The 144,179-nt window shown below is 37.7% G+C and overlaps 4 protein-coding genes across 6 annotated transcripts in view; 1 reads left to right on the forward strand and 3 right to left on the reverse strand.

The window, feature by feature from the left end:
* Positions 1–3,356: 3,356 nt before the first annotated feature.
* On the reverse strand, positions 3,357–14,357 carry Gpb5 (Glycoprotein hormone beta 5). The gene is made up of 3 exons (XM_090181655.1): positions 14,198–14,357; positions 9,441–9,733; positions 3,357–5,364 (listed from the first exon to the last, which is right to left on the reverse strand). The coding sequence occupies exons 2-3, from the start codon at positions 9,633–9,635 to the stop codon at positions 5,077–5,079; spliced, it is 483 nt and encodes a 160-aa protein (XP_090037781.1). The 5' UTR covers positions 9,636–9,733; positions 14,198–14,357; the 3' UTR covers positions 3,357–5,076.
* An 866-nt stretch (positions 14,358–15,223) lies between these two features.
* Positions 15,224–22,232, reverse strand: LOC149935466 (cytochrome P450 2U1-like). The gene is made up of 8 exons (XM_090181176.1): positions 21,970–22,232; positions 21,757–21,884; positions 20,778–20,884; positions 20,415–20,716; positions 19,898–20,010; positions 19,582–19,837; positions 16,211–16,398; positions 15,224–16,147 (listed from the first exon to the last, which is right to left on the reverse strand). Exons 1-8 carry the CDS (start codon positions 22,230–22,232, stop codon positions 15,957–15,959), a joined length of 1,548 nt encoding a protein of 515 aa, XP_090037302.1. The 3' UTR covers positions 15,224–15,956.
* Positions 22,233–27,172: 4,940 nt separating this feature from the next.
* Positions 27,173–82,830, reverse strand: LOC149935467 (IDLSRF-like peptide). 3 transcript variants are annotated; one of them, XM_090152795.1, is made up of 9 exons: positions 42,540–42,680; positions 36,310–36,462; positions 29,043–29,296; positions 28,395–28,480; positions 28,253–28,313; positions 27,991–28,185; positions 27,780–27,927; positions 27,607–27,711; positions 27,173–27,321 (listed from the first exon to the last, which is right to left on the reverse strand). In XM_090152795.1, the coding sequence occupies exons 2-9, from the start codon at positions 36,358–36,360 to the stop codon at positions 27,274–27,276; spliced, it is 948 nt and encodes a 315-aa protein (XP_090008921.1). In that variant the 5' UTR covers positions 36,361–36,462; positions 42,540–42,680; the 3' UTR covers positions 27,173–27,273. The 3 variants fall into 3 exon arrangements, with proteins under 3 accessions (XP_090008921.1, XP_090008920.1, XP_090008922.1); XM_090152794.1 differs by lacking the exons at positions 36,310–36,462; positions 42,540–42,680 and adding exons at positions 29,387–29,448; positions 29,528–30,154; XM_090152796.1 differs by lacking the exons at positions 27,173–27,321; positions 27,607–27,711; positions 27,780–27,927; ... (2 more) ...; positions 28,395–28,480; positions 29,043–29,296 and adding exons at positions 32,638–32,932; positions 82,167–82,459; positions 82,532–82,830 and having other exon boundaries at positions 42,540–42,701.
* Positions 82,831–143,051: 60,221 nt separating this feature from the next.
* The window catches only part of LOC149935468 (IDLSRF-like peptide), a 14,051-nt gene continuing 12,923 nt past the window's right edge, over positions 143,052–144,179 (forward strand). Inside the window, exon 1 of the mRNA XM_090181095.1 lies at positions 143,052–143,567. Coding sequence (XP_090037221.1) covers positions 143,345–143,567 — 223 coding nt within the window. The 5' untranslated portion in view covers positions 143,052–143,344. The remainder of the gene's footprint in view (positions 143,568–144,179) is intronic.

The raw sequence follows: 144,179 nt of genomic DNA on the forward strand, positions 1-144,179 counted from the left end.
ACACTTTCTCGGATTTAAAATTCATCTCTGCAAATTTATAGTAGTTTTTCTAACTAAGCCTCGAAAGTCTTAAATTATTCCGTGTTTAAGCGGATAAGTTTGCGGTTTTAAAACCTCACGATAAAATATAATAGTTTCATATTGAACGTAATTACAATGATAATCTCGTCTAACTCCACCCAACCGAGCAGTATATTATCGTTAAAGTTAATAAAAATCACCTATGTACTAAAATGCAGTTAAATTAAGCGAAAAGGTAGAAACTTCCACAGTAAAAAGGGGCAAAATAGCTAAACCTTTACAAATTTAAAGTTATGATAAAACTTACGAAATAAAATTATGACGTGAAAATCGGTCCCAATAGATCTTCGAGTCAATAACAAATTAAAATGGAATTTAAATAGCCAGAATTTCAAGTGGTAGACCGGTTTCGCCCTATTTGGAATCTAGCTTGTGACTATCTAAATCGAAAAGATAAGCTAACCCTAAAAATTAATAATTTCAAAACGCGTTGCCACCACCCTCCTACGCATTGTAACTCGGCCACCTAAATTAATGAATTAGGCCTAAGGTGGTGCCTTGGGTATTAGCCTAGCTGATTATTATTATTAAATGAAATGAATGATAAGTTAAAGTTAATAAAACCATCTACATGTATTATCATTCTTGGTAGTAATATATTTAAACTTTGGCAGATTTTAGATTATATTTTTTAAAATAGCCAGAAATTCCAACGGTAGACCGGTTTCGTCCTATTTGGGACTCATCTTTACCGTGCGGGAAATCTGGATTACGACTATTTTAGTTTAATTAGTGTTTCACTCTAAGACCTATTTTTTATGTTTGCTCGAAGACCTATTGGTACAAGCATTAATTTGTAAGTGTTTAAGGTTTAGCTTTTTTATTCTTTTTCATTATGGACTATTCTACTTATTCGCGTATTACTCTTAAATTAGCTCGGCTCAAATTTTTGCTTTTGGTCATACTTATCGGTGTTACGTTACTTATAGTAATATATGAATGATGTCGTCTTTGGTAACTGACTTAAACCAAAAGCTTGTTACTAATTTGCCAGCTTCGTTGTTCGGTGTACGGAAGAGACGAAATGCGGTAAAAAATAGTGTGAAAGAGGCTTAAAATCGTGTAACTGTCTCTCATAGTTAATTTTAGCGTGACTTCGAGGCGTCATCCAATTAGGCGAATTTCTCCTTTATCGAAGCGGAATATGGTAGGCGAAAACCAACAGAGAAATTGCGGGTTTCCAAGTTTACGTGTCGGACTCCCTTTACTTACGACGTTAAGAAGCGGACCAGGCTCGTCTTCTATTTGAGATTGGGAAGGTCTCTTCGTTTACCCTTAGATCTTTCGGCTGACTGGAGTGTGACCATCAAAGGCGATGGGAAAATACTCAGCTGCCATATCACACGCTCCCCTTTTATACTCGCGAGCTTACAAACTCCCCCTCTAACCCCCCTTCTGATTGGTCATTCCGGCCATCTATACGTTTCTTCAAATAGAATCAGAGGAGGGGGAGGGGTCAGAAAAAGAAAATATAGTTTGACCCCTATTCGATCGAGTTAATCCCCGAGATCTCGCCACGGTAAACCAAGTGGACTCTTGTCGACCCTTGTTTAAGGAGCTTTTGTTGAAATTAAACGAGCTCTCAGCGACCCAATGACTGAAAACCAACTAAAACTGTACCTTTCTCTTCACAATTAACTTTCAATCATGACGGTATACAAGCTTTATATATATATATATATATATATAAATAGACCGGAAAATATCTTTTTGAAATTAAGTGTAGATTGGGTTCAAGCGAGGAGAACGAAAAGCTTAATGAGAGCTCATCACGACATGGATCCCTCTCCCACTTCCAATGGAATTATCATCGACTATGGCACCAACACGTTTTATTCATTTCGAATAGAGAAGGGAAGCCATACGGAGCCGTTGTAGATTTATAACTCGTTAAAATCTAATCATTGTATTAACTTTCGCCTCTGAAAATAGCCTACGTAAGCTTAAGGTTAAGGGCCCTATTTTTGTCTTCTTGGTTCCGGTTACCAAATCTTAAAACGTCCAGCCAGACAACGGAAGGGATCAAGTTTAAGAGATTTTTCTTAAAATAAACTTTACTTAATTTTGTATCTGTTTATTTCGAAATTATTAGGACGTAACTTTTGAAAATATTCGACTATTTCACAATTACACGATTAAACGATTACTAATAATTGAGTATTAATAATAATCAGCTAGGCTAATACCCAAGGCACCACCCAAGGCACCACCCAAGGCCTAAGTCATCATGCGACTTTTAAAGCCATTAATTCAGGTGGCCGAAAAGTCTGATAAAATAATCTAAAGATGAAAATAATCTGGACGACTGGTAATCGGCTGGCGCGTGTAACTAGGACCAACAATTTATTCGAAAACTAAGCTATATTTAAGGAGGTGATTGGCCTATTTTTAAACCTACTGAGACTTTAAACGTTAAAACAAGAGTTAAATTGAAATCTTAAATTTAAAATAACTCGTGGAATAGCAGTTGATATATTAGGTAAGACCTTTTAAAGGTAAAAAACAAATTGACTCTCAATCAAAACAAGTTGAAAATAGGTGGTAAATAACCTATCCTTATTTCGTTTCTATTTATAAAGTTCCAAATCTGAGAGAACATGCTTTGCACGAACGCTGCAGGGAAGCGCGTAATTTGTGACAAACTGAAAATAACTGTTATTTGGAGCCGATGCCGATCTAAGAAGAAAAAGAAAGCCAATAGGATCGTGCCTTCTTTGGAAGAGATCTATCCGTCTTACATTTCTCGTATTAGGAGGCAACACCAACAGCCTTTTAAGGCCGTGAATCAATATCATTTTTGGGCGCGTATTTTATAAGAGTAGTTCCAAATTCGTCCGACAGGTGAAAAACACAGAATGAAACTCATCTTATTTCTTTCTCTCCCAAGCATAAAAAGAAACGATACCAATCTACGGTGAATGCTAAGCCGACGACAAGGAGACAGTACAGTCTGCTTCGGGTTTAACTTTAGAATGAATTTCTAAAAATAGAACGGGCGTGTTTCGGTTCCTCACACGAAAGTTTTTACCGCCCCCCCCCCCTTTTTCCATTCTTGAGCATTCCCCCGAAGACGTCCCCTCCCATCTAAAGAGAAATATTTTAAAATTACCAAACACAACGCGTAATGTGTCACTATGATATGACAAAGACAATTTTGATTTTTGTGAAGGTTTTATTTTCATAGGGAACTTTTTTACAGTAATATATATTTTTTTTTACATAAAATTTGTTTTTTTGTTTTCTACATTTATATTACAAACACGTAAGACCCGTCTTTTTTATTTATTTTGTATCGTCACGGCGTAACGTACTTTTTTGACAAATGGGACGAAAACGTTTTAGACTGTTTTTTTTTGGGTTTCTTATATAGCTACGTCGTGCATGGTACAATATATATATATATATGTATGTATATTCACGTATTTATGTTTGTAAGGTGAAAATATGAATCAGTATTTGTTGGAGTTATATTTGTTAAATTCTGATATGTCGGTTTTTCCTATGATATTATACGGAATGGAAGTGTGCAATTTCGATTTAGGAGTACAATGGCCGGAGGAGGAAAGGAAATTTACGCCTTACTCGTTTAAAATGTGAACTATCTCCGTACGGTAGACTATCTAAAAGATTTGTATTTTGGCCTATTTCGAGAAACATTACGGACTAATAAATTTATAGTGACAGTCGGATAATGAAGTACCTGTTTGAATTTGGCGGGGACCCCCCGTCAACGCATTCTTGTTTAATTTAACGCCAATAACTCGAGGTAACGTACGCGTCAAACAAAACCCCGTATCTTTCGTCGGAACACTTTTGAAGGATTGTTCCATTTTTTTTTCAAACTTTTTGAAATATTTTTCAATTTTGACTAGAAGAAAATTTAAATTCCAAACGAAAAATTTCTAATAATAGATTTTGTTCGCGAAATAAGCCGTCAAAACTGGGTAAAAGCCTCTCACCCCCGCACTAGCCCATTAATCTTCATTATCAGACTGGCTGAACTGGCGCCGCTGTAAGACAAACGAATTTAACTAACGGGGGAAAACTTCTCTATACGTAATTTTTATAACGTTATAATTCTTTGGACGAAGGAATTAGCGTGATAACGTTGACTAGATTATAACGACACGACAATTTCGTGTCGTATCTCCTATTCGTACTATGCCAATATCCGAAAATTGGACCTAAATTGGTTTGATAAATGATAAATACGTTAAATAACGACGTTAAAGAGAGTATAACCCCTCTTGTTTGGTAGGGTGCGCTTAGACTGTACCGAGTAGCTTCCACAAGCCTTCCTAGCGAGGGGTGGCAAGGAGTTAGTTTAGATAGGGTGTATACACTTTTTGGGAATTTGGGGGTAAAACCCGAACAAACTAACTTCTTGCCGCCCCTCGCTATTATAGGCTGCGTTCAATAACTATCAACGGAGAAAAACCGCTGAGTTATCGAACTTATCGTTGAGTTCTTTTAATCAACGCTACGTCACAAAAATCTAAAAGTTGTTGTACGATTTATAGTTCGCTGACTTAACGAACAAAATATCGTCTGCTACCCCTCCATTAACTCTGTCGAATGACGTCACGACACCGATGAGCAACGGAAAAACCTGCTCCTCCGACCGCTGACTTCGTTGAGCAACATGACGTAGAAACCGGAAGTTAAAAAAAGCGTACAGTAAGATCAACGCTCAGCGCTGAGTCCGCTGAGTCCCACTGAACGTAGCCAAGGCTTGTGGAAGATACTCGGTACAGTCTAAGCGCACCCTACCAAACAAGAGGGGTTATACTCTCTTTAAACGTGACAAAAAACTGAAATCCCACGTAATTCATCTCGGTTTATTCTATAGTGAGTGTTTTGTTTTAACCAGTGAGCGAGTTAAGTTTCTTTTGTCTTCGTATTTTAGTTTTGAAGAGTAAAAAATGAAAGAATAAACGAATCGCGTTGTCTGAATGTAATAGGAGGGATTTCGCGGTCGTCGTTGGCGCTGCACGCTTAGGGTGTCGCTGTCCTCCTTCGGTAAGGCAGCGCCGAGTTGTAATGGGAGACGGGTGAAGAGGAAGTGGAGGTGGGCACGAGCGACGAGCCGGCCCCTTCGCAACTGGCGTCTGACGAGCGACACAGCCGGCAAGAACAAGTGACGGCGTCGGCCGCCGTGTACTGGCGCAGGCTGGACTCCACTCCGGAGTCACAGTATCGTAGCCTGGTCGTCACGAAGCGCCGCCTCTCGTGCATACAGACTTGATGGAATGACTTTTTGAACGGGAATCTCCAGTCCGCGAACTACGGAAAAACGAACGAAAGACAAATTTGGTTTTGGCACTTTTTTTCGCCTCGAAGACAGTTATTGGAAATGTTCATATTGAACCACGGGACCTACTGATATTCGCTATCCGGAAGGAGTCGCGTCTATAGGTGGTTTCTTTTCGATTGTTCCGGGGTAAAAATAATAAGGCACTGCACCTTAGGCCTAAGTCATATCAAGAGGCTTTTAAATTCAGGTGGCCCGGTTACAATACGTAGTAGGTTGGTGGCAAGCCCTTCATGCCACGCGAGCCAATAGCTCCCTACACCTAGGAGCAACAAACACAGCACCCTACTGTACCTACACAAGGAGAACGCAACCCGTCAAAAGTCGTGGATTTTCTTGTGTACAATTTTCATTGGTTAGACGCTGCATTCGGAATTGGAAAATTCGGAAATTGTCTTCCCCTTTTTCCGTAAAACGTTCAGCGTAAAGTTTCGTCCAATGAAATTTGTACACAGCACTGCGTTAGCGTGTTTAAAGACTAGCTACGTTCTCCTTGTGTTTGTTGCTCCTAGCCTACACTGACTATGGCCGTTAACCTAATCAGGTTTTTATGGGGAGAGAACTTGCAAATTCAACGCGGAATGAGTTGTTCCGAGTTTTCACCCAGTGCCAAAAGCTGGGATCTAACCCGGCTCCTCTTGCTGCGAGGCGAAAGTGCTAACCACTACCCCACCCCACTTCGAAGTAGGGTAAGTAGAGTAAGGCTATGACGTCATTTTACTCCGATTCTAATAGTTGAGTCGGAATAAAAACGTTTTTCCAAAATGGCTGCCTGCGGCCTTTTTAGTAAATAAATTCTGGCTAGCAGACTACAAAATCCGATTTACTCCTTTACACCTCCTTTTCAGAAGGAGTAAAAAGAGTAGCCCTAATACTCCGGAACAAACGAATAGTTTATGGAGCGGAGTAATTCTCATCCGCGGAACAGGCGAATAAAACGTTTTAGGGTTAAAAGAGTACACTTTTAGTCCGAGAACAGGCGAAAAGAAACCACTTAATGTTCCGGGGTGGTATGACATTTATTGTGGTAAATAGTGGCAAAAAGTGTCATGGCAAATAATGATTTTTAGTGGCAATTTTACAAATAGTGGCAAATATTAGAAAATGTAAAAATATAATACATTTTTGAAAAGAAATAAGCTAGCTAAAAACACTTTTTGGCTATTTCTGTAATTATCGAAAGCAGGGTTGCCAAGAATTAGACTATTTATTATATTTTTTCCGTAAACATATTAAATATTTGGCTATTTTTCTCACTTATATTTGTTTTAGATAATTCGTGGTCAGATGATTAAAAGTTTGAAACAATTTGTAAAACAATAAAATATTTTTGTGTTTATATTCATTGCTAAAATTTATAGCAATTACCATGTAATACAGATACGAAAAAAAATTATTTTTCCTATTTGCCACTATATTCCATTATTTGCCATTATTTATTTATGACCTTTATTCCAAAAAAGTGAAATTTTAGGAACGCCTATCTCTAAAGAAAATGGATATTTCTCCACACGGAGGTTTAAATTTACACGGATGACTATCCAAATCGAGCCACACCGACTGGGGCCCAAACAAACGTTATTAACATAAAAACCAAAGATGATCAAGCTATAGAATATTATATTCTACGTTCCCAAACTGAACACGAAAACAACGAAAAAGGGGTATCGAGTATCAATATAGGGCAATATTTCTCAATAAAAGTAGAACTTTAATAAAGAAAAATATATATCTCTGGGTAATTCGCAGTGTTCCGAAGTGGTAAATGTCAGGTGTCAAATAATGTGGCAAAAGTGGTAAATACCGACCTGGCGAATAATACTTTTACTGGCTAATATGCCAAACGTATAAAATAATAAATTTTAATAAAAATATAAAAATAAAACAAAGGAAAAATATATTGGTGCTATTTTAGACAAATATACTGGTTTAGTTGCCAGGTTTTGGGCTAGAAACTCAATTATAGCCCAATCTAGTTATTTTTTTTGGCTTTTTTTCAACGATTTTTCATGAGTTTGAATTCATCTGCTATATATCTTTAAGGTGTTTTCATATGTAACATAATTACTCATAAGTATGCCACTAGCTCTATTTCTTCACTAACGGTTTGTTTCACCGATATTGCGTCATCCGTATCCTACGTAATATTTGACGTCATATTTGATGTAATATTTGACGTCATCAAATCTCAAATGCCGATAATGCCGTCGCTCAATTAGCTCTACGTCTGATAAACCGACGGCCATTATTTTAGTAAACAAACCGGTTTGAACAACCAATGCTTAGGAGCTAAAATGAACTACAATATAGTGTCAAGTTCTGTGAAAGTAATTAATTTGCAAATTAATGAAGTTCTCGGACACTCACGTTCTAAAATAAATTTGCAATGTCAAATAAAAGAAGCGGGTTTATTGGAAAAAATAGTTGAAATTCAGGTTGAGCTTTTCTGGCACATCTACAAGGTTGGAGTCTTTGCAGATTCTTTTGAGCCTAGGCCTAACACTTCTAGGCTTGATATTTGTTTTAATAACGCTGGTGGAATATCCCATTTCGACGACTTGTTCCATTTTCGGAAATCAATCACTTATTCGTCATTTTCCCCAACCTTTTATTTTTCTAAATTACTCATAATTTAACTTCATCCGCACAAACCGAGCGAGTTTATAAATTTCAATAAAGCTACATTGGGCTGACTAAAATTTCGACGCAAATAATTCCTTCTCAATTTCGAGGTTTTCCATTGGCTTAAATAAATATGTTACTAGCCAATAGTGTGACTCCCAAAATTACTAGTATGAATAAAAATTAAAATCTAACGTAGTCCACCTTTTTACGTGGTGAAACAAACCGTTAGTGAAGATTTTTGAATGGAATAAAGGTACAGTGGCATACTTATGAGTAATTATGTTACAGGGCCGTCTTAAGGCATGGGCTAAATGGGCTATAGCCCAGGGCCCACAGCCAGTTTTAGGGCCCCGGAAAGGCTTGCCAAACAGTCTCTACTCTAGGGATAACGGTTTAGTTTGTTAAATATTATTTATGCTAATTTAATATTACGTATCTTTTAGTTACGTATAAAGTAATTTGACTCATCGCCACATCACGTATCCTATGGTACCAACAATTTCTAAAACCTAACAGAGTTACTGTCAGTTAAAATCTTATTTTCAGTAGGCCTATGTTATACTTTTGAAATTAAAAGTTTTGGTTTGATTATTGTGTAGTTGAATTTAGACAACGGACATAAAAAGGCTGACCGCTGGGGATCAAAAAGTTCTTAAGAAATAATTTAGCCCAGGGCCCCAAAAGGTCTTAAGACGGGCCTGGTTACATATGGTGTTTTTAATGGTTCTATTGTGAAAAATTGAAACATTATCTCACATGTAAGTGAAGCTACATATTTAAAAGAGTTAATTCAATATTTCCATTAAATTGTGATTTTAAAAGCAAAAGCTTTAGTTACTCCTTTTAGTCAAGTTACTTTCCTAAGTTGTGACAGATATTTTTACCTTCAGTGTTTACTAGTGATATCAACTATGGCTCACCAATCAAGTCTAGGTAAATTAAAAAAATTTTAAACTGTTGAATTTGCAATATTAAATACTTTTGATGATAATAAACGTTTGTGAAATAAACTTGTAATTACTTAGGATGATAAAATTAGCGAATAAGTAGATTAGTCCATTAAGAAAAGGGATGAAACAGCTAAACCCTAAAAATTTTTAAAGAAATTAAAAAACTTACTTCGAGCAAACAAAATAACGCGAAACTCGGACCAAATAGATCTTCGAGTAAAAATCTAAATGAAATTAAATAAAATAGCCAGAATTTCTAACGGTAATTACTTATTTTGGCTTATTTACATCATTTAAATGCATTTACTGATTATTAGTCACTATTTGTAACTTTTTGCCATATTTACCACTTTTTGCCACTAATATTATTTATTCTAAAAAAGTGACATTTAGGTAACACTGCATTAATTCGAGTCGTTCCTAGTGTCGAATCCCGCCCGCTGGATTGGCGGTTTCAGATAATAAGATCATACTTCGCCGGAGTCGCATCGTCCCCAGCAAGACATGGTCTTGACGTAGTCCCAGCACTGTCGTCCCAAATGGTCCGTTCGAATGGCTTTGTAGGAATACTCCCTTCTGTGACATTCCAGAGTGGTCAAGGGGTTGATGGCCGTCAGGACCGTCAATAAGAGCGACCACGTCATCACTTCCGTCATTAAACGACGCATTATTTATACTTCCGCCGACGTTGCCGCTGTTAATCCTTCTGTCCTTATCTTCTCAGTAACAAAGCGCGCTTCGCTGTCCGACAAATTCCTCTTAGTCACTAAAAGGAAATATAACGAGGCATTAAGATCAGTCTGATACGTATCTCTACGCGCGACCATTAGCGGAAAAGCGTACGCTAAATTCGTTAGGCCTAGTGAGTCATAGAGGACCGTAAAACTACTTAATTTTATTACCGCCATCTCTCAAAACGTAGACGAACCACAATTAAGCGGAGGACAGTTTCTAAAGTCCCGAAAGCCAAAACAATGTCGAGGCCTACGAGTGGGCTGTGGTCCCGTTCTTCCGTATTTGAGAGGAAGCTAGGGAGAGCGGCCAAGGTGGCAAAGAAGCCAGGGTGCCCAGCCGAACAGATAAATTTATTTTTCCCGGAGGTAGGTAAACCAGAGCGACTCTGACTAACGACGGGGATTAGACCCGACAGGCCTCAGCGTTTCATTAATTAAAACAAGTTTAATTAACCGTGTGTGGAAAATGAGCGGATAATCATCCGTAATTAACCTCGACGTGTACCGCTACGCGCCTTTTGTTTCCAAAATATATTATCTTCGAGGGAAAAAAAATAGCGGATCGAGGCTAGCTAAGGAACTCAAAGAAGGTACCCCTATCCCACCCAACCAACACCCGCAGTGTTCTTATCGAGAAAATAAGAAAAGAACAACTTCTATTTTTAGCGAGTGGCTACGACTCGGGTTCCGAAGTAACTCCCCCCTCCCCCTCCGAAAATGAAAAAACAAAAATACGCTAAAAGCTAAAAGCGGACATCATCGAGGTTAAGCCAAGCCCCGAGAAAGTGACAAACGGGAACTTCAAACTGATTCGACGGTACTGTTTAAGTTAGTCCGAGGAAACGCGCGCGATGTATCGTGGAAGCCTATTCGTTCCCGATCGCGACCCCGGGGCCTCTTAACTTCCTTATTGTTAATCTCGGTACGTAATTTAATTTGAAGTAATTTGGGAGAAATCTGTCCCCACTCTTTCATTTCATTATTCCTCTAAACAGTAAGAACGGTTGAGAAAAAGAGCCGAAAACCAAACTAGTAAAAATGGAGAATAGGAGAGGAGGGGGGGGGGGACGGCTTTTGGCTTATGATAATTTCGCCGCTCGAAATGGCTCCTCCATTTGGAATACGGAGTCGGGTCATCCGGTAACAAAAGGATGCGGCGGGAGGGGAATTATTTTCAATGCGGGAAAAATAGCCGCGAATGTAGAATTAAGAAGAAAAAACTACTCCGACAAAATAGCCGAGAGCACGCGATTTTCATTTTTCCCCTCTCGAGCTATTTTCGCTTTGAACGCGCCGAGATTAACTAAGCACCGTTAATAGATTCCGAAGAATGTCCGCGCTGGCGTGGCGCCCTTTCGAGGAGGATGAATTTCATTAGCATAACAGCGGGGCAAAGTCTGGCCACGCAGGACCCCGCTTAATGACAATTTAACTGGAATCGGACCTGCGTCAACAATAGTTAGAGCCTAAATTTAGAACGAACGCTCTTTATTTTACAAATTTTTCTTTTTCTTTTTTTAATGTTTGATCCGTTTGGGCGAGCGTAATTGAGATTACGAGACCACCAGTGGCATTTAAGAAGTTCCGCCACCAGGGAAGAGGGGGGACTTTATTCCAACTGTAATTGGTGGTCACGTAGTCGCTGACCCCCCTATATCGCGGTGGTTTGACCTATGGTTTATTTTTCGGGTACCAGAGGAAGAACTTGTAAAAGACTTAATTCCGTAGGACGTGGTTTCGCGCCTTCACTTCCGTCCTCTCAATGGCGTTTAAGGCTTTCGGAGTGTGATGCGAGAAGGATTGAGAATTGAAAAGATTGTCGTTGGAGTAAACAACGCGTGGCGTTATTCCGTAAGCCTATCTAAACTTTAACCCGATCTGACTCGTCTCTTGTAGCCCGCTTTGGAGAATGGGTGCTTTGTTGATCGGATAGTCACGGCCATTTCCGTCAATTAGTACCGTCAACTCACGAGGTTCGGCCAGTGATGGGCACTCTCTTCTCACCGTGAGATCAATGAGAGCTATTGAGATGAGGTGAGATGCTCTAAACTTCTTATGGCTCAGAGGAGCGTTAGATGAGTTTCTAAGCTACGCAATTAAGGGAGAGCAGAGTGAGAGGAAATAGGGTTTTTCAAAGAAAGTATTTGGATTATGAGTGAGGTTAGTTTAACCTAGGAGCCACAAACACGAGGAGAACGCAGCTAGCCTTTAAACACGCTAACGCAGCGTTGTGTACAAATTTCATTGGACGAACCTTTACGCTGAACGTTTTACGGGCGGGGGGAAGACAATTTCCGAATTTTTCCCTTCCGACGGCAGCATTCGCTAAAGCGTCTAACCAATGAAAAATGTACGCAAGAAAACGAACGACTTTCGACGGGTTGCTTTCTCCATGTGTGGGGTGCTGTGTTTGTTGCTCTTAGGCTTATCTAGCGAAATGCGATGAGAGGAGATCAGCTAAAAAGTTTATTTACGGTGGTGAGAGGAGGTGAGTTTGAGTTTAGATGTACGAAAACAAAAACAATTGTAATATAAAAAACATGACGTTCTTGAAAATAATTATTTATCTTTGGCCAATATCGAAGCCAAAACGTGCAATTAACGAAAATAACATAATATGCTGGCGTTAGAAGATTATAAAGAAGTTAAAGACCGTAAATCAAACGTGGCCACCGGCCAGTGATGGTCGTTGTTCTACCCCTGTGAGAGCAGTATGAGAATTTGAGAGGAGGTGGGATGCGCAAAACTTCAAAATGAGAAAAGTGGGAGAGGAGTTTCAGAAAGTATGAATTTCAGAGAGAGGAGACTGAAAGGAGATATTTTATAACTTCCATAAACGTGAAGCGTCAGATTAAATCAGATTTTTCAACCAAACTAGCTGCAGTGTGCTCGAGGTTAGTTTAATTAGCGAAATCCGATGAGAGGAGATGAGCTCAAAAGTTAGTTAACGGTGGTGAGAAGAGATGAGTTTGTGTTTAAAATTTTAGAAACGAAAATGAGATGGAGTGAGAGTTATCACCAAATTTTCTAAAATGCCCATCACTGGGTTCCGTTCTTCGAGAGAGATTATTAAACTTTACTTCGGACGTCAATGGGTTTAATCCATTAGGTAATCCTTTCAAAGAGGAATATATCTCTCAGTAGACGGAAGTATATAGTTTAGTAATTTATCTCGCTAAATCTAGGAAAAGCCTGTAAATTATCTTCACCTTGGACATTGGTGCGTTGCGGGTCGAACACTTCTACAGGGGCCTGGCCTATTTTTGATCTACGATTTATCCGTCAGCTTTACACCGTTTGTATGAGAAGGATAACCGATTAAAAGCCGTATGAAAGTTCGTTAACCGGAGGAAGGTAGTAAACGAGTAAATCGGGTACTAGGGTCATAACGATATCGGGAATAAAAATAATATGAACCGTTTTCGAAGCTTGCAAAACGAGCTCGCAGAGTAAGTGGCAATATCCGGACCCGCAATAAAATAGATGACGTTTCTAAAAATAGCAAGAAAAAGTCTGAGATGGGGCAAAGGCCATTATTAATAACGTTAAGAACCTTAGCCCGGAGAAAAACACGCGGGGTTTTTAACCGACCAAAACTACAACAATAATTTCGATATGACGCTTATCGAAATCAATCTATTTCGACCCGAAAAGGGGGCTTTCCGAGAACGATATTGTTCGGACCGTAATTTGATACAACCAACGGGAAGAGAAGGGAAACATATAAGCGGTTTGTCTTAGCGTTTTCTCGGGTTGTTAATATTTTGTTTTGAGGTTTTTCTACCCGCGAGTGATTGATCGAAGTTGCTTCCGCGAAACAAGGCGTAGTAAGCACGCGCTCGCGTCGTGCTAGTTACTAAACTTCCATTAAAAGAAAAAAGAACAAAGAAATAAGAGAACACGTTGATGGAACGTCAGGATCGGAGCCCCGAGCCAAGTAATTGAGCTATTACAATCTTCAATGGCGCGTTATGACATATTTCGATATTTCAAAAGAGTTCATCATGATACGGATGCAGCGTTGACCAAACTGACAATTGGGACACGTGAATACAACGTGATGTTTCGGCTAAATGGCTTTAACGACTGGGATAAACTGTCAGAAAAGAGCTGCCTTTTGTTTCGTTATAAGGGTATTGACGTCGTTCAATAAATAAATAATTTTTGGAATTTTTTCAGGGTTTGCGAATAAAGAAATACCGACCTTAGATTTTTAGTAGTTTAGAATTATTAACTTTTTAGTGTTTACGTGGGACTATCATCATTTAGGAATTTAAAATAATTCAACTCCAAAATTACGATTTAAAGGATATGCTTAAACTAAAATTCCTAAAATAAAAATTCAATCCAAAAAACAGATGGTAAATGTTGGATCTTCTAGCTATATAAATTAATTCTAGAATATTTATAAAATCTAGGAATAACGTAACCAACCTTTATGGAATGGAGTTGTTCTAGTTGGTAAGAGAAAAAGAAAACAACGATAAGCAACTTACCGTAAAGGAGAGGATAGAGTTGGCCGCTGTGTTGAAATGTTTCGTTCGTTCGTAGAAACGGTGCGTATAAAGTTTTACAGGCTGAACAAAATGTATCTTAACCGTTTAATAAACAACCGAATGAAAGGTAAAATATCAGTTGCCTTATAAAGAATGAAAAATTGATTATAATCACGTAGGACAGGGTTTTCCGATACGCGCAGGATGAAAAAAACTCAAAAAGTGGAAAATGATTAAATTTAAAGAGCCTACAGTTGGAAAAATGAATTAAGGAATATATTTATATATATTTTTATCGGTGGTAAATACCGACTGAAGAAGCTCGGACCCCGAGTTTCACGGAATAGCCTTTTCAAGCTAAGGCGCCTCGCCGAAGACCAAGCCGCGAACGGGGGAAAGTGAATTGTCAGAAGAGAGAAACATTCGACGCCAGAGCCATCTTCCGACAAACGAAGGGATCTCGCGAGGTTTTTTTTTATCTAAGGCTCAATTCGCTCTCTTTGGAGAGTGGACTTTCGGAGACCCCTAGCTCCCGGAAAAAGGCCTGTGACTGACACCTATTCCGAGGAGAGATTGAATTTTAAACGAAAATCTGGCCAATGTCCCCCCTCCCACCCCCCGCCCCTACCCCTGCCCCTGAAAGAAGGAAACTTCTTTGAGCCCCGCACGCGCCCGCCTATAGAATTCAAATAGAATGCTAATAGAATATTTTACCGGAGTTCGAATTCCTAGGAAAAAAATATATTCTTCCCAGAAAACGTTTCGTCGTTATTTTTAGTTATAGGTGTTTCCCACAAGAAGCCCGTTTAGTAGAACTTCGATAGAGTTCTTGGAAGTATTACGCTATTTTCGATATAAAGTTACCATAGTTTTACCGCGTGAAAATAAAATGGTTTTTCGTCGAAAGTTATTTTCGTAATTCTTGGCTCGAATACCGTCACAAAGCAAATGAAACTTTAGGAATTAAGCGTAGGCCATTACGTGGTCCATAATTAAAAAAAAACACACTCAAACATTAACTGTATTTAAAGTTTTTACTAAGTGTAGCGTTTGACATTATTTACATTACATCCGCTATTAGAATACCCAAAAAAAAACCCAGGCCATTAAAAAAGTCACCTTCAAACAGTAACTGTATTTAAAGTTTATACAAAGTGTAGCATTTGGCATTGTTTACCTTACATCCGCTATTGGAATATCCAAAAAAAAGGCCATCGAAAAGGTCCATTTAGAAATATAAACGAATTTTAAAATCCCCCGGTGCCATAATCCTCCGGGAAAGTGCTCAAACATAATAGGATAATTGAATTCACGCATTTTTTGAAAGGGCTGTTCTACAAAAGTAGATAAAGTTACCTATAGATTCATTGTATCGATCGACTCGACGGAGTCGCACACCTTAGGCTGCCCCCTATCGGCGCGTCCATTCCGGATATTTAATTTTGACCTAAGCTAGTATACGTTTCTTACGTAAAAGAAAAATAATCATAACATCTTCTACCACTCGGTTATACTAGTACTTACAAACGAACTTAGACAAACAACTGTTGGACATTCATGAGCAAGATGTCACGAGTTGCGCGTTCAGCGTCCTTATTTCAAACGCAGTTGAGCTTTTCGATTGGTGGATAATCGTTAGAAGTATCGTGAAAAATTAACGATTTGTTTACCACTCTAAATTAGAAATGTAAAACTAAATCTGCAATATATGGAAGACGAAATGTCATACGACAACGATAACGGAACTTAAAATGATAATTCAGTCGCGATTAGTAAGAGTGAGTCGCAAATTTTTAGGATGAGAAGTGATATGGGTAATTCCTTTCAGGTCCTCAGTCGATGGGATTCTATCTCCTGCCGGAAGCGTCACGTGATATCGTTGCAAGATCGAGGCGTAGTAGAGGAACATTTCCATATTGGCCAAACTCTGACCAGGGCAAGCCCGACGTCCTGTACCGAGTAAGTTCATTCTTACAAACTGAAAGATCTTTTGTTTCGCGTCAGCTGGCTTACCCAATGAGAAAGAAACGAACGATTCCGATTTGATCAAGCTCGTGCCATCCTCGTTCAACATTCTTTCCGGTCTGAACTCTTCCGGTTTGTCCCAATAGGAAGGATCGTTGTGTATCGCCCATAGATTGGACACGACCAGAGTATTGGCGGGGATTCGATACCCTTTGACCGACGTCTCTTCGTACGTGCTATAACGGTGAAGAGTTTTAGAGGGGTTTAGCAGAGGCTGTGTGGTCAATCAGCTAACTAATCAGCTAGGCTAATACCCAAGGCACCACCCTAGGACTAAGTCATCGAGCGACTTTTAAAGCCTTTAATTCAGGTGGCCGGGAATTTTTGCGATTTATTAGGCTTTGTGGGATAAAGCGATTTTTAAGTGAAAATCATGGATTTTGTGGGATTTTTTACCCTAAAACTTTTGCTTTAAATTAGTTGAAAAGCACTATTTCCGAAAAAAATATCATTTTTACCTATTTGTGTATTTCTACCTCTCCGAGGGGACTTTGTACCCTAGGAGGGGTTATACAACCACCGTGTCTGTCTGTCTGTGGGTGGGTCTGTCTGTCAGGCCTGCGAACGCGTTCGCATTTTCGGGGCAAAGGGTAATCACTGCGTACCCAGTTTCTTAGAATCAGGGAAAAGGTTTTTCCAAAAGCGTCCTCTTTTTGTCATTGGTGAAGTATAATTTTTTAATCGGCCAGGATTCGAACCCGAGCCCTCTTGCACGACCACGGATACAGTTACGCTTCACTGAAAATTAAAAACTCTTCCGAGGAGAGGTATATTTTGGCTTGCCAACTTGTATATTATCGCCTTCAGATTTTTGTATTTTATAATATTTTTTTTAATATAATTTTTTATTCCGCGCTAACCTACGAAAGTAGGAAATATTTGGAATGTTTTTTGGAATGAATGAAAATTTGGTAACCGGACTGCGGGATTTTCGCTCCTCAAGCAATGGCAACACAGAACACTCTAGAATTTTCAAAAACAACGTCGGGAGTCCCGTGAACAATTATAACTTTTACTTTTCACGTTAGAATTTCGGAGTCGATTATTTAACAACTTCAAAATGACGCCATATTTCTGTCGTATAAAAATACTGATCATTATAATTTTCCAACTCAACAAATCGGGACAGAGTTATGACAACGTATTATTTATCTAGCAGAATACTTGTTAAATAGCGTGAATACGTGTTTGAATTGAAAAAGTCTATTCTTTGTACAATTAAGACGAATTTGGCCAACAAAGAGAGACAATTGGGGTACACCCGGGCTCACGAAGAAACAAATAATTGTATTCTAACAACAATAATACCCATACGTAACGCCTATTATAGTACTGTTCAAATGATGTTTTTAATTCTTCGTGTACCCTGGGTTAGCGGGAGGTGCGCGAGCTGTTAAAATTCGATTGCAAACGTACTTGATTTAGGGCTGTGCGAGTATTGGTTTTAATAGCCAATCGAGTCGGGCACCGAGTATCTGAATTTTTTTTCGTCGAGTATCGAGCATTGAGTTGGGAATATTAATCTAGAGATCCAATCAAATCTGCTCCCCGCGAAACAAGTTTTTGAAAATTACGAATGTGCTGTCTCCTCTAAAAGGACGCGGAAACGTTATCATATGACCCGTGGCGCCATCCATTATTTTTGAAAAAAAAATATTTTTGTCGGAAAACGCGTCTTATTTGAACGAATCATTGAGAGATAGACGGCGCCACGGGTAGAATGATAAAGTTTTCTCGTCATTTGGGAGCAGACGGCAGTATTCTTATTTTTAAAAAAATTGTTTCGCGAAGTACTGAAATCCGACGTTTTGATTGGACCTCTAGATTAATATTCCCAACTCAATGGTATCGAGTCGGGTAGTATTTTGGTCGAGTCGGCTAATCGAGTACGCGATTAAGCCAAAAAATGCCTTTTTTCGAGTAGTCGATCGAGTTTATTTTTCTGGGTAATCGAGAAGTTGGTGACTGACTGAATTTTCTTTAATTATTCATAACGGTATACTTGATTATTCATAACGGTATACTTGATTATTCATAACGGTATACTTGATTATTCATAACGGTATACTTGATTATTCATAACGGTATACTTGATTATTCATAACGGTATACTTGATTATTCATAACGGTATACTTGATTATTCATAACGGTATACTTGATTATTCATAACGGTATACTTGATTATTCATAACGGTATACTTGATTATTCATAACGGTATACTTGATTATTCATAACGGTATACTTGATTATTCATAACGGTATACTTGATTATTCATAACGGTATACTTGATTATTCATAACGGTATACTTGATACTTCATAACGGTATACTTGATTATTCATAACGGTATACTTGATTATTCATAACGGTATACTTGATTATTCATAACGGTATACTTGATTATTCATAACGGTATACTTGATTATTCATAACGGTATACTTGATTATTCATATCGGTATACTTGATTATTCATAACGGTATACTTGATTATTCATATCGGTATACTTGATTATTCATAACGGTATACTTGATTATTCATAACGGTATACTTGATTATTCATAACGGTATACTTGATTATTCATAACGGTATACTTGATTATTCATAACGGTATACTTGATTATTCATAACGGTATACTTGATTATTCATAACGGTATACTTGATTATTCATAACGGTATACTTGATTATTCATAACGAATTAGCGATTTAAAAATTGATAATTCATAGGTAAGTTGACTGATTAACTGTATTTAACATTTAAACTACTAAATTGATACGCAAGTAACCTAAGCCAAAACCACCATCCAAACTCAAGGAGAAGAAAAGCCAAAGTGTCCAAGTGACGCTCAAAACCAAAACTAAAACTTAACACCAGTTGAACGAGAAATTGCAAAATCGCGCAGCCGCACTACGGAACGATTGTTGAATGTCGGTTTTTCACCGTTCAATCATTGTTTCACTCCCTTTCCATTTCCCTCTCTTTCAGTTACAAACCTATTCTAATATAATAATTGAAATTATGGCGGCGGAAACACCAAATAGTAAAATACCCGAACATGATGGGAAAAATAATAAACCGACGAATTCAGCAAAGCGGCTTATTCGAGTATTCGATTACCAGAGTATTGTATTTTTCTTAATCGAGTTACGAGTTCGGCTACCCAACCTAAAAAAATGTCGAGTACGCGCGCAGCCCTAATGTTTTTGCGTTAACCGGAGAACTGAAAGCGCGCTTACCTCAAACGTCTAGATACCCCCGACGTGGTTATTAAAATTTTTAGAGCGCTCTGCTTAACCTCAATATAGTATCGTTACGTATAACTGTAAGATTAGATATAAACAAATGACGACGTACTATCGCAGTAAATTGATGGGCACGATGGTCCTCCAGCGTTGAGTCTCGGTTAAAACGGCCACGGTGTAGCGCATTTTGTGATGATCATTCCATTCCGGAGTTCGGTCTCTTCCAATAACTTTGTCAATTTCCTCCTGAACTTTGCGTTGAACATCGGGGTAAATGACTGTGGCCAAGAGTGCCCACTCGACAGTGGCTTTGGTCGTCAAACTACCGGCTCTCAGAAATAGACCCAGGTTTCCGCTTAATACGTCCTCTATCAAAATCGGAAATACCCCATGTACCACGCGTCGAAACGGAAACGGGAAAAACTTACTTGAAAAAGTACTTTTGTCGGAATCTGGACGTTCATTTTCAATCAGGAAACTGTCGATGTAGTCCCGGGAACCGTCGGAATCCAAAGATGCGCCGTGTTGCTCAATTTCCTTCCTAAACACCGTGGACATTTAAATTTCAAATCCAATAGCAATGTACAACTATACCCATTGAGTTGGGAATATTAATCTAGAGATCCAATCAAATCTGCTCCCCGCGAAACAAGTTTTTGAAAATTACGAATGTGCTGTCTCCTCTAAAATGACGCTAAAACGTTATCATATGACCAGTGGCGCCATCCATTATTTTTGAAAAAAAATTTTGCCGGAAAACGCGTCTTATTTGAACGAATCATTGAGAGATAGACGGCGCCACGGGTAGAATGATAAAGTTTTCTCGTCATTTGGGATCAGACGGCAGTATTCTTATTTTAAAAAAACTTGTTTCGTGATATACTGAAATCCGACGTTTTGATTGGACCTCTAGATTAATATTCCCAACTCAATGACTATACCCACTGATTAAAATCGGAAAGTCGCTTGATCAATTGCAAAGCTCTCTTGTAACTGGACATGGGCATGTTGATGATGATTCTCTTGGCCCAGGGAAACAGCGTATGGGGGCTCAGCTGAATATGAAAGTCGCTGATATCCCTCAAATAGTCGTCGATCACCGTCCTTCGCGTATCATTGAACGGAATGTGTCTTCCGAACAGCAAAAACCCAATCACGTTGGCGGTACTGAAAGCCAGAAGTCGGTGAAACTCGGTCGGACCACGATCCGATTTTTCAAATTCTTCGAAAAGTGTTTTCATTTCGTTCTGATTAAAAAAATGAAATAGGATTACGAATTGAAAAGAGCGTCGTAACCCGCTGACCTACGCGAATGACATCTTCCATTCGTGTTTTTCCAAAGCCCAGGTTTCTTAATACTTGTAGGGAGAAGCGTCTTTGGTCCGTCCATTGTTTCCCCACGAACTGTATCAGGGCTGAAATAATAACGAGCCGACATAAATTAACATTTACGACCGGGGAAAAGCAAAAAGATCGTAAAAATGGAAGGCTATCTGGGAATATAAATTTGCCTCCCTTTCATTATAGGGACGGGAAGCGAGGTTCCGGAAAGCCAAAGAGAAGGAACACCGCGCTCCCTTAAAGGGGTTGTAAATATCCATTAAGGTAATACTGGTCACCGAAACGAAAGAATCCACCGAATAAAATGAAGTTTTCTTTAAAGGAGAACTGTCACCACCGTAAAATTGGTTAAAAACCATTTAAATGGATAGAGGACGTCCGAAAATGGTAATACAAAAAATTTCAAGTTAATATTATTATAAGCAACCAAATTTCGTGTTTTATTCCCCCCGACTCGAGAATCTCAGAACGGCTTGGTTGAATCTACCTGCAGCGCCATCTCGTGAACGAAATATTTTTTTCCCTGGTTTCATCGTTTTTCGGTCGGAACTGTCGTCTGCTACGACATTCTCTTTAACCTAGTTATATTGGTAGATTGTAGTTAATCGTGTTTTTAATAAGCCTTACACGCCGCCTTTTCTCAAAATTTTGCCGCTTCATTATTTTGGCGCTGCACGTAGGTTCAACCGCGATTTCTGAATTTTTTGAAGCCGTTTGATGTAGGTTGCGGAAAAAGTAGCGTAACTTTTTAAATACTTTTCCAATAACTACAAAATTTCAGGGACATAATTATTAATATATTTTCTATCTTTCTGTAAAAAAACCTCGTAAATTTTGGTTTTGGTGACAGTTCTCCTTTAAAAAGAAACCAGGTTGATTTAGACCGGAAACAATTTAAACTGTCATACGAGAGAGCGGGACAAGTTGGACAAAGAGTTCGACTTACATCGAGTGTTCTTGGCAATGTCAAAGGGAGAATCCGGAGGTCGACCATTTAGGGCGTCCTTGGAGTACGCTTCCTTCAGGGCGTCGACGTCGTTCAAGACAACGCAATATTTACGGCCCAACATCAAACTATAGGAGTAAAAAGATTAAGTTACCCGAAAGAGTGAACCCGAAATTCCCCGCGGGTTGAAGCTAACGATATAAAGAAAATAACCTGTAGACTCCTCCGTATTTCTTCTTTAACTCCGCCAATTTCTCGTGCGGTCTGGCTCCCAGGAACGGATAGTACCCTAACAACGGCACCCCACTCGGTCCCGGTGGTAAGGGCAAGCCATTAGGGCTCGCGGAACTCGGTCTCTTGGAAAATATTCGAAAGCACCAAGCCACCGACAAACTCAAAACGGCCAAACGAACTAAAAGTCCGATGAAATTCTCGGAATCGCCGATGGCAACGTCGAGTAGTACTTGACCTATCATCTCGTCTCTTTCAAATTCCAACTCCGATTTTTGCCCAAAAAAATGAAGTTTATCCCGGTCGCTTTATCTCCACAAAATGGCCCGAAGACACGATATTCACTATTTATTTTGAATGGAGAAGTAGAACAAGTAGATCCAGTTCTCTTAAATGGCAAAATATTTATCTTAACAGAACCATTGGATATGTAAATTACGCGATACCGTTTAGTCTGTCAAACGTATGTCCCTGAAGCCCGAAAAGCTTATCACTACACTTGAACCTTCAAATTTAAAGGGGGAGAAAGATTTTTAAATATTTTGGACGTAAATTTCAAATACAATATTCAGAAATCACCCTTTACCACCTCTTATCTGGATTTAGTAAGATCGTTCGAATTGATTGCCGATACTAAGAACTCTACTCGAACAACCTCTGTTGCCAACTATGGATATATTTATGTTCATAGCTCGGTACTCAATAGATAATCACCATAAGTAACGTAATAACAATAAGTATGACAATTCAATTTTTTTAAAGTTAGTTTTCTTACCAAACATTTTTTCGTTACTTGGATCGTTCTTGGTAGTTGTAATAATTTAACAGGGGGCTCTGCGCTTAACTAAACCATGATTAACTGTGAAAATTAGTTCGTTGATAATTTTTCCTAATTGTCACACTTATTATTGTTATGTTGCTTATGTCATAACCAAAAATATCTTCCGTCGTTGCAATCCGTATTAACCGCGATTCGAGTATAAAGATATTCAATATTTATAATAACGTGAAAAATAAACAATTTCATCAAGATAGGCACCCGTGCACCCATAGACAACTATGAGGCTGAATTAGATTACGTTGTTTTTGAATTAATATATACAGGGTGAATAATTCAATTTATAAAGTTTTTCGGGTCATATTACGCTGAATATTAACATAACTTTTGTTTCTGGTACGTTTTCATAACATGTCACTTTTCAAAATTACGTATATTTTAACAAGAGCTATACAGTCAACAGCTAAATAAAAAATCTGTGATTATTTTGAAGCGATGAAATGAGAGCTGATAAGAAAAATTTAATATTTTTGTCTGAAACAAAACCAAATTTGATTTGTAGAATTTATATTGGCATGGTACATTTTGTTTCTCCAATGACGTGGCTAAATACTAAAAACTCCGTGGACTTATGAGGGAAAATAACGACCAATTAAAATTGAGTATTATTAACAACCCTTTTTTTCAAATTTGAAATCTAAATATATTTTATTTATAAATCTTATTTATCAAAATCGCAGTAAATTGGCCTACCAAAATTAAATTTTAATTTAATTTCCTCTACCGAAACTGTACTCAATAACCTCGCGACAGACTATTATTAACCGAAATCGTTCAGTGTCGTACTTATTTTTATTACGTTACTTATGGTGTTCCCCATATACCAAGAATTTCAATAAACGGGATCGTCGAGAGACCGGTATATCACGTTGCTATCAAACGAAGCGAAAATAAAATTAATGATTTATATAAAAATTAAGCGCGTTCGAACGAGGATAAAAATACGTGAATATCATTTTAACTATTGTTTCGACCGTGTTTACAAAACTAGTTTTGATCGAGTGCCAATTACGATGGGCTATTTCGATTCGCCCTTCGCGGGAGCAGCTGAGGACGAGGCCAACGAACCAGTTTCAATCGAAGAAGCTACGACGTCCTGAATCGTTTTGTTCTTTTGAGGGAAACGAGAAAGCAAATAGTACAAGCTAATTTGAAAGAACTCTTTCGATAATTAGGGCCTTTATATAACCTTTCCGACTACGATTGAACTATCAATTAAGCAATTTTCGAAATCTTCTCTATTCAGGAAAAGCAACGTTACTGAATGAATCTTTTTCTTCAAACAAAACCCACTCGAATTTGAAAAGATGCTGAAATATATATTATTATATATATAATACCTACAATATATATTATATATTGTATTATTATATATATGGTATACATTATATATATGATATATATTATATATTATATATTATATATTTTATATTATATATTTTATATTATATATTATATATTATATATTATATATTATATATTATATATTATATATTATATATTTTATATTATATATTATATATTATATATTATATATTATATATTATATATTATATATTATATATTATATATTATTATACAAATTCTTTGAGTGAAAAACTAAGATATTTAAAGGGAATCAAACCCCCAACGTGTTCTTTACGGAAGACCTCCACAATTGTAGGGATTACCTCTGCAACAAACCACTAAGCAGCGTCAATAATGTCAAAAGAGCAGGAGCGGACAATATTGGAACACTTTGGGATGTGACCAAAATACTAGAGGTTATATTCCCTTTAAAACTCATATTTTTTAAACATTTCTGTCCCACTTGGGGAAATTTGGATATGGATGAAAAACAGGCTAACTTCTCCAGGCCCGTAGCCACGGGGGGGGGGGGGGCATTAGGGGGTCCCACCTGCCCCATCAATTTAATCTATTCCCCCTCAAATAATATTCTTTATATGTAACTATTTCTTAATAAAATACAAGTTGTAGATTGTCTGCTTCAGAAAACAAGGTTTTTTATTGTTGAACACCAAAAACATTTCACGGCGCCACTTATGTTAATTTTCGAAATTAGGTAACGAAAAAATTGTGCCCCTAACAAAAAGCTACTGCCCCCTTAAAGAAATTTTTCTGGCCACGGGCCTGAACTACTCGTAAATATGAAACTTGAACTGAATTTGACATTGTCCTTCACGCATTAGTATGCCAGCGGGTCACCTTTTTCGGATGCTCTCTTCTACGATCTAGCGTCGTTAGCAAATTTTATTTCAAGGTGCTGTTACATAAACGAATATATTTAGTAATAGAAGTCTGTATAATCGAAGCTAGTGAGTCTTGTCAGGTGCTTAAAGGGCTACTTAATAGTTAGTCCTACCTTTCAGATATACAAATCAAATTCTCGCGAGTCCTTTTAACGGATTTAATTCGATTCTGCAGCACTTTAAGTCGTGTACCCCAGAAAGAAGTTCATTCACTAAGATGCCAAGGAAAGTGGCCGAATGGAAGTTGAGTACGCATTGTTAATTAAAAGAAGTAACTACTTATTTCATTAAACTAACAAGGAGACGACCCGAGGTGTAACTCACCGATTTTGTTCAAACTCGGGCGTTTGGTAGACCTTCGTGTAACTTGAAACACCCTAAGGGGAAATGTCTCCATAGACAACCGTTTTGCCATGGCAACCAAAAATATTTTTGACAACACAAAAGGGAAGTTTTCCCATTGAATTAAACATGGGAATCTAACCAATTTTAAGGGTACCCCCTGTAAAAATTTTAATCAATTTCGAACTTATTGATTATATTTTTATTTATATTTAATTTTTTTCAGGGGGTACCCTTAAAATTGGTCATATTCCCATGTTATATTCAATGGGAAAAATTAAATTTTGTGTTGTCAAAAACATTTTTGGTTGCCATGGCCAAACGGTTGCCTATGGAGACATTTCCCTTTAGGGTTTTTCAAGTAACATGAAGGTCTACCAAACCCCAGAGTTTGAATAAAATCGGTGTGTTACACATCGGGTCGTCTCCTTGTAAGTGGTTACTCAAATTCTTTGATAGTTCTAAAGGCGAGTTGCATCTGAGCAACCATTTCGTCGTGCGTAACTAATTGAATTTCAAATACAAAACTGAATTACAAAGAATTAAAATTACACAGATAGCATTATTTATTGGGTGTTGGTCCATTTGATCGAAAAATATGTGATCGACAGTCGATCGTTATACGTTGCAATTGATCGAAATTCCATTTGATCGAATCCCATTTGTCATTTGTTTCATAAGATCGAACCTTCAAATGATCGAATACTATTTGATCGAATTCAAAAGTATTTATAGTACCAGTTGGTATGTTTTTATTTTACCGAATGTCAATATGAAGTGCAGAAGGAATAATGATGGAGTAATTCATTGCTTAGGTGCAGAAGGAATAATGATGGAGTAATTCATTGCTTAGGTGCAGAAGGAATAATGATGGAATAATTCATTGCTTTAACTGTATTAAGCCACAAAGATGAAGAGATTTTTACTTTATACACTATATGATGGAATTTTTATGACATCAACGATAACGGCCCGTTGTTTTTGATATATATAAATAGGGTCAGGTTAGGTTAGGTTAGGTTAGGTTGATGTACGCGCGCCGTAGGCGCGTATGCACCGTTGCCTTTTCGATTTACTCCCAAAAACTAGTAGTTTTACCCTACAGTAGCTTTCGATCAAATTTCGTTCGATCAAATGCCATTCGATCAAATGCAATTCGATCAAATGGAAATTCGATCAAATGGGACCCGTTCGATCATTTGGGAATCGATCAAATAGACTCAAACCATTTATTGTGTTGTATCCCAAAAAAAGGTCCATCAGAAGATAGATTCAGCGAATGACCTATTTTGGTTTTAAGAAAATAAAATAAATATTTTTCCAATCTATATGTACGTATTGATTTACATTTGGTAATCAGTTGTCATCTCCAGCTAGTCCAAGCGGCCCCGTCAGCAAATAGGAGTATGGGCGATTCGAGAGTTAGAGTTTCGAGGTCAAAAGAATCAAATTGCCGCGCCTTTGAGTCTGCGTACGGAATATTCAACTGACCCCTAAAGATCTTTCGGACACGTTCTTTTCTCTGCTGGACGAATATTTCATTTTCGATAAACAGCTAGTTAGAAAGCCTTATCTGAAGGCACCTTTTTCCCAATGGTACGAGCCGTTCGACGCCTATGTTCCAACATTACCAATATATTTTCACTTAGTCCCAAAAAAGAGTAGCTCAACAATGTCCGTAAACAGACGGAGGTGGATCAAAATAACACTGACAACGTATCGCTTTCAAATGGTTCCAAAGTAATTTAAATTTGAGTTTTAGAAAACAAAATATATCTTTATTATCAGCTACATGCACTACAAAAATAATGAGGAAAGGGTAATATATTATATTGGAAATAAAAATTTGACGAATATTCATTGTAATCGTGGAAGGGACCCCGTCTTGACGAATGATATTAGCTCCTGAATAAACCATATTTGTAAGATAAGTAATTCGCATACACCTAGTCACCTTAGGTAGTAATTTGATTTAAAATTTTGTATGATATTTTAAAATAATTTTAATAAATTATACACGGAGGTTTGTATTTAGTTAAAATTAATTTTTAGCTGAAAATATGATTATTGTTTTTTACTTGACCAGACCTCAACGCGTATTTTATTAAAATAGAACTGAATACAATTTGGAACGCAATAATTGGAGATTTATTAATACCCAAGGTCACTATTGGTTTATTTGGAGCATACCTGCGTCAATTTGTACTCTTTCAACCTGAGGTCCGCGGCTATCGAAAAGTGATCGCTTTTAGGTAATACCGTGTAGTACACTGGGACGTTCGCTTCCTCCAAAAGCTACAATCAAATTAAACAACAAAGGGTGGTCAAATAAAGAATGAATGTCCTCCTAAATTCAGTTATACCTTAGTGAAATTACACGTTTCCTCTTTGAATTTCGGAGGTTCCCATTCGCCGCAAGCGAGAAAGATTCCTCTGGGACTGCGCTCGTGACAACGGTAGCCGATGATCTCTGGCGACACGATGGCTGGACTGTTCCTGATGAGCATCGCTCTAAGAAGGCGACCGACCAATCAAGACCAATTTAACTCTAAACCCCCCGAGAAAAATGTCTACCTATCGAACTTTGTGTCGGATCCCACGAAACTGGTGTTGGCTAACGGTTCCAGGTTAAAGAGACCGGAAATGAGAATCAAACCCTCGATGGTGACTATGTCTTTCTCGTTGGAAAAATCGTCCAGAAGCAGGGCTGCCGCGATCAACTGGGCGCCGGCTGAGTGGCCCGAAACGTAGATCTTACGACCAGGCTTACTGCAATTTTCAAATCGATAACGTGAGGGGAAAATAGAACAAACACGTAAGAACCAACTGCACTCACACGTGATCTCTGATGGCACGAATGGCCGTCTTAACTTGACGAACCATGTCATCGAGAGATACTGTCAAATACAACAACGATACAAATGTCACAACCGTGTACTTCGGTAATCAATCCACTCTGTACGTAAAAATAAGCAGACCTTTGGGCGCCAAGTCGTAGCCCACAACGGCCACGCAGATGCCGGCCTCGTGGAAGGATTCGATGAACCAGGCGGACATCTCGCGACTGCAAAAAGAATCGCGTCAATAGGCGCTAGCATAAATTATTCATGTCTTGTTCAACTTGTTAAAATGTTCCACGCGCTCTTTAATATTTCAGCGTTTTTTTTATATTTCAGGGAGCACGCGCGAAATCGCTCGAGCCCGTTTACGCTAAAATATCAAGACGCACGTGGAACTTTTTAACAAGTTGAATAAGACATAAATAAAGTTTATGCTAGCTAGGATCAACAAACACAACACCCCACACAAGGAGAACGCAACCCGTCAAAAGTCGTGGATTTTCTTGTGTACGTTTTTCATTGGCTAGACGCTTTAGCGCCTGCTGCCGTCGGCAGGGGAAAATTAGGAAATTGTCTCCCCCCCCCGCCCGTAAAACGTTCAGCGTAAAGGCTCGTGACGCTCGTCCAATGAAATTCGTACACAACCCTTCGTTAGCGTGTTTAAAGGCTAGCTGCGTTCTCCTTGTGTTTGTTGCTCCTAGATGCTAGCGTCAATTCCGTTAGGAAAGCAAAGAAGATGGAGATTGGCGGCCATGATATTAGGAATGCGATAGAGAAAAGGCTCACCTTCCTTCGACCCAGTAACCTCCGTGGACGAATATCAAAAGAGGCGCTCTTTCCGGCAAGGAACCGACGCCGTACAAATCAAATTTCTGCTTCTCGGATTTCCCATAGGGAACTTGCAGTTGACACTGGACATGACGCCGGGCGGAGTCGCTGCATTCCAACGAGATTTGACAATAGCGGTGCAACACGGACAGACGACGCTTAATGGAAAACTCCCCTCGGCTCCACAAACTGGGCATATATTGGACGTCCAACTAGATGACGAGAAGGAATACGTTTCATCTCGACCCCGTTTTGAGACACCCGAGCTCCAAATTTAAACGTAATAACAAAAGAATACCAACTTCGGAGAAATTCTTGTCTCCGATCGAAATATAGTTGATATCCATACTTCTGTCACGAGGCACTTCGAGCAAAAGACAAAATTAAATATCAATGACAAATTTCAACGCGTACTGGTCTCCCTTCACCTATAAACTGCTTACTTTTTGAAAAATTTCGCGAGTTTTATTATTAAATTAGAATATAAAAAAAGTGCCGAGTTTTTGTGGTAAATCCAATTTTGTTTAGTTCAGAAGCGAGTAATTTGAACGGAACACTCCATAACACCGCGCGGTTGCGTTATGACTAGTTTATAGTCCGTTTCAACCACCACTACCTAATACAACCAGAAAGCAGGTGGCCACTTATCGTATTTGTATATTGTTTCGGGAATTACAGTTTTTCCCCGCTACCTTACGTAAAGACTAAACAATTCGTCCAAATTTTACCTTGAAAACAATTTCGCGAAACTGCCACACGCGACGGGTATTATAGCGAGCGACAAAACAAGAAAATATCCAGGCGCGTCAACTCGTCGTAAAGCTCTGAGGGACAATGAGCTCCTAATTGGGCCACGGAAGCCTGTCTAACCGCCGTTGTCTCGGATGAATATACTAATAAAAACATAACGGCGTTACCGAGCGCCCATCAGAACCGTAATGGTTCCACGGAAGATACTTTTTAAACGCGCCAATAGTTAACATTCAAAGTACATTACCGAAGAAACTGGTTTTGTCACTAAAAACCGCGCTTCGGGCTAACTTAGCTTTTTTTCTTTGTCGACGCCATGTGATAATCCCTAGATGGAGGTCAATATGAAATCTTACAAGTTAAAATCGAAAAAAATTGGGGGCGTCATTTCGCTGTTCGAACCGATAACTAGGGAGTGGTACAGACTGCGCCGTCGCGAATCGATTACGACTATCAGCTAAGACTAGGGTTCGATCTCAGTCGATAATATTACATTCGCTCTAACCTGACAGTAGATTCGCGATATATAACGGTTACGTCTGTACCGCTCTGTAAGCCGCCGTTCGAACTGACTGTCTACGCGTATCGCTCTCGCGTACATTCTTTTCGACGGTTCTCATTCATTATTCAAGGACACGCGATTCGGCCCGTTTTACACTTTATATCGTTTTATAACGCGTATAATTTGCAACGCTTTTTAGTTTTGGTTTAGGTACAAAATTAGAATAACTACACACGTACTACCTATTGTGTATTGTGGTAGAATGATTTTTTTTACAGTTTTCACGAGACAACACCAAGGATAAGTAGCATTTGGTATTTCCCACCCATTTTTATTACGCGTAAAATATACTTTTTAAATATGTGTCGATGAACGGGTTTTAACGGATAGGAAATGAAAAAAAGAATCTGTGTCGATTTATTAATTATTGAACAGTCCATAATTAAATAGTAAATGGGTGAAATAGGAAGGCAATGATTTAATCTTTAATTTATTTCACATTTTATTCCAACGCTAAGAGTGATATTCATGTACGCCTTTTTCGTGTTTAACTTGACGACGCTTTGCCTAGCCGAAAGAAATAAGAACTTTTAAAAATTATGATTTTAAAGTCAGTAGATTTTTCGGAAAAAAAACCAAGGGATATTGGGCGTTTCAATCGTAACTTTTTGTAAAAATTTTCGTTTAGTTCCTACAATGCATTAGCCTTAATATTAAACTTAATGTCATCCCAGAAAAATTTGTGAACAAGCTTAATTTTCTTTTTATTTATACATTTGGTCCAATATTTGACATGTTAACATACTCATTTTCCTTTTTTTCATCTTTTGGTTTCCGCATATTTTTTTATTATTTTTTCTCTTGATACTCTTGTTTAAAATACATCTAGGCAAGCGAAAAAATATATAATATATCACTACATGAAGTATATATATCTTTATACGGGATTTATCAATTCTTATTTCTTTTAAATGGGAATTTCATACTACAATTGGTTGGTTTCTTTGTTTTCGACTAATATTACGGTTATCGATTTTTGTCAATGATATTATTCGAAAATATTTCATAAATAATCGAATTCTCGTTTAACTACACCCGAATTAGACAAATAAAATTTAGAAGCAAGATTATATATATTTATTTTGTTAAACTGAATATCGTTAATACTGATGACGTCATCTAATACCGGATGTTACGTCAGCTTTCCTAATTTGATTATCTCAGCAGGTTTATAGCATCACAAGAATTTTTATTTCGATGAGATACTATCTAAATTTTTACGTTTTTTTTGGTTATTTTTTTAATATTGAAGTATGGTAGTTTTAATGTGGGGGGTCTTAAACGGGTTTCCAAATAGCAGCTAAAAATCGATATAGAAGGACGCGCTCTTTTAAAATATATATATTTTTTATATCATACACAACTAAGGCTTAACAATCCCGGAGATTTGGCTTGTTACGTGTTCTTTGGTACAGCGCATTCGACGCGTAAAAAGCGAATTTATAAAATATACAGGAAAACGATATTCTTTGGTTTTCAAACTATACAGCCATTTACAATACGCGATAGATTATAACGGGATTTCTTCTATTTATAACATTAAAGCCGTATTGCCGTGTTCATTTCTGCAAAACGCCAACTACATCTATGCATTAGTATCGCGAAAAATACTAAGTTTTATTTTTAGTCTACGTTATGGATGAAGTAACGTTTACCCCGCGTCGCAATACGGACTTAATGTAATTACATTTAATAGAAACAGCCAAATCCCTTCAATTTAAGAACGACTATAAATCAAATATATCTAACACATTTCAACTTTAACGAATTAACGGGAAATAAACTATTTTAAATTTAACAATTCACTTAGCTTTGAAATTAACTTAAAAGCTTAGCGTATAACTTAAATGACTAGTTCGGTGTAAGGTAGCGAGGGGGTAAAGTTGAGTAATACTTTTATCAACTCGCTACCTTGAAACCAAACTAATTAGCCAAGCGTTATAGCTCCCATATAACGTAATCAAGCCCGCTCGTCGCATCCGCATCACAGCTTTCAAAATTCATCTCAAACATCTATTTGCTATATAACATGCCGGGGATAATTTCAATCATTAATTATATTTGGTTAACAGAAACAATCGAGATAGGGTGGGGTACAAAGCTAGGTGCGTATTTTAGATAGAGTTAAGGGGGAATGCTTCATGAATCGTTTAAAATCATTCATTTTAGAAATCATTATGATTTTTATCTTTTTTTTTATCTACGTGAATAAATAAAAATGTTCGTTTGTATCTCCGTATGTTATATTTTTTATACATTTTTGTAGAATTCTGTTAATTGGTTTTGGTCATTTGTATCTAAAGGGGGTGGGGAGGGGGAATCACCGACCGTACGTCGGCCGACTAGTCCATGAATCCAGTGTTGACCAACTTATCCAAGAAGAACTTGACGTCCGTCAGTTCCGAGTTGCGGATACCCAGCGACTTCAACATGGAAACGTCACCGGACTCGACGGCCGTGAAGACGTTTCGCAAATGTTCCAAGTCAGAACGCATCAAATGCAGCACTTTGCCGAAATCCTCCAAAGTTTCGCTCTCTTTGTTGGTTAAAAGATAATTATTAATATAAATAAGTTGAAAATAAAATATACATTGAAATACGTGCCAACAGAAAACAAATTACTAATAACATAAGTAACATAATAAACATAAATTAAGTATGACGCAGAACGAATTCGGTCGTGGAGTGATACGAATTCGGTTAATGATAGTCTGTCGTGGAGTGATAGCGAAATAGGAAGTTTCCGAACAGGAAACTCGTCCCTTCTTACTCTTTCCGTTGGCAAAATAGTTGGTTAGTTTGATGGCAAGAAATACGAGCGTACACGTGTTTAGGTTTGAAATTTGAAAATAACTAACTTCTGAAATGGAGCCAGTGTTTATAATAGTTATTTTTATCTTCCGGTTCAATAATTCATCATTATTTTCCAAAAGTAAGCGTTATTTAACTTTTGAAAGCATTTAAATATTTAATAGGCCTTGGCAGGTCCTTCATAATGGCTGCCGGCGGACCGTCGCCGAGTTCACGGGCATCCTCAAAATATTAGGAGCAGTTCGCGGAGAGTTTTCAGTCCGTCGGTACGTAACAGGGGCGTAGGAACGTTCTAGAAGTTGGAGGGGGCAAAGTGAAACCAAAAGGGGTCTGGAGAGTGGTTTTGAACTTTTAATGGAGTGTAGCTTCTCCGAATGCATTTGTAAATTTTTCTACTATATAAATTGGCGGGAAAAGACTGAAATTTAAACACAGTTGAGGTTCTTTAAGCTTTATATGCTTTTAAAATGATAATTTGAGACTTGCGAAGATTTCAACTGACCAAAAAGTTGGAGGGGGCAATAACATTAGTTGCCCCTCCCAGTAAAATTCTAGCGAGAGGCATTGCCCCCCTTGCCCCCCCTGGTTCCTACGCTCCTGGTACGTAATGGATTACGTTGTCCTTGGCGAAACAGACTATCATTAAAAAATTTGCATTGAGTGAATAGGAAGTGTCATACTTATATTTATTAAGTTACTTCTGCTAATAAGCATGCGGATTTTGTGGGTGCAGTATTTTATGTTGTAATATACGTTTTGTTGGAGTGAGTAAACACTAGCCGCGTTCTAATAATCTGGTTTATTCAACGAGCGAACGCCTGCACCTACAACGACGACACTGAGAGGTCGTTAGCCTGGAATTCAATTCGGGGGGATTGGAAATGCTGGGTAGAAAATATATATACATCTTATCTAAGCCATCACCGTCGAGAAAAATGTTTTTGGCATGGAAATCGAAACCGAAAAATTGTCACTAGGAAGAGGAACTTTCAAGAAAAAAAACCCTCAAAATAATGAACGGGTTTTTGAAGGCCCGCCTTTCGATTTAATAACATATCATAAAAAGTATAAATCGAAAGAAAAAGTGGACTAAAAAGCCCAAAAGGCAATTTTGAAAACTACTGGTTAAATTATATAATTATAGACGATAGAGAACTATACGAACTATGTCTCCGTAAATTTAATTTAAAATTAACAACGTAAAGTTAATTAGTTTCTTATAAATTGTTTCGTAAAAAGAAATTGAATTAAAGAAATCACAACAAGAACTTGTTATTTTTTCTCGGGGAAACTGAATCTAATTAGTCGACACTATAGCTATATGAGTCAAGTAGTGGAGCGGTTGGTGGCTAGATTAAGAGAACAGCAAATTAGCCTCGTTCGGATTGACATCGTATAGAGACACCGATTTGAAAATAGGCTCAAAAGTGTAGTATAAACGAGTCCTAATGCAAATTTGCAGAAGCGGATATTTAAATCGCCCTGGGCCAAAAAAGGAAGGACGAAAATTTTAAGTGCTCTAATGGAATATTGATTTTTTTATATTTTAAATTGTAATTCCCGTATTGTTAATTTAAATTTGCTACAATAAGTACGTCTAGGAATAGCAATAGTAGTTCCTCATTTAAATTAATATTATAAAATATACATTGTATAATAAAAAAGATGCGTGTATTTATACTTACTATTTTGAAACGAGCAACGAGCATTATGGTCTAGTTTTACCAGGTTACGAGGGGGGGGGGGAGGATAAACATCACCAGCATGTGTTTAAATTTTAAGCTTTAAAGAAACAATGAAGTACCGAGCTGATTGTAGGTTATAATAAACAGTATAATATATTATATTATAATTTTGTGAAATAATAATAATACTATAAATATAAATAATTAATATCAGTATTAAAATAATTATACATAATATTAAAAAAATAATTAGTATAATATATTATAATAAGGCATATAAATAGTGACCTTAATAGTATCTTTTATATAATAGTTCTAAGCTAAATATGAAAGAAAAATAAAACGTATCATAAAAAACGTTTACTTTATATAAGCGTATACAAATTATATAAATTATTGGGTACGTGGTGTCCAATTAACTTTTTGATGTTGGTCATCGGAGCGCGAATTTTAGCAAGGCTAAATAAAACGTTTATTCGGGACTAAGATAAAGTGCGCAGTAAGGTAATAAAAACGAATAAAAAATTACACCCTTCGAACGAAAACTTCAAATCACTCGAAACTTAATCGAAACAATTAAATACCAGGAACGTAATGTTACATACGGGGTAGCATACATCATAACAATGAAGATGATTCCGACTATTCTGAAGATGGCGCCACACAACACTATGGAACTTTATATTTAATAACTGCACGCGACGCATGCTTGGTGGCACGTTCCAAGATGGCGCCACACAACACTATGGAACTTTATATTTAATAACTGCACGCGACAAATGCTCGGTGGCACGTTCCAAGATGGCGCCACACAACACTATGGAACTTTATATTTAATAACTGCACGCGACACATGCTCGGTGGCAAGTTCCAATGAACACCTGCCACCGAGCGTGCATCGAGTGCCGCTATTAAATAGGAGCGTTGTGTGGCGCCATCTTCAAAATAGTCGAAGTAAAAAATCTTCATAAAAAAAGCAAACGCATACATAAAATCCGCTCATGGACATGCGATCATATTTATAGTATGTCACGCCTAGTAAAAACATAAATTTATATTAAAATACCTTCGAAGAGAAGAATCTAAAGTTCTGTCTATTTTGCCTATTCATTTATGGGCCATGACTAAAGAATTCATTTAACGGAAATGGACCGACAAACTCGCATATCTTTTCGTCGTCTTCTAGTCTTTATTATTATCAAAATTAGGGATTTTCAAATCTATGCTATTTGAACTGTTTATGGCTCACCATCTTAGAAAACTGAAAAATGACTATTTACCGACGCACTATTTTTCGACGTTTTTCGGTCTTTGCAAACGCGCACGTTTTTAGGAAGTTCCAAAGAAAACGTAATTCTTCCCATCGAAGGGTTTTTTTAAAAAAAAACATTCGATAAAAGAAAATGGTCAAACTCACCGGACAGAGCCACTGCGACTTGCTGGACACCTCCCAACGGAGCCAAAGCATCTCTCGCCTTTGGGCCGAAGAGTTTCTCCAAGTAATTGGGTCCGTGGTTGGAAATCAACGTTTGCAAGAAGTTCAGAGTCTCTTCCACTGGGGGTCGTTTGGCTGCACCCCGAAACAAGAAACTATTAATACGCTATTTTTGGTTAAAAACTAAAATAATTGTTTATTATTATCAAAAGTACAGTTTGTTTTAGTTAAATCTACGACGCAACTAACAAGCCAAACCAACTGTCGAGAGCTTTTGTTCCATTTGTTACTGGAATTTTTAGTGGTTTTTACGCACCAGCCCTAAGAGATTTATTTGTGTGTACTGAGCCCACGTACAGTGTAGCCGATGCCGTCGTATTCCACATAATGCTCAACAATTAGGCAGGGGCGTATTGACCATTAGGCAAAGTAGGCACGTGCCTAGGGCGCCATTTTTCTAGGGGCGCCAAAACTCTGATAAAGCCCCACGGTCCATGTACTTGGCTTGCCCCTACTCAAAATAACGCCGAAAAGGTTTGGGGAAACTAAAATATATTTATTTAGTTATTAAAAACCGATACCCCCCTCCTTAGCTGACCAATGCCAAGGGGTGGAAAATTTTCTGTGCCTAAAGGCGCCGAAAGGGTTAATCCGCCCCTGCAATTAGGTCTAGATTGGTCAGTGGTATGTCAATCGAAAACATACATTGATAGCCCTTTATACATTATTGAAATCGAAGCCCATCATTTTTCTATTTTAGTGGTTTTTGGCTATTTTCATCTTAAAATCTACATACTTTTTTTTAAATTAAGAGCGACTTGGTTGAATATTATATTTTTAGTAAGTATAGATCATTTGTTACAATTAATTTTTTTAAGTGAGATTTCTGGCCAATTCGTGGGACCCTACAATCCGCGTACGCACTATTGTCATATTTGATTTTCGTGCCAATTTATACAGGAGCAATCTATTTCATTCGCATTTCACTACCTTATTCCCAAAACCAGGTAACTCGAAAAATTGGGTTTGTCTAAAATTTAATTTAAATTAAGGTGTTCGCGTTTTGCTACCTTATTTCCAATACCAGGCAACGACTGTTACGATTATCTAATTTTTTTAACTACGTTGAAAGTTAGAAAGCATTGTGACAAAATTTACGGAAGTCATCGTGTCACCCAATTTAAAGTCATTCATTTTCCGAATTTAGGAGTAATTAATATATCTTGAAAATATTTTCTATCTAGGTTATAAACGTTTAACACGCACCTTCGAAGTTGCTAGTTTGTGCGATTTCCACGAAACCGCACCGCCGACGATGTAAATTTCCACGAAACCGCACCGCCGACGATGTAAAATTCCACGAAACCGCACCGCCGACGATGTAAAATTCCACGAAACCGCGCCGCCGACGATGTAAAATTTAAACAAGATGTCACCGACATTTAATTACACATAATCCCCCTGATGTATGAACCATATTTTAATTATAAAATTTAAATTCGAACAAATTTCCAATCATCTTGTACGTTAACGTAACCAACCCAAGAGGAATTTTATCGAAAAATAATTTTTCGAATTACCTGCTTTTGGAAATAAAGTAGCGAAATGTGAACACTTCAATTTAAATTAATTTTTAGACAAACCGAATTTTTCGAATTACCTGCTTTTGGAAATAAAGTAGCTAAATGTGAATACTTCAATTTAAATTAATTTTTAGACAAACCGAATTTTTCGAGTTACCTGGTTTTGGAAATAAAGTAGCGAAATGTGAACACTTCAATTTAAATTAATTTTTAGACAAACCGAATTTTTCGAATTACCTGCTTTTGGAAATAAAGTAGCGAAATGTGAACACTGGAATTTAAATTAATTTTTAGACAAACCGAATTTTTTGAATTAACTGGTTTTGGAACTAAAGTAGCGAAACGCGAACCGAATTTTTCGAATTACCTGGTTTTGTAAATAAAGTAGCGAAACACTAACACTTTAACTTAACTTAATTTTTTAGACAAATCGAATTTTACGAGTTACATAGTTTTGGAAATAAGGTAGCGAAATGCGAACACTTTAACTTGACTTAATATTTTAGACAAACCGACATTTTCGAGTTACCTGGTCTTGGAAATATGGTAGCGAGACGCGAACACTTTAGTTTAAATTGATTTCCAAACAAACCGAATTTTTTTAACTTACCTGGTTTTGGAAATTCAGGCACCGACACGCGAACGAATGTTTTGGAGTTAGATGGCGCCTGTATCAATTGGTACGAAATTGAAATACCGCAATAGCGCGTACGTGGGTTGTGGGGTGCCACGAATTTGCCAGAAATCTCGATTAAAATTAAAATTTCTTAATGCAACCGAAAACTTAATTCACAAATAATCAGTACTAACTAAAAATATAATTTACAACAAAGTCGGTCTTAATTTTAAAAAGTCATGTACATTTTAAGTCGAAAATCGTCATAAATCAAATCACCAACAATTACTAAAATGGGTAAATGCCCCACTTCCTGGACCCCGATCTCTCCAATGTTAGAAATGCCGGCGAGGGCATGGTATTTGCAATTGATTGCCGTATCATGTGTCTTTGTACGTCTAGAACCGAAAAATCGTGCGAACACCGGCGGCGGCGGCGGACACCATAAGTGAAACTAATTAACACAAATCCTTTAGGATTGTGTGTAAAAAGGTTTTACGTAGGGATATTCAATAAACGCTAGCAAAACTCTATTTATGTCTTATTCAACTTGTTAAAAAGTTCCACGCGCGTCTTGATATTTTAGCGTAAACGGGCTCAAGCGATTTCGCGCGTGCTCCCTGAAATATAAAAAAACGCACGAGCCTTTTACGCTAAAATATTAAAGAGCGCGTGGAACATTTTAACAAGTTGAACATGACATGAATAATTTATGCTAGCGCCTATTATTTATAAGCAATGTTTTCCTTGTATAATAGTTTTTAAAACTCAGCAGAAACCTGTGAAGATATATTTCAAGCGAATAAAATTGGAACCAACTAGATTAAACAAAACCTGAGCATGGTATCCGGAGGGCAGGAATTTAGTTCTCCCATACACCGCTTGGTGTCGTTTTATGGACTATGACATTCGGGGGCAGCCAATAAAGTTGAATAGCAAAGGAGAAACGTACGTCAGCTTTGGCGCATATTTAAATGTAAATAATCAATTACGCTAGTAATGAACTTAAATTTGTAAAATTAAACCATTTTCAAGTTGAACACCGCGCTGACCTAACTGCGCATAAACGTCATAGTAATACGTCATCCCTCATAGTCCATAAAACACCCTCAAGCTACCACGATTGGCGTTATTAAACCGAACCATGCACAGATTTTGTTTATTCTAGTTGGCTATTTTAAAATCTTTAAAGTCTATGGTAATAAAATAATAACATATTTTATATTTCTGATATAACTTAAAACTTTGGCATTTTCTTGGTAATATCAATAAAGTTTCGCTTCGATTGCTTTATGTAAATTTTGAATTTTTAATAGTGGTCACGTGACGGTAGAACTCTCATTTAGAAAATAACAGTAATTTAACAGGCGAATTTTATATTCCAATTTCGACGGTAATTCCTCTGAAATATGTATATAGCGTAATGGTTTGACTTAAGAGATAATTTGATTTTTAAGACCTTGGAATTTTAAAAGAGCCTATTTTAAAAGATAGTTTGCGCCCGACGCAAGAAATAATTTCATTATTCATAAGAAGCGGGCCTTGGTATACTCGTAATGGCTCTACTAATCCGATTTAAAATGCTTTGGGTACACATAAGCTCAGTTTCGCCATCAATTTTAGAAACAATTTTGTTTACTCGTGGCAAAGAAATCTCGAGAGCATATCAAGCTTTCTCAAATATTAACGGATAAATCAACAGTGTAAGATTAAATATATACCAACTGCGTCATTTCGAAAAACCCCATTAAATTCGTATTACAGTTTACGAGAGGTAATACGCTTAGATAATTTCGTAGGGGACAGGGAAAATAAGATACTGTTAAAACATTTTGTAACTTTATCAAGAAAACTTCTGGTAAGATCGAAAATGATCATATCAAAATACAGCAGAGCGGAATCAGCGTAAACATTGATTTATTTCAATAAATATAACCCGGGTGGTGACCACTAAAAACGAAAAATGAAAAATAACTGAAAAACGTTTTTAAATTTAAAATTTCTATGGACCATTCTTCGTGCAGGGGGACATTTGCTAGTGTAAAATTGATTGACCTTGAACCATGTCTTCAAGGTCATTCAAAACCTATTTCGAGAACCGTTGGGTTTACGGATTTGGTTTCAATTAGAAAGTTGTTGCTCGCCATATTATTAGTTCAAATAACTTTGATTTGACCACCATATATATATATTATGGTCTATAAAGCCAAATTAAACTGCGCGTTAAAACCATGCGTTTACGGATAAGCAACCAGCAATGTACAGGACTCTGAGAAGGAAATTAGTGAGTTGCATCCCTCGGTAAGCCGATTTGTTCCCAGATTATCGTGTTATTTTCTTCAGTCCAAGCAAGATTACCGGAAACGGGAAACGTAAACGATTCGTCTAAGTTTCGATCAGGCCCTCTTACAAAGAGCACCACTAGAAATGGAGGAAGCTATTTGGGATCAGGGCACGATGGCTGATGACTACACGAGGGGTATTGGTAGATTGTTGAAATTTTGTCCTGAACTAACGTAATTTTGGTCGAAATGCTTTGAAATTGCCACCAGAGATAAAGTACTAGCCTGTCTAGAGATGATTACATTTTGGTGGTAATTGGTACAAATTTTGGTGTTATTTTGGGATTAAATCCAATTCCCTTTGGGCAGTACAGAATTGAATAAAAAGAAGAATAATTAAAATGTGCTTCTTTAAGTGACAAATAAGATTTTGCCTTCTTAAGGTGTTTTTTTATATCAAACGGATGAATTCTGGCTTTAATTTAATTTTGGTTTCAAAAGTCGTAGTTTAAAATACTTCATTCTCAAGCAATATTCTGTTTAAAGGGGGACGGCCAAGCTTTTCCAAATATGGCCTTATTTCCGTAGTAAAAGATTAACAAGACGTTCAATATACTAACACGTACCTTTTTTTGTCTTGAAAAAATAGCTTTTGGCCCAAAAAGTTGAAACGAAAAATAACGCCAGTTGTTTGGGTTTGAATTTTTGCCGCCATCTTAGGGGCTGCCGCCAGCACCCCTAACCCCGTATGAGCGATTTGCGAACCATCCTAACTTTTAAAATCGCGCAATAGGCGGTTAAATAAACCCCTCTCCGACTGTCTTGCCCCCCTGTTGAAAAATGCTGCCAGATCCATGCATAGAAAATTATCAGCTTTGTTAGTATAAAGAGAAACCATAGACAAACCAGTTATAAGTCCAGTTGCAGCAGCACAAACTCTATAATCGGCGATGGATGATCTTTTATTTAAACGCCTATTTAGGCTTAAATCTCTTATAACTGGAACGCGCCGCGCAAAACAAATTTTTTGCGTCTTCAGCAGCGCGCGCTTTTACGTTGTTTTTCTGTCTCACCGACTTCTCACCAGGTGTCGCGGCGGACGCGCGCTTTTCGATTTCCCGAAATTGCTTTATTTTATTAAAAATTAACCACTCAATATTTTTTGATGCGGTTTTCGCCATAAATTTTAGTTTTTAATGGGTTATAGGGCTATCTAACTGGTTAAAGCTTGACCGTTCCCCTTTAATCTTTAATATAATTTTAAAATAATAACGCGAACGAGGGGTAATTTCATAAACGCTGAACGGCAAAGCACCATTCTAAAGTTCTCTCCACATTGGAAGTTTCAGTTGCTTTGTGTTTTAACTTTTAATTCATTATAGTAGTTTCAACTAAAACTTAGAATACTTTTGATATTAGTTATTATCAAGAATGTATTTCATTATAGTTAGGCAGAATGATCATGTTGAGACGAAATTTAGCGTTGTTCCCAATCCCGGCCACCTGGAAAAGCTGCTATAAAAGTCGCTATTTGACTTTGGCCTAGGGTGGTGCCTTGGGTATTAGCCTAGTTGCTTTTTATTATTACTATTATTATTATTATCCCTAAAAAAATTTAATAATATACGTTATCTCATTGTTTCGTCTCGGCACGGTCATTGTTCCGAAGTATAAACAAATAAATTAATATTTAGTTTTTGAGAGTAATTTAATCTGAAGTTTATCGGGTACCTGCAGTGCACAATCTTGGGTCTTCATCATAGCCATCCTGGCAATCAGGGGCTCCATCGCATAAGTACTGAATAGAAATGCAAAGGGGACTTCCGTTGGTTGAAGTCGGACACCGGAAGGGCTTAGTTGGCTGACATCGGTCGCCTGAGTCTGGTGGTGCGGCTGCAAAGATATCAAATAAAACATATTTGCTTAATCCTTCTTTCTTTCATAAGCGTAAAAATAGCTCAAGAAGAAATTGTTGGTAAACCAATGACTTTTAAAAACAAATTAATTAGGCTAATATTCGGCTCGGAAACAAGGTCACCAAGTGCGTCAAAATAAATTATTTCCCCATTTAATTAATTTCTTTGATTGCGGTTGCGAAAAACAGGCCTCAAGATGCTCCAACAGTCGACGGATAAAATGAAATATGTATTTGGTTACCTAACAAGGTCACTAAGTGCTTGAAAATTTAAGAAATAAATTATTTCCACAATTAATTAATAACTTTGATTGCTGTTTGGAAAAACAGTCCTAGTTAAAATCCTCTTCATTTGTCGAAAGAAATCCAATCCATTATCGTCAATTAATTAATTAAAAAGAGTTCATAAAATGAAGATTAATCTTGAGCCCATTTATTTCCATTTATTTGATCCATATTTGAGTCAATCGGAAGAGGAGAGCTGGGAGGGGATAAGGGAAAAGGGGGAAGGAATTGGACCCCATCGTCGGGGCGGGAGGGGGATAATATCGCGATGACTGAATCCCCGCAAAAATGATCATTTCACGTTCCACGCCATTAAGCACGAAGAGCCTCCGTACTTAGCGCTATCGCGAAACAAAGGGACCTAACAAAAACAGATCGGGACCACAATATGGCTTCTTAATCACGCCTGGCAGGGGGGGGAGGAAAGGGGGAAAAGTGCGAAAGATATTTTATTTCAACGCAATGGCGCCTAGCTACTTATAACGCCTCACAAATTCGCATTGTCCCGAAGCTCTTGGCTGGAAATGATAACGATATGGAGATGCGGGTTATTACACGAGCTTTCAAGCTATCCATTAGTGCGATATCTACTCGTAAATAACGATGGAGACGCGTTTTTACTTATGTCACTTTTATCCGTTTATCCGAGGGGTAAGACAGTCTCAGATAATCTGTACACCAAGTTCGTGCATTTAGCACTGTTAAAGGTACATATTTTCAAGAGTTCGCGAGTTCCATTTAGCACTGTCAAAGGTACGGCAGTGTACACCGAGTTCGCAGAGTGTCTTACCCCTCGTGTTTATCGTACAGAAGTGGCTTTCAATATTGCGTGGCGTCTTGTAATACCACCCGAAGCCGATTTAGAAGTTAAAAGTTATATAAATTGAATTTTGTATCCATGGTTAAAAATTGATAATAAAATTAAAATAACACAACTGATACTTCATGGCTTTAAAAACATTATTTATAAACCTAGTGCTTGACAAGGGGTCACGTACCCGAAAGCTCGCAATTTTAACGTTTATATCATTAAAATAATGTTTTATTTTAATTTTATAATCAAGTTAAAAGTTATTTAATTAAGAGCATTAATTTATTTTAAAAATTATATTAATTAACACAACTGAATTTATAAATAATTATCACAGTTTCTAAAAACCAGTATAATTTTTGGATTGAGTTATAAATGTACTAAAATAGAGTAAATTTAAAATTTGCGTATGAAAACTTATCAAAAAGAGCGATGGGAATATAAGTGGGGTGGCGGAGTGGTTAGTACTTTCGTCTCGCAGCAAGAGGAGCCGGCTCGATCCCAACTTGTGGCACTGGGTGAAAACTTGGAACTACTCCTTCTGCGTTGAGTTTGCAAGTTCTCTCCCCCTAGTTCTTCGGTTTCCCCTTTCGATAACGGTAATAGTGAGTGTAGGGAGCTGTTGGCTCGCGTGGCATGAAGGGCTTGCCATCACCCTACGCATTGTAACCCGGCCACCTGTTTGGGTATTAGCCTAGCTGATTAAAATAGTTTAGTTTAGTTAGTTTACCTATCACGCAACACGTAGAAATAAACCTAAATTAAATTGTTACAAAGGTCTATTATTCCCGGAAAATACGTAAATCGTTTGGTATAAATAGATGATGTAAATATTGAAAGTCGAACGATAAAGGGGACATTTGGGTCTCTATGGTCACGACGACAAACACTCGAAGCGGAACATTGAAATGCCATTTCCCCGAATACCGAGCGTTCGCGGTCCCCTTCCAAATGATCGGGTTCAATTATTCAGAATTGTTACGGAGGATTGAAACTCCCCGGGTTAGAGAAGCGGCCAGTTAACCAAAGTTTAGATTATAGCGTAGAGGTAGGCCTCGGGATGATAAGATATATCTCAAATCCTCCGCAACTTTAAGGACCAAGGTCCAAAATTAGCACGACGCCACTCTTGACAGACGAGACTATTCAGTCACCCGGGTATCCGTAAGACCTCTCAAGGCCCGCCTAACAGATTAGAACGGACCACGGCTCTCAATTGAAACGGCGCGATAGTACGGTTCATTATATTGAGCGAGTTCGAGGAGAGGGTCTTTCCGGAGAGCGGTGTTTGCATTTCTTAATTGGCGCTTTCGCGGGAGGCCAAACAATTATTGATAAGGCGAGAGCAGAACCATCACCCCACCGCTGAATGCGATTCAAACTTTCGGCAAAAGGCGATTCTTCCGGCCCTTTCACTAATCAGAGCGACAACTATTGAAACGGATCTTCGGCTTAAGTGGTCTTGATAAGGGTATTTTCTCAATTAGCGAACCTCGTCGATAGGGTTCGGTTCGGGATCGGGTTAATTAAGGAACGATTATTTCGAATAACAGCTGGAATATATGATCTTTTTGAACAACTTCCTCCGAAATAATGCGTAAGAAAACTTGAGGCGTATCAGAAGATCGAATAAAAGCAATCCTATTTGCTTTGGACCGTTATTCCTAAAAGGGTCTAGTCCCATTAATCCAAAATTACTCAACAGGAACCCGATCCTCTTCAACCCCCAGCTCGCAAATTTCCCCCATCACTTAAAAAAGAACAACGCCAAAGACAAAGAATGATGAGAAGGATTTGTTGCATGCCCGTAAGAAAAACATATTTGTTCTAAGAAAAATTCCCCGGTCGTAAGTATTTCCCTCGTATATGTCAAAGCATTGAATTTTGGCTGGCATCATTCTTTCGAATGCGGGCTTCCTGTCTACAACAAAACAAGAACAAGGTTACTCGGATCTAAAAGAATAGAACGGCGGGCATCATCGAATTGGGGAGGCAGCGTAGCCTTCGAATGATATATCGAATGGTCGTCGGCGCCGAAATCGGGGCGCCAATGCGAGAATCATTCACGATTTTATTCTTTCGAAAATTTTGCCCCTTTTCTGCTGTCTCTATTTTTACGCGTATACACACAGATCAAATGGGGGGGGGGGGGGTGAGAAAAATTGCCATTAAACCATAAAGAATCTCTTCTTTCCTTTGTATTCTTTCTTTAAATATTGTACACGCTCCATTTGCCTTTTAGAATATAACTTTTACCAAAGTTGTATCTAGAAACCTTTCCACCTTTTCGTGGCTTTAGTTCAATCGCCCGTTACAAAGCATCCGTTATAACAATGTAGACACTTTTACGTTGGACAAAGCCGTTTTAAAAACCTTCGTGTTTTGTAGAGTTAAATCAGTTGAGCTCTTTTATAAATTTCTAATAAGGCTTGTAAAGTTTGCTTATAGCGTAAACAAACACGGGCAAAATGCTTTTCTAACGTTATATCGCTCGAAATGTTTGGATCGGTAAATCTAATTTTTGTTTTCCGATCCAATTAATAGTCTAGGAACGCTGCTAATGCTTCCTTCCCATTACAAATGACGCGCTTCCGAACCGACCGAAGGTAATATTTACGCAGCAATTTACACGGCGCGTCTCTAAAAGCCCTCTAGCAGCGAAAATATCGGCGATTTTCCCGAGTGCTAAAGGAAAAAAGATGGTTTTTACATCCTTTTCTTATACTTCGTGGACGCTGGTGTAGCGCACCTGCGAAGTATTACGCCTACAGGGTGATTCTTAGAGGACACCCAACCGGAATGAAATCTACCACGCGTTAGTTAATCATAAAATATTATATTCGCGTCGGTATCACCCTGTGTCTTACGCTATAAACGTGAACCTAAGTTGGATTGATGCTACGGGGAACGCCACCTTCCGGTTTGTTTTCGCTCATAGACGTCTACGGTGGTAATCCCAACCGTTCCACCGCTATCACCGGACAGTTAAAGCGAAGATAAGACGAAAGTAAAGTCACTACGTAATCTACCGCAGCCATCGATTGCTAAATACCGTTTGTACCTCGAAATTCCCCGGAGAAAAAGGGAAGCCAGACGCGAGGGAGAGTATTCGTACTTTCGCTCAACCGTACTTTAAATCTCCCGAGAAATTGGGAGGCGGGATACAGAGCGAATTCGCTCATTGTCTATTCCGTATCTCCGGAGAGATGGGGAGACCGAGAGGTGGCAGTGTGGAAGCCCCTTTTACTTTACCTTTCCTCGACCCCTTCCCGCTTCTTTGTCTTTGCGGACGGGGTTTTAAGGCCCATAAAGAGGACAAAAAATACTTTAGACGAATGAAGGGAAGGACCTGGGGAAAGGGTCGCGAGGGATTCAGTTCAGTTCGCACTAACAAGGAGACGACCCGAGGTGTAACACACCGATTTGGTTCAAACTCGGCGGTTTGGTAGACCTTCATGTAACTTGAAACACCCTAAAGGGAAATGTCTCCATAGGCAACCGTTTTGCCATGGCAACCAAAAATGGTTTTGACAACACAAAATATTTACAGGGGTACAGATTCCCATGTTATTTTCAATAGGAAAATTTCCATTTTGTATTGTCAAAATCATTTTTGGTTGCCATGGCAAAACGGTTGCCTATGGAGACATTTCCGTTTAAAGTTTTTCGAGTTACATGAAGGTCTACCAAACCCCCGAGTTTGAACCAAATCGGTGCGTTACACCTCGGGTCGACTACTTGTAAGTCGAACGCCCCCGAAAATTAATCAAGGGCATCTCGATTTGTCTCCGAAGAAAGATTAAAAGTTCCAATAGAGAGGAGAGGCGTTTAACACCCCAAAAGAGGAATGATTAATCACCCTATCGCGACGTAAACAGCGCGAAGGTTTGAAGATACCTTAATGGAAAATCGCTGAAAACGCGATTCTTTCCAAGTTGTTGAAACTGCCTCTGGACGCGAAAAGGATCAAGCTAAGTAGACAAATTTCAAGGAGACGTGTCCGCTTCTGGATTATGAATGCCGGACAGAGAGAGAGCGCGAAACGTGCCGGGATAAAGTCACGATCTTTCTATCATTTATTAAATAGACGACCGTTCGTTCCTATCGTCCCCACGAGATACGAACCTACGGACTACCCTATAGGAAAAGCGTACTACCATAATGTTGCTCTGGAAAATGAATGGACTACGAGCTATCTCGTAATACATTGACTCGGGCGTGGTACTTGTTAGTGAAATTTATCCACGTAAATTATGAGCTAATCTAAACAAATGAAGTTGAGCGACTTCGTCGTAACCCCGAGTGGGATTAGTCTTTTAAGCGTACCCGTAGAGTAGACAAATCCGAACGGGAACCGGAGGTACTCCCCGGAGGACGCCAGGGTATCGAGGGATGGAGCAAAAAAAGACGGCGCGGATCCGGTTTTGGTTCAATTTGGGAATAGGCCTTTCAGTGACGTCGTTTGTATCTTCAGTAGCCGCTTCACGAGTAGAGAGCCCGTTGTGGCACCTGTTTTCGATAAGAATGAGCGAGAGGCGTTAGGAAGCGTCTCTCCTAGCGGCTCTCGATCGACACTCTCCTGGGAAAGGCGAGGACTGTCGCGCCGACAATGGGGGCCAATTCCCTCGGCTTCGCTACCAGCAAAACCCTACCAGTATCGCGCTCAGGTATTAAGTAGCTATATAGAAGGAAGAGAGGATGGAATCGACCCGGGCGCGATTGGCCAAATGGAGATTAAGTTTCGCCTTTCATTAAAATCCAATAGAGACAGCGTGGACGGAGGATGGCTATCGGCGAAGGACTTGTCTCTCTTCTTTCTACCGAGGGGAATCCAATTTTAATCCCGGAACAGCGGTATAAAGGGGTAGAAATGTCTGGCTAAGCGAGTAATTAAGTACACTTCCTTCTCCCGATATCTATTACCGTAGCTTCCCTCCTTTCCATTTTCCAATAAAGCTGGCTCGAGAAGTTTCAACTTTCTCGTATAAACACCAGATTATAAGGACTGGACAGTTTCAAGCCTAGACGGGTTGAATGTGGGTTCCCAGACTTTACCTAAGGGTAGTATAACATCTTATTTAAAGGTAAATAGTATGAACTCGAAATCTGGAAACGTCGTCAATGTCTTGACATGGTTTACCGTTAATTTGAAACAATATAATCCCAAATTCGTTGAATTAATTAGTTCACGTGAAATTGGAACTTTCATTATTTAGTTTACGGGTTGAAAATAGTTCGTATAATGTGATTGCCACTTTGACAAACTAGAGGGACTCATCTCACTACGTAGATCTATGCTTTCAAAGGAAGCAGCTGGAAAACTAGAGGGACTCATCTCAGTACGTAGATCTATGCTTTCAAAGGAAGCAGCTGGAAAACTAGAGGGACTCATCTCACTACGTAGATCTATGCTTTCAAAGGAAGCAGCTGGAAAACTAGAGGGACTCATCTCAGTACGTAGATCTATGCTTTCAAAGGAAGTAGCTGGAAAACTAGAGGGACTCGTTGCACTTCGTAGATCTAAGCTTTCAAGGGAAGCAGCTGGCAAACTAGAGGAACTCATCTCACTACGTATATCTATGCTTTCAAAGGAAGCAGCTGGGAAACTAGAGGAACTCATCTCACTACGTAGATCTATGCTTTCAAAGGAAGCAGCTGGAAAATTAGAGGAACTCATCTCTTTACGTAGATCTATGCTTTCAAGGGAAGCAGCTGTAAAACTAGAGGAACTCATCTTACTACGTAGATCTATGCTTTCAAGGGAAGCAGAGCTCTGGAAAACTAGAGGAACTCATCTTACTACGTAGATCTATGCTTTCAAGGGAAGCAGAGCTCTGGAAAACTAGAGGAACTCATCTCACTACGTAGATCTATGCTTTCAAAGGAAGCAGCTGGAAAACTAGAGGAACTCATCTCACTACGTAGATCTATACTTTCAGAGGAAGCAGCCATCCTCCCCGTTTTACCACACGTTCGCAGAAGAAGGTTTCTTACTTCGAAAATATTAAAGATCAGCAAGAGATAATTTAGACAACTGGCTGCTTTTAATCATAAGTAAACCGCAAATTTCATTTACCATTTAATGTCCCGTGAAATGGTACCGAAATAACCCCTCTATTCATTTAGAGCCGCTGAAATAACAAAGAGACGTCATTCAAAGTGTCACTCTTCAGTTTAAGCGAAACCAAAAGAGATGAAAGAATCGTGTCCGCCATTGTCCTCTAATTGATTTTAATACCGGGATAATAAAATATTCCTCCAGGCACGAAGAGCCGAAATCTGTCGCCGGTTTGTCCTGACAATTGAGACGTCACTTTTAACGAAGTGACAAATCTTAGCGACTGCTTCTCTCCTTCGCAACTTTATAGTAATATATATACCACCCATATATATGCTAAAGAAGGAAGTAAAAAAGCAACTGTCATCGTAAGTGAAGAAGTGAAAAGACTTGACGCTTGAAGAAAACGTTTCCCTTAAATTGATTCCTCCAGAGCATCAGGCTTCGTGAAACAATGCCCACCAACTTTAAAAAGTACCGAGACTCCAGAAAACAGAAATCTTATTTACGATTCTCTTCTCAGCCGGTAAATTTTATCCGGGAAATAGACAATTTCCTTGTTTTAAAACGAAAAAGCGTCGCGTGGACGTGCCAAGTGACAAAGTATTTGGGAGGCCTAAAATAAGAACAAAACGCGTTTTCGGGTGGAAACTTTCCAACTTTCATTGTATAGCTAGGCTTATCTACGTTACAAAATGGAAACAACGAGCCAAATAAACCCATTTTTCCCAATTCACGTTTCTTTGGCTCACCAGCTCACCACTGAAATTTCAAAAGTTTAATCTTACTCCCAAGCATAAGCCGCACCTTCTTTGCTTATCTTTCGCTTTATGAACTTTATGGTACTTCGGTTGGATGAAACCGATTTATGCACTTTCCTTTCGGAAAAAAAAGACTTTGTATATATTTTTTCGCCAGATCTAAGCGAGAAAATCAGATTGAACCCCCCGTGGCTAGAGTAAGAAAAACAAAAAAAAAAACACACCAAGCTAGGGTATTCTAAAATGAACCTAAAATACGAAACTAGTACAGTTAAGTTCTCGCAACAGTTTAAGCAAGAATTTACAGATCCACTTCAAAATTTTTAACGGCGTAAAAATTATGGTTCGTGTATAAAAAAAATGTTTTATTATCGCCAAACTCAACCAAGCGGTCTATCTTCCAACGGGAGTCGGTTGGACCGAAAAACCACGAGCTACAAAAATAACATCTCTGGCTAAGAGATAAAAGGGTTCTCAGCATACTTCTTAATTTCAGAGGCTGGGAGCCCTGGGCCGCTTTATAATAGACTAAGCAACCTCGCGGGCGGAATATCTTCTATAATACGAGCCAACTTTGCCACGTTTCTTTGCGCCCAAGGGGTGAGCCGAGATGGTGAGGGCCAAAGGAGAATTGACGGAAGGATGGGTAAAAAAAAAGGCCTTTGATACTTTATAAGAGATTAAAGAAGACTTCGCCAGGAAGAAACGCTATAGGGGAAAAGCTAGGGCTTAGAATAAAAAGGATTTTCCGCTTTTGCCAATATATATAACTCTCGCCGGAATTATAAAGATCTTAGAAAAACTGAGCTCTTAACTGATACTAAACCGTGAAGCGACGTTGAGGGGTACAGTACCCTGCTACATTATTAGACGCGATTGTTTGGAGAGGTTGTACTAAAACCGAGGCTTAGCGGACAATTTCGCCTTTATAGAGGAAGTCTGGAACGACTATTTCCAATACGCGTATATATTTGGGCGTCTATGAAGTTTGCGTTTCAGCGCGCGGTACCATCTCCTCCTCACCATAATAGTATCTTAAAGCGAGTTTTATACGGTGACGATTATTCGCAACGAGCGCACTCCGCGAAATTCGGGGTTGAATAAAGAAAGCTTCTTCCCTTTACTTTTGACAATAGTTGTTTCTTCGCGATTCCTTTGAGCCGTATAGAGAGCATTGAGCGGAGATAGAGAGGATTTTCGAATTCAATGGATGGACAGAGAGGGGAGAAAAGTTTGCGTGTCTGCGGTGTCTGCTCGATGGAAAGTACCGGAGGAAAAAAGTCGCCCTTTTGTGGTTGTTTCCGCCAAAGAAAAATCTCTCAATTCGACGTTTCCGCGTCACTTCCCTCCCCTCCTCCTACCCTTTATTCATCCATCCTTCCACATTTTTTTTTAGAAGTCACGGTTCGTATATTTTTAAACGAATCTGTCATTCGGGAGAGATCAAACTCGCGCGCCATCTTCTTTTTAAAATTTAATTCTTTATCAAAAGTGGAGAACCTCAAACAAAGTTAAGCCCAAAGAGAGTATTATTGTTTCAAACATCAAACGGTGATGGATATCCTAATAATTGAATATTTTTAACCTTGGAGGATTCAAGTGTACCTGGAGAAGAATTCGGGGTGCCACGGGAGAGGCTGCTCAAAGCCTCAAACCTTTGGACATAAAACTACAACGGAGCCATCTAGTGAACTGTCTAGCTGACGAATGTTTTGGTAACTCCTAAGTTACTCTTAAGCTGGGTAGGTGGCGCTAAAAACGTTATGTCCAAGTGTTTGACTCCCCAGCGACAGCCGTAGACGAACCGTGAGGTATTGGTTGGGGGAATACAAATTTCTTCTACGGGTACACTTGAATCCTCCTAGTTTTAACACACTAAAAATGTTAGAGGAAAGAATACTCAAAGCACCTGGTCGCTAACTTTTCCTTGAGCACCGGAGCGTGGTGGGTGAGCCGCCTCTCGCGGAAAAATACTAACTCAAACTAACGTTTTCTAATTGAAATTAAATTAAATTTATTTGTTAATATATTCCCTTTTATGGTTTTATTTTTTTAAATTTAATACTTTTTTAAAACTTATCTAAGAAATTAATCCTGCTAGTTTTGCTCCTTCCGGATGTAAAAGGGATCCAATTTGGACAGTCGGAAAAAAAATGATACATTTATTCGATTTTAGAGAGTACAGCTTCAATATACATTAAAGACATTTTAGAGATTTTAGCCCGGGTTCACGACGTCAGGAAAAACGTACTTGAACAATACTATTGTATAATTGTGAGCGTTGTCTAAACACAAAAAATTGTTTTCGTGTACCCAATTTGACCGCAAATATTTGTTATTGTATACTAGTACCGATTTCGGCTTAGTTATACAACGGAAAAACACAGTTCAATTTAAACCAGTATTAGCGATTTTTAACACGACCAAATTTTAATTATCGGTATTCTGGTTTAAACACTATAAATATTATACGGCGTACCAGAAAATCTCAACAGAAATATAGCATCGTCTTCACGTTATAAAATATTCACGATAAGAAAACTGTCAAAAATTCTCAGTTGACTCTTGACATTGTCGTTCCAGCTTGACACATATACTGGTAACAACCAACCTTTATTCTTATAAGAATAAACACAACATAGTTTCATTTAGAAGTTAAAAGACATAAATTTTATGTTTACCACGAAATCCCATTAAAACTTGCAGGTGTTAACGGTAAAAGTAAGGAGCTCGCGTGGCATGAAGAGCTTTCAACCACCCTCCTACGCAATATAACCCGACCACCTGGAATAACGCCATCAAACGTCGTTCGATGACTTGGGCCTACAGTTCGTGCCTATCAAACTAAAACCAGCAAACAAACGAAAAAACCTCTTAAACACGGAACTGAGTTTTCGGATCTTTCCTGTTTTTATTTCGAAGATGACAAGAGTAACTTTAAGATTTTGCACTATACAAACTTTTAAATTTACGAGTTAAAAGCAATTTGACAATCTTCGAATATTATCAAATTACATTTGAAATTTACTAAACCCGACCTACTTGTTTTGGTCATTTATTTTAAATGCGTCTAAAAATTTCCGAAGAGCCAAAAATATAAATCTTGGCCTTTTCAAAAGAAAATGTTTTAGAATACGTTATTTTAACCTCCAAACTTTTCATATCTACGAGTTAGAAAACTGTCTGAAACTTTGAACAGAGGTTTAAAGCTTCGCGGGAAGGAAGGCCTAACATTAAATACCGCGCCACAAAGAAAAGATAGAAGAAATATGAAGTTTACGGGAAATAAAGGTGGGAAGCGCGAAATCTTATAGGCCTACCGCTACTTTCGTAAATCAAACTAAATCAGATAGATGGCGCCACGCTTTATTACGCTCTAGTGGAAGCCGAGAAAGGACGTGAGAGGCTAACACTAGCCAGCGCGGGCCAACAGCGACGGGTGTTATAATTCTCCGCCGAGTATGACTCATTATGATCGGGAAGAGGAATGGAGGAAAGCCGTGGATTAGGAGCCTCTCACGAACTTCTCCCTTTGGCCGGGGGAAGCGAAACTAGCACCCCCCCGCGGCCCTTAGGCGTTATAGGATCGCGTGACTACGTTAATTTTAAGGCAACGGAGAGGAAAAATAAAAATTGACGCGCGTTTTTCTTTATTTCGCTTACGAAATGAGCGCTGGGAAACAGTTGCCATGGCAACGAGGAAAAGAGAATAAAGCGTTTCCGAAATCAGCTCGAAATTGCGTTTTTTGTGATTCCTATTCACCGAAATGATTCTCCAGTTTCTTTTTGAAACTTGGTTAATTTAAATGTAAGTCCTGTCTCACTTGACGCCCTTTTCACGCGACGTGGAAAGTCTTTTCATTCGAGTAAAAATGAACCTTTTCCGGCTTTATTAGAAGTAATATTTCGACAAGATTTGGCGTGCTTTCGACCCCCGTCCCTTCAATGATTTTTTTTATTTTTTTTCTATGTTTGTTTCTTTTTTATGACCACAGGAAAAACAAATTTTTCGTGATAAACTCAACTTGACAGTGACAAAATAAAAGAAGTTGTTGAATGAAAGGCGAAAACTGAACTCGACGACCTAGGCCTAGGGTGGTGCCTTGGGTATTAGCCTAGCTGATTATTATTATTATTATTAATCCAAAATTAAATCATTTCAACCTAAGAAATAATTCTAATAACAATCAGATAAACTAATTTCATAGGCTTATGCCAAAGTCAAGCAGCGACTTTCAATGCCTTTAAATTAGGTTGCCCGATTACAATGCGTAGGAGAGTTGCTACGGCCCTGCCAAACCATTCCATTATAAATTGTTAAATAGTGCTCGGATTTCGATTAATTTTTATCCATGGATAAAATAAGCTCGGCGATATTTAAATAATATTTATTTAAATAACCAATAATTGAATAAAAATTGTAAAATGTTTAAATAATCGAAAGTGAATAAGCCTATTATTTAAATAAAACAAACAATTGTTTAAATAAAGGCCACTTTTATTCAAATAAATGCTTGGTTGCGTAAAAAAACATAATTAAATAAGTTAAAATGATATTCTTTCTACCAACTTTTTTTAAATAAATCGGAAAATTTGTGGATAATGAATAAACAATTCCGAGCACTATTGTTAAATGTCATTCAAACAGTATTACAAACTGGGACCGAACCCAGCTCCTCTTGTTGCGAGGTGAAAGTGCGACCCCCCTCGTTTCAAAAGGAAAGGCTTTAGAGTGCCTTTTCACTTCCAAACCTTTCATACCTTCGAGTATAATAAAAAGGTTCACGTTCATTTGTCGAGATTTGGCTGTTTCTAGCTTTCCATAAATTAGAAATGTTATTTCCCTCAAGGAGGCAATCGAAACTAATTTATCATTCAAAGTATAGAAAGAAAATATTTGTAGAGCGCGATAAACTAGGGCCTAATTAATAAATCCGTCCTTTTTGAAATATTAGCGTGAGCTTCTAATCAGCTAGATTGTTTGCCTCTAGTGTTTCACCTTTTGATTTATGCCCGCCGGACCACGGCCAACGGTAAATATTAATTTAGTTATATGCCAGGTATTCCACGGTTTTACTTAACTGTCAACTGATCTCGACTAAAAGTACGATAACTAATTCAAATATAGGAAACACGAAAGCTTTTGTACAAAATTCTTTTTGTATAATAAAATTCGTTTAAACAAATGCTCAAAATTTCTAGACTAATAATGGGCTGCTTCCGTGAGAAACCTTCCCGCCGGGGTCGCTGTAACGAGAAAACTCAATTTCGATACATTATAAAACCTATAATTTTAACACAAAGTTGAAACTAGAAAATCTACAGAACCGGATATGTACGAGGAAAGCTTCCAAAACTCGTTTAATATTAGATCTTGGTAACGCGTGATTTCATTGAGAAGAAAAACAATTTTTTTAGGAAAAAGGCGTCATCGGTAATAGGAAACGAAATGCGCTTATGATTTTGCGTTTTCAGAAATTGCCTGAGGCACTTAACGTATACAGTTATTCCCCACGCGTTATAAAATCAATATAATCCGAAATTCGCGTGTAATTCGAATACTTATAATTGAAATGGCCCTGTACAGTAAGGAATAAACCGCTCGAGTCGTCAGAGTCAATCTAAATCCTTCTCGAAATGAGGGGTACTTTTTACCCGAGTTCTCGACAGAAAACCAGACATCCAATTTGAACTTTTTCGAGTAGGGTCCTACTTATCAATTTATCCTCGCAACCAAATGAAAAAGAAAAAAAATCGGGCGACCAGAACAATATCTCCTCTTTCTCCGCGTCAAACAAAAGAATTGGCTTAGAATTGTCAAAACAGAAAAATAAAAATAAAGTCAGAACGCGACATCGGTGGCTTCATTTTCCGACAAGGGCCTCTTTCGCTGATCTGGGACGCGCGCGGGGAAAAAGAAAGACAGTGGCCGCATCCAAATTCCCAGATCAGAGTCGAGAGCGGAGAACTCTCCAGAGAAATAGCAGTGGCATGGATCGTGCCTCATTAGGACTCCGTCCGACTGAATAAAAATTACCCGGGGAGCAGGAGGAACGCACGGTTGGGGGGCGGCTATAAGACCCTCGTCACACTCCTCCCCTTGACTCGCACCCCCAAAAAAATGACGAAATATCATGGGGAAACAAAGGTTAGCTGATGGTGAAGTCAACGTACAGTTCGAACCCGTGGCGCAATTCCATCAATTTAAAGGTAAGTTAGACCTTGTCGAAGACCACGATACTCATCCCAAACTCTAGAGAACTAGAGACTAGAGTACCGATATAGGAACAGCCGCCACCGACACAATGACGTCCGGATTTAGAAGCCTCTCATATCGAAGCCTTTACTAAAGTTGTCTGGAAGTATAACGACCATTATTGATATATGTATATAGCCAGATATACGTCATACTCTTTGATGACCTACTGTCTAGCCTCTAATGGCGAGTCCTATTACAGCATCTTCGCATTCGGCGGATTTGTCAAAGTGGAACGGGTAATCACTCAGTAACAATCGATAGCAAGGCCGTCATTCCTTACCGCCTATATACCAGGATGCAACTTGCAGCAACTACCAGGATGCAACTATGATGCTGAGTGTCTTGAAGGCTTTAGGAAAAACACGTCCTTAGTTCAGTCTATTACTAGGTGTAAAATGACGTGCTTGCCATTACTAGGGGTAATCATCATTAGAGTGTACGGGACCCCTCAGCTTTACCCTTAGTAAATCAGAAATCAACACGAAAGTTGTGAGCATCTCAAAATTAGTTGCTGATTTCTGAAATAACTATGAGATTCAAAAACCCCTAGGTCAAATTTGCAAATGTTGGACCCCTCCGGTAAAGTTAAGTAAAACTTGGTGCAATCCATTACTAGGGTGTAAAACAACGTGCCAGCTATTATTAGGTTTAAAAATAGGTGCAATCCATTACTAGGGTGTAAAACAACGTGCCAGCCATTACTAGGTGTAAAAGTAAGTGTATGGCGTACTAAGGGTAAATCTACGTGCAATCCATTAATAAAGGTAAAACTACGTGCCTGTTATTTTTAGGTATAGAACAATGTGCAGTTCATTACTGAAGGTAAAACCATGTGCCTGCCATTATTAAGTGTAAAAATGCGTGCCTGCCATTACTAGGTATAAAACTAGGTGCACTTCTTTAATAGGGGTAAAACCAAGTGCCTGTTATTATTAGGTATAGAACAACTTGCAATCCATTACTAGAGGTAAAACAACGTGCCTGTGCCTGCCATTATTAAGTGTAAGACTATGTGCCTGCCATTACTAGGTTTAAAACTACGTGCAATCCTTTACAAGGGGTAAAACTATGTACCTTCCATTGCTAGGGGTCAAGCTACGTGCCTGTTACTATTATGTTTAGAACAACGTGCCTACCATTCTAGGTGTAAAACTACGTGTATGGTACACTAACGACGTAAGTGTAAAACTACTTGGTAAAACACTAACATAATTATCATATTATCTGACGAAACATTGAAGATACTCGACCCGCATATTAAATATCAGAATGTATCAATAGATTAAAGGAACGTGATGTATTAACCAAACTTATACCATTTAGAATACCAAAACAATAGAGGTCAACGTACGCCAAAATAAAATATGTTACGAAATCACCCTCTAGAAAATTCGTGGAAAAATCTTCTTTAAAACAAAGCTGCAGTTTAAATAAATAATTGGAGAAAAAAAAGCGTGTCTAATTTATTTCATCCGATAAATAATTCATTTTCTAAGAAAACCCAGAAAACGATATTTTCATTTCACGAAGACACTATCTTCCATCTAAAAACTGATACGCACGAACAACGGCGCGTGATCGAAGTATCGATTTAAAGAAATTTCCGCCCTAAAAAACTGTTTAGCTAAAAGCCTAGTTGGCCATAAAAGGCCAAAGGTAAGAAATGGAGTTTGTTTTGTCGCTTAATTTCTCGGTCGGCGTCTAAATCAAACAGAATAAAAAGAGACCGCGCTTAGAAACTAAAAGGGAGAAGGCGTACGTCCACCGTGGTAATATATCACGTCAGCCGACGGCCTATACTCGACTCCCAACGAAATCGACAATAATATTCAAAGGGCGAGGTATTTTAAGGCGCGGAAACTTTACCCTTCCCTACGTCTCCGTGAAGATCATTTAGCGCGTTCGACTGTTGGTAAAGGGTTCGGTACAATGGAAGAATATTGGAAGGAAATTGCGCGTCAAGAAAAATCTCGGATAAGAATCTCTGGAGGCATCGGGGGATAAAGGGCTATCTCTCCAGCAGCCCTCTCACGATGGATAAGGATGCGGTACACAAACAAAACCTGCCAAGAGAGAAGGGCAAGAGGACACGCTTAGGGTGACGGGACTGTCATTTTTAGGTATTAGAAAGAGCCTACGCGAAAACGTCTTGGGACACCGCCTTAGAACACGTCGCCCCGTACCCTTAGGCATCCGTCGCGTGTTTCCAAGGCGTTTGACGCTGTATACGGCTAAACTAGATACGCTTTTTTCAGTCCACTTCAACAACAGTACCAAAAATTGGAAATCCAGAATCGTATACGTACATCGAAATTTCGTATTTTTGGAAGCAATCGAGCGAAAAATATTTTGGGAAAAACGATGTCGTGTGAGCGGTGTTCGGGGAGAAGTCTAACACCCGGGGACCCGTATAAATTAAGCAAACTGAAAAGTCAATAACATATTTTACGGAACAAAGGAAATAGAACGTATTTGAGTACACTTTTATCGACTTTTTCCGGGTCGCTTTCGAACCGCGGGAAAAATGCAAGAAGCGAAACCAGCGTTTATTTTTAATTCCGAAAGGGAATCGAATCTCGCAATGTTTACCGCGAAAAATTTCCTCCAATACGCGAACGCTAGCGCCCACAGCGTACGCGATAGATGGCGAACGCTTTTCAAACTGGGTTGGAGCAGCGGATAGTGTAGACAGTAGTGGGGCTATTCAGCGGACGGACATCCTTTTCAAAACCATAATAGTAAAAATATAGACGTATACGCCAGGGAAAACCACCATGGCAAACCATGTTTCTCTATTCACCCGAAAGAGAACGGCCAACGACAACCACGTTTCAATTCCCAGGCACAGGCGCGACTATAGCCACGTTCACACTTACCCCTAGAATCACTTCGTTTAGATAACTAGTTTCCAAAACCAGCGTGAGAAATCGCTTCGTGTTGGTTCGGGAAGCAACTCGTCCAAGTCGGTTCGCTTAGAATCGCTTTCAGAACGATAAGGCGGGCAAGTAAAATTGCTCGTAATTTCCAAAATAATTGGAATAAAATTCTAAATAATGTCAAATAATATTACAGTATGTATAGTAAACGTGATTAACTAATTGTTTAGTATTTTCAAAAATCTAGTCATAATTTGAAATGGCGTTAAGCCTTGGCTATAAGCGAACCGGGGTGAAGCGATTTCGCACGTGTGAACCAAGAATTATCATCGGCGGTCAAAACTGGAATTCAAACTGACCTAAACTGGGTTTTAGGCTCTAGTGTGAACGTGGCTGTATAGTACTCGCGAAGGCATAGAGATACGTCGTGTGACCCGAACGTGGAAAGCCAGATATCGGGTAGGTAGTGGAGGAGCCGTCCCAAAGGGGGTGGCACGGAGACTCGGAGGGGTCCCTGGAAAGAGGGAATTGGGAACACCTCGAGTCATTCCATACGGAGATCAAACATTTCTCTCAATTTAATGAGAGAGAATCAAAGAATCAACCCACTCCTCCCGCTTCGATTGCGCAGCATCTAGCCGCGCCTGGTCGCTCTTAAAGGTCAACGCGTTGTCCCCTCACCTTTTCATATCCTCTTTATCCAACCGAAAACTACACTCGTTAAAATTAGAGACACACTCAAACTAGACCTAAACTCGCGAATTCGTTACACCGTGTCTAATCAGGGCCATTTTATCGAAGGTTTGAAGGGGCCTACGAAATTTCAATGGGGCCCACGGAAGTTTATGAGTAAAAAAAAGTCAATTAAAAAACTTCTTCTGAGAAATAGGGCCTACAAAGGTCTTAGTGCCCAAGGCCTATTAAGGTCTTAAAATGGAACTGTGTTTAACAGATAGAAGCCCTTGGAAATCGAGTTCCACAGGACTCCAATTCAAGGAAAATTTCGATGTTATTTCAGCAATATGAAGACTTGAAATTTTGAATCAGTAGTTCAAATGAGAGTACAATCTAAAATTGAGAAAACTAAGTGGGATTTAAAAATTATTTAGGGCATATAGAATTTGACGCGTCTGATTTTATTTAGGAATATTTTAAACCGAAATGAACCAATCCAGGTAGGAAATTTCCAAAATCACACGGAGGTCTATGACGCCAGTGTAAACACGGACAAAAAAGTTTTACATCAGTCATCCAATGTATATCTTACGTTATAAATAAAATTCAAAAAAAAATTGTTTCCCAAAGAGATGCTACCGATGGAGCGACAAGGAAAATTGAACTTATGGAAATCATCTTTTCCCATAGGATATCTCGCGTACACCGATCACCGAGAGCCACATCCGACGACTCTAAAGTGACATTTGGCCCGAAGGCGAGGATGAGTCGAGAGAATGAATAAGGAAACCATCAGGTCAACTCGCGTTTCGCTGATGAGTCACGCTTGAAGAGGGAGGGCTGCGGAAACGGAAACATCTCGAATTCCAGAATAACAACGTCGAAAGAAAAGCGAGTGTGAGCTGCAGGGTAGATTTCCCGCGCGGCGTTATTGACTATAATTTTAGCCCCAATCAACTTTACGAATCTAATCAGAAAAGATGGGATGGAGATACTAAGAAAAGCCTCCCGAAATTTCCCTCGACCATCTTTTCCGTAAAGAGAATCGACGACGGTCTAATTACTAGTGTCCCGCGCCACCGACCATAAATCTCTAGTGGGAGACGTTTCATCAAAAATAGAAAAAATCGTATCCGCTAGGTAAAAGTTTAGAATTAAGTAAAAGGTGAAAAATTCAGGTAAAACGAGTATATTCGATCCTTGGATTTTTAACGAAGTATAAGCAATTGGATCCTACTTTCAATTACCGCTTGAAATGATTTTATCTCGACAAGTAGACAATTTAATACTTCCGAAAATTAAACATCTTCAAATTGCAATAAAAAACCACTAGAGATTTTAATTAAAGCTGGTACAAGTACCTACTAAGTCGGTTACAAAAAAATTGTATAACCCGTCAGAACACGCCGATAATTAAAATACGCTCCTTTAAAATAGGGTGAACCATTTTCTCCAGTAGAATGAAATCCTCTTAAAGGGAAACGGTCAAGCTTTAACCAGTTAGATAGCCCTATAAAAACTAAAATTTATGACGAAAACCGCATCAAAAAATATTGAGTGGTTAATTTTTAATAAAATAAAGAAATTTCGGGAAATCGAAAAGCGCGCGTCCGCCGCGACACCCGGTGAGAAGTCGGTGAGACAGAAAAACTACGTAAAAGCGCGCACTGCTGAAGACGCGAAAAATTTGTTTTGCACGCGCGGTGCGTTCCGGTTATAAGAGACTTAAGCCTAAATCGCGCGATTTTAAAAGTTAGGATAGTTCGCAAATCGCTCATACGGTTTTAGGGGCGCTGGCGGCAGCCCCTAAGATGGCGGCGAAAATTCAAAACCAAACACCTGACGTTATTTTTCGTTTCAACTTTTTGGGCCAAAAGCTATTTTTTCAAGACAAAAAAAGGTACGTGTTAGTATATTGAACGTCTTGTTAATCTTTTGATACGGAAATAAGGCCATATTTGGAAAAGCTTGGCCGTTCCCCTTTAAGACGCATGCCTCCTGTTAATTTAGAACGTCTGCCCGCGCAATCCTGTTAATTTAGAACGTCTGGGTCTACCATCACTCGAATAATAGGACCAAATAGACGACTTTTAACACGAGAACGAAGTTGTAAGAGCTCAAATGTCAAATGGTGGTTTTGTTTGGAACGACCTCGAGTGTGTTTCCGTACGAATGAAATAATAACGACGCGCGTCTGGTGTAAACAAAACCGGCTGAAGCCGGAAAGGCCAGGGGTAATCCCGAGCGACATTAAGGCGAGTTCATAATGAATAAATTAAACAAATATAATTAGGGAAGACGCGACATATGTTGATGATCCTGCTCTTTCGAGAAATGGATTGCTAAATGTTGCCCACCAGATTTCGAAATAATAAATACCGGCTTTATATCGGACATTTGGGCGGAGGCGCGAGGGAAAGAAGATTTCACCCTGTCGCGGCGTTCAATTCAACTGGCAGATCACTCGAAGTTGAAGTATGGAAAATAATTGATCGGAAAATGAGTAACTATGGCAACCAGGCCGATAAACAAGAAACGAAAAGGGATGCGTCGAATATCATTTCCCTCTCCGAGTTATTTAGTCTTTTATCGAGATGAAATTAGGAAATAATCACCACTCCCCTCAATCGACCCCGCTGAAATTTCATATTGGTTAGGCTACCAAAACCTAAGTTTGCCTTTTAGTAAAAACGGATAAATAAATTGAACAACGCTTAGTCGACAATGCAAATAAAAACAATGACGGCAAATGATACAGTATTTTTTTATTTAGCTTGATCATTATTTCCTTCAGGCGTGTCTGTTCAAACAGAAAAAAACAACAACCAGTATTGTAGAATGAATTAACATTCGTACTAATTACGACGTTAGCGGATCAAATTACATTTCTAAATTCCGGTGTTACCTAGGAGACCTCTTATCTGATAAAAAAAACTAAAATAAAAATCAATCGTTTATTTCTGATAAAAATGACTATTAAAATTACGTAATAGGGTCAAATCTCAAAGTAACAAAATTCAGTATTACTAATATTAAGCCCCGTTCAATTCGAAGACAACGTGAAGAAACGATAAAAAAGATATGAAATATTACAATATTCCAATTTTCATGTATGGAATACAAAATGAATTACTAATCCATAAGAAAGTATATTATATATATGTTAAATGTAAATATGGAAATATGGAAATATTAAAAAAATAAAAAAACACGGTTCTTTCCACGCTTTATTCAAATCTACATAATCGTCGTTAAATTCCGATATTTCTAACCGGTGTGGGGTGTGTCGATCAACCACATCTATACCCGCTATTAGAATCCCTCCATTCCAGCTTTCTTTCTCGACGATCAGATATTTTTATTTCTTATTTCAATATTTCATTAAAAATGAACGTATTTCCCATGACGAGAACAACAGGAACGAGAACTAATCAGAAGAAATAAAATTTTCTCGAAGTGTTTCTCGCGTGTTAATGGTCTACGTATTTTATCTGCCGTTTCGTGGTGTATAGCTCCACCGATATTGCGCGAATACATCGATCGACATTTAAGTTCTTACGGAGGGAGAAAACGCGTTTGCGACGTCTGCGAGCAAAATGACGCTAACGCGTGATCCACCACTTTATTTTTAAAGAACGCGCTGTCCATTAGCGAATGATTACGAAATGGTTCATTTAAGGTTTGCGAGAGTATAATCTAGCGTCCAATTTGCCTCTCCACACACGGCAGTAATTAAAAACTTATCGGTCAGAATTTCGATGTCCAGCAATATCTCTCCTTATACGTGTACCACTATACTTGAATATCATCAACGTTTCGTCAATAATGAGGGCACGAAATGGAAGGAAAAGGAACACTAACTCGTTTGCTCTAAAAGCGAGTTTGTTTATAGTTCTATTCCGGACCATCTTTTCAAAGTTCAAAAGGTCACGTGTATGAAAATTACCCAGTATTCAAGGTGGTTCAGTTGGCATAAGAATACATTTTTAACTGAAAAAAGGTCAACGGAATACCATGATGAAAATGGCGTTCTATTTAACGTAATATGGTGGGATATTAAATTTCTTTTCAACTTTTGTGTGAAGAAATTGATAAATAATGGTCTCCTAATTTTGTATATTTGATGTAGACCTGATGATGATCTGTTGAGTGGATCAAAAGATGTTAGACCCAAAGCAGTTCTAGATTTCAATAAAAAAAAACCCAAATTGAACGAAGTAATTTTATTCTTTTGAGTACGGCGTATAGAACTGCGCCCCAACTCTTTCGAAAAAGTCAGTTTTACGTTTTAAGGGATACTCCGGAATGCTTTAGGGGCGTTTTCAACTTAACTTGACGAAACGCCCGCAAAACACTGTGGAAGCCTAAAAATTCCCGTTCACAACGTTGGGTTGCTTAAAGGCTCTACTATTTGGTATTAGTAAGTATTTTGACAATGATGGACATCGCGTAAAAGGAATATTTAAAAAATACGCCAGTACGTTTTCACATTTGATTATTATTTAAGTGGTTTCCTGTTAAAACATCCACCAAACCGCGGTTCCGTATAATTTCAAAAATATTCAAATTAACTAAGTGATCAAGGTATGCCGTATAGTGGAAGGAAAACATTTGGGCTGCGCTATTCGTGACATTATCCTGACCTGAATTCCGCCAGATAGAGCTGGCACGATCCGAGCTCAAAGAAGACGGGACGCCACTGCGGTGTTTAATTTTCAACAAAGCGAGCGGTGGGAGGAAGAAAGTGCGCTGCACAAACACACGCCACCACTCTCGCCAATTAACATAATTGGCCGAGCGATGCCAAAATACACACGAGCGCCAAATGAGAAGAGAGAGAGAAGACTTATGCCAGGAAAGCATCGCGCTAGCACCGATCTCTCGGTAGCGTCAATCCATCATACAGCGCGAGCACTAATCCCCGTATGCAAATTAGACTAAAGCTATTCTCCTTCGAGAAGCAAACCTAGATCCATCGCTCGCTCATCAGAGAATTACTACAATAGCCGGACCCCCAGAAACCCATTGTCTTCCAACCATTCCGCTAAATAATCCATTCGCTCGTAGAAGACCCGAGTTAATGAAGCTCTATTTTTGACCTACTAGCGCCTGTAGAAGTATTCCACCCTTTGCGCTCCGGTGTTCAGCGGGAAGTCGACATTTAGGCGTTGTACCGTGTAAACGAGAAACTGACGACAAATTTGGAAACTGCTATCCCTTATAAATCCGTTAGACATTTAAAATGAGTATATAAACCTTATAAGATAATGTTGTCCTACACTTAGATTCCGATCACGTTTTTCTATTAAGATCTAACCCAAGCGACACGTACAGTCAAATTGAAAAAACGGGACAATTATTTACTCGGAAAGGCGGCGAAGAGAGCACTTTCTTGGCCCTTTGCTGGCATAATTCGCGACGGCGGCCCATACTAGCCGATTAAAACTAAACCGGCTTCGGCACGGAAATCCAGGGTCAATATTAACTTTCTTTCCAGGCGTATATTCGCTTCCCCGCCGAGCTCGAGAGTCTTCAGAGGGCATACGCTTAACGAAAGAATCTGCTCTTTTAAGACTGCGGTATACGTGAGTTAAGCTTTCTCTTAAGACATTAATGGGAAAATCTGTTAATAAGGTATTATAACCTCTACATTCCCACCCATTATATGAATAAATGCTTTCAGTTTTTTAACCTTAATCCACGGAAAACAGGAAAAAAATTCGGAAAAGCTAACTTAACTAAATTGGACGACTAAATATTCCCGGAAATACAACGGGTGTTACGCTCGAGATAATAACCTTTTATAACTGTAAATATACCCAACCGAACTATTTACCTCTCGGTAATGAGTACGGTACGGCGTTTGAATAAAAATAAGTTTAATTATAAAAACGCGGTGGATTTTCTAAAAGCACTTTATGATTGTGTTCTGGAATATAAATTTAAACTTCTTCGTTTTGAGTTTCGCGTTGTTTCGGAGGCGGGACGGGAAAATATGAGAGAAGCGAATGACGTCATACCACAAAGGGAAAGCGGAATGCAATTTCATACGTCCCAAGGGAAGAGGGGGGTGGACAGCATAAATGTTTCTTCCCCTTCTTTCATTCCGTGTCTACAGTGACGTCAATAACTTGAATATTTAAAATCTCGTTATTATGGTGAAAAAGCTTTGTCCAAATTCACCGTCCAAGAATACTCTAGCATACATTTTTAACGATAAATAGATGCTATTTTTTAGATGCGCATTTTTGTATAAGATTCTTTGGTTTTGGTTTTCGATTTCGTTTCATCTCCATCACAACGAATATAAATAAAATGTGATTAGAAAAACCATGGATGTTTACTCTAGAGATCCAATTTAATTCAAGCACGTAATAGAGAATCCCCCCGATGGTTTTGAAGTAAAGAGGAACGAGAATTCCCAGGCAAAAGAATAACCATGTACAGGGTTTTGAATGAGAGTTAGATCAGTTGGGGAGCGCTATTATTAGTTTACGTTGAATTTAAAAGTACGAAAATATACACAACAGCACCCTGTACGTGTAAAGAGAATTCTTCGAATGAAACGCGGAACTAAAGAAAAATTTTAGAATTACCCCGGAACATTCAATCGCGTTGGAGCCCGCGAAGAAAAGATGAAAAGAAACGGAAGCGCATCTTCGGGGATTAAAGAAAAAAGTGGAAGAAATAAGCTTGGAAAAGATTAAGGAGAACTGAGGAGGCTGCCGAAGAGGAGACGGAGAGAAAGTGAGTACGAGATGGGATAAAAATCGAGAGCGTTTGTAGATCGTGACTCGAAACAAAAACATCGGATGAGAGAAAGGCGTCAAAGCGGATAAAGGTACACAGCGTGATAGAGAAAAGAGATTGGCCCATTTTCCAAAAAGCATCCTCGCTACCAACAACGCCACTTGCATGGTATAAGCCAAGACCTATAACTGCTAGTTTACGAGAAAAATCTATAAAACAGACCGAGGTTATATCTAGCTAACGTACTGTTTTCACTATCGCATTTGCGGAATCAAAATTTGTGCGGAATACGGTGGAAACCCGGAAGCCGTTAACTAGGTGGAGAGGAAGACAAGTTGGCAAGCCAAAAAATACCTCTCCTCGGAAGAGTTTTTAATTTTCAGTGAAGCGTGACTGTATCCGTGGTTCTGCGGTAGAACGCTCACCTGTCGTGCAAGAGGGCTCGGGTTCGAATCCCGACTAATAAAAAAATTATACTACACCCAATGACAAAATGAGGGCGCTTTTGGGAAAACCTTTTCCCTGATTCTAAGAAACTGGGTACGCAGTGATTACCCTTTGCCCCGAAAATGCGAACGCGTTCGCATGCCTGACAGACAGACCCACCCACAGACAGACAGACAGACACGGTGGTTGTATAACCCCTCCTAGGGTACAAAGTCCCCTCGAAGAGGTAAAAATCGCAACGCATACATTGGGAGATTTTTCCTCTCGTTTTGGCCAGCTAGAACTAGACTCAACGTATAATAATGTTTCTTTAGCGAGGTGAGATTCCATCAGTAAAAATCCGATTTTTTTCCCGGGGATTGAGAATGGCAAGCTACGGATACAATGACGCAGTCAGGTTTCCCTCCCACGTCGCCAATAAGAATAGTTCCGCATCGCTTCCGATTCCGCCAACTTCCCTAAGCAGATTGTTTTCTTTGCTTTGGTAAAGCATTTCTTGGATTGGCAATCAATGAAACCTTATTCCGGTCGCTCCCTCTTTGATACTCTATGATTCGGCAATTTATAACCGCGAACACGATCCGGAGCACACGCGCATTCTACGGATCCTTCGTTCTTTCAGACACAAACGGAGCAAAAAGAAAACTACGCGATTGAATTATACGCGAAGGATCGAGAGTAAACCAATTATCCAACTGAAAATCAAGCTTAATTTGTGTTATATAACAAAAATTGGATAGCTTAAGGATTTTTTTTTGGTATAGGAAATTTTCTTACAGGATTATATTACTAAATAAAAGCTCTTAAAAAGCGTCGACTAAATATGCGATAATTGTGCAACATTGCGATTTAAGGCTGCGTCCGTAAACTGCCAGCTAGGAGCAACAAACACAACACCCCACACAAGGAGAACGCAACCCGTCAAAAGTCGTGGATTTTCTTGTGTACATTTTTTATTGGCTAGACGCTTTAGCGCCTGCTGCCGTCGGAAGGGGAAAATACGGAAATTGTCTTCCCCCACGCCCGTAAAACGTTCAGCGTAAAGGCTCGTGACGCTCGTCCAATTAAATTCGTACACAGCCCTTCGTTAGCGTGTTTAAAGGCTAGCTGCGTTCTCCTTGTATTTGTTGCTCCTAGCTGCCAGGCAGAAATTTAGGTAATTTTAAAACAAAATCTTCTACCTAGGAATTTCTACAATATAAATTACGATTGATATTATAGATTTATGCCTTCGAATACAGTAATTACGGTCACTGGAGGGCCCCTTCCAAGGATGGGCCCCTAGGCCAAGGCCTAGGTTGGCCTAGGCGGAAATACGGCACTGTTTTTACTCCCCACTGATGTTTATTTCGAAACGTTTCTTAGTAAAAATATTGTCTACAATAGTGTAGTCAATATATAAATAAAAAAAGTACTCTAAAAATAATTTCAACAATAACACTTCTAGGGCTACATTTCCTGAGTCGTGGTTTCACCCTACTCGAAAATCTACACTGACGCTATTCTTACACCCAAAATTTTAACTTTTCAAAAGTTAATTTAACTGCTTCAAAAAAGTGAAGAAGTTAGCTTTTATTTGAGCTAACTAAATTATTTCTCTATTTTCGTTAAATACATTATTTCTTATAGAAATTAGATCAAAACAAATTAAGCCTTGGCTAAAATAACACTCAAATTTTCAGAAAATTAACTGTTGGCAGTACGCTAAATAAATCTAAGAATTACTGAACAGCGCAAACTTTTCCATTAATACGAAGCGATACATTTCCAACCAGAAATAACTCCTAGTAGTTCTTATAAATTCCCGAGAACAGGTAAAAACGGTAAAAATAAAACTTTTTTTTTTTATTCGCAACACCGTAATAAACTTAACAACTTTCATCCGTAGCTTGATTTAAAAAGAAGTCCCCTGGCGGAGCATATCGGTACGAGAGAGACGAAATTAAGATTTCCTGAGCCGTAAAAGTGGAAAACACCCTAATTTTCGCGTTCCGTTAATTATATAGAGAGCGGCTTCTATAGCCCCGGGCTGGCACTCATAATCCACAGCCGCCTCGGAAATTTGCGGGATAAAAATGCTTAATGAACCCGTATTAAAGAGTCGTTAAGAAAGGACCGCTTCCCTCCCCGTATCACCCTGAAAGTTTTACCGAAATTCGGAAGCTATCACGTGGGAGTGGTTGAAGGGTTAAAGCAACGTCTACCGTAAGCTCCACGTTGAACCGTATATCTTTAAAAACGCCTCTTCAAATCTGCATAAATCGAAAGATAGATGGCAAATCGATCGATTTTTAAATCTAATTTTAATACAGAAAACAACAAGTCAGTTGGTTCGGTATCGGGGTAAGTTACAAAGTTTCAACCTCGCTCAAACATTTGGTAAGTTAGTCGCGTTTCTTTACTGGGCGTGGGTCCCGTTGGTTCTTCTGGCGCCTTGCATAATATTCTCGTTAACCTTTAGATTAATTAAAGAAAAATTGCGGGGTGCAATACGACAATTTTGACTGGGGCTTTTTAGAAATAAAAGAAACGCAAACGTTTCTCATTTGGCATCTCGTAATTAACTTAATCCGGTCTCAATCGCGGAAAGAAGCGTTTTAAATTAAGACTCGAATTACGAATGGTAGACGTACTCGAGACCTTTGACCGGAAATTACGATAGCGGCACTTTCCCCCAAGGGTTCGTAGTAATGGTATCTCAAAATGTCGAGTGTACGAATTTCGGGATTAAAAGTGTAACGTATAGTAATCTTCCAATCTTCGCAACCATATTACCGTTTATTTCGGAAAGGGGTCTTCTGGGAGTCGCTCGGACAATTAGATTGAGATAGTAAATAGGGCCGCAATGTTTGGGCATTTTCGGCCGCAACGACCAATCAAGGGGAAGATTGGAGTCACACGAACACAATGGAAGTAAATTAGTACCGGCGTTTCGCTGTTTAAACAACAGCGTTCTTATCAAAGGGTACGTTCTTAAGAAAACAGCCACGTATTAATCATTTCCTTGTTGGAAAAATATACCTAGCGGAGGAGCTTTGTACCAAAAAAATAAAAACCAAAAGCGACGTATAGTTACAGCGAAACCGAATCCGCAGTAAGAGGTCACGCCGATAAAGTTGGCGCCCCTTCAAAGGGAATTCAAGCGGCGGCCTAATAGGGTAAAGGTGATGGAAATTTCAGGGCCTTTTAGCCCGTATATCGAGAAAAGAAAAGGGAATAAACGTCACGCGAGAAATAGGAGCTTTTTTCCAAATCCGTAGCCAACTGCATCCAACATATCGCCAGATTAGCTCCTTATATAATTCAAAGGCTTACTCCGAGGCCAACCAGAAACCGAGGAAGGGTAAAGTCCACGAGGTTAAACGTTAGCGCCTTTGGTTGAAGCTTCAATTAAGACTGCAACCCCAGCTATATACAGTCCCGCGAGGTCTGGCGGGGAATGGCTTGGCGTTCACTCTCCTAAGATTACGGCATAAAAACAATGACTTCTTTGCTTAGGTATACGCCAGTCTTTGATATCAATCTCAATAAGCTGCAGCCGGGGAACTCGAATAGATACCCTCTCGCTATTAAGTTAACGTTTGCGCGCCTGCCTCGCAAAAAAGGACTCTATTTCGGAAATTCGCATTCCTTCATCTAACTAACTCTTCGATAAAAATACTACGTTATCTTCCCGGAATGCGAACGTAATCTTAGCATTTAACAAGTTGGCAAGTCAAAATATACCTCTCCTCGGAAGAGTTTATAATTTTCGGCGAGGCGTAACTGTATCCGTGGTTCTGCGGTAGAACGCTCACCTGTCGTGCAAGAGGGCTCGGGTTCGAATCCCGGCCGATTAAAAAATTATACTACACCCAATGACAAAAAGAGGGCGCTTTTGGAAAAATCTTTTCCCTGATTCTAAGAAAATGGTACGCAGTGATTACAATTTGCCCCGAAAATGCGTTCGCAGGCTTGACAGACTGACCCACAGACAGACAGACACGGTGGTTTTATAAACCCTCCTAGGGTACAAAGTCCCCTCGGAGAGGTAAAAATACACAGAAATGTTTTAAAAATGTTTGTCAAAATTAATTCTATTGTTTGTAACTTCCGAAATAAATTTTAGGTTTCTACCTTATAAATTTAAATAATTTTGTTTTACAATTTCGCGTCTTTTAACATTCTCAATTTTCAAACTAGCGGTGTCGGTGGTTCTGTACAATTTGGTTTTTAACTTATAATAAGGAAAAATAATTATATCATTACGTGGCAATGAAGGTACGAAGGGGGGAATGTAACGACCTAACCGTTTGGCCAGAGAAATGACACCAGGTGGAAAGGAGGTTGGTGGAAGGTAACTTTTAAGTACTTTGCCCAGCCTGGCTCTTAACGGCTCAAGATTCCATCTTGTTACTTTTCCATTTTTGGATGAGGTCGTTTTTGATGCGCTTCTTGAGGGAAGCGAGCGCTTTCAAAGGATTAAAATGACTCGTGTATTCGAAGCCGCGCGGAAGTGGAGAGCGCTTGTCATCTTAAGTTTACGAAACTGTTGGGAAATTTCCCAAAAACGGGGAGACGAGAGTGGGCGTCTCGAAACTAAAGCCCTATGTTGCAGACAACCGGAGTCGCAAACGACGTTGCTCCGAATAAATGGAGAAATAATTTCCACGATATGTTGACCAGACAAACGGCTTTGCTGTTAAACTTTAACTTTATATCATAATAATTATAAGACAATAATCAGCTAGGCTAACCACCCAAGGCACCAGCTTAGGCCTAAGTCATCGAGCGACTTTTAAAGCCATTAATTCAGGTGGCCGGATTACAATGCGTAGGAGGATGGTGACAAGCCCTTCATGCCACGCGAGCTAACACTCACTATTACCGTTAACCTCAACAAGTTTTTATGGTTCCTTGGGTATTATTATTATTATTATTGTTATTATAATAGGCTTTTCTATAAAGTAACATTGTTTATATGTATCGGGCGCGTCACTCGTGACGTAGAAGTGACGTTTCACTATGATAGCCAATAGACGCTAGCATCAACTCTATTTATGTCTTATTCAACTTGTTAAAAAGTTCCACGCGCGTCTTGATATTTTAGCGTAAATGGGCTCGAGCGATTTCGCGCGTGCACCCTGAAAAAAAAATGCTTGAGCCTTTTACGCTAAAATATTAAAGAGCGCGTGGAACATTTTAACAAGTTGAACAAGACACGAATTAAAATTCAACTAGTCGCCCTTCTTACAAAGATTTAACCATAGATATAAGAAATGTATATAAAGGTCTAGATAAATTTCGGGGCATCTAAGCCTAACATAAAATACGGAATTGACACCTAGCAGACACCGAGGAAGGCACGTGACCAAGAGCGCGAGCTCTCTTAGCATTTTAGTACTAAGTGCTTGACCTTTACGCAGGCCGTAGTCTTTAGACACCATCTGTTGGTGACTTTTAGTATAATTTTTAAGCAGGAGACAATGGCTCTCGCGACGATAGCACGAGATTTCTTACCGATAGATAGCATCTTATAAGGATAGCCTGCAGAAATTACGCGTTTCTGCTTGCTGTCACCTCCGTATTCACTCCCTTTGAAATATTTTATCTAGACCTTTATATACGTTTCCTATATCTATGGATTTAACCTTCAAAACTGAACTCCAACGCATCTCGTGACGAAAGCGATACATTAAAACAAGTTCGGCAAGCGTAATGACTTTATAGAAAGGCTTATTTAGAAATTTACATTCATATCCTTTCCATTCAAAAAAACTAACGGCAAATAAAAATCCCGCTCACCTTTATAAATTGAATAATTTTGTAGAGGTATTTTTTAAGAATGAAAAGGAATATAAAAATTAAATGTAAATGCAAATTATTTCGCGAACTTAAGTAGAAAGCTTCACCCACCATTAAAGTTAGGCGTTTATAATACCTAGAACCCTAAATTAGTGGTAACGAGATACCCAATTATTAAAGTTAAGGACGAGACCAAACCATCACCTCGTTCTTCTTCCTTAATTATATAACATCGCTTAAAAATCCTTTTACGAGAACACGGTCATTCGTTACACCACCCTGTCTCTCTGGGTCTAGCGTCACATTTAACGAAATACGAAAACGGTGTCCAACATATACCATTGACAACTTGTTTGTTCGCGCGTTAAGCCCCCGAAAATCGACCTCTATAAATTACGAGACAACATCATTTATATAAAAGAGAAGCCCGCCTTATCGGCATTTACGAGACTTCCCAGCATCCTTCTACAACTTCACCTGGCACTTTGACTTAAAGCCTATTTTTACCATCGCCTTACTTCGCAAACTATCAAATGACCAGGCAATCGCGTAGCCAAGTTCACACTTATCTCGACGAGGAGTTTACGAGCGATCAATTCTTCGTGGTTAATTATTTAATACAATTACGATGGTTTTATCGCAAATTATATTAGAATATTGAAGGTGGTCTTAAACTCGAGTGTATGATAATGGTATGCGGGGTTAGTGTATAAGATATTGGAAACTATTGTCCTCGTAATTTGAATATTTGAATTTCAATAGACCCATCTCAATTCGATTTGGTTCGGTGGCCACCGACTGTGCTCGCTCGCTTAAATCCGCCTCGTACACGGAAAATGAAATATAGATTATTGGTGAAACCACTATTAGCATTTAGTAAGGGTATTCAATCTTTATCCCCGGACTTTTACGGTTGAAATGATACGAGTCTCAAAGAGTTTTGGATGGATCATTAAATGAAAGATTTTTAAAATATTAAATTTGATAGCAATTTTAGTAGAGTTTCATACCGAGAAAAAAATTATTTTTACGCCTATTTCATTAATCTTTTATTAGGGATTCGGTACATTTTATCAGCTATAATCTGTATGGGAGGAATATATATATCAATGATAACAGTCTGATTTAAAAATTATGCAAATTTGTAATAATAGATTCCAGTTTATATCGATAAATGTATGGTTTTATTTCATTAAGCTTTCATCTTAATGATTTCCGCGCCTTCTTCTAGGTTAAAATCTGGACGGTATCCGAGACAGATATCGGGGATATTCCTGTGGATCAAGATAATGGATAGAAAAAATTCAACCATTAAGCTTGGTACTTGAATAATAATAATCAGCTAGGCTAATATAAAGGCACCACCTTAGGCCTAAGTCATCAAGCGACTTTTAAAGTCATTAATTTATGTAACCGGGTTACAATGCGTAGGAGGGTGATGGCAAGCCCTACATGTCACGCGAGCCAACAGCTCCCTACACTAACTATTACCGTTACCCTTAATAAGTTTTTAAGGATGGGGAAACCCCTTAAACCAGTGCGAGATAGAGCTTGTAAACTAAACGCAAGAGGAGTTGTTCAGAGTTTTCACACAGTGTAAGCTGGGATCAAACCCGGTTCCTTTTGCTGCGAGGCGAAAGTGCTAACCACTCCGCCACGCCAGCCGTACATAAAGGCGTTGCTTATTTTATACTAGGGTTACATTTCGTACAAAATAATACTATAAACAAATCCTAGAATAACCGTAAAGTACAGCAAATCTTGGTCTCGGGCTATTGGCGCTTAGAAATCGCCCTGATTTTAATCAAGAATGTGAGGAATAAATCCTATATGCACTTAGCATAATACACCCTTGAATTTCCAATATAAGAGGAAACCGCTTTACTCACTTTCGGCCATTCCGTGCAAGGGGGGCTATAAATAGGGGGTTAGGAGTAGGGGTGTCTGAATTATTTACCATTCCCACCTCCGTTATTCGACGGGGGCCCCTCTTATTTCCAAAAGCCTACTTTCTTATTGAGTAAGAGCGAGAGGAAAAAAATCGAGCCTCGATCGTGGGCAATACACAGACGGCCGCGACTGTGGCACCACGCGAGAAGCCAAATTCTTATTCAGTTTGCATTTGAAAACAGCGCCCCCAAACGGAAAAGAAAAGAGAAACCTCTTAGAATTTAGTATTCTCACTCGTCTCCTACAAGATGGCAGCGGAGTCTCGATTATGTTAAAAATTCATGAGCGAGACCCAGGGCAACAGGGTTAACCGACGTTGCGTTCGAAGGACGTTGAATAAAGCAGACTAGACCCCCTTCTTGCCTTTGAAGGAACCGCTTTTTAAACGCGGTTTCGCAACGAGGGACGCGCTACGTATTGCTAAAACTATATCTATCTTCCAAATATTTTATTTTACTTTTTCCCATCTCGAATATTTGTTATTATACGTATGGATGAATGGCTCTCGCGACAGCGCGTCGTCGCTTTAAGATATTCAATAAAAATTGTAAACGAAGTTTTTGGGAAGAGAAATACTTGACGATATTATGAGATGCTATTTCGGGAAATTATTCCCAACCGACTTCAAAGGAAACCGAATCTATTTTTCAGGCCTATTTACACGAGATAGCGTTTTTGCCAGTTATTATTGACTAGCCCCGGTCGTAAGCTGAGTTGTTTCGAGTGAATGATGAGCTTGTGGCACTGGGTGAAAACTCGAAACAACTCCTTCCGCGTTGAGTTTGCAAGTTCTCTCCCCCCCTGGTTTAAGGGGTTTTCCCCCGAGTTCTTCGGTTTCCCCTTCCATAAAGACTTGTCAAGGTTAACGGTAATAATTAGTGTAGGGAGCTGTTGGCTCGATCTCGTGGCATGCAGGGCTTGCTCCTACGCATTGTAACCCGGCCACCAGCATTAAGGGCTTCAAAAGTCGCATGATGACTTAGGCCTAAGGTGGTGCCTTGGGTATTAGCCTAGCTGATTATTATTTTATTTTTAATATTTCCAAGACTTGTTGGTAACACTAAAACGTTTGTTTCAAAAAACGTCTGGGGTTATATAACCGAAGAGTCGAATATTTATTTATAATAATTTTCAATTAGTTGAATAAAAATAAATAATATGTATATATTACAAAAACTTTATTCGTCTAAATTAACATATTTTTGGTAATAGTGGTATTTTTCGGTCGGTGGATGGTGTGAACCAAAGCGGTCATATTTGGAACAATATTCATAAACTTGTTTAAATGGTTTTAACAAAACGAGTGGGGAAATGAAAAGCCGAGTAGGTTTTCTTCAAATTCAATATTTTGGGTTTCTTAGAATAGCTGTCAAGAGCTTCAGCCCTTCAAATATTAAATATTTCAACTGGATATTACCAACCGACTCTGTATCAATATTTATTCTACATAATACTGGCTTTCGTTTTAGCTTGATAGCGCGGCCAGAGGCAAAACGTTTAGTTAAAGCTACGGAATATCTATATCAATTGCCCCTGCCTTTCACAGCGCTCGAAAGTAAAGCTGTCTCGGGAACGGTAAAGAAGTCGGCCCGGAAATACAGAAGAGTAAAGGAGAAAACAAATTTTAATTTTTCTATCGGTCTCGGACTTCTTTCGTGGAATCCTCGAAAAATTCGTAGAGTAAAAAGACGAAACATTTTATATTAGAAAAAGCACTTTTGGTAGTTGGAAAAATACTTAGCACTCGAAAACTATTGAGACATAGAAGTAAACTCGACCAAATATTTAGTTTCTTGGAGAACTCATTATTGAAAGTGGATAATAATGGAATGCCCAATCAGTTATGCAGTGGGTCATAGAAAATGTAAGTAAAGTGAACTGAATAAGAAAGAAATGTCCGTTTTCAATTTTCAAGCTTTATTATCAAATATTCATAGCTAAATTGATTAAATTTGTCGCTAAATTTTTAATAATTAATAAAAATAATCAATTCTAATAATTAATAAAACATGACGAATTCTAATAATTAATAAAATGACGAATTCTAATAATTAATAAAACCAATTATAATAATTATCAAAAATAACAAATAACTAATTCTAATTATTATTAAAAATAATAACTTAATAATAAGCAAAAATAACGAATTATAATATTTACTAAAAATAACGAATTATAATATTTACTAAAAATAACGAATTATAATATTTACTAAAAATAACGAATTATAATATTTACTAAAAATTACGAATTATAATATTTACTAAAAATAACGAATTATAATATTTACTAAAAATAACGAATTATAATATTTACTAAAAATAACGAATTATATAATATTTACTAAAAATAACGAATTCTTATATTTACTAAAAATAACGAATTATAATATTTACTAAAAATAACGAATTCTAATAATTACTAAAAATAAAGAATTGTAATAATTACTAAAAATAACGAATTCTAATAATTACTTAAAATACAGAATTCTAATAATTACTAAAAATAACGAATTCTAATAAATACTTAAAATACAGAATTCTAATAATTACTAAAAATTAGGAATTCTAATAATTACTAAAAATAAAGAATTCTAATAATTACTAAAAATAACGAATTCTAATAATTACTTAAAATAAAGAATTGTAATATAGACTAAAAATAACGAATTCTAATATTTACTAAAAATAACGAATTCTAATAATTACTAAAAATAAAGAATTGTAATATTTACTAAAAATTAAGAATTCTAATAATTACTAAAAATAAAGAATTTTAGTCATTATTAAAAATAATGAATTCTAATAATTACTAAAATTAACGAATTTTAATAATTGCTAAAAATAACGAATTCTAATAATTACTAAAAATAACGAACTTAAAAATTAACAAAAATTAACAATTCTAAAAATTACTAAATATAACGAATTCTAATAATTACTAAAAATTCAGAATTCTAATAATTACTAAAAATAACAAATTCTAATAATTACTAAAAATATCGATCTGGTGTATTTCTGGGACAAAAATAGACCTGTAGAAGTGTTGTAACCCTCACGCACCCGTGTACAGGGATAGGACGACCACCAGGCAATCGCGAAAAAAGATTTCCGTTATGGGATAGGAAAATAGCGCAGTAAAACGCGAGTGTTTGCTTAATGACGGATAAATATAGGGGGAGCATCAGTCGGAAAATATCGGGTGACACTTGTTGTATAATTGAGGTTCTAGCTTGCCTGTTGCCAAAGAACGGGCAACGGGTGGATGGTGAAAAAATCGAACTTTCGTTACGTCAAGCGGCGCCAGAGACAAGGATCTCTTGACGTAAGGATATTCGTTTCCGAAAATGGGCCCGAATCCAACAAGAAAGGAGGGAAACAAAGCTTTTTTTCTCTCGCTGTAGTGAAAAAGAAACGCTTATCTCTAAGTATCCCAAACCAGAACTGATTTCTTTGGTCGTGACGCGACTCGGACTATAATGGGCTCTACTTAATTGGACCCCAGAAACGGAAGCTGTATTTTTAATCGTCAACGCGGGACCCGTAAAAGTGAAGTAGCACCCTCTGATAACATTATTGGGATTAATAAAAAATGCAACTCGCAATGCGACGCTCAATTGCAACGAAGGCTACGACGGCCCTGGATCGTTGAAAGAAATTTGGGAGTCGTAAAAATTTATCGTCGTCCCAACAATAAATGCTTTTATCATCCGTCTCCACTCAATAGAGTTCCTTTTTTCTAAAGCATCCCTTGTTTTTGTTTGCAGTTAATATCGAGCCAGCGTTAAATTAAAGTTTTTATCCCTTCCATCGTTAAATTTTAATTAAGATTTCTGATTAATTCGGTTTATGAGAGGAGATAAAATAATTTAATTTTGAAGGAAAATATGAAACCTTTAATGTCGTCATGAGAAAATGTTTCAATTATTTATAACGTCGCTATTTTTATTCGCCTGTAGTTTATCGAATTTGCCTGGAATATAATTTTAATAAAATCAAATATTGGGATCCTACTTTTTTCAATTATAAACTAACATGTTTGCCGATAATTTTTTTTTTAATTCAGAAAGAGCAAATAGCCAATTAATTAAAATTTTTAATAAACCGTGATAATCAATATTTTAAGATATTATCTTAAGTTTAGATCATGATATGATTATAGCCATAAGTAACACAATAAACATAAGTATGGCACTTCCTATTCACCCAATGCAAATTTTTAATGATAGTCTGTTTCGCCAATGATAACGTAATCCATTACGTACCGACGGACTGACAACTTTCCGCGAACCACTCCTAGTATTTGGAGGACGCCTGGAAAATCGCCGACGGTCCACCGTCAGCCTTTTCGACAGACCAGCTAGCCAAGGTCTATTGAAAATTGAAATGCTATCAAAAGTGTAAATAACGCTTACTTTTGGAAATTAATAATGAATTACTGAACCAGAAGAAAAAAATAACTATTATAAACACTGACTCCATTTCAGAAGTTAATTTTTTTTCGAATTTCAACCCTAAACGCGTGTACGCTCGTGTTTTTCGCCATCAAACTAACCAACTATTTTGCCAATGGAAAGAGTTGGAAGGGACGAGTTTCCTGTTCGGAAACTGAAACTTCCTATTTCGCAATCACTCCATGCAAGACTATCATTAACCGAATTCGTTCTCCGCCATACTTATGTTTATTATGTTACTTATGGTACAACTAAATATTTAAAAAAAAAATAAAAAGACGACTTCAGCTGCATATACTCGTCAATTTTACGATACATGGTTGCCCTTTTCAAACAACACATTTTATGCATTATACCAGAAGTTTATAACGTGTGTTTTACTAGAGAAGTATTCATATCAGTCATTAAAATGACAGATTATAAAAGACATTCGTTATCTTGATTTGTATACCCCCGTACAAGAATTTCCCCCAATAATTAAATTTTTTCTAAACCATATTTTCCGTCTGTAATAGTTTTAGAAAATCAGTACAGCAAATTAATTTCGCCGCGCACTATTTTTTCTCTCGAAATGCCTTTTGAAAAATCAACGGGAACCCGCGAACTTTACACGTTTATAGCTAATACCATTAGCAGCAATGGGTACTTATCTCTTAAAAATATATAATATACTTCTGATTACACGTAAAATTTATGAAGCGTGATTAGCGGCTATAAATGTTAAACAACAGAAGTCGTAAAGAGCCAAATAGGCCTAATAGTCTATTTGTAGATAGTAAGTGTTTAACAACAGTCGGCAATACCGTTGGGCGTATATGCACTCGTGATAGCTCTAAGCGGATATTTGATAAAACAACGCGTTATCCAAAACTCGAGCTAGAAGGCGAGAGCGAGAGAGAGAGAGAGAGAGAGAGCGAGAGAGAGAGAGTGAGAGAGTGAGAGAGAGAGAGAGAGAGAGAGAGATATATATATATATATATATATATATATATATATATATAGTATAATTTCCCGGACTTGATTATCTGGGATAATTTATGTTTAGCCATCTACCGGATTCGGTCGAGACTAGAAATGGGACAATTTCTAAAAAACAACCATTACTTACGCGTCATTGCTCAAAATAGGTCACGTTAAAGGTCATTGAAAATGTAAAAGGTTAGTGGGTTAGCCCATTCTCGATGACCAGCCGAGACTGTTGTACATCAGTTAATAGTCTATATCTCTACAGTTTTTCTAAATGGGGTGATTTTACGAGGACAAAAGTAGGAAATTGGACCTAGTATGTTGACTTTGGACTTTGCCTGGAGTAATATACTAAACGCGGCGGGGTTTCTACAGCCACTACGTCAAAAATTAATGGAAAGATCCAGGAGTCCGTGTCTTTAAATTAATATATTATCGGCATAAATTACCTGACATGGATTTTCGTTAAGTTCATAAACTAAGTTAGCTTAATAGCACCAACCAAAGGAAAGATATGGTATAGTCAACACCCCAGTGGCGTACCCAGAAATTAATTAAATCTGTGCAGGGATAGAAAATATATAAAACGATTAAATTGCAATTCCTTACCTTATGGAGGAGCCCCCCCCCTCGATAAGCCATTTCGATACCATTTTTAAACTTATTTTAATATCTTTAAGGAATATATTAAAGTGGAATTAAGGATATATTTTCGATAATAAACGTGATTAATTGTACATTGTATATCACAAATTAACCTTTTTATAGGGCTATTGATGGCGAAAACGTTTTGCAATAGATCTTACGTAACGTAACATATGGCGTGGTGCAAAATACAAAAGGGTTAGATATATTGTAGCATATGGTATAGCCAAAATAAAAATTACGTTCTTGCATAGCTGCACGAAAGCGACTTGTATTTTCGCGTCTTAAAGGCCTAGTTTTTCTTCTGCCTGTTTTCCTTAAAGTTTATTTTCCGCCGTGCAAATATCCTGGTGGTAGGCCAACCGCAGAACACGTTGGCCTACCAGCAGGATATTTGCGCGGCGGAAAGTGAACTTGAAGGAAAACAGGCAGAAGAAATAATAGGCCTTTAAGGTTTTTATGAAAAAATATTGATTGTATCGAAATGAAGCTACTCATTTACACTGACCAAGGTAAATCAACGTTAAGGTGCCAAATACAATAGAGCATCATTTAGAGAAATACTGTCCTATTTCAAGCCCCAAATTAAAATGTCCATTCAAGAATGTATCTCCCCAGGGTGTGGCGCGTTCCAACAATTACGTTAAAGCTTCCAACAATAACGATAAAGCAAAACGGACAATACTTAACCGGAGGACAACGGTAAAGCAATGATCAACTTACCGGCCCTTTTGACGGGCGGGAGTTGCGCTCCCTGAGCCACGGGAGAGATGGTCAGCAAAGAAGTGACCACGAGCAGAGCGAAGAAGAACACGTTACCGGCGAGAAGCGAGCCTCTCCTCCGTCGTTGGTCGTCGTTGCTTTCGGACAGTCTGCTGGACTCGGTCGAACCGCCGCTGTTGGACGAGGCGAGGTCATTCTTCGGTCGCCGAGACTCGTGTAGTCCGGAGGATGTTGGCTTGACCAATTTACCACGACTGTTAGCGTTGATCATCATCTCGAAACTCGACAGAAACCTGGACGAAAACGGAAGAATGGAGATTAAGATACCGGCAAAGTGGCGAAAAGACGCAATTTCGTCTATGTACTTTTGTAAAAATCAAATATATTTCGATTGTTTTTTTTCTATAAAGATTTGGGGATATCGTAAGCCTGGATGAGAGAGAGCGAGTGAAAAGAGTGAACGGACGTTGGTGTTGGAATGAAAGGCCGGCGAAGATCGTTCCGTGTCTGGTGCTGTGGTGGCTCGCGATCGGGAAGGCCTTTGCCAATGATAAAAGAGAAAACAAAAGGAGGAGATAAAAAGATTATCGGTTTCGAAGTTGCTGGTCGCGAGCTCGAAAGTGTTCGTTCCGTAGCGTCAGTCTGTTGGAGCCGACTGAACAGCGACTCGACGCGGAGGAACAGCGAGACAGCGAGCGCGGAGAGAGAGTAAACCCCTCCCCTCCTCCCCGCGTTGCCATCCCCCCACCTTTTCGCTACACGTTGCGCTAGACTACACAGTTGGTCAAGGCTCAGCCGCTTTCATTCGCCGAACGAGGGAAGGGGGTACAGTTACTTGGCCGGTGAGCGCAAACACGCGACCGCTAAGCGTCGAATACCTTATCGTCGGAACCCTTTTCTACCCCCAAATTGTAGGCGTAAATAGAACATCAAAGGTGGCCAGCGAAGGTGGTTTCGTCGTGATCCAGGTTAATTAAATGCCAAACGCGTGAAGTAAGACGTGGCTTACGAGGTCCGAAACAATCATGTATTCAGCGTATTAAAGGAGAGGAGGCTAGTTCGTGTTCAACGAGAATTCGCGGGGATTAGACCGAGCTCTTCGGGACCCAGACGCGCCACCGTCAAATTTTAATTTCCACAATTTCAGATCCTATCCGCGACAAACTTTGCGCTAGTTCTTAGAAATATCCGTAATTTAACCGATAAGGTCAGGGTCAAAGTGACCCGTTTACGCCGTAAATTGTTAATTAGAAGGCACTATAATATCCCCGTTGTTTTGGTTTACCCAAGCTATGAATTATTAATATTCTAATTTGATTAAAAGGACTTCGATTAATCTATATAGGTATTTAACATTAAAAAACTTCGTGGTTAATTATTTACTACACTGATAAAACATTCACGTTGAAACCAGGCGCGAGTTGACGCCCTAGCTGCATTTCACAAAGCTTTTAACCTCGCTTCTAACCTAAATTGGTATTTGCTAATTATCGATTCATTTTATAACATTATATTTAATTAAATATTTATAATATTACTCGAGTTAATTTGAATTATCGTGACCAGAATCAGTTGTCCAATAGAATCTTGGAGTAGAGAAGTTGACTGGAGGGGAAATTCCCATATCTGTAGCATTGAGTCTCTTCCCCCATCAATTCGGCCTAAGCCCTCCCAGCATGCATTGCGTTTTTGGTAGGGGCCTACGTTTTACCTTACTCTAGCGACGAAAAAGAGAGTTATTTCCAAGGGTGTTGTGAATATTTGATCTTGATTTTATAGAACCAACTTACCAAGGCCGAACAAACCGTTAAAGGTTTGAACTTAGAGGTTTGAATGGCAAATTTGTTACAATCAAAATCATGTTTTAAAGACGGTATTATATAGTTTAGCCATTGACATAGTTAGAATTGTTCATAATGAAAAAGTACTGCTGTTATAAAAATTGCAAAAGTGATTCAATTAATAACTTTAATTTATAAAAGAGAAAAAAACTTGTTAGGCCTTGGTTTATAGTACAAAACTAGATAATAGAACTAAATTTACCTTCATTTTTTTTTAATAATTTTTGAAAATTTGATAATCCATTATAAAAAGAACTAATACAATCGGAAATAAAACTAAACTACTCCAAGCTTCAAAACTAAAGCATGGCGAATATTTACAATTTTATTTCAATAAAAGGACTCTGGGTAACGTTGAGCTTACAGACTTCCCACCCTCTTTTCCTCTCCAGTCAACTTCTCTACTCCAAGATAGAATAGTATCTTTACTAGCTTTGGTAGTGGCCGCCATTTTGGGGGTACATTTTCCGAAAGGGTTGTCAGTAAATAAATCTTAAATTTTAATTTTTCTATAGGAAAACTGCGGGTAACGTTACGTCCGGTGGTAGTGAAACTCTTATTTGTCGACAAATGTCATGATTTTAAAAGCTAGTGGCCCGATTAGTAAGGATACGAATTGGTAATTTACCAAGGTAATTTACGCAGTAATTTACTAGGGTAACGGCAAATGACAATTTTTTGTAAAAAAATACGAAAATGGTAATTACCAGGGTAATTTACCGGAATAATTTACTGTTTTAAATTTTTCCTGTTGTGAAATAAACTAAAAAAAGCCTAAAATATGTCAAAATCTACGTTGAAAACCAGATGAAATCAGTGATTTAATTTCCTAATAAAATTATCAGCTTCTTTGTCCTTTTTTATGTTTTGAAATATTTAGACCATGCCACAAAAGTTTGTGACAAAACGACATTATAAACATTTGGGAATTAATATTAAATTACACGTAATTTACCGTGTAATTTTCCGATTTCTAAATTTACGGAAAATTAGTATCCCTACTAGTTAGGCTAACAAACAGTTAAGTGGATAATTCAAAAAAATAGATAACATAAAAAAATACCCTGAATCCCCTCCTAATAATAAATGCAAAATTTCCATTTTTAAAAAACGGTAGGGTTTAATATGCATCTAGGGTAAATTTCCGAGAAAAGCCAGTGTTCCAACAATGTACTGATGATCCCCAAAAAGGCGAAATCAGTCCACTGTTGGAATCTCTGGCTGAAATTTTGACTTTCGAGTTTTGGTATGAAACATTTTGGCCAAAATCAGAAACAAAACTCGACCCACATTTTTAGTAGGACTAAATAAGCCTAAACAACTCTGCTGTCTTCACTTATTTATACTTTTACTGAAAACTTATCCGCTTTTTAATTGGTAATTAATTTATTTTTAAAAAGGGCTTTAAAATTTTGGTACATATGTTGTATTTCAATTTCACCACCATAGATTAAATTAAGATGAAAACTGAGTTGCAAAAAAATCCGGGTAATTTCAGTTAAAAGGCTGCAGTAAATGAAGATCAAGAACTATTTAAAATAAAGGCTGTATTTATTTATTTGTTGATACTTAGGGATGATGTTGATTATTTATTTATAATGTTGAGACTATTCTAAGCGTTGCTGCAAATCGAATCTCATGTTGGAAGAGTAGGCTCCCTCCCCTAAAATTAAAAAATTCGACGCGACTGAAGTGCGCCCTGGTGACGTTTTTCCTTCCCCCTACTCGTGGAAGGGGGGGGGGGGACTAGACCTTGATGACTCCCATTCTCCTGATGTACCAATACATAAATTTTTGTGAAAATCATTCGTATATAGATAGGAAACTTCATGTTGTAGAAGTGACGCCAGAATTTTGGCCGACATCTTGTGGCATCATCCGAATAATATTATTTGGTGAAGTTCGCACTACTCGAAGTCCGTACTAGCACCTTGGTGTTACGCAATCCCAATTTCAAAGGCTTAAGCGAGCTATTAAAAATACTTTTTCTTGAACTGAGAGAAAATTTAAAAAAATAGCACTAAAGAAATAGCATTCAGTAAAGATTTCAAGTTTGTTTTAAACGCTATTTCTGGTATATTTGAAGACATTTACCTTGCAAAATACGTTTATTCCCAAAACTCCGACCTCAAATTTCTCAATACGTTTTACCCTCTTGAGAACACAGCCAACTGGCGCAGTCACTAGATGTCAGGGCAATCTCGTGAGAGTCAGTTTGCCCCATTGAAGTGTCCTATCTATATACGAAGTTATTTTATCCTACCAATAGTAAGAGACTGATAAACATTTTATAAACCAAATTTGTATATTTCTGATAGAAGCGTGAACGTTAAATTTTGAAAACGATAATGGATAAATCTATAACAATATACTTTCTAGCCCTTTAATTGTATTTGATTTTGTTGATCGAGATGCTCGCAATTCCCGCTTAAAAATTTATTCTACCCAAATAGCGACAAAAACAAAGTTCGAGCATCATTACAAATTAAAATTTTCCGTTTCATTTAGAGCAACTATTCCAACTACTGAGGCTCTGAATTTTTAATGTGGCACCGATAGAGAGAAAAGACACCACTATAATACCTAAAACAAGCTCGTTCCCATCTCCCCTGTTCCAATTCGAATCGAGCGGATTTTCAAAGATTTCCCTCTAGTATTTCACGAGGTCTCGATTTTGGATAAATAAAAAATGGCGTTAGGTTTTCTTTTACCCCCGAATTCGTTTTGTGAGTTAACTAAAAAGAAGGAGATAACAAAAAGACGAGCCTCTCATTAGGCGAGAAATCAATAAGGGAAAACAATACGAAACTCCAGTAGAAAACCTAATTTCGAAACCCTTATAAAAACGGAGCGCCGGAAAAACGACGGAGATTGGAGGGGGGGTCACTAAGAAGTATAGAGGAGAAGCCCACCATCTCTCTTTGTTGTAGCGCGACTCCCTCCCGCCACCAGGGGGTGGAGCGTGTTGCTCAATCGGGAGAATCCCCCCAAGGACGCATGCCTGGTGGGATCCGCTCCCTCATCCTCATCCTCTCTCCGGATGCGCGCATCGCTTCATCTCGCTCCTCCGTCCACTCTACCGGCTCCTTACTCACCCGACAATTCAGTCTAAGCCGCAAGCGGGAGTCCAGTCGACTAACGACAAAACATCCTCGAATATACGACGCGATTGGTATACTACTTTTAGACAAAAATAGACCAGAACTTTCCCAAATTTTATTTTAGATTTCCCCCTCATCTGGTATTGGGGTATGAAGAGCGAGATACTACGTTTTTTTTCGTCTGTCCTTCTGCGGAGGGTTTTCGGTAAAGTTGTTAATTTTCCGGAAAAATAAAATGCGGAAAAATAAAAAATTGAAACATAAATTACTTTTTAAGGGTTTTTAACGTTTTAAACTTTTTAATCGATATTAAACCCTATCCGTAATCGGTGTACAAGCATGTAACTTTGACTGTTACTAAATTTATTACGTAATCGATTACAGATTTTGCACTATCAAAGGCAGTACTCACCGTAATCGGTGTACAGAAATTGGGAAAGTGGTTAGCCCCTCGTAATAACAGTAAACATACTACAAAACATTAATAGTGATACATTGTTAATCAGTTTAAACTAGTCTAGAGGTTTAGTTATACTCAGTGTTGGGCACCGCTCTTCTCATTGTGAGCGGATTTGTTATTATGAGCGAAAATGAGCGGTAAAATATCTTTTTAAAAGAGCGCAAAACCAAAATGAGAGGAGTGCCAATTTTACCGCTCAAAAGAAGAGCAGAAAGAGAGGAGTGAAAATTTTACCGCTCAAAAAAGAGAGGAAAGAGAGGAGCGAAAATTTTACCGCTCAAAAAAGAGAGGAAAGAGAGGAGCGAAAATTTTACCGCTCAAAAAGAGCGGAAAGAGAAGAGCGAAAATTTTACCGCTCAAAAAGACGTGAGCGTGAGCGGGTCTTTGACGAATATGCCCAACACTGGTTATACTTTTAGATTCGAAAAAATGAGGCAAAAATGCCGCTTTATTTAAATTTGCAAACAATAATAGACTAATCATGGAATTAAATGTTTTTCGGAAAAATACGGAAAATTTTCCGGAAAAAAGGCTTCCGTCATTTTCCGGAAAATTTTCCGACTTACAACACTAGTTTTCGGAGCAATGCGAACGCGTTCCGGGGATATGGTTAGCAACACCGCCGAGTTGCTACGGCTTCTTATAGCAACAATGAGCGTTATTCCGGAGATTATACGACTATAAGCTGTCAGCGTTGAAATAGGAAGGGATTCAACGCGTGGCTCGAAAATTAAGAGCTTCGTGAAAAGAATGAGAATTCGTAATAAAAAAAGCCTAAACCCTAAAAATGGAACTTGAAAGGAGGACTTTGGTCCGTTTTCATCACCTTTTATTACATTTTATTTTACGGGAGGTTATCATATTATTAAATCCGAATAATACCATTTACCTTTTCGAAAATTGTCTGGCAGTCTGAGTCTGAAACACCTCTTACTAAGAATACCCATTTTTGAAACGTTTCTACCTAGATAACGAATATATTTATGATCCCACATTTAAATTAAATAAGTAAATATTTAAGAATTTTTAAGTTATTTAATTATTAAAAATTGTCGAGCAGTCTGAGTCTGAAAAACATTTACAAAAGAATACCCATAATTTAAATTATTTTAATTATATAACGAACATATTTATGATCGTACATTTAAATTTTATAAGTAAATATTTAAGAATTTAGAAAAAATAACACGCGTATCACGGTCATTACAGACTATAATAGTTAGTGTAGGGAGCTGTTGGCTCGATCGCGTGGCATGCAGGGCTTGCCACAACCCTCCTACGCATTGTAACCCGGTTACATAAATTAATGACTTTAAAAGTCGCTTGATGACTTAGGCATATTATTATTATTATTATTATTATTATTATTATTATTACTATAAAGACCATTAAAGGGAATATAACCTCAAGTCGTTTTTTTTTTGTTTTTTATACTTTTTTATGTAAGCAATTTTGGGCGGGAAGTCACTAAACAGCGCCAAAAATATCTAAAGTCATAGGAGGGAGCGGGAAATGGTCAAAGTTTGGTGTTCCACACCTAAAACCTGAGGTTATATTGCCTTTAAGAGAATTAAGAGTAACAATTTAAAAGGGGGGTTAGGCTAGCTTTAGTAATAAAAATAAGATTAATATTAGTAATGATAATCCCGTTAACTTTCATTAGACATAAGCGCCAAAAAGGTCCGCTAATCCAATTAAAAATCGGGCTGCCTCCAAAACAATTAAGTGAACTAAAGCTTTCGTAATTTAGCGATTACAGCGCGTAATAATTAAGCATCTAAGGTCATTTAATCGCGCGTAGTGGGAGGTATTTTCACCGCTATCTTTTGGGAACTAGTCCGCGAAAAAAGTAGTTGCTTTTAGATATTTCGCGATTATTAATTCATATATTGTTGTGAAAATATTTACTCATAGAGCGCGAAGACGCCCTAATCCTTCGCTTATCTATATAAAGCTAATCCTTAATCCGTATTCGACCCAAAATGATTAAAGATCAAAGGAGCCGCCACCGATTTATAAGAGCGCGACGGTGTGGGATTAACAAACAAAACCGAAACGGGATTAACTAGAGGCGTGGTTCAAGGTTTAATAACGAACGTGCCTATATATGGCCAGTTGCCAAGAGTTGACCGTTATAATATTAATAGCATACCGCAAACTGTACCCCGTTCTCGCTAATATTGGAACTGACAATTGCACGGTGGAAAACAGCGTTGGTAGGTCCAAAAATAGATCTTTCACATTACCCAGAGGCCCGGCAAGAGAGGGGGAGGCCGGCACAAATTACCGAGGCCCGTGCAGCCCGGGGGCCTGAATTTTAACAATCGAAAAAGTATCGCTATCTAGAATAGTACCAGCTCTCTTGGGGCCCGGAATTATAATTTTATTGGGCTCGTGCAGCCCGGGGGCCCGGATTTTAGCAATCGAAAAAGTATCGCTATCTTCAGTAGTACCAGCTCTCTTAAGGCCCGGAATTATAATTTTATTGGGGCCCGGATTTTAGCAATCGAAAAGTATCGCTATCTTAAGTAGTACCGGCTCTCTTAAGGCCCGGAATTATAATTTTATTGGGCACGTGCAGCCCGGGGGCCCGGATTTTAGCAATCGAAAAAGTATCGCTATCTCCAGTAGTACCGGCTCTCTTAAGGCCCGGAATTATAATTTTATTGGGGTCCGGATTTTAGCAATCGAAAAGTATCGCTATCTCCAGTAGTACCGGCTCTCTTAAGGCCCGGAATTATAATTTTATTGGGCTCGTGCAGCCCGGGGGCCCGGATTTTAGCAATCGAAAAAGTATCGCTATCTCCAGTAGTACCGGCTCTCTTAAGGCCCGGAATTATAATTTTATTGGGCTCGTGCAGCCCGGGGGCCCGGATTTTAGCAATCGAAAAAGTATCGCTATCTCCAGTAGTACCGGCTCTCTTAAGGCCCGGAATTATAATTTTATTGGGGCCCGGATTTTAGCAATCGAAAAGTATCGCTATCTCCAGTAGTACCGGCTCTCTTAAGGCCCGGAATTATAATTTTATTGGGGCCCGGATTTTAGCAATCGAAAAGTATCGCTATCTCCAGTAGTACCGGCTCTCTTAAGGCCCGGAATTATAATTTTATTGGGGCCCGGATTTTAGCAATCGAAAAGTATCGCTATCTCCAGTAGTACCGGCTCTCTTAAGACCCGGAATTATAATTTTATTGGGCTCGTGCAGCCCGGGGGCCCGGATTTTAGCAATCGAAAAAGTATCGCTATCTCCAGTAGTACCGGCTCTCTTAAGGCCCGGAATTATAATTTTATTGGGGTCCGGATTTTAGCAATCGAAAAGTATCGCTATCTCCAGTAGTACCGGCTCTCTTAAGGCCCGGAATTATAATTTTATTGGGCTCGTGCAGCCCGGGGGCCCGGATTTTAGCAATCGAAAAAGTATCGCTATCTCCAGTAGTACCGGCTCTCTTAAGGCCCGGAATTATAATTTTATTGGGCTCGTGCAGCCCGGGGGCCCGGATTTTAGCAATCGAAAAAGTATCGCTATCTCCAGTAGTACCGGCTCTCTTAAGGCCCGGAATTATAATTTTATTGGGGCCCGGATTTTAGCAATCGAAAAGTATCGCTATCTCCAGTAGTACCGGCTCTCTTAAGGCCCGGAATTATAATTTTATTGGACTCGTGCAGCCCGGGGGCCCGGATTTTAGCAATCGAAAAAGTATCGCTATCTCCAGTAGTACCGGCTCTCTTAAGGCCCGGAATTATAATTTTATTGGGGCCCGGATTTTAGCAATCGAAAAGTATCGCTATCTCCAGTAGTACCGGCTCTCTTAAGACCCGGAATTATAATTTTATTGGGCTCGTGCAGCCCGGGGGCCCGGTTTTAGCAATCGAAAAAGTATCGCTATCTCCAGTAGTACCGGCTCTCTTAAGGCCCGGAATTATAATTTTATTGGGGCCCGGATTTTAGCAATCGAAAAGTATCGCTATCTCCAGTAGTACCGGCTCTCTTAAGGCCCGGAATTATAATTTTATTGGGCTCGTGCAGCCCGGGGGCCCGGATTTTAGCAATCGAAAAAGTATCGCTATCTCCAGTAGTACCGGCTCTCTTAAGGCCCGGAATTATAATTTTATTGGGGCCCGGATTTTAGCAATCGAAAAGTATCGCTATCTCCAGTAGTACCGGCTCTCTTAAGGCCCGGAATTATAATTTTATTGGGGCCCGGATTTTAGCAATCGAAAAGTATCGCTATCTCCAGTAGTACCGGCTCTCTTAAGACCCGGAATTATAATTTTATTGGGCTCGTGCAGCCCGGGGGCCCGGATTTTAGCAATCGAAAAAGTATCGCTATCTCCAGTAGTACCGGCTCTCTTAAGGCCCGGAATTATAATTTTATTGGGGCCCGGATTTTAGCAATCGAAAAGTATCGCTATCTCCAGTAGTACCGGCTCTCTTAAGGCCCGGAATTATAATTTTATTGGGGCCCGGATTTTAGCAATCGAAAAGTATCGCTATCTCCAGTAGTACCGGCTCTCTTAAGGCCCGGAATTATAATTTTATTGGGGCCCGGATTTTAGCAATCGAAAAGTATCGCTATCTCCAGTAGTACCGGCTCTCTTAGGGCCCGTAATTATAATTTTATTGGGGCCCGATGTCGCTTACGGTGGCACTGCTTAAAGGTCCAGAAAAATATTAATATATCGATTACGAAAGGCTGTGGCTGAAAATATGGTTCCCCCTATCTTGTGAAAACTAACTTCTCCTACGTCATCACGTCGTCAGTTCCGGTGTCTTTCCTTGGGGCCCGTTTTCACAAAGGTGAGCGCCGACGCACAAAAAAAAGTGAATTAAGCTTTACGGGGATTTTTACGTGGACGCACGCCATCGTGGCGTTTTTTCCCGTTTGATAAGGAGGTTTTAATAAATACCTTCATCAAGATGTACCTTACAGTATACCTTTTTAAGGGGGAAGACTACAGTGGCCATTGTCTACTTTCGCGCTATTTCAAGCTGAACTCTTTTAATTTTGTATTTTAACTTATAAAATTAATATTTCAGTGTAAAACAGCCTCTTGTTTAGTGCCTAAAATAATTTTTACAATTTTAAATTTAAAAGTAATTAAGTTATTACGTTTTAATTCGGACCCCCGGAGCTAAGCAAGTTGGGCAGGCGCCCAAACTACCCTTTTGTTAGGACCTTATATCTCGTTAACTATTAATATTATAATTATCAAAATTATTTTAAGCACTAGAGAAAGGTTCAGCCTAATAAGAAAAATATAATTCAATTGTGTAATTGTTAAAACAGAAACGCTCAGCTTGAACGAAAAAGAGGCTTTTGCTGTATTCTTCCCCCTTAAAGAGGCTTTTTTCGGTACCTATAAAAGTTCGTCTGGGGATGCAACATAAAATACCTTAGTCGGTACCAAAAAGCACTTTATATTTTCATACATCTAAAAGTTAGATTTAATAAGAGAGAATAATTTAGTTTAAACCAATAGCAAAATAAAATCGTTCTCAATGTTTTAATTTGAATCGACATCTCAGTATAAAATTTACTGAATAAAACATAGGTTGACGAAACAGCGAGTTTCATTTTAACATCTCGGTTAGGATTATCCCCCGCGCTAAAGCAAACAAACTGGGTAAATATTAAGTGGCTGTGGAGAAATTTCCCTCGAGGCGATACGGAAAAGATGGATACAGTTATCTAGAACGCGTCGAAAGAACCCGACTGGGATGAAAATCAGCATCTATTTCCCGCACGAGGGAGTCTTCTGATCTTGGGACTCAATAGTTAGTAACGTTCTAATCCGTTACGACGAGTTAAGAGGATGGGAGCCCCTTTAAAGTTTGATAAGGTCAAGTTCTTTCCCTAGCTGACGGTACTATGGAAGGAGAAAATAAGGGTAAAGTTAGTTTACCTTTGACTTTGGAAAACCCGCGAGGTGGTCGTGTTTCGAGGGGGTCGCTTGAGCGATTGACAAAAGTGTTAAGTAAAGATTTAGATTGGAGACGACGCAAATTGATGAGACGAACGAAAGAGCTTTTAGAGGTGGATGGGGTGACGCCGATGACAAATTATGTCGGAAGTATTAACCCTCGTACAACGTTGCCAGATAGTAAAAACGATAACGGGTAGAAAAAATATAACAACAATAGATGTCGGGTTTAATTTGCTCGGTGGAGACGAGGGCTTTTAGTATATTCAAGGTGCGGAGTTTAGATTTATAACCAGAGTTTCGCGAAAATAAATCTTTTAGTTTAGTTTTACTTCACTTTCAAGTATTTCGTTGGGAAAAAATTATAATTTATCGCACTCTTGAAAAAACTCGGGTAGTCAACGCGATATAAATAAAATCAGACAGTGATCCATCTTCGAACGTAAGACGTCAAACGACTCGAAAGAGACATCGTCTAGACCACCATCTCGTCTATTTTATGTTCGCAAAACCATACCAAAGGATGCAAAAAGTTACGCAAGCCCACAGAGATATCCCCAAGATGATCTTCGCAAAGACAAATTCTAGATTAAATATATCTAGGTCATAAAATTTACTTAAAACTCCTCTATATCGAAAATTTCCAAACGAGTAAACGCGACAAACTTTCCAAAGACAAATGAACGAGAGTGGCTACAAGCGAAAATCAGCTGAAACGTTCCAAATTGAATTTGAAGTGCTTCCGCGAAAAGCCCCGACGGGCAAATTACAGTTTGGAAGGGGGAAATATTATCCAAGTATATATATAATCGTCGATTTCGAAGATCCGGGACCCGGGTGGAAAAATCCATTGGAAAACGAGTTAGAACGAATGTTTGATCCCCGCAGCGGCTTACGCGCTCGCCAAATTTCATTGTAGAGAAACACCCGTGGCGCTCTGCCCGCACCCCCGCACCCATTCCCATCTAAATCCCACGCTATACCGTTGACAGCGGTGGCGAAAAGAGGGAATGGGTAAAGTAGGCGGGTCGTCTATTACCTCGATGTCAACTAGGACATTGATCACGGGTAGGAGGGACTCGCTTATAAACACAAGAGGGGCGAGAAAGCTCTCGCTTCATTACCATATTTTCAGCGGAATGAATCTTTCATCGGCGATACTGGGCCAGGCCCACGCCCGCCTGGCCCCGCTCCCGGCCCCGTCCGCGGAGACGGAGAGGACTAGAGCTCTTCATTTGCATTTAAAGGTATTAGGGTCTCCAGCTACCGAGTCTGTCACGCGCCGGGTATGTAGTTACCGCCTTAGTCGCTAGTAAGGGTATATAGGAAAAATCGTAGCGCGCCCTCTAATGGGAGAAGGTGGCCCTAACAGGGTACTTTAGGCGGGTGCTAAATGACAAAGACGCCAAAAATGTTGTCGGAATGTGACCGCCAAGATCATCAATCCTAATCATGTCTTTTTCATCAGTTCGGCGCTCCACGCCATCTGCCGCTAGAGTTCGAGGAGTTGCGCTATGTACTACGACAGCCGTCTGCCTTGACGGAGGAGGGTTAAAGTGCCGCTGGTATAAAAGAACAGTAACCATTTCCCGGTCTGCGAAGCGGAACTCTGAACTGATAGAATGTAACCCCATTATTTGTAGCTATTCGGTATGAATTTTTATTATAAATAAAGGAATATGCGCGATAAAGAGCGTACTCTACTTTTGGACAACGAAACTTTGCCGCCGGAAATGACTACTCTAAAGTTAATGCTGGATCCAATTTGAATTCAAAACCATATTCAAAATTGGGCAAATAACAATTAGATTTTGATAGATATTTTTATACAAAATGTGTGATCAATATTTGATACAATTACAATTTATGCGATAAAACTTTATTCCCGCTTAATAAAAATTATTTAATATAAACAGAACACGATTCAAACTGGATGTGTCTTGCTTCCAGGTGGATTCAAATTTGGACAATGCATGGATCAAGTCATTTTCGTAAGGGTTACCAATAGGTTTATTTACCCGGAGAGAGGCAAAGATTGCCCATCACACCAAGTCATACGTGATAAAGAACAAAAATTATACAACATAAAGAGGTTTAAGAAGTTACGGCCTAACTTACATTGATTACAGCCGAGGTGCCTTGAAAATGGTGATCTCGACCTTCAAAATGTCGATATTTAAAGGGACACAGAATCGTTTGAATTTTTAGGGTGGGGCTACATAACCACTTGTTTTGAAAAGTGGGGTTAATTTTCAAAAAATTCGGGGAATTTTTGAGAAAACAAATGAAAATACCAACAGAATAAATACGTTCAAAAATACGAACAGAAGAAATACGGTCGAAAATACGAACATAAAAAAATACGGTCGAAAATACGAACATAAAAAAATACGGTCTAAAATACGAACAGAAGAAATACGGTCGCAATTACGAACAGAGGAAATACGGTCGAAATTACAAACAAAAGAAATACGATCGAAAATATTAACAGAATAAATACGATCGAAAATACGAACAGAACAAATACGGTCGAAAATCCGCACAGGAGAAATACGGTTGAAATTACAAACAGAAGAAATATGATCGAAAATCCACACAGAAGAAATACGTTCGAAAATACGAACAGAAGAAATACGGTCTAAAATACGAACAGAAGAAATACGGTCGCAATTACGAACAGAGGATATACGGTCGAAATTACAAACAAAAGAAATACGATCGAAAATATTAACAGAATAAATACGATCGAAAATACGAACAGAAGAAATATGGTCGAAAATACGAACAGAAGAAATACGGTCGAAAATCCGCACAGGAGAAATACGGTTGAAATTACAAACAGAAGAAATTTGATCGAAAATACGAACAGAAGAAATTGGTTGAAATTACGAACAGAAGAAATACGGTTGAAAACACGAACAGAAGAAATACGGTCGCAATTACGAACAGAAGAAATACGGTCGAAATTACGAACAAAAGAAATACGGTCGAAAATACGAACAGAAGAAATTGGTTGAAATTACGAACAGAAGAAATACGGTTGAAAACACGAACAGAAGAAATATGATCGAAAATCCACACAGAAGAAATACGTTCGAAAATACGAACAGAAGAAATACGGTTAAAAATACAGTAAAGAAGATATGAACTGAAGAAAACGTTACGAAAATGTGAAAAGAAGAAATAGTAATAAAAATTTGAACAGAAGAAATAGGAAATACAAACAGAAGAAACAATGATGGAAATCTAAACGTGATCAGAAAAAAAGTAACGTAAAGAACGAACAGAAGAATAGTTTCGAAATTGCAAGCTGAAAATAAACAGAGAACAAAGTTTTATCCGAGTTAAAAATGAACTTTCAACTTTCCCGAAATAAAGATTTAACCTTGTCTGCTTGGATATCTAATTGTAAAACAACGCCGTGATTCTTAATTTGGAACACGATCCTGGCCATGGCGTCGCTGACAAGATAAATGTACACACGGCCCTCAGAGCAAAAAGAGATCAGACGAGGGATAATTTATCAATGTCACGGTACGTTAGTTTGGGAGTTAATCCGTGACAAAACTCGCCTACCTTCGCCTTCGAACAAACTGTCCGTTGCTCCCAGACGAAAACGAAGACGATGTCCAGCGGAGCAATAAGGGTACACTATAATAAATAAGGGTATATCGCGGGGGAAAAATAAGGTTAGTTAAAGATAAACTGCTTTTGTTTCGTTGAACAAGCGGATATCGCCGGTACACGACGGACTTTTAGCCAATGACGGAAACGAACCGGGGACAATCGCCCACCAGCAGCGGGGTGCGCCCTGTTTTAATTCCAAAGGAAAAAAGCCCGGAAAGGAGTACACACCCGCTACTCCAAAACGTCTCCTTCGCGATAGCCAAGTGGTGACCTATCCAACCGCGTTAAGAAGACGCGAAGGACGTCGAGCTAGAATCTCATTGCAATTCCCCGTTTCAATTAGTACACGCTCTATGGAGGTCTATTTTCTCCTTTCCTCTTATCGAAACTTTGCCCTTACCCCTCTACTCCCGGGATATCGGCTTACTTGCCTTTATACTTTAACCGTAAAGCCACTTTTTTTACACCAGCGTGTTATAGCGCACGTATCCGATCTGCTAGATTTCTGTTTACTTCTTATACGCGAGGGCTTAGATAACGCGGTTATAACCCTTGTATTTCTTCGGGATAAGAACAAGGAAAACACTAATCTTCTCGCTAACGTATTAACATCAACCCAGAATAATCCCGCGTTGAAAACCCTACCTACCGAGATCTCATACTAGTACAGCCATCTCTCGAAACATAGCCGAACTACAGTACTAACTCAGAGCAAAAGTAAAGTGAATCTAAAAATCTCGTTTTAAGAAAGGATAGTTATTTCCTTTAGATCTAGAATAATAATAATGTTAATCTGAGAAGGTAAATACATGGTGTCTCAGGATGATCGGCCGGGGCATTTTTCTCAAAAACGTTTTCAACTAGAGTCCTGACATTTTTAGGGTACATTAATTGCAATGGGAACTTTTTAATTTGTAAATTTCAGAAAAATTGGAAATGATTTCGTAGTTTAAAAAAATATATTTTTCCACCGTTTGGCGTCAGACAAAACGTTTCAATGAGAAAGTTACCATTTACAAATAAAATTCGTTAAATCAAAAAAGGTAATTTTTATTACTTAACTACCTAAAATAGCTTTTGCGGAGCCAATTATAAATTGAGTTATAAACATAACACTATTCAGTGAACCAAAGAATAAATTTGACATTTTAGACCTACTAGATACATCTTGACATGTTATTTGGCTATGAACAAAGCATCGTGATATTGTGTTTTATTGACACTTAAAAAGATATTAAGGAAATAAAGTTCAAAAGAGTTAGAAGGTCAAAATAATAATTTCAGGTATGGTTCAATAATTTCTGGGTGAACTCCGCGTTGACATTATCACGATGTTGATGTGCTGGAGCACCGTCGTGCTGGAACCAAAGTGGTTGAACAACGGTCAATGGCAACTCGTTCCAAGACGAGGTGAAAGAAAAAAATGGTCCAATAAGATGGTTTCAGAGCAGACCCGCCCAGACGCTTAGTCTAAATTTCTGACGATGGTGATGAGAAAATCCCCAGTGACGATTGACATCACTTCACATGTGTTGGTTCTAGTGGTTAAAAAGGCCATGCTTATAACTTAATTTAGAAATGGCTCCGCGAAACGTATTTTAGTTAGTACCAACTGGTTTTTGTTCATGACGTAATATCTAAGTAAAAATTGACCTTTTTCATTTAACAAATTTTATTTGTACGTTCGAGAGTAATCTGTACAACTTTCTCATTGAAAAGTTTTGTCTGAAAACTACGAAATCGTTTCTTATTTTTCTAAAATTTACCAATTAAAAAGTTAATTTTTAAAAGTAAATTTCCGATCTCTAGATTAAATAGTTTTTGAGAAAGATGCCCTGGCCGATCGCATTGAGACATCCTGAATAATAAAACGAATTTTAAAGAAGTATAATTAAAATAAAGAAACGATTCTTAAATACGTATTTCCCATATCTTTCAAAAGTCGCGTATCTCGACTTGCTCGAGTTTTACTCTCAGATAACGTAAATTAAAGAGAGGTTGAGTCACCTTCGAAAACGAGTACGGGAAACTTGTAGCTGAGTGTAGATTGTAGATAATAAAGCTACGGCTACAAATTTCCCCGTTCACGTTTCTGACGGTGGACTTAACCTGTTACCGAGAGCTTTTTAAAACCAATTTCACCACGACATCAACCGAATCGATACTCTGCTAGTCGACATAAGATAAATCTTAAGGTAGAATCGATCAAATAAACCCGACTATTTAAAAAAAAACCTATATGTAATCACGGGGGAACATATCAACCAACAAAGTTTGCGAAAATAGAGCAATGATAACAATAGTGGAAACAGTTGAACGTTAATACGAGTGGACACGAAAATCGTTAGGCAATCGAGAAACGCAACCCAGTCGAAGAAGTATAGATACGCGATGAATTTCGATCGGACACCGTATAGAAATGGAAAAAGGAAAATTTGGAAAATCGGAAAAATATCTATGCTATAGAACGCTAACCGAGAAAACAATAATCGATACAAGTGGAAAGTTTGGAGCTCGTCCGTTTTATCATTACCTAATAGCATTAGCGGATAATAAATCTAATAATAGGAATTGGTAATTGCCAGACACGGAGGGAGGCGGAGTTGGCTACGTCTTCCTCGATACGCGCGTATTGCCGAAGACAAAAGGAATGGGAATTGAACAGCTGAGCCGAATTCATTATCACGCCTAAAAAAATACCCCCGGTGACCAAAAACTCGGCCGCCCACCTTGGTCTCGGACGAGAAACAAAAGGGAAAACACCCGCGCACGCTACCGACCAAATCGAAAAAAAGGCAGGTACACAAAAGGGGCAGTGATGAAATACCCCAAGGGCGTCCTGCCACAAACCGAATAAAGAAGAGAAACAGTTGCCGAAAGAAAGATTCGCGGAAAATAAGTAAGGTTGAACAAAAACCACTTGTTTTCCAATTTATAACTCGTTTTAAATGTAGGTCTGCTACGTCTACCCACCGCGTAAAGCCTGGTTTTCACTGGGCTAAAAAACAGCGGAATTGGCTTTCCGCGCCGTTTGCGGAAAAATATTTCCCGCAAAAATTTACGGAAAGCTCGCGATATTCCGCGAACAAGCGCGGAATGGAAGTTCTATTTTTCCGAATTTTTAAAACGCAACGCAATGTGCTAACCAATCAGTGAAGATCGTGCGTTGACGTCACTTTCTCACTACTCTCGGTTTGATTCAATTTGTTAGGCTTAAAAAGCGACGCGTTTATTTTATAAACATTGTTATAGTAATTTAGTCAGTTTGTCACGATTACTTCTAAACAAAAAGAATGAATGAAGAAGAGGTTCGCGCTTACCCTTTTTTTATATGAAAAAGCAAATAGATGTTTTAAAAACCATGAAATGAAAGAAAATCGGTGGACTGCTATTGGCGTCCATTTTAATTCTGTGAGTCAGTAAAGATACAATCTTCAGCGCATGCGCTATCGAAACCGCCAAATTACAAACCACTTGAAAAAATCCCCAGTGAAAACCAGCGAAAAGCCTTAGAAAATCCGCCGGAAATATATTTGCGTAAAAAAATTTCCGCCGTTTTTTAGCCCAGTGAAAACCAGGCTTAACTGATATTTTGAGGTTCGGTAGTTGTTCGCTGGATATTGCGACGAAGAGGATGGTAATAAGCCAGGGTTGGCACGATTTGGCCAAGGGGGGAAAAACCCGGCTGAAAAAACTACATTTTTTTTAAAAACCGTGTGGAAAATCGTATTTCCATGGTTTTATCCACCTCTAGTGGCAAAATTCAATAAAAAATAAATAATAAAAGCAGTATATTCCTCTATTCTACACTCTTAAAAAAAGGGTGTTTTAATGGTATATTAAGGGTGTAATATCTGTAAAAAACACTCTTTTAATGTTAATTTAAACGATCTAAAGAGATTTTTACTGTCCCAAATTAAAAACTTGAAAAGGTGTATAAAGGGTGTTATATTACCCCGTAAATTGAGTGATTTAACACCTCGTAAGGGTGTAGCTCCCTTAAGGCAGTAGTTAAGTACCCTAAAAGGAGTATTTTAACACTTTAAAGGGAGTATTGTAGCACCCTGAAGGGAGTCGTTTGGTACCCTAAAAGGAGTAGTCTTGTACCCTGAAGGGAATAGGTTTATACCACAAACTGTATAACAAAGTAACCAAAACGGAGGACCTAAGCATCCCAAACAGTGTAAATAAACACCCTAGCAGGAAAACTGCTTTTTAATGTGTAGAATAACATCCTTTATAAACCTGTTAAGGTGTTAAATATAGGACAAGAAAATACACCTTTTGTTTTAAGAGTGTATTCACTCTACTTCTGGCTTTTCTTCATCTCGCCTATTTGCAATGACCAAATTAGTCACTTACGAGGAGACTACCCGAGGTGATAAACGCCGATTTTGTTGAAACTAGGTGGGTACGTAGACCTTATGGTAACAAGAAATTTCACCAAGGGAAAAGTTGAAAGTCGCAGGGCCCTTAGAAGCGCTCAGATTCCCATGTTATTTTCAATGATAAAATATACGTACTGTGTTGTCAAAAACATTTTCGGTTGCCATGGCAAAACTAATACCCATTGCAACTTTTCCCTTGACGAAATATCATGTTACCATAAGGTCTACATACCCACCTAGTTTCAACAAAATCGGTGATTATCACCTCGGCTAGTCTCCTCGTTAGTCTCCCAAGTATACGTACATTATTGGCGAAGGTTTAAATAAACTTATAAACGCATTTTCTAAAAAAATACTTTTATAAGGTTTCATAGCTTTGGGAATTCTGGGAATCATTCCAAGGCTGCCGTATAAAAAGATACCACCAAAAGGTCACCAAGAATACACGTCGTCTAAGTATTATGGATAACCTTTTGTACACAACCCGTGAGTTCGATCAAATATTAGCCGATTACGCGTGACGATGGCTTTGGAATTTAATGTCATAAACCACACCCCCGTCGTGGGAAAAAGAAATATCAATTTGCTGACGTACAAAAGCGGAAAGCTATAGGTTGGAGACTACGTCAATTGAAACGACCATTAGGCAATTTTTTCCCCGCGTGTTGACTCGCGATTTACAAATGAAAATCAAAATAATACGTGTCACAGATCCCAGCACACTGCTACTATCGGAAATACGTGAAAATGACGTTTTTCTCATGACGTATGTAGGGCGCAATGAGTTGATTAGCGAATTATACTGGTATGAGCCGTTAATTGAAAAATCATCATGTAGCGTTCCCTCTCTTATTCGGATGGGTTAAATATTTGACCTATCTCAATGTTAGGTTGCCATAGAGATAGTACAAACCCATGCCATCTGACGGATAGCTAATAGTCAAAAGCTAGCGAATGCAAAGTAATTACTCGGGAAAGACATAAGAGTTGTTAGGTGGAGATAATATTTAGATAATACGGTAGAATTCAGTGTCCATCATAATCTCCATTATATTAAAAAAATCAGAATCGTTGTAGCGCAAAAAATCTGGGAGTACCTAATCCAATAAAAATTTAAATTAGGTCAAAATAGACCTTGCGCCTGTAGAAGTATTCGAGGTGCAATACGATCGCGCTGTACGCGTTTATCGACTCGCAGGGGCTTCTACATAGTTATATAAATATATTGTTTTTAATTTCTAGCCAACCCGCGTACAGTTAATAAAATTAACAACGCGTAGAACTGCCCAGAGCGTTAATCGAGGCATTAATTAATCCAACCACGTAGCTTGAATAATTACAAATCCGATAGAGTCCTATGCAAATTAAAAAAAAACAACGGAGACCTAATTAGTAAAACTAGCAAAAATGGATACCAGCTTTTATAGTACCTCTACATCTTATCGATCAAAAAAACTTCAACCAGCAAAACAAAAAATACATCAAAACGTCAAAAATATGCAAATTTATAAGTAATTGCTTAAAAAAGCGATGCGATATGGACGGGAGCGCCTAGCCGTATGTCTCAAAGGGTTGCGAAGAATGGCAAAGAAAGAACAAAGCTTGTTTCCGAGTTCTAAAACACAGAAAAGAACACCCGCTAGAAGGCACCCTTAAAAAATGGAGTAGAGAAAACACACGACTACGGGAGGAAAGTAAAATGGAGAGTACGCTGTCAAAACTGGAGCTCTTGTAATCATTCAAAATGATTCTCAATTCCCATTCGGTCGCTTCCACCCTCAGGATTTCCGCCTTGATTTATCAGAGAATTCTAAGAAGCCCAAATTTTTACGGAGGAAAAACGGAGAATTTGCAGTCTGATTCTATTCTTTGCGGAATCTTTAAAAATAGGCCGACTTTGATGCCAGCGATTTCTACGAATTTAAAACTTATTTTTATCTCCTATCAGGAATAAACAAATTTCGATTTATACTTTTTTCAGTTAATTCCAACCGGGTTTAAATATATATAGTGGGCCTACGCTCAATTTGTAATGCACTTAACGAAATTCCAACTTCATTAACGTACTTTGAATGTTTTGATGTATATAAAAGTTTAGATAACTTTACAAATATTTTTAAGTTTCGAGGCAAACTAAGGCGTGAATATTTAATTTAGTACAAACCTAATATAATACAATAATCTATTTTATTAAAACAACCCGGGGTATAATAAATGAAACTTTTAATGGAGTCCCGCATTATGAATATTTAAACGATTGAAAATTAAAGGTAAATATTTAATTGGGCTTGTATCAGTTTATTGATTACTACCTTACACGAAACAAACTATGTTCGGTTAAAAGTTTTAAGGGTAAAATAATAAAGCGATAATATACAAAAATAGCGCCGAAAACAAAATGTGATATTATGAATATTTCACGCGAAATTCGGAAAAAGAATAAATAACGCGTATTGATTAGAATGTTCCCCGCCACAAAATCGCGTCCATTTTTCACAACTTTAAAATATTTTACGGCACTTCCCACTTAATAATCAGCCTCGATATTATTTAATAAATAAAAACATTCCGATACATTAATTGCGAAAAAATGCGCCAGATGGCGTCGTAGCCCATACCTAGATCATCCGGTTTCGACTAAACCACGCTTCCGCGGACAAATCAATACGGTAACCTTTATTTCCAAGGTTTCAGCTATACTATATCCGCCGCAAACCCACGCGATAACTTCAAGCCAGCGCCGCAAAAAAAAACACACTCACGCCATTAACAGTCAACAGATGGCTCCGAAAGGCCTTTATTTCATAAACATGACGCGATTTTAATTTACCAAATTTCCCTTTCGTTTTAATTAGGGAACTTTTGGCGGGAATCCTTTTTCCCGGAGTTCAGGTTTTGTCTTCCCGCTAATGGGGATGCCTATGAGAGTTTTATTCCTGGAAATACGTCATCGTGGCGAAACGTGATATTTCTTAGTTTAATTACTATAATGGATTTATGGGCGTTGATATGATACGTCAGATCCTCCACGAAGAACGTACAAACTAGAGGAGACTATTAATGAAAAATACGCGTCTATAACGCCAGACGCGAGGTTTTCCCCGCCACACATTTTATTAGAGGTATTTTGTTATCACGCAATTTACTTTGAGACACTCTCGTGATGACGCTCTGCGTTGCAAAATGATTTTACTCAAGATAAAGTACTTTAGTCTAGCTGATTATTATTATTATTATTATTGTTAAAGGCCTAGGTTTTCTTCTGCCCCTTTAAATTAGGCCAACATGTTCAGCGGTTGGCCTACCACCAGGGTATTTGCGCTCCACTAACAAGGAGAGTACCCGAGGTGTTTATTGCCGATTTTGTTCAAAGTCGGGCGTAATATAGACCTATATGAGGTATGAAATTTCCCAAAAGGAGACGTTGCACTCCCATTCGATTTGCTATGGCAACCGAAAATGTTTTTGATCACTTAAAACAATAAAATCTCCATTTAAAAAAGCATGTAATTTGGACCACATTTAGGTAAATTTCATCAAGTTTGTGTAAATTGAGACATTATTATGGTAAATTTGTAACAAATTTTGGGTAAAATAAGGAAAAAATCTTATTTTGGTTGTAAGTGGTCAAAAAGATTTTCGCTTGCCATGGCAAATCGAATGGGTAGTGCAACGTCTCCTTTTGGGAAATTTCATATCTCATATAGGTCTACATTACGGCCGACTTTTAACTAAATTGGCAATAAACACCTCGGGTACTCTCCTTGTAAGTTAATTTAAAGGGAGACCGGCAGAAAAAAACCTAGGCCTTTAAATAGGTAAAAACCGGTTGATTAAAAATGTACCGCAATTGGTCTATTACCGTTACTACCGAGTCATGGACTAACCCAGACGCGTAATTTCCTTAATCTATTTTTCTAGGAAATTAGACGGACTGGTCGACCAAATTTCCCACTTTGTATTCGGGTAAACTATTTGGTGTCATTGCGATGAAGGCGCAACAAACGCAAACAAAACATAGACCAACTTTTCCCATTTTCTCTTGACAAATCCACTTTACTGTACGCGGAATTCTTCGCACGTGTTATATTCTCTATACAAAGTCCAGCGGGAACTCCCGAAAGCGTTGAAGGTTGAAGAAAAAGTTTGCTGACTTGATTGTAAGAAATATCTTCTCAATCTGACAAAGTGGGACGTCCAAGTCAATTTGCGCGAATTTACGTTGGATGGATCTACTCTAAAGCCACGGTCACACTAGAGCTTAAAACACAGTTTAGGTCGGTTTGAAAGCCTGTTTTGTCCACTGACGATAATAGTCTTAGTCGATAATTCAAAATAACGGTGAAAACGCCGCCGATCAGTTTAGTAAAATATTTTCGGCGGCGTAATCATCGGCCATTTTCGGTATGGAGATACAGGCCGGAAAGCAGGCAAGGCTGCCAAATTTCGATAGACTGAAAACGGCCAACTCTCTCAAATGTTTTCGTTTTCAAAACGAAAATTTTGCGGCGTAGCTATCGACTAAGACTATTCATGGTTCACACGCGCGAAATCTCTTCACCCTGGTTAGCTTATAGCCAAGGCTTAACGCCATTTCAAACTATGACCAGAATTTTTCAAATACTAAAACGTATCCCAAAACCATTAGTTAATCATGTTTACTATACATACAGTAATATTAGTTGACATTATTTAGAATTTTATTTCCATTATTTAGGAAATTACGATAAATTTTACTTGCCCGCCTTATCGTTCTGAAAGCGATTCTAAACTAAGCGAACCCTTCCCGAACCAACACGAAGCGATTTCTCATGTTGGTTTTTAAAAATAGTTATCTAAAATGAATCGATTTTAGGGATAAGTGTGAGCCTGGCTTTAATCATCATCAGCTATGCTAATACCCAAGGCACCACCTTAGGCCTAATTAGTCATTGAGCGACTTTTAAAGCCTTTAATTCAGGTGGCTGGGTTACAATGCGTAGGGGGGTGGTAGCAAGCCCTTCATGCCACGCGAGTTAACAGCTCCCTACACTAACTATTACCGTTAACCTCAACAAGTTTTTATGGAAGGGGAAACCGAAGAACTCGAGGGAAAACCCCTGAAATCAGTGGGGGAGAGAGCTTGCAAACTCTACGCGGAAGGAGTAGTTCCGAGTTTTCACCCAGTAACGTAGGAAGCCCTACTATACCTTTTTTTGCCTCTTCTGGAAAGTAACCGAAAACAATGAACCTTAAGTCAGCGAAAGGTTGATGACTATGGTCCGTGAAGCGAATATATCAATACGAAACATTTCGGGAGACATTAGGTGGTTTCTTTTCGTCTGTTCTCGGACTAGAAGTGTACTCTTTTAACCCTAAAACTTTTATTCGCCTGTTCCGGGGATAAAAATTATTCTTCTCCATAAACTATTCGCTTGTTCCGGAGCATTAGGGCTACTCTTTTTACTCCTTCTGAAAATTAGGTGTAAAGAGAGTAAATCGGATTTTGTCGTCTGCTAGCTAGAATTTATCTGCTAAAAAGGCCACAGCCAGCCATTTTTTAATAACGTTTTTACTCCGATTAGAACCACAGAATCGGTGAAAAATGACGTCCTAAAGTTACTCTTAATTCTTACCCTACTCCGCAATCCCGGAACAAGCGAAAAGAAACCACCTAATAACGGAATGGAGAGCGAAGAAAAAATAAATCAAGGAATGGAATCTGCGGGAGGGAAGATAAATCAAGGAATGGAAACTGCGGGAGGGAAGATAAATCAAGGAATGGAAACTGCGGGAGGGAAGAGGAAAAAGAGTGTGTTTGTACTCCAGATAGCGTCCTTTTTCTGATCCTCCTCCGTCCTCACCTTGTTGCTCTTGTAGCAAGGTGAGGACGGAGGCCTTGTTGCTCTTGTAGCGCGCACTGGGAGATGTTAGCTCTGATCAAATGGTCCTATCTCCACCTCCGACTTCGGTCAGGTTTGGGCTGGATACTGAACTTCGGTTCAGGCTAACGGAGAGGGTCCAGGCAAACTGGCCGCCTCGGCGGATTGGGTAGCCTGCTGTGTGGCGGCGAGCCTCCATATGCGGGCACGGCGGTCCTGTTTCCCGGCCTTTTGGGGCCCACCGGGATCTCCGGTGCCAGCTGTGCCGGGTTACTTGGGCTGCTGTGTGCTCGTCGTTCCCCTTTAGGAGCTCTTTCCAAAGGGTTTGGCTCCTTACCTTCATAGGTAGGGTGTCGGCTGGAGTTGCTATAGCATCCATTCTAAATCCCACTGCTGTGTGCGAAGTGGGGATTGGTCCACCCATTGCTGCACCTTCTGCTGGGTTGAGTGGCTTGCGTCTAAGGTGAGACCATCAGTAGTGGGGTTCTGCTACCCATGCTGGATTTGTCACCTGTCCGGGCTTGGGGACGCTGGCGTAGGGCACTATGATGATAGGCCTCCGGTGGTATGGTCTTTGTTACTAGGTACACCGGGCTATAAATTCTGACACACTGTTGCTCTTGTAGCTTCCGTCGCATTCCTCCCCATCTCATCTTTAAATCTAGCACCCTCCACTTGGATCTCCTTGACGGAAATATCCCGATGTCCTCATAGAATTGTCCGCGAAAACACAGCGAATCCGAACGATATCCCGCTATTCCAAATAGTCCACTATACTACAGATTAGCCCATCTATTTCAAGTACTGTTTTTTTACGGACTATTAGGGTAGCATCGCAAACTCTATCTTATAAGGTACTCCCCATCCTCCAAAACAGAAGCAGTATATGGTTTGACCCCTTTATCTGGCGAAGGGGAAAATGCAACAAGGGTAAATTCCCCCGAACGTAGTTCCGTTAAAAAGTCATTTTCTTTTTTCATTTGTTTCGGAATATAAGCTATTATTTTCAATCTCCAGATTCGACATTTTTTTCTCCATTTCAGATCTTTCGTTCGTTTATTTTTATAGTGCCAAAGTGGAGCTTTAAATCGTATCGCGTTTCCTTTTACGTAATAGCCTACGAAACAATTCGTTTAACAGCGTCTTTTTTGCCCTTAAGGGTTGTAATGCATTTTTTATTGTTTTTTTTTCTATCTCTAAAAATAGCCGGCGTACAATATTTTTTTCCAAAAACGTTACGCGTGCAGTAACAAAGTTGCGATATTCAAAATCTGTTTACGAATTGATCGAATGGTCATTAGTAATCCAAGCTGCAAAGGCTAAAACCCAGGGTGGCCAGACTTCCTATATTTCCTATATTCTTAATGCCTTCCTACAAATTCCTTTATTTTCACCTATTTTCCTATATTTTCCTATAATTTCACGGTCTTTTGAAAATGAAAGAACTTTTTTGTACGTGTCATAGAATAATTCTAGTGAAAACACTGCCACTTTCGAACAATCTCTTGAAATGTACGGGCTTTGTAAATCCGCTAAGTGATCCAATAATGCAAGAAAGCAGTGTATAAAAATTATCAATATTCTATGTGATTCGAGTCAAAGTATACTGATATGCAATAATTACCTTATTATTTTTTCCTATATTTTCCTATTTAGTTTTCTATATTTTCCTATAATTGGCCTATTTAGTTTTCTATAATTGACCTATTTAGTTCCCTATATTTTCCTATATTTTCCTATAATCGGCCTATTTAGTTTCCTGTATTTTCCTATAATTGGTCTATTTAGTTCCCTATAATTGGCACATTTAGTTTCCTACACTCTTAAAACAAAAGGTGTATTTTCTTGTCCCATATTTAACACCTTAACAGGTTTATAAAGGATGTTATTCTACACATTAAAAAGCAGTTTTCCTGATAGGGTGTTTATTTTCACTGTTTGGGATGCTTAGGTCCTCCGTTTTGGTTACTTTGTTATACAGTTTGTGGTATAAACCTATTCCCTTCTGGTTACAAGACTACTCCTTTTAGGGTACCAAACGACTCCCTTCAGGGTGCTACAATACTCCCTTTAAAGTGTTAAAATACTCCTTTTAGGGTACTTAACTACTGCCTTAAGGGAGCTCCACCCTTACGAGGTGTTAAATCACTCAATTTACGGGGTAATATAACACCCTTTATACACCTTTTCAAGTTTTTAATTTGGGACAATAAAAATCCCTTTAGATCGTTTAAATTAACATTAAAGAGTGTTTTTTTACAGATATTACACCCTTAATATACCATTAAAACACCCTTTTTTAAGAGTGTATATTTTCATATAATCGGCCTGTTTAGTTTCATATATTTTCCTATAATTGGCCTATTTAGTTTCCTACAATTGGCCTATTTAGTTTCCTATATTTTCCTATTTAGTTTTCTATATTTTCCTATAATTGGACTATATAGTTTTCTATAATTGACCTATTTAGTTCCCTATATTTTCCTATAATCGGACTATTTAGTGTCCTATATTTTCCTATAATTGGCCTATTTAGTTTCCTATATTTGCCTATAATTGACCTATTTAGTTTCCTATATTTTCCTATAATTAGCCTGTTTAGTTTCATATATTTTCCTATAATTGGCCTATTTAGTTTCCTATATTTTCCTATAATCGGACTATTTAGTGTCCTATATTTTCCTATAATTGGCCTATTTAGTTTCCTATATTTTCCTATAATTGTACTATTTAGTTTCCTATATTTTCCTATAATTGTCCTATTTAGTTTCCTATATTTTCCTATAATTGTCCTTTTTAGTTTCCTATATTTTCCTATAATTGTCCTATTTAGTTTCCTATATTTTCATATAATTGTCCTATTTAGTTTCCTATATTTTCCTATAATTGTCCTATTTAGTTTCTTATAATTGTCCTATTTAGTTTCCTATATTTTCCTATAATTGGCCTATTTAGTTTCTTATAATTGGCCTATTTAGTTTCTTATAATTGTCCTATTTAGTTTCCTATATTTTCCTATAATTGTCCTATTTAGTGTCCTATAATTGTCCTATTTAGTTTCCTATAATTTCCTATAACTGTCCTATTTAGTTTCCTATATTTTCCTATAATTGTCCTATTTAGTTTCCTATATTTTCCTATAATTCGCCTATTTAGTTTCCTATGTTTTCCTATAATTCGCCTCTAAAATTCTTATTTTCCCTATAATATTTTCAAAGCCTTTCCCTGGTCACCCTGTTAACCTTTAAATTGCGGGTTACGTTGATCCGAGATTATATTGACTTTAACTGAGCCCGAAGCGATTGTTACGAGTCAATATCTATTCTTCGAAAGGTTTCCCAGCAGCGCGATGAACCTTTCGGAGTCATTCTTTCGGAAAACAAAAGTCATTCCTTCGTCGGATATCCTCGTTACTGCTACTACGCCTCATTTACGAAACCGAAACAACACGATCGGGTTCAAATATATACTATAAGTCAATACTAATTCATTATTTCACTTTCAAACTAGAATTTATACGTGGGAGTATGTTTATAAATTCACTATCTTTGCGAGGTAAAAAGGCAGTAGGCTGTTTGGCTGGATATTCCCGGAAATAAATATTATATAGGCTACTTGTAAAGTAACCTTTAACACATTTTCACAGAGCTCTTTTGTAGCAGTTTATTTCACTTGAACATAAAAAAACATTATTTATCAACTTTTAAGATACAGCAAAGGTGTTTTTTACATCGTTTGGTTTTTAAAGGGAATATAACCTCAGGGTTTTTGGTGTGGAACACCAACACTCCGACCATTTCCCGCTCCCTCCTATGGATTCAGATATGATTAGTGATTTCCCGCCTAAGTTCTTAACATAAAAACAAAAAAAACCTTAAAAAAGACTTGAGATTGAATAGAAATTAAAACAACAAACAGTTAAAAGTGCACAAGAAATTTTTATTAAAACCAAGAATATATTTATTTATATTTAGGAAGAATGATTATGTTGCGACAATCGGAGGGCACGTTGAACGCCTTTCCCCCGTCTCGCGCGGGGGGGAAGACAAAACTTCACCTGCGTTTGATTTCCATCGCATTAGTTGACGTAAATTTTAAGCAGCCAATGAAATACCGGGACTATTCGTTTTATTTTAAGCGGAGGAGCGTACTGGGGGGACCAACGGGTGGATTGAGAGAAAGGCTAAAAACAGTCTCGACATAGACATTCTCCTTAGGCATAAATAAATACATTCTTGTTAAAACATAATAAATATTTTATTTTATTATGTTTTAATAAAAATTTCTTGTGCACTTTTAACTGTTTGTTGTTTTAATTTCTATTCAATATATCTGCACAAGTAGCTAAAAATTCTTTAAATTAAGACTTGAGGTTATATTCCCTTTAAGTGTGTAATTCTGCACTCACAAAGGCGTAAAACAAGACTTATTTATACACTTAGAGGTATTAAACAAGAGTTATTTACCTTAATTCATTAATAAATTATCGCGAGTAAATTTAAAATGGTATATATATATTTGGTTTTTTAAAAATGCACTTTTTCTAATTGTCAACAGTCATTGTTGTTGAAACGATAGTAGGTGTTTCCATAAAATAAAACAAAAAGAAATTAAAAGTATAAAATGTTTTTCTTCACGTCACGAGCTTAAGCTTTTTAGTGCTTTATTGGCACGCGCGTTTCCAAAATCTTTATCGACTATATCTTCAACAATTGTGACGTAGAAAAAAAAACATTTACACGTGAACCCGCGTATTTTATAGAAACACCTATTAGAATAAAGTTTGACAAGAAGATCAATTTGGTTATCAATAATTATTAATAGTATTGTATTACACTTTAAAATTTATTATATTTAAATATTATAACTAGGACGCCAAAAGGATAGCGATTATAAATAATAATAATTATTAGTTATTTCTTCATTAAATGTAAATTAATCTCTTATCAATATATATAGTGCATCCTTTTTTTAAAGTACGTTTTCACACTTTATTAACACCCTTAACAGTACCCTAAAATGAAAAAGGTGTATTTGATACGGTTTAAATATCGTGTGTTCGAAAAGAACACATTTACTACACTTTAAAAACTCTTCTACTTTAAGAGTGTATTATCCGGTAAAGGCGCACAGAATCGTTTGAAAAATTCAATTCGTATTTCAAATAGCTCCTCCCTTACCATCACGTGACTAAGACATATCTTCCAATTTCCCCAAACACGTGATTCTGTAGTCCCGCCCCCAAAATTTAAACGAGTCGATGACCTTTTACCCCGAATACACGCTTGATACAAGTTACGTATCGATCGATGCAATTAAACTCTGCATGGGTTTCATTTACTGTTTTTACGGTGTGAATAATTTATTTTCTAAGCTGTCTGCTAGTTTGAATTGGATTTATTTTTATATAATCCTGCAGGGAAATGAAGCTAGGCAGTTATCTCGCGAATACACCTACCGAATAAGAATAAAAAGAGGTTTTTTTCAGTCCCCCTTTTCCCTCAACCGTATTCGACCGCAAAAGATAAAAAGAACGAAAAAAAACAAAGCATTTGAGTGCGTGAAAAAGACCAAGAAAAAAGCTTCTAAATGCGCGCTACGGATTGTCCCTGGAGTTATTTTGATGGGAGATACGAACAGCGAAAGGCTTTCATCCGTCGTCCGAGAAAATCATTCGCTCTTTTGACACCTCGCCGCCGGAGAGCGCGACCGAGAAGGATATCCCTCCCCCCCCCCCCCCAATTTACACAATGACATTAAAGATTCTTGTTTTCTTTTGTTTTTTCACTCTTCATAACAGGGTTGAAAAAAACGGCTTTTTAAAAAATCAAAAATCCGGTATGGCAAAAACCGGTTACACCCACTAATAAATAAATGGTCAAGTTGCTTATTACTTCGAAAATTATAAAATTTACCGATTTAAAAATTACGTTTTTGCGCGTGACAGTATCTTTACATTGTGAGGTATAGCCAATGAGGTAGAATAAATAGAGATCCAAATCCGCCTTCCAGGACCTACCGTTTCGTGGGACAGTATTTGTTGAGTTGGAGAGTTAGGCCTAGTAAATGAACTTAATAAAATCGTGTTGGCGCCATCTATCGTGTTATTGGAAAACTAAACCTTAATATATTTTGCAAAAGTGTCTGCTAGCTTTAGAAACAGATGGCGCCAACACGATTGGATAAAGTTGAAACTTAAGCTTATTTACCTGCTTTTATACCCTAACTTGGCGGCGTAGCAGACGACAAAAAAAGTGAAGGTTAAGTTTTAGTTTCGTTTTGAAATAAAAAATTCAGAATATTATATTCTGCATTTTTATTTGAAATAAATAGTATTTCAAATTTTCAATATTTCTAATTCAATTTTCATTATTTTTTTAATAAAAAAAGTAGTTTTAACCATGGAGTTTTTCGATGGTTAAAACCGGATTAAGCCAGGGTAATTTAAACAAGTCTGGCCGGTTCTTGCCAAGCCTGCTCCGTAAGCTTAGGACAGACGAAGGAAGATGGAGACGAGAGCTAGAGAAAAGGACGTGAAATTCGTGGCACGTGACTAAATAAACTCTACTAGTATTGAGGGGAATGAGAGAGAGAGAGAGAGAGCGCGTCGCCATGGCAACACTAACTGTAAGTGATGCGGGAATAAAGCCGCTCGCGGGAAGGCGGAATTGGGGGGGGGGGGGCGGAAGACACACCTGATACGGTCTGGTTCGCATACAGACAATCTGAGACGCGAATCTAGGTCGCCGGGTCAAAAGGATAGCGATTACGATCAATTAAACCCGGGTGGACGCGAGATGCTAGATAACGAAGTCGACGTTAAGGCCAGGTTTAACAAGATCTAGGGCTTGGACTTTACTCAACCCGTAACTACATTCTCGAAGATGTCTACGGATGGAGTCAAACTTATAAAGAGATTACGGGGATTCTTGGGCATCGGGGGCGTGCTGGCGCATTCATTTTTTTTGCCGCGGGCGGTAGACAAAGACCTCCGAACAGGGAGCCACCGGCGCCGAGTCAGCTTATTGGGTAAACATAGTTCGAACCGCGATAAACGAATTAAGAGAGGGTCCCCCTTCGCCGCAAACAAAGCGCCGCGACCCCAATACCGAGACGTTTGCTCTCCGTAATAAACTCGCGATTTTAGTTAACATATCTTTCCGTTCTTTCGCTTGTCCTCCGAGACAAACCTACCACGACCATTCGCGTAGTTCATTACCTTGGCAACGCTGCTAACCGTCTACCTTTAAATTCCACCTAAGAAAGTCGAGGTTATCTCAGCCGAAAAGCAACGGTCTTCGGCTTCTAAAAGCGCGAAACCATGTTTTCGTTTCGTACACCGACCGCGTTAAGATGTTGATTTTCAAGTTTAACCGACCCTTAAGCAAGAATTTAATCAACTTAACGGAGAATAGGTGGGCAGCAACCTGTTCGCCCCGTGAATCCTGGAAGAAAAGCCACGCCTCCCCGCCTTTCAAAGGTTAAAGGGGGGGGGGACACACTCTCTAAAAGGGGTCTCTCTCACTTCTTGTAGGTGGAGAATGTGTTCCGGATATCACGAAAATAGAGGCTTTAGTCGCGGTTTCATATTCGGTGTTAACACGAATACAATCTTCCTATAAATATATTACGAATGCAACCACCCCTGAGAATATAAGTGTATATATGTTTTATTTACCACGAGCACCGTATCGTCTGGTGCGACCAAAAACCGGTATGCGCGGAGGGCGGGAGAATAGGTTCATGTATTATTTATGAGGATCAAAAGATGGAGCGAAAGAGACCGGATTTTCGGGGAGCCATCCAAAGAATGTAGATGGTTGCGGCTTAACGTTCCGCTTTATAACGCCCTCTCTTGTCGAGACGACAAACTTATAGCGATCAAAAGTCCCCTCTTTTCTACCTCGGCTATCGGGCCCGAGCCCCCTTTACCCGGGAGCGGACGTCCAAAATCCTAACGCGATAAACTTATAAGGTTTGTCCATATCTCAGAGTAATACTGACAAGCGAAGGACGGTGGGCGGTTGATTAGCGCTAACGTAACCCGGGTTACTTTGCAGCTGGAAATGTACGTAGTAGGTCGCTTCCGCCAACGCTATAGTGACATTTCTTAGGGACATTTCTCAAGAAACTTTCTCGATCCTAATAAAAACAAATCTCAGTGACCTTTTACGAACTGGGTCTAAGACTTAGGCTATAGTTGAGCTAATGTTTGGTAAGAAGTATTGTCGAAAGAGCGGATTCGTTAACTAGAAGCAAAAGTGTATAAGGTATATCATACGAGGGAAGTATCTATTTCCCTTTGCTGCTAATGTTTTTTCGCTTTAAACATACCTTCAGAAGCTCCAGCTGATTTTTACAAAATAGTCAAAGGGAAAATATAATTTATAAATATTTTAATATCCTCAGGCTTTGTAATTTTTACATTTCGCATCGGTAGGCGGAGTAAATTGGAAAGTACTTGACTCATTTTTACATCCTAGATGGATACTTTTATATTATTTACTTCTGACGGTACTAAATTTCATTATTTTATTTGCCTACGCAACTGTTACATTTTTTTATCTTAGATGGATACTTTTATACTATTTACTTCTGACTGTACTAAATTCCAACCTTTAATCTGCCAACGCTACTGTTTCATTTTTACATCCTTGGTGGATACTTTTATACTATTTACTTCTGATTGTACTAAATTCCAACCTTTAATCTGCCAACGCTACTGTTTCATTTTTACATCCTTGGTGGATACTTTTATACTATTTACTTCTGACTGTACTAAATTCCAACCTTTAATCTGCCAACGCTACTGTTTCCTTTTTACATCCATGGTGGATACTTTTATACTATTTACTTCTGACTGTACTAAATTCCAACCTTTAATTTGAATACGCAACTGATTCAGTTTTACATCCTAGGTGGATATTTTTAGGTGTGGTGGAGTGGTTAGCATTTACGCCTCGCAGCAAGAGGAACCGGGTTCGATCCCAATTTGTAACACTGGGTGAAAACTCAGAACTACTCCTTCCGCGTTAAGTTTGCAAATTCTCGCCTCACTGGTTAGAAGGTTGAGGTTAACGGTAATAGTGAGTGTATTGAGCTAGTGGCTCGCGTGGCAGTGTTCCAGAGACCCCAAATTTTTTTATTAATTCCACGAAAGATAATGTGGAAATATTTACACGTATTATGATTCAGTACACTGTACGATTTACTATAATATAAGAACGGGAGCACTGTGACCCCTGGCGGCAATAAAAAAAAAACCACAAGATAATTCAATTTGGACATTTTCGGCTTCAAAATCTCGACCTTGTGGCATCTGGAAATTTTATCAAGAATTTTAAGAACAACGCCCCTAATTTTAATTTAATTTACTAAAATTTATTGATCTACGCTCAAATTCAAAATAATCGTATTTAAAGAAAACAAAAATGGTTGTAAAAAATTCCCACAAAACGTAAATATTTGGGTTAGACTAGTTGGCAATTATTAAAAAACTATCAGTGTGGAAAACCTTCATTTAGTAACCCCTTCCAAAATAGGTAGAAACCATTTAAATTTTAATAACGTATATTTATTTTTTAATCGGTCCTCGGTTCAGTGTTATTATGTAAAAACGAATCCCCAATGGATTTAAATTCCAAAAATATTTATAATTTTATTTTTAAAAATGTATATATTTTTTACTCTTCACGATGACCAAGAAATCGAAAATAACTCCATATATCTAGAGTTATTTAGCGACTTGCATATAATAATATTAAATAATAAAAATAAAAATAAAAAATAATATGAAATAATCTAAGATTGGAAGTTCGTTTGGAACCAAAAAATTAATATTATCATAAAATATACTTTGGTAACAGTATGTGAAATTAAAATTTGATTCTATAAGAATGATGTTTAAAATAATAAATTTCTGCCATTTATTACAACTCAAATTTAATTTTCTTTTGTTTTAGATTTCTTCTACCTTTTCTAGCCAAAATAGTACGGCTTTGCGCTATTTTTTACTAATTCATTTAAATTTTTAAAACGAAATTTTTTAGAATTTCCACGTAGATCAACCAATTTTAGTAAATGGAATTAAAATTAGGGATAGTGTTCTTGAAATGTTTTACAAAATTCCAAAACATTACCCCTAATTTTAATTTTTTATAAAATTTCCAGATGACACTTGCGCGTTTTTGGAAAATACACTTCTGAACATGGCCGAAAATGGGTTTTTCCACTCTTATTTCGTCTGTGCAGAGAGTTTAAAGCTGAAAATGTCCACATTGACTAATCTGATGGTCTACTATCCATTGTCGTAGGCGGTGTATTGATATTCCTTCACAGAAGCTAGTTCCGCCGCTAGGGGTCACAGTGTTCCCGCTCTTATATTATAGTAAATATAATGAACCATGATATGTAAAAATATTTTCACATTATCTTTCGTGGAATTTCTTCCAAAATTTGGGGTCTCTGGAGTGCAGTGGCGGACTGGCCATAGAGTGAACCTGCCCGATGGCAGGTGGGCCCCACGGACCGTTCATGAAGTGGGCCCCTCAAACATGATAGCGTTATAGTTGTAAAAGCTGGGGCCCTTTGTCTTCTGGCAGCCCAAAATATTAGACCCAGTCCGCCACTGTGGAGTGGCTTGCCACCACCCTCCTATACGCAATTTAACCCAGCCACTTGGGATAAATACAGCTGGTGGTGCCTTAAGTATTAACCTAACTGATTATTATTATACACTTCTGACTGTACAAAATTCCAAGTTATCGTTTCGATACGCTACTGCTTGCCACCACCGTCCTACGCATTGTAACCCGGCCACCTGAACTAAAGGCTTAAAAAGTCGCTCGATGAATTAGGCCTAAGGTGGTTATTATTATTATTATTATTTACTTTGGATATTTATCGTAAGAGAAAGGTTATATTATTCTGGAAGAATATGAAGGTGAAGTAAGGTGAAGCGTGAAGGAGAACTGGATCAGCTTCAAATGAGGAAAACAGGCGAACTCTAAACCCCATTTTTGGGGCAAATGCCGGAAGAAGCAATATTTTTACTGGGGAGAAAATTACGGAAATCGAGGATGAAGGCTCATTCGTAACCTACGTAAACGTGACTTATTACTTATCGATCGACTGAGAGTATATATTTTTATTCATAGGATGGACTGGAGTGTTGAATCCAATCACGTTTGAGATATTAACTTTCCTTCAACTGTCAGGTACATGTACCTGAATTTCGAATTTGTATCCTAAGAAGGAAACGATTCAAATTTCAATCGTGCACTCCGAAAGTTTTCTAAAATTTAAAAAATAAGTGGAATATGAAATTTATATTTTCAAAAGGTATATTTATTATAAATGCCAGGACTAATTGAAAAGTTACATTTCACGTTGAAATAAATTATTAGTAGAAGCATAAGTAACAAAATAACAATAAGTATGACACTTCCTATTGCTTTAATGCTAATTTTCTAACCGAACCTTTTTTCGGCACTGATACTCTCTTCAAGCTGTGACTTGCACTTGGACTCGCGACTTACCGTTATGGATGACTATTTTTTGATAAAATTTAAGCCAAATATCGGAGAGCACGTTCTGGAGTCGCGAGGGGCTTTGGCTTTGTTTCGAAGCCCGCGTGCGAATCACGCGTGATAAAAAAACACGAGCTCGTGGCGCCGAGAAAAACTTTTTTAATTTTTATCATTTTAGCCTATCTATCGGAAACCAGATATTTCGGCATAGCGGAAAGTCTCGCGTATTTTAGACATTAGAGGGCTCTGTGCCGAGAAAACATCTTGATTACGCAAAAGCTATTAAAATTAGTTTGTTTGTAAATCTCGTTAATTATCATACTTATTGTTATAATGTTACTTATGGTAGAAGTCATAGAGGTACCTAGAACGAGTGCGCTTAAAAATTATTCGGTTGTCAAGCACATCCACTGCATTTTAATTTAAATTCGAGTTATGAAAAATGTTTTCTACGGACTTACGCGTATTTTTCTCCTATATGCAAATATAGACGACTGGATTTGGACATAAAGTGGATCGTGTGGATCCGAATCAGTCGGCACAAATATTGTCGCCATAAAATATTAAAAGGAGGGTTTCTTAGTTCGTTATGATGTATCCACGAACGAAAACTTGTTTAGTACAATGGCTCCAATTTGAATATCAAAAGGAATACCAAAAGAGTATTTGATTAATTTATTCAAACTTTCATCTCCTGCCCGGGTGAATATAAAGAAGCTCTATAAATTCTATAGAGGTACGATTTACTACGTGACCAAATCTAACGCTTTGAAGTATATATATTTGAAACTGGAAATGTCAGATTTCAAGTATCACGCGGTAAAGTTAAAATTATAACGTTCAACGCATTCGACAATAGACCTTTCTATAAAGTAACCTTGGCCTTCTTGTTTAGATGTATCGGGCGCGTCACTCGTGACGTAGAAGTGACGTTTCACTATGATAGCCAATAGACGCTAACATCTAGAAGAAACAAACACAGCAACCCACACAAGGAGAACGCAACCCGTCAAAAGTCATTGGTTAGACGCTTTAGCGCCTGCTGCCGTCGGAAGGGGAAAATTCGGAAATTGTCTTCCCCCTGCCCGTAAAACGTTCAGTGTAAAGGTTCGTCCAATGAAATTTGTACACAACACTGCGTTAGCGTGATTAAAGGCTAGCTACGTTATCCTTGTGTTTGTTGCTCCTAGCTATAGCATAAACTCTATTTATGTCTTATTCAACTTGTTAAAACGTTCCACGCGCGTCTTGATATTTTAGCGTAAATGGGCTCGAGCGCTTTCGCGCGTGCTCCCTGAAATAAAAAAAATGCGCGAGCCTTTGACGCTAAAATATTAAAGAGCGCGTGGAACATTTTAACAAGTTGAACATGACATGAATTAAAATTCGACGAGTCGCCCTTTTTATAAAGATCTAACCATAGATATAAGAAATGTATATAAAGGTCTAGATAAATTTCGGGGCGTCTAAGCCTAACATAAAATACGGAATTGACACCTAGCAGACACCGAGGAAGGCACGTGACCAAGAGCGCGAGCTCTCTTAGCATTTTAGTACTAAGCGCTTGACCTTTCCGCAGGCCGTAGTCTTTAGACACCATCTGTTGGTGACTTTTAGTATAATTTTTAAGCAAGAGACAATGGCTCTCGCGACGATAGTACGAGCTTTCTTACCGATAGATAGCGCTTTATAAGGATAGCCTGCAGAAATTACGCGTTTCTGCTAGCTGTCACCTCCGTATTCACTCCCTTTGAAATATTTTATCTAGACCTTTATATACGTTTCCTATATCTATGGATCTAACCTTCAAAACTGAACTGAACTCCTACGTATCTCGTGTCGAAAACGATACATTAAAACAAGTTCGGCAAGCGTAACGACTTTATAGAAAGGCTTATTTATATTTTTAAAGGACAGTGTTGAATCGTAATTAATATTATTGAACTTCTATTAAACGATTGATAGTATACTAAATGCCATATAAGGACTATAAGTAATATTATTAATTTCATAAATTGAGAATATACATATTTTCAAAGCTATTGGAAAATATAGTTTCGAGATATTACTTGGATCGGGGGAAAAATCAAACCTTTCAAGCGGATCTAATGGGGTATTAGGGAATGTCTGCGAGCACGGAGCAAAATTCGATTTGGAAAATCTAAACGCAATGAATCTGTCACGCGCAGCCCGAGAGAGAGAGAGAGAGAGAGAGAGAGAGAGAGAGAGAGAGAGAGAGAGAGAGAGAGTCTATTTAAAAAGTACGAGCCTCCCCAGCGACCTCTCTCCTCCCATCTGTTAAACATCGAAATCCTCCTTGCTTAGTACCCAATCTCGTTAGCACGCTATGTTCAGAACTTCCTACTTAACTTGGCAGTTCGGTGAAAACCCAAATCGGCTTCACCCCGGTCACCCACGTTCCAGCCAAACCAAAAAACTTACTGCAAAATTGGGGAAACCTGCGTTTGAGTAGACAAGACCCTCTTTAAATTAAATTAAATTAATTTTATTTAATTAACTAAGTAATTAATTTCTTTTGTGAATATTTCTGTAAAATTTGTGTAAAATTTTAGTTTTAAATTTGAATCTACTCATATGAACTCCTCCCTTTTTTAAAAGGGACAATTGTATTTTTAGAAGGTAATTGAAATATTAATTCATTCATCCTAAGAGCGCTACGAGTGATTTCATTTTCAAATTAACTGTACATATTCTTGAATATTATTGTACGTAGGTGAAGATGTAGATGTATATACCTTTCTAATTTCTATTCTTCATTTTGTAAATAGGATTTCATATTTAATCTTAAAATACTTTCGTGGTTTTTGGTTTTTGTACCCGCAAATCCAGATAATGGTTTCCTCCCTTTTACAAAAGGGTTTGTATTTTCAAAGGGACAATAAATATTCATTCATTCTAGTGTTGTAAGTCGGAAAATCTTCCGCTCGGAAATTTTTCCGGAAAATAACCGAGGCCTTTTTTCCGGAAAATTTTCCGTATTTTTCCGAAAAAAAAACGTTTTTATTCCATGATAAGTCTAATATAATATTTGCAAATCTAAATAAAGCGGCATTTTCGCCTAATTTTTTCGGATATAAAAGTAAAACTAAACCTCTAGACTATAGTTTAAACTGATTAACAATGTAACACTATTAATGTTTTGTAGTATTTTTACTGATATTAGACATTTTATATCGATAAAAAGTTAAAAACATTACCCTTAAAAAGTAATTGATGCTTAAATTTGTTATTTTTCTGATTTGTGGAAATTGTTTTAGAAATTTCTCCGCATTTTATTTTTCCGGAAAATTAACAACTCTAATTCGTTAATTTCTAAGAGCGCCAGTAGGTCAAAAATAGAACCGATTTTTCCAAATATTCCGAGCGCCTGGGGTTTGTAGAACGACGAGATGAAAACACGGTCGGCTAGAGAGTATATGCAGCCGCTTTCATGGTCATTCCGGATTATGACGAATTTATTCACGAGCATTTCTCCCCGCGCCCATTTACATTTAAAGGACGGGTGAGAGCGGAGGGAAGAGTGCAGGGATGATCCCCGCGGAGGATGGGGAGGAACGGACAATGTTCAATGGGATGCTGAATCACACCATCTAATTTGTAGGAACACGCAAAAAAGCACGCGTTGGACGAGAAAGGAAAACGACGATGAAGAGCGGGAGAAAGATAAAGAAGCGAATCCGGAACTAAAATAAAAATAAAATGAAGATTGACTATGACTAAAGAGGAGCGCCATCTGTCAACACACACGCACGACAAGTAGGACGATAATTAAATTGGTCAACAAAGTCCTTTCCTACAATTCCCAAAAAATAAACCCCACCCTACTCTAGCATACTTTACGGAATAGGGATGAACAATAAACTTTCTATTCAATCTCTATGATATCGTTTAGAACTCTATAGAGGGTGAATGGGGTTCTAAAGCTTATAGAGTGTTTTATAGAAAATCTGGTAGAAAGGTCGGCATAAAATTTCTGCTAAGTATTAGATTAAATTTTAAGTAATATAAAAATTCTGATGAAACTTTTAAATTTTAAGAAAAATAAAAAATTCTGATGAACTTCTTTTAAATTCTTAAACACACCTTAAGTAAATCTTACTTAAGAAATTAATAAAAAAAAACTATAACAATTTTAAAGAAAATCAGCTAAATGTTTATAGAAACTGCTATTTTCGACCTACAGAAAACATTCAAGATTATTTATAGAATGGAGTTCTATATCCTATAAAAATTTTGTTGAAATTCTATTAAATTCTTAAAGAGACCTTAAGTAAATTTTACTTCAGAAATTAGTAAAAACTATAAGAATTTTAAAGAACATTATCTAAATGTTTATTAAAACTGTTCTTTACGACCTACAGAATACATTCAAGATTTTTTGAAATCTGTACTAAATATTATAAAGACCTTTTTCGCCATTAATCTACTAACATTTTATAAAATCGCTTTATAGAAATGTCTATAGAAAGGATTTGTAAGGACAGTAAAGCACCGGCAGGTATAGGTAGAAACCATTTAAAGTTCGTGAAATATAGGTACGGGGTTAAATTAAAGTCTATTAAAATATTCAATAACTATAGGCCTAATATAGAAAAGGAAAAATCATAGACTTTAGGCGCTCGTCGGGGTTTCCCGGTGTAGACAGCTTAGCGGGGGACATTGTCGCTGATTAACAGCGGAAAATACACAACGACGGCGGCTTTTGTAGGAGTAAGACATCGGGCCCACGCCACAGTTCTCCGGAGACTAACTAACGAGGGCGTAGCCTCAGAGACGAATCTACGCGCGGAAGACAAACTTCGCAGTCGCTTCGGGTGGATTTAGGGAAAAGCGCTAGAAGGCATAACTATGTGTACTTAGGCTCGTTTATAATTTAGGCCTAATCTTTTATACGGGATATTCCGTCTGTAGTTTCGGTGGAGAACTTACTACGTACTATAGTACCGTCAACAGAAATTTATATATAATTGGAGAACTTATACTACGTACTATAGTACCGTCAACAGAAATTTTGATATAATATTAATATATAGAAAAAAAATAAAAAAAAATATATATATATATATATATATGTATATGTATATGTATATAAAACTATATATGTACAAGGTGTTAATTAAAAAAACGATACAAAGCAAATAACTCAAAATGTGTTTTAGCTAGGAATTTGAAATTTTCATGACACATAGAACGTGGCAGGACCTTGAACCATGTCTTCAAGGTCATTCAAAATGTATCTCGAGAACCATTAGAGATAAAAGTTGGTTTCAATTAGAAACGTGTTGACCGTCACATTTTAGGAGTAAATAGCTTTAGGTACACCTAATTTGACCAAAAATAAGTCGAGGGATTTTAGACAAAATCCTGAAGGTTGTGATGAAAAGAATGTACCAGAGACCAGGTTGAAGGGCTAATAACTCGAAAAGTACTCATGCTAGAGTATCAAAAATATCTAGACATTGTCATCTGGTAGTGGGCATTAGAATTTTTAAAATCAGATGGCCTTTAACTCATGGTTCAAGGTCATTCAAAGTTTATCTCGAAGGGCTGGCCACCACCCTCCTACGCATTGTAATTCGGCCACCTGAATTAATGGCTTTAAAAGTCGCTTGATGATTTAGGCCTAAGGTGGTGCCTTGGGTATTAGCCTAGCTAATTATTATTAATATTATTATTAACCAATAGACTTTGAGAAATGGTTCCAATTTGAAAGGTTTTCATCGTGGTTTTTTGTATGGGGTTAAAGACATTTAGACTTAAAATTTCAATTCACACACTTTTCACACAGTGTGTTACCAAGAATATATTTATTTTTAGCTTTGCTCCCAAAAACTCATGATGATTCTCTATAATTATAAATAAATAAATTTTTGGTATGACGTTGACAATGAATATTAGAGCAGCGGGTGAAACCCTCAACGTCATGCACCAGCCGTCCATTACGAAATTTGTTTTCGTAATTAAAACGCCTTTTAATAAATATTAAAGGAGATACCGGTTGAGCTGACTAATGAGGTACGAAGGAGCCACGCTCAACTGGGAGGGTTCCGACGACATTTCTCAGAATCGAGGCTCGTAATGAGGTTTTGTGGGCTGAGATGTCGTGAAACAAAGTCATTGACGACGGGACCTCAACCCCCGTGATGGGCGGATTCATTCGGCGACTCGCAGTCCAGCTAATAATTTCGTTCACAGACTAAACCAGTACTGCAGTACTGCAGTAGTAGTGGCTTAGTCTATGGACTAAGCAAATGTTCGAAGTCTGGTTTTGACATATGCCCGTAAATATTCGACCCTTTTTATAAGGTTGGTTCACGAGAGAAGCAGTTTTCCGCAAAGCGCGGAAAACATTGTCCGCGTGGAAAATGAAATGGAGAGCCGCATTTACCATTATAGCACTCGGTAACCGTGGGAATACCGCGAGAATGAGCGGGAAGCAGATTATTACCTTATTTTCGATTAGGGAATGAGCGGGAAGCAGATTATTACCTTATTTTCGATTAGGGAATGAGCGGGAAGCAGATTATTACCTTATTTTCGATTAGGGAATGAGCGGGAAGCAGATTATTACCTTATTTTCGATTAGGGAATGAGCGGGAAGCAGATTATTACCTTATTTTCGATTAGGGAATGAGCGGGAAGCAGATTATTACCTTATTTTCGATTAGGGAATGAGCGGGAAGCAGATTATTACCTTATTTTCGATTAGGGAATGAGCGGGAAGCAGATTATTACCTTATTTTCGATTAGAGAATGAGCGGGAAGCAGATTATTACCTTATTTTCGATTAGGGAATGAGCGGGAAGCAGATTATTACCTTATTTTCGATTAGGGAATGAGCGGGAAGCAGTTTATTACCTTATTTTCGATTAGGGAATGAGCGGGAAGCAGATTATTACCTTATTTTCGATTAGGGAATGAGCGGGAAGCAGATTATTACCTTATTTTCGATTAGGTAATGAGCGGGAAGCAGATTATTACCTTATTTTCGATTAGGGAATGAGCGGGAAGCAGATTATTACCTTATTTTCGATTAGGGAATGAGCGGGAAGCAGATTATTACCTTATTTTCGATTAGGGAATGAGCGGGAAGCAGATTATTACCTTATTTTCGATTAGGGAATGAGCGGGAAGCAGATTATTACCTTATTTTCGATTAGGGAATGAGCGGGCAGCAGATTATTACCTTATTTTCGATTAGGGAATGAGCGGGAAGCAGATTATTACCTTATTTTCGATTAGGTAATGAGCGGGAAGCAGATTATTACCTTATTTTCGATTAGGGAATGAGCGGGAAGCAGATTATTACCTTATTTTCGATTAGGGAATGAGCGGGAAGCAGATTATTACCTTATTTTCGATTAGGGAATGAGCGGGAAGCAGATTATTACCTTATTTTCGATTAGGGAATGAGCGGGAAGCAGATTATTACCTTATTTTCGATTAGGGAATAAGCGGGAAGCAGTTTATTACCTTATTTTCGATTAGGGAATAAGCGGGAAGCAGTTTATTAAATTATTTTCGATTAGGGAATGAGTGGGAATTATCGGTAATGGATTTCCCCTATGATCGTGATCCTTTGATTAAAGTTGTGAATGATTAAATTTATGTTAAATGGATTCCGAATGCTTGGAAGACAAATATTTAAACTGATATGGGATGCGATTGGATATGGTTTTGTCGGGGTTGAGGTTCGTTTATGTTATCACAATAAAGATCACTTGAGTAATACATAATATACTTTTAATGTGGAAACAAAATATACAGTTGTTGACATTAGCAGGCTCAGAGAACTAGTGGTCACTTGCCATACCTTAGCTATCCCTTTTCTCTGTTTCCTGTCTAAAGCGCCATCATGCGAATAGCATATACTTAACATTTTCTATATACATTAGGAACCTAACAGGTTTCAATTTTAATAAAGGTGTTTCATATTAATATTATCATTGTAACCCGGCCACCTGAATTAATGGCTCTAAAAGTCGCTTGATGACTTAGGCCTAAGGTGGTGCCTTGGGTATTAGCCTAGCTGAGTATTATTACTTATAATAAGCCTCGGTCACCAAAAACGGCTTTTCTTTAGATTTTAGCCAACAGAACCGTTTAAGTGGCCAACACCGAGGGGCAGCTCACTCCAATGATTATTAGGACACCCTCGTATGATTAAATCATGATTAGATTAAAATTAAATTTGTAGCTTTGGCTGTTCAAAGATTAAAAATGATTAACAAAGTGATTTGGCCCTCGACCAGCAAGTTGTTGAAATTTGTTTTGCAAAAATGTTGGTTCGTGTGAATAAACCTTAAGAGTATTGTTTAAAAAACCGTACTATAAAATGTTAAACGACTAATGTAAAATAAAATTACCTTCATTTTAAAATGAAGGAAACATAAACACATTTTAAGAGTTACGAATTGAAGAATCAAAATCAACTATAATAGGAGATTTCACTTTAGTTTCAAAAGAGTCTAAACGTGGATTAATTTAATGAAAATTCTGAAGAAACTGAAGTGCGCCTACGTTTCGTAGTGAATCGCGTTTCGTTTAAAGAAACTGCGTACTTCGACCTCTTTTTGAGATTTCGTTATAAATATATAACACCGGCGCAATGCGTAGGCGTCGAAAATTGAAAAGTGTGAGGAGGAAGACTAGGATCAAAGACGGATCCTGGCCATCCCACGCCACGGAATTCCACTATTAAAGATAGACAAACTCAAAAAAAAATATCAAAATAGCCCATTCGTTATAAATTCCTGAAGGCAACGACTAGTTAAAAATTCAATCCACACTATTTGAGACCAAGAGCAAAAGTTTTAGTCAAGAAAACTCGCCAAAAAATCCTTCCAATAAATTTTCCAAGATACTAGAAGAGTACGGAGTCTTGTTAAGCTGGGCCGGAGGGGTACAGTTGCGCTCGGGCGCTAGACAAAAGAAGGTGGCAAAGACGTTTTCTGGGAAACCAAAATCACGACTGTTTTTATAAGTTACGAGATACTGCCCTGGGAGACAATTTTATTAACCCGACTCTAGTATGTAAGGACCACAGCCGTTAACCCGAAATTTTAGGGTCTAGTTTTAAGGAACGCGAAAGTCTGGGAAGAACTTTAATCCTTTAGGAAACTTTTGGGCTACATGAAACTCTTATTGCGTTTTCCATTTGATTGCTCGAGATTCGCTCCGAATCTGTCTCTGACGTCATATATCTCACCCCAATCGACTAGAGTGAAAACCGCAAATGAATCATTCTATTAGCATATTACCACGCTTTGCGGTTTTGCGTCTGCTAGTAATTTAAATTTTTGCGTCTTGGTCTGCCATTTTGCCCAAAAAATCTAAAAGGAACACGCAAAAATTTGCTCCGATCTCGATCTCGATCCGTTGATCTGTCTAAATCGGTAGATCGGTTTTGGTAGATCTCGGAGCACCCGAGAGCGGCAAATGGAACACGCGAAACTTGATCGGAGCAGATCCGAGCACGCTAATGCAACATAAAATGTTGAGAAGAGCGATCTAGAGCGCTCGAGAGCAGTCAAATAGAAAACGCTATTAGTTTCGACACGTGGGAGTTCTCTTAAAGCTACTTTCAACGCGAGATCCATACTAAACAGTCTGGATATTCTAACATGTTTGGCTCGATTCGATAATACCTAAGAGGAACGTATAGGAACTAATACCGACTAGAACAAATATACCAAAATGGAACCAACTTTATAAATATTAAAATAGTGGCCCACAGCGCGTAATAGGAAAGTATAATTTATGCCAAGGTATAACCACGGTTATCGTCATAATATACAAGCGTATAATATTATAAAATCAATATATTGGACATCTCACCGTTGTTGTCATTTCACGAACGTTATCGATCAAGATGAGTGGGGGGGGGGGGTGGGATGTCTCTAGAGAAATAATAACACATTTTCGCTAGCAGACCTTGATAGTCGAAACAATATTTTCCACTTCACTATAACATCGTGTTGTGTCCTCGGGCAAAGTGGCCCAAATGCTGTTCCACCAACAGGTCTTGTTTATAAATGGCCTAGTTTCGCAACAAACCTATCGGAAGGTTAAAAATACCTTAAATTCGGGTTTAACCTCGAGGTGAGAAGTGACCCCGTGTAAAATTGCATTTTCATATTAGGAAATAAACCATTATTAAACAAAAATTTTCTTCGATGACTTCGGATTTACCGTAGGGGTAGTCACTTAAGTAATCAGGTGTACAAATCGTAGGTAATCACGGGAAATATATTAAGAAAATCACCAATGTATTATGATAAGTCCGTGGAAATTACCAATGTATTATGATAAGTCCGTGGAAATCACCAATGTATTATGATAAGTCCGTGGAAATCACCAATGTATTATGATAAGTCCGTGGAAATCACCAATGTATTATGATAAGTCCGTGGAAATCACCAATGTATTATGATAAGTCCGTGGAAATCACCAATGTATTATGATAAGTCCGTGGAAATCACCAATGTATTATGATAAGTCCGTGGAAATCACCAATGTATTATGATAAGTCCGTGGAAATCACCAATGTATTATGATAAGTCCGTGGAAATCACCAATGTATTAAGATAAGTCCATGGAAATCACTGCGAAATTAGTTAAAACATAAGTGTATAATATTGTTACATAAGTGTGACACTTCCTATTCTTCACATGCAAAAGTGAAGAAGACAGACTGCATTACGGGCTTCGTCGCAGTTTTGCGTCCGCTTGCTCTAGCGTTACACGTAGCCTTTGACAGGGACTCGCTAGGGGGGAGATTTTCTTCTTGTGATGACGTCATTACGTTACTAGCTCTCAGTTAAATATTCCCCAAAAGGACAAATTTATGGAACAATATTATAGACTTATGGTTAAAATCACCGAATAAGTAAGATTTTTTTATTTTATAAATTTTTTTATTTCAGGTGTACAAGTGACTACCCCGTCGAGTAAAAAGGTATAAAGCTTAAACAAGGTAATGCAGAGGGGTGTGGTTTTTTTCCGGGAATCATAAACCGATCAGGGTACTGCTCCCATTATCTGTTAACCTAAATACATTCTTGATTTAATATAATCACTTAAGCAGAGTAAGCTTATATGCAGTCTGGACGTGTCAAAATTACCGGTAAAATTATAAATAAAAGATAAGGTAAAAGAATGAGAAAAGAATAAAGAAACACAATATTAAATAAAAATGATTATAATACCATAAGTAACATAATAACAATAAGTATGCCAATTAGGGAAAATTATCACCGAACTTATTTTCAGAGCTATTGCGCCAGTGTTCCAAAAATACAATTTTTTTCGAATATTGTGCATACCACTGGTAAATAATGGTAAATATGGTAAAACATGGTTAATGTGGTAAATAATGATAGATATTGGTTTATATTGTATGATAATATGTGAAATCAAGAAAATAATTCAAAACTGGAATATATCAACTTTAAAAGATTTAAAATTTTATTTTCATTACTTTACAAGTCTGTTCTAAATTTTAGAGATTTTTTTCTCCATAAATGTACGTTTAAGTTTTAAATACTGTAAATACCATAAGGTTATTTACCATTATTTACCACCTGGCAAAAACCACTTCGGAACCCTGCACAGAGTCCCCTAGTGTCTAAATGTGCATTGGGATAAATATTCTACTACCAAGGATAACACGTTACTCAAATACAGTGCAAGTCCAAGTCGGAGCTAGTGTCAATTCAGTCAATAGGAAGTGTCATACTTATCGTTATTATGTCACTTATGATAATACTAATAAGACAGACAGTATATTAATAAAAAGTATTGGGTCGGTCCTAAGCTAATACCAAATATTAAATAAGAACTTTGTCAGGTACAAAAATAAACATTTATGAGATTGTAAGGTACCTCGTGGTAAATTGATTTGCGAAACTAATAAATATTAAAATGGAATACCTTCTGAATTAAATAATAGTTTACGTAATTGAACTCATTTTGTCGCATATTTTAAAAGGTCAAGTTGGGAAAACGTGGGCGATTTATCGTTATATTTAGAATTAAAATGCTCCACTTAAGAGGAAGGACCAACAGCCGTAAAAACTATCAAGAAAAACATCAAAGTAACCTTTTTTATTTATACATTTATCTCGAATCGCGTGGTTACTAGTCATTAAACTATTTCGGTTCGGGGGAGCTTCGAGCGGATTTAAAACGCGGGCAACGCCATCTTTCGGCCTTTGTTCGAAATAAGAAACCAAGCGAACGAAAGATACGATTGACAGAAAGAGGAAAATTCGTAAATAAATCGTTGATTTATTTACGAATTTTTCTCGAACTAGTAAATCGGGCGGATTAATGCGCGGTAAAATATCCCTCCGGGCCTTTAGTAAAACCGCGCCGTTGCCATAGTGACCGCCTTGAATAGGGTACGCCAAAATGAAGCGGTTCGAGTGAAGGAAATGATTTGGAAATAATACGAGGGGCGGAGTCCCACCTTTCTTATTCGATTTCGCGGACCCCTTATTAGATTGCCGTTACTGCTCGCAAAAGGTTACATACAGGTGATTACCAATCGGCTCATGGGGGCGTACGTCACGCGGGTATGGCCGCGGTTCAAAGGAAATCAAGTCGTTTCCATTTGCCCTTCAATTATTTGCACCACAATCCTCCTCGTTGACTGCGTTGGGTTCACTCTAGTTGACAATAACGTTTATCGGAAATGGAAAATGGATTTAATTCTAACGTGTTATTTTCGAGGTGCGAAGGCGTTTGCCGTTGATATTTTGTCAGACTAAATATAGTCCGAGTTACTTCTAGTTTAAAAAGCGAAACAACGTAGAAATATGGTAACGCATATTCTGGCAATTTCCATAAAATACTTGGGCTAGAACGTATACAAAATACTCGGTATATAAAAAAGCGAAACAACGTAGAAATATGGTAACGCATATTCTGGCAATTTCCATAAAATACTTGGGCTAGAACGTATACAAAATACTCGGTATATAAAAAAGCGAAACAACGTAGAAATATGGTAACGCATATTCTGGCAATTTCCATAAAATACTTGGGCTAGAACGTATACAAAATACTCGGTATATAAAAAAGCGAAACAACGTAGAAATATGGTAACGCATATTCTGGCAATTTCCATAAAATACTTGGGCTAGAACGTATACAAAATACTCGGTAAATAAGAATAGAAAACTTGAAAAAATGACGTCTACTTAAAGTTTAAATTTCGACATCATTATTTCTAAGAAGATTCTCTTAAAATAATAAGTAGAATATTCTAGATCAAATCGATAACGTAGAACTTTTCTTTGAAACGATCGTAGTAACAGCTTACGTTTTTGGCTTAGTTCTATTTCAAGACGAGATAATTTCAAGTTCTATATATAAATTTGGCTAAAACCATAACATTATTGGATTTAAAGGTCCATTGATATCAAAACGGATATTTTCATTAATTTGTTTTTCTGGTGGCCCTAAAATAAATCCACAACCATAAAATAAATCGGTTACTAAAACCGGACGTCTAAGCTCTAATATTATATTCATTCGCTGATAAAAATATAAACATAACGAGTGGTTTAATGCATTTACGATTAGTCTTGATTTAATCAACCCATTTTTTTCTTATCAGATAAAAGACTGGTAAAAATAGCGATCGGGTATTCGAGTCAAACGACGCAGATTTTACCCGTCCGCAGACCATATTAAAACCGTCAACTCACACCCGCGGATTCAACTTCAAAAACGTCAAGTGTATTACCTTTTTATAATACCGCCGATGTAACTAAAATGGAATATTATTATTAAGCAGCTGGTTAAGTTGACTATCAACACTCTCCTGATTAAGGAGGGGGCAGGAATATTACCGTTTTCCTCTTCATTGTGGAAACCTGAAATAATCAGAAGGGCTTTATTGCTGTAGATCTCGAGAGAGAAGACAAAGGCAGACCGCCCCCACACTCAGCCATCATGGCGCGAATCCTTCTGACGTCAGGACCGGGTGACGTCACCAAAGGATTTAAGAAGTACGTCCCCCTTTCTTCCTTCCCCCTCGGAACACTCGGAAAGGGAGGAGTTGAGAAAATGTTTTTTGTTGCGTTTCACCGTGAAAATTTCTCACTAATTTTTGTCGAGTACATCGCTTATCGTTTCCACAAAAGTACAACAATGGCATCTGTTTTCTAAGAATAGTTCTGGCGTTTGAGGAAAGGGGCTGGGCTGACTGAATGCAAGATACCGGAGATTAGCTGGCATTTACAAATCCCGAAATATGCCAGGAATGTAAGGAGTTATAGAAACATTACTTTCTCCATAGCATCACCATATTTAATGTAATGTCGATAGGGATCAAATTCAGGGCGATAAGGCCAACTTAATCCCAATTTTTCCGAGTCACTTTTGGAAATATTTCTTCGGAATTTACTTGAAATGGTCCCAAAATTATTAAGGGGTGATTCACATAAATTTCCTCCCCAAAAGGGACGCCCCTGCCACTAGACACAAAGACATTTCTTTAAGGGGGGAAAGCGAGAATCCCGCCCCCCTACAAATAATTACGGTCAGTTGAAAAAATTGAATATTTTGATACCTTTTTTCAGAAACCCAATTTTAATTTTAAATTGCCACCACCCTCCTACGCATTGTAACCCGGCCACTTGAATTAATGGATTTAAAAGTCGCTTGATGACTTAGGCCTATGGTGGTGCCTTGGGTATTAGCCTAGCTGATTATTATTATTCATGAGTATTCCGTAACGCATAAATTTTCAATTACTACCTTACCATGACAAAAATTAGTTCTTCCAAACTTTTAATTTTAAAAATAATTTCCACAAATGACGCTGAAAAGTATTGAATAAAGTTGACGAAATCAGGTGGTAAGGAATTGACTAGTGTTCGGAATTGTTTATTCATTATCCGCAAATTTTCCGATTTATTTAAAAAACGTTGGTAAAAAGAATATAATTTTAACTTATTTAATTATTTTTTTACGCAACCAAGCATTTATTTGAATAAAAGTGGTATTTATTTAAATAATTGTTTGTTTTCTTTAAATAATAGGTTTATTCACCTTCGATTATTTAAACATGTTACAATTTTAATCAACTATTGGTTATTTAAATAAATATTATTTAAATATAGCCGAGCTTATTTTACTCCTGGATAAAAATTAATCGACTGCCGAGCGCTAGAATTGACAACCTTTTTTTTGCATTTCCGAAAATCAATATTCGTTGTTATTAGGTAATAATATAGAGGAGCAAATATTAACTATTCAGAGCCAGCTCCCATCTATACGTTTATTAATTATTGGTTTAAGGGATGATCCACGAGACAATGGCGTTTCGCTGTAAAGCTGATTTGAGATGCCGTATACGAGAAGCAAACGGCCTCTCCGTATTTGTCAAAACATCCGGCGGCAGGATCTCTAGAAGCGTTCCAATGACGTCACGCGTCCATTGGCTCGATAAAGGCTGGCGTCAGCTCCCGTTCGCGCTAATACCAATCAATGGGATTCATTTAAAGGCGTTCGATCGCGGCGCATTCCCTTCAATTTAATCCCCACAAAGTACACACCTGAACCAATATTTTATCTTCTCCGTGTAAAAACCACAATTTGTTCGTAGGAGAATAATTGAGTCATTACGAAACGGATATTAATGACGCGTGCCTTAATTATAATTTAACGCGTCCCGTAATTAACGAAATATTTATACCGAACGAGAAAAACACGAGTAAAAACCTCATTGACCTATCCTGATAATTTTGGGCGAGCCCCTTTTGACCCCGAGTGGTCATTATTTGGTCAACGGAGAGGGCATCTGTTTAATAAACGGGGGAGGGGGCAGAGAATAATTAGGCAATTTTTCATCTTTCCCCTCCAGCGATTAATACGAAGGGAAAGTTTTAAGTTTGGGAGGCGCGTTTACCGTTTGGCCCATACGCCCACACGCCCACGCATCAAGTTAAGCTCCACCTCTCGTTATAAATCTTTCTCTGCCTGTATGCTCGGTTAGTGCCTCCCATTAAACGCTAAGGTATCATTTGTTTGTGAAACAATATTTTGTGAAACAATATTAAATTTTTTTTGTGAAAATACATTAATTTTTTTTGTGAAAATACATTAATAATATTTTGTGAAACAGTATTAATAATATTTTGTGAAACAATATTATTTTTTTTTGTGAAACTACATTAATAATATTTTGTTAAACAGTATTAATAATATTTTGTGAAACAATATTAATAATACAGGGTGTTAACTAAAAAACGATACAGAGCCAATTACTCAAAATGTGTTTTATGTAAGAATTTGAAATTTGCAGGTTAGATAGAGGGTGCAGGGGGACAAATGACAATGAAAATTTCAATGACCTTGAACCAGGTCTTCAAGGGCATTCAAATTTTATCTCGAGAACCATTAGGATTAGAAGAATGGTTCCAATTAGAAATGTGTTCTACGTTTAATTTTAAATCTAAACATCTTTGACCCGATCTAATTTGACCAATGGGAAGCCGAGAAATGTTAGACCAAACACCATAAGGTCTGTGGTATTCTAATCAAGACACGACATTTAAAGGCCTATAAATCGAAAACTACCAGATCTAATGGGTCAAAATTGTCGTGACACTCTACACCGAGTGGGGGAGTTCGAAATTTGTAACTTATGATGACCTTGAAACATTAGTTCAAGTTCGTTCAAAATTTATCTCGAGAACCATTAGGATTAGGAGAATGGTTCCAATTAGAAAAATTTAATAGTAAAGAACCACAAAACTAAGTAGGCAACGTTTATTAGTTGCTTATTTATTTCAATTACTTGTTTCGTTTCTTTTGTGTTTAAAACATTTAAACTCAAAAAGTTAAAAATACTTGGTACGTCTTAAATCAATTAATTAACGTTTATTTTCGAGTTTTATTGGTTTATTTACTTCAGGTGAAAGGTAAGTTGACTTAAAAAACCTAGGCGGGCATTTTTCTAATTGGAACCATTCTCCTAATACTAATGGTTCTCGAGATAAATTTTGAATGAAACAATAACAACAATTTTGTGAAAAAATATTGATAATTTTGTGAATCAGTATAAATAATTATGTGAAACAGTATAAATAATTTTGATAAACAGTATAAATAATTTTGTGAAACAGTATTAATAAATTTGTGAAACGATATTAATAATTTTGTTAAACAATATTAATAATTTTGTGAAACGATATTAATAATTTTGTGAAACGATATTAATAATTTTGTTAAACAATATTAATAATTTTGCGTTACAATATTAATAATTTTGCGAAACAGTTTTAATAATTTTGTGAAACAATATTAATAATTTTGTGAAACAGTATAAATATTTTTGTGAAACAGTATTAATAAATTTGTGAAACGATATTAATAATTTTGTGAAACAATATTAATAATTTTGTGAAACAATATTAATAATTTTGTGAAACAATATTAATAATTTTGTGAAACAATATTAATAATTTTGTGAAACAGTTTTAATAATTTTGTGAAACAGTATTAATAAATTTGTGAAACGATATTAATAGTTTTGTGAAACGATATTAATAATTTTGTGAAACAATATTAATAATTCTGTGAAACAATATTAATAATTTTGTGAAACAATATTAATAATTTTGCGTTACAATATTAATAATTTTGTGAAACAGTATTTATCGATATTGAAACTTTGAAAGACAACTATACCGTCAAATCGGAAATAATATTTTATGAAACAATTTTAATATTTTTATGTAATAATAAACTTCAAATAATTTTTGTGATAAGATATTAATACCTTTTGAAAAAAAAATATTAATCCTTTTGTGAAAAAATATTTATACTTTTTGTGAAAGAATATTAATACTTTTTGTGAAAGAATATTAATACTTTTTGTGAAAGAATATTAATACTTTTTGTGAAAGAATATTAATACTTTTTGTGAAAGAATATTAATACTTTTTGTGAAAGAATATTAGTATCTTTGGTGAAGAAATATTAATATTTTTTGTGAAGAAATATTCATATATTTTTTAAAACCATAATAATATTTTTTTGTAAAACAATAATAATATTTTTTTGTAAAACAATAATAATATTTTTTTGTAAAACCATAATAATATATTTTATAATATAATATTAACTAAGATCGAAAGAAAACACTATTAATAAATATTGAAATAACACTATACCTTCAAATCGAGGAAAAAAACATTTTCAGACTTCAAAATATCACTTATACAAAATTGTAACATTAGGAAATTACTCTATAAAACCTTTATTTACCATTGAAAACTGTTGTCTTTTTAAATTAGAATTAGATCATGTACAATATCACCGTTAAGTGAGGCGTATTTAATATACTACCAGGTATTTAAATTTTCAAAGCTAATCTCATGCATTAAAATCTTTCTAACATAGTAATAATTTATTAACTTTCATATTTGTTTATTTGGTTCCAAAAGTGGGCTTTAATGCGTAAAGGCATGAACGATATATTGTTCTTTTCGTTTATACGCGGAAAAAGTAAGTTTTCATTTCTTTCCTCAGTGAATAATGGTACGTTTTTAGGAGCCGCGTATTTTAATGAAGATTAAGTTTTCTCAGAATTAACCATAAATTGTTACGAATTTTTTACCCTGAAGAAAGCAATATTTATCACAAGCTGGCGTGTCACCGTAACTTAGCTCTCAGGACGTTTATGAAATTTCAAAATTATATTCTGATTAAATTTAAAAATTAAACTCGAAGGCAGCTAGAATAACTCAACAGAAATATTAATTTAGATAAAAGCTTTTTTTACAGAGTCGAAACTTCGATATAAAATTTATAGTATCAGTCCAAAGTTTATTCAAATCAATAAGTAGTACAAGGAAACCTAGTTTTAAACTTTAAGTATAGTAATTATCGTCACCTATATTATTACCGTGTACTAAATATATGCAAATTGGAGGGTTTAAGCACGATATGCACTGATAGATCGATTTCCGACGAAGTTACGAATCGGTACTAGTATTATATAACCGTTTTAAATCCATATCGACGGGGGAAAATAACTAAGATTAAGCCTATTGAAAAGTGAGCTTAGTAAATATTTTTATTGGTGGGTTCTAAAAATTAAGAAAAACGTTACTAAATTTTAGAGACACAATTTAGATTCTTTTTTAACACGTTTCAGGATAAAGAGTCAGCTTAGTAAGACTACCAACCTTATACTCAATGGAATCAATAATTGTCTAACCATACTGCAATATTATTACTATTTCAGTGTGGATTGACAGATGAAAAAATATCAACGAGGCTTCGTATGACGTAAGTCCTATTACAACGCAACAATAGCAGGCGTTGGCTCACATCAGTTCTAATTGGTCAGAATTCTAACTCAGAAGCTCAGAAATTTTTCACTCTGAGAAATTAGACACTTCTTCTGACCATAAATAGAATCATTGGTTTTTGACCATTCTGAGCCAATAGTCAGAATAGTTTCGAGGTACCTTGCCGACAGAAATCAAAATGGCGGAGTGTAGTGCTGTTGATATTGATGTGGCACTATACTATCCCGAAACAGATTATGTATTATATTTAAAGTGTAAAACAGTGGGAATACGAAAGAATGGTTAGTAATATATCATCATTATTGGTCATTGATTTATAATTTCTAACAGTTATTTTAGTACCTTCTGAGCCCTTCTCATTTAAAATTGTGCTCTAGAGCCAAGGCCTAACAGAAACACGTGCGTTTTGGTTTTGATTTTTAAGATGAATTTTATGCGGCAAAGAATTCTTCCGCTAAGAATTTTTCGGACTCAGAAAAAATCTTTTGGTCAGAACACAGCAGTGGCGTAGACAAGGGGGGGGGGGGTTTCGGGTCCAGATCCCCCGCTTATGCCTACCTTTGACTGTACTAAATTTCCACCCCCTTTTTTTTAAAAAACATTACATTCACATACTTCGACTCCCCTTGACGAATTTCTTGCTACGCCACTGTAACACAGCATGGCAAACAAGACGCACCCCTGCCATCTTTGCACATAAATGATCTTAACAACACTTCCAACTCCACATAAATGTTTAACCCTCTCCTCGGTTCGAGTTGCGAATGGCTTGCCTACCTGCCTATAACGTCACCAGTCCACCGCTGAATGCAGTACTACTGATTTCTATGATATTACCATTGTTGTAATTTTTAAATTACTTTAATTTCTCATTGGGGAATAAGGTGTAGTTAATTTTTAATTTTAATCCCAAAATATTAAAATTATGTTAATTGATTGATTTAAAAAAATCTTCTAAGGTTTGGATCACCGCAAAACGTTTAACTTGTAGCAACACTAAGCTTGATAACAATTATTAACCATTTTAATTAATTAGAAGGGATAATCACACTAGTAAAGTAGCTGGATACTCATGATATCTGCCAGTCCTTTACACAGCACTGTCACCACCCTATATTAAAACTGGCAAACATATTTCTGTTCGCTAAATGAATAATTGAAAATCGAAAATAGCGTGGTTTTGGAGTTTTACAGATACGGCCGCGGCATTTTGATCTTAACCAAGAGAAAGAGAAGCGATACTTAGGGACTTGAAAATCTTTCATTTGAGGAGGATAAGTAATAAAGACTTAATTGGAGTCAAATTATGTACTTTCAAAATTTTTCTCCTCGCATTTAGCACTAATATTTTTGGTAATTTTTAATTTTATAATTAATTAGGTATAGTTAATGTAGTATCTTGAATAGTGATAAATTTTACGTAGGGAACATATTGTTATTGCATTTGATACACCATCGATATTTTTAGTGCTTAAAATTTTTTTGATGTTCCTCATCAGCGATGTATTTCACCATAAGTGTATAATATTGTTACAAAGTGTGACACATACAAAGGTTTTACTGAGAGCTATTCGCAAACTGCATTACGGGTTTCTTCGCCGTTTTGCGTCCGCTTGCTCCGGTGTCACACATAGCCTTTGACAGCACCTTGCTAGCTGGGGAAGATTTTCTTCTTGTGATGACGTCACTTCGTTACTAGCTATCAGTAAAATATTCCCCAAAGTGACAAACTTATGGAACTTATTATTTCACGTATAAAATGTTGAAGCCAATCGAAGGCTTCTTCCAACGAAGCTCTTGTTGATACATCTTCGAAATTGTACAAAACCTGGAGGGCACCAAGGTAACTGGGGGCACCATGCCTTTCCCAACTGCAACAGAGCTGGTAATATAAAGTTTATTTGGTGAGATTGAGAAGCTCAAATTCCAAAGAGGCCTCCAAAACGGGGCTAGGCCTGAAGAGCCAACATGTCTTGATCCAACCCTGTAAGCAAAACCAAATAAACTTTGCGAGCAGATGACTCTGAATTGGATGTACTGAAAATATTAAATATTTGTTTAGAAAATTTGTCTGCATTAAGTAAACAACAGGAAATAAAGTTTTAATATGGCAGATTCCCTAATATATTTATAACTCAAATTTAAACAAACCTAAAATGCAACTAAACCTAAAATGCAACTAAACCCAAAATTTTAACAAAACCTAAAATGCCACTAAACCCAACATTTTAACAAAACCTAAAATGCAACTAAACCTAAAATTTTAACAAAAGCTAAAATGCAACTAAACCCAACATTTTAACAAAACCTAAAATGCAACTAAACCTAAAATTTTAACAAAAGCTAAAATGCAACTAAACCCAACATTTTAACAAAACCTAAAATGCAACTAAACCTAAATTTTAACAAAAGCTAAAATGCAACTAAACCCAACATTTTAACAAAACCTAAAATGCAACTAAACCTAAAATTTTAACAAAAGCTAAAATGCAACTAAACCTAAAATTTTAACAAAAGCTAAAATGCAACTAAACCTAAAATTTTAACAAAAGCTAAAATGCAACTAAACCTAAAATTTTAACAAAAGCTAAAATGCAAATAAACCAAAATTTTAACAAAACCTTAAATGCAACTAAACCCAAATTTTAACTAAACATTTGTATTTTTCAAAAGACGAATTGCTGAGTGGCCTAATAATTTATTTACACTTTAATTCATGAAACTTACTATAGTCTATAAAGGATAATCAGTAAACTGAATCGATGCTAATAAGTGGAACTCACTTCATTGATAGTTTTAGAATAATAGTTATCTTAGTAGAAATTATGTTTAATTCAGAGAAAACGGCATGGTATTAGAAGATAAAACTTATTTTATACAAGACGTTTCGAGCCGAGGCTCTTCTTCAGTCGTTCGTTAGTTAATTAAAACTAACGAACGACTGAAGAAGAGCCTCGGCTCGAAACGTCTTGTATAAAATAAGTTTTATCTTCTAATACCATGCCGTTTTCTCTGAATTAAACATAATTTCTACTAATATTCACCATGGTAAATAATAAGTTTAATATAATAGTTATCTTATTTTTTTATAGAATTATTTAAAAACCACTCTAAAATAGTGAAAAAAGAAACAACGTTGGGACAAGATGGTCATGGTCAAAACGGCCTGGTCAAACTGTTGGTGTCTGATTCTCGCAGTTCCGGAACATTAATTACTTCGTTCGGTAGTTGAACAGGGCCGTTAAGGACCATTTCCATTGATATCGTCATTGATCTGGGTTTCTCCGGTGTGGTCATCCTCCAGGATTGATTTTGAAACTTCCAAGGAGATATCTGGGATCACGTTCTTGCGGAAAAACTTGCCCTAAATAGTTTATTCGGGTTCTAAACATGAAAGGGAAAAGGCTTAGATTATATCATTGGGTACTTACAAAGAAGTTACGTTTAGTAACACGTACCGAAAGTATTGGCTGGGTGAATACAGAATTCGGTTACTGTTATATCTAAGGGTATTTATTCTTCTATCAAAATATGATAGGTTACAAAATTTACGATAACAGACCCAAACGATGACTAATGTACAACTAAATTTCATTTTATCAATCCTGTTGGTAAACAAAGACCGGCTTTTAAAGGGAATATATCCCCCAACGTGTTCTTTTAATAACAAACCACTAAGCGGCGCCGATAGGAGGAAGAGGCCAATATTGGAACCTTTCGACGATGCATAGTGCGACAGAATTCTTGGTTATATTTTCCTTAAAAAATATGAAACTTTAAATAAATTGCAATATTTAATATAGGCCTAGATATGTTATAAGTTAATATTATACTTTTACAATACTAATAAAAAATGTTCAGAAAAAATATATACACGGAATAATTATAACAAAGAAAATACTATAGAAGATAAATATAAACTATAGCTTTCAGGGGGGAATTAAAACAATCTCGACTTTTGAAAGTTATTACTTTTCGTGATAATTTTACGGTTACTAATATTTCAATAGATTACCAAAAGGAAATAGCCGTAAAATATCCTGAGATAAAATTTCTATTCATTCCATTTCCTTTAACTAGAATCAACGATTTTAAAGTTGTTATAATTATCACTTTAAATATGTTGTAACACACTCCCCGTATTGAGCGTGAGGATTGAATTATATATTGTCCATTATGGTAACAGAGCCAGGGATATCCGCTTCTTTCAGATATTGGAGTAATGTCATTTTACTTATGTTTTCATACACTGGCAGTTATCAATGTTGCAACTAATAACCGAGCCCGTCAGGCAGCTACGTAGATAAAAAGGGGCCTTACCCGGCCCACATATTAATTTAGGGCTAGTGACGGTCCCGCTGACCACCGTATCATCCGAAAAAAGACATCCCCGTCTTCATCAGGACACACTCATCCCAAAAGAATTGACATTACGCATTAATAATGATAAATTATTGATGAAAACAGTTAAAAAGAAGGTGATTTTTTGGTGAAGCAGCGCGCGAACCGAATAGAATCAGCCACCTCACTACCCACAAACTCTAATCCTCACTCCCCGTTCTAACGATACTCGAGAACAATACAATAAGTATCGACAAAAATATAAGAAAAATATAAAATGAAGAAGAGTTATTTGGCAGATGAGACGAGAGAGAGAAATAAAACTTTCCGTAATGACGTAAGGGGCTACAAGTGGGCGGGCCGCGCTGGATGGCGATTGGCGGATCGGCGGGAGAGCTCACGTGACGGCTGACAGGCGGACTCTCCTTTATTATCGGCGCTCGCAGCAGCCCGCCTGAAGAGTCGCATTCCGAACACCGCCGAGAGAACAGTCGTCCGCTCTGGATTAAGACAGCCAACAAGAGGACGCGAAAAATAACACCACCACAGACAGAGAGGGACCCCCACCGGCTGATTTCGACTTCGATTTAGCCTGTACTACGTTGATTTGGCCAGGTTCAAAGCTATCCTTCGCTTCAACATCGCCTGATTCGACAGATCATTTTTTATAATAAATTAAATCAGTCCGCGCTCAAATACGTTGATAAGAAATTAATCTATCGAGAGAGAGAGTTAATTAAATATAAACAGACGAGAATGAGCGGCAGGACAGAGCGGGTTGAAGGACACAGCCACGCGATTCAAAGGAGAAAAGGCCAATCGAGCCACCAAAACTACGGGACAATCACCCCGGCCTCAAATTCGACCAGCACTTCTCTCAACTCCACCTTTTTCACGGTACTCTTCTGCTTATGTCTACTAGATGGAGTTCTGGTCGCCAGGGCCGCACCTACCTCCCCACTCATGCTCATGATGTCGGGTAATTATTATTTTCACTTACTTATTTCTAAATAGTACCCCCCAAAAAACACGGGGTAAACACGAGGGGAATATAAATTAAATAATTAGACCGGGTATCGTTCGTGTCGTATCTCTCAAGATACATCACGGACCACGCGGACAGACTAACAAATCATGCTTGAAAGAACACATTCTTCCAGATAAATTATTTACGAGGGGATCCCCCCTGTCACGCTAATGCCTATTAAGAAGCACGTATTTTTTCGAGGGTTTATTTCTAATATTTTTCCCAGAGAGCCAACAATGTCCGGTAGAATTAAAACGGCTGATAAAAACGCCATTTCTGAACAGTGCCTTAAATGTATACCAGCGAAACGAAACTGAACGTACTAATTGTATACAACTTGGCCGCCATACGTGAGCTCAATTTTAATTCGAGACGATCGATAACTCGGCCGTACAGGTGTATACCTCGCTATAGTTTTTCGCTCAGTAAATAATATAACAGAAATTGTGTTTTCCCATAAAGTAAACGCTAAAAAATATAAAAAATGAAAATTTTGAATTTTGGACGCGTTCTAAGCTATACATTTAAATTCTCAAAAACGTTTTATGCAAATTGATTTTTCCG

Source organism: Leiobunum rupestre, chromosome 7 (genome assembly GCF_980474605.1).
Source record: "Leiobunum rupestre chromosome 7, qqLeiRupe1.1.hap1, whole genome shotgun sequence".
In the NCBI taxonomy this organism is placed as follows: domain Eukaryota; kingdom Metazoa; phylum Arthropoda; class Arachnida; order Opiliones; family Sclerosomatidae; genus Leiobunum; species Leiobunum rupestre.

Excerpts from the sequence above, each read along its gene's own strand:
- Gpb5 (XM_090181655.1), bottom strand. The coding sequence starts at position 9,635 with ATGCGTCGTTTAATGACGGAAGTGATGACGTGGTCGCTCTTATTGACG. Across the intron at positions 5,365-9,440 it reads GACGATGCGACTCCGGCGAA|TTCGCGGACTGGAGATTCCC; the intron begins GTATGATCTTAT and ends GTTTTTCCGTAG.
- LOC149935466 (XM_090181176.1), bottom strand. The coding sequence starts at position 22,232 with ATGATAGGTCAAGTACTACTCGACGTTGCCATCGGCGATTCCGAGAAT. Across the intron at positions 20,885-21,756 it reads CATTGCCAAGAACACTCGAT|CCCTGATACAGTTCGTGGGG; the intron begins GTAAGTCGAACT and ends TTATTATTTCAG. Across the intron at positions 19,838-19,897 it reads CGACAAAAGTACTTTTTCAA|AGGACGTATTAAGCGGAAAC; the intron begins GTAAGTTTTTCC and ends CGATTTTGATAG.
- LOC149935467 (XM_090152794.1), bottom strand. Across the intron at positions 29,297-29,386 it reads GAGACAAGAATTTCTCCGAA|TTGGACGTCCAATATATGCC; the intron begins GTTGGTATTCTT and ends CTCGTCATCTAG. Across the intron at positions 27,928-27,990 it reads TCCGACACAAAGTTCGATAG|AGCGATGCTCATCAGGAACA; the intron begins GTAGACATTTTT and ends TCGCCTTCTTAG.